The sequence below is a fragment of the Hydra vulgaris genome, chromosome 02 (assembly GCF_038396675.1).
Source record: "Hydra vulgaris chromosome 02, alternate assembly HydraT2T_AEP".
Classification (NCBI taxonomy): Eukaryota; Metazoa; Cnidaria; class Hydrozoa; order Anthoathecata; family Hydridae; genus Hydra; species Hydra vulgaris.
The window spans coordinates 65,172,495-65,316,673 of NC_088921.1; the positions used below are offsets into that span (position 1 = coordinate 65,172,495).

The 144,179-nt window shown below is 27.6% G+C and overlaps 3 protein-coding genes, 2 long non-coding RNA genes and 1 other non-coding gene across 10 annotated transcripts; 4 read left to right on the plus strand and 2 right to left on the minus strand.

Moving 5' to 3' along the window:
- Positions 1 to 5,684: 5,684 nt before the first annotated feature.
- On the plus strand, positions 5,685 to 35,477 carry LOC100202272 (mitotic checkpoint protein BUB3). The gene is made up of 11 exons (XM_065791705.1): positions 5,685 to 5,870; positions 5,984 to 6,114; positions 6,246 to 6,328; positions 8,570 to 8,661; positions 19,025 to 19,069; positions 19,553 to 19,591; positions 19,722 to 19,797; positions 27,707 to 27,863; positions 30,641 to 30,719; positions 34,466 to 34,566; positions 35,123 to 35,477. The coding sequence occupies exons 1-11, from the start codon at positions 5,751 to 5,753 to the stop codon at positions 35,181 to 35,183; spliced, it is 984 nt and encodes a 327-aa protein (XP_065647777.1). The 5' UTR covers positions 5,685 to 5,750; the 3' UTR covers positions 35,184 to 35,477.
- Positions 35,478 to 36,446: 969 nt separating this feature from the next.
- LOC100215129 (serine/threonine-protein kinase 36) lies at positions 36,447 to 80,521 on the plus strand. Of its 4 annotated transcripts, none has more exons than XR_010636837.1 (19): positions 36,447 to 36,571; positions 40,323 to 40,463; positions 40,876 to 40,937; positions 47,407 to 47,537; positions 50,021 to 50,069; positions 54,893 to 54,960; positions 55,108 to 55,240; positions 55,325 to 55,418; positions 59,319 to 59,383; positions 59,579 to 59,741; positions 62,693 to 62,814; positions 67,119 to 68,080; positions 72,268 to 73,178; positions 77,695 to 77,812; positions 78,938 to 78,998; positions 79,069 to 79,194; positions 79,273 to 79,345; positions 80,009 to 80,105; positions 80,188 to 80,521. XR_010636837.1 is itself a non-coding variant. In XM_065791707.1 (19 exons), the coding sequence occupies exons 4-19, from the start codon at positions 47,479 to 47,481 to the stop codon at positions 80,353 to 80,355; spliced, it is 3,273 nt and encodes a 1,090-aa protein (XP_065647779.1). In that variant the 5' UTR covers positions 36,447 to 36,571; positions 40,323 to 40,463; positions 40,876 to 40,937; positions 47,407 to 47,478; the 3' UTR covers positions 80,356 to 80,521. The 4 variants fall into 4 exon arrangements, 2 of the variants coding, with proteins under 2 accessions (XP_065647779.1, XP_065647778.1); XM_065791707.1 differs by having other exon boundaries at positions 79,069 to 79,198; XR_010636836.1 differs by having other exon boundaries at positions 36,450 to 36,571; positions 40,860 to 40,937.
- A 10,909-nt stretch (positions 80,522 to 91,430) lies between these two features.
- trnag-gcc (transfer RNA glycine (anticodon GCC)) lies at positions 91,431 to 91,501 on the minus strand. Its single transcript has one exon. It is a non-coding gene; the product is annotated as a tRNA-Gly (tRNA).
- A 9,467-nt stretch (positions 91,502 to 100,968) lies between these two features.
- Positions 100,969 to 102,861, plus strand: LOC136076245 (uncharacterized). The gene is made up of 3 exons (XM_065789719.1): positions 100,969 to 101,719; positions 101,789 to 102,475; positions 102,683 to 102,861. The coding sequence occupies exons 1-3, from the start codon at positions 100,969 to 100,971 to the stop codon at positions 102,859 to 102,861; spliced, it is 1,617 nt and encodes a 538-aa protein (XP_065645791.1).
- Positions 102,862 to 109,911: 7,050 nt separating this feature from the next.
- LOC105846352 (uncharacterized) lies at positions 109,912 to 120,055 on the plus strand. 2 transcript variants are annotated; one of them, XR_010636838.1, is made up of 3 exons: positions 109,912 to 109,980; positions 112,123 to 112,317; positions 118,903 to 120,055. It is a non-coding gene; the product is annotated as an uncharacterized LOC105846352 (long non-coding RNA). The 2 variants fall into 2 exon arrangements; XR_010636839.1 differs by lacking the exon at positions 109,912 to 109,980 and adding an exon at positions 111,580 to 111,679.
- An 8,164-nt stretch (positions 120,056 to 128,219) lies between these two features.
- On the minus strand, positions 128,220 to 128,953 carry LOC136076582 (uncharacterized). The gene is made up of 2 exons (XR_010636398.1): positions 128,573 to 128,953; positions 128,220 to 128,452 (listed from the first exon to the last, which is right to left on the minus strand). It is a non-coding gene; the product is annotated as an uncharacterized LOC136076582 (long non-coding RNA).
- Positions 128,954 to 144,179: the final 15,226 nt, after the last annotated feature.

Below are 144,179 nucleotides of genomic sequence, written 5' to 3' on the forward strand. Positions count from 1 at the left end.
GTTCTCAAACATATTTTAGAGAATTTAATATACTCAATGCCAAAGCGTATATATGAGGGCTTAAAAATTCATGGTAGAATTACGCGAAATTTTATATGGTCATAACTTTTGAATGTTTAAAGATTATTGTATGAAATTTAAAATTTATCGATGAATATAACTTTAGTTAAGAATAGTAAAAAAAATATTTTGTCAACTTTTTGCTTCCGCGTTTGGGGTAGTTGTGCCCAAAATTTTAGAGTTTGTTTGTTACCAGGCTCCAATCATCGCAACTTCTTGCAAAGTATCCTTATTTGACATAAGCATTTGCTCCATGTCAGGAAGTTAGCTCAAACACCAAAAAATGCCCCTATATATACAAATATCTTATTAATTTAGCTCACTTATTTTTATAGTTTTTTAGTAGAAACTTATTTTCGTGAGAAATCAATTCCGATTTTTTGTTTAACAAACATTCTTGGTTTGCATGTGTAATTATCTAAAAATTTTTCTTGTAGGCAGAGTATTCATTTTTGGGAAGTACTGTTAAATGCAGATGCTGTTTTAAGGATGGGTTAATTCAGTATAAAGTTATCAATATTTTTATCTTTTAATTCCCATATGTATTTCGACAGCATGGTGTCTTTTGAATACTTTTTATTTCTAAAGGATTGCTTATGTCATCAGTGGTATTTTTACACTGCTGTAAATATAATTTATTTCTAAGAATATTTTAAATTTTGTCCAATTTAATTTTGCTTACATAACTTTATTGAGAGTTCTCTTTCTATAAATTGATTCCAAATGCTGACATTAAGGAGCTTTAGAGGATTTTCATCTCTTTAATAAAGACGATGAAAAAAAATATCCTTAGTTTTGGTTAAGCTTAGTGACAATTTATTTGTATTAGACCATTCAGTTGCTTTTAACAGTTCTTTGTTGACTGTTTTAAATAGAGTTTTTATATTATTATGGGAATAAAATAAGTTAGTACCGTCAGCAAACAAAATAGAGTCTAAAATATTTGAAGCTCTGCTTAAGTCGTTAATGTATATTAAAAACAAAACGATCCTAAAATGGATCCTTGAGGAACTCCACAAGTGATTGTCTTAGTTTCAATTTTACCACCATCATAAGAAACATACTGCTTTCTATTAGACAAGTATTTTTTAAACCAAACTATATTTGCATTCTTAACTCCGTAATTTGCTAGTTTTTTTAATAAAATATCGTGGTCTAATATGTCAAAGGCTTTGCTAAGGTCTACAGGCCCATACCGTGGGAGGAGGGGGGAGAGAGGGGAGGGGTTGTTGGGTGCGATCGACACCCCTTTTTATGCAAAGTGCCTTTCTTAATTTGACGCCAAAAATTATTTCTTGACTCTTTTCGATGTCAAAATATTTAATCAAAATTTTTTATGATAATTATTTGGTTTTTATGAATCATTCTCATGAAACAATTTTTACTTTATTGTTTCACAAACGTAAGGCATCATTACAAGTCATTGCATTGTGAAATCTTTTGTAAACCAAAAATAAAACATAGTCTCTCCAGAGTTATTACAATTCTCTGTTATTACAATTCTCTACTAATACTAATTCACTTTTAAAAGCAAACGATAGAGTTAACATGCCTAACCAAATTAGGAAACGAACAGCTGATAAAAAAGAGCTTCAAAATGCTGCAAAGAAATGCAAATCGTTAGCTGGATATTTTAAGTAAAAAAGTTATTTTGATCTTCTTTTTATAATAATTAGTTTGATTAGTTTGATATTAACTAGATATAGATATTAACTAGATACAGATATAAATATTATCTATACGTTAAATTTTTGTATGATAGTACTTTAGTTATTACATGTATTTTATTGTAATGTTTACACGAGTTTTTTTAATTTTGATATAGTTTAAGATCTGAAAGTTTATTCTTAATTACTTATGTTTCATGTGTTTTTTATTATCGACAGTTCTCAAAATGTAACCGATAAAACATAACCCGAAGTAGAAGAAAAAGAGGAAGTCATTAAAGATGATAATAACGAAAAAGAGGAAGTCATTAAAGATGATAATAATGTCAACAAAAGCTTGTCATGCGAAGTAGAACAAACAAATTTAAAAGAAAGTGATTTTAAAGAAGAAGAAAAACGATATGATACTGATGAACTCTTGCGCGGAAATCAAGAATTATCACCACATGAAATATGCAAAATGTTTACGAATAACTTAAAACAGAAGATACATTTTCAATTTCCCAAAAAATTAAAACGCGCTTGTAAAGAAGAATATTTACAAAATGGATTTTTCTACAACAAAAGTCTACTGCATACACTACACTTTATTTCTAAAGCAGGATAAAAAAAATCTTCGGGAGCTTTTATTAACCGTGGATATAAGGAATGGCACAATGTTTTAGAGAAACAAAAACTACATATAGGCAACAGATACCAAAAAGAAGCTATCGAACTAGCTAATGGCATTTGATGTCGTTTTGAAGATCCAAGACAAACTATTCCATTACAAAGCAATAACACTTTAAAAAACCGACAACAAATGTACCTGTACATTGTTGAAACATTAGATAGAATATCTAAGACTTGCATTTCGTGGAACTTATGAAAAGTGTATGAAAAACTCAGACCAAAAAGGTAATCCTGGAAACTTTCTTGCAATTGTGCAAGAAATAGCTCACCATAACGCTGAACTTAATGCACATATACAAACAATACGCAAAGATGTCAGCTACCTTGGCCCCAAGAGTCAAAATGAAATAATTAATATAATTGGAAAGAAACCAAAGCTGCAAATTACTATTCAATTTCAGCAGATGAGGTAACAACTGCAAACCAACAAATTCTATCAGTATGTATGAGATACGTAAACGGAGAAAAAGAAATTAGAGAAGTATTTCTAAACTTTTTGAATCTTGACAGAATAACAGGCTAAAATATTGGGCAAAGCTTGATGAAATTTTATAGCGAAAGTGGAATTGATCTTAGTTCTTATAGAGGTCAGTGTAACGATAGCGCACCAAACATGCAATCTGTAAAAAAAGGTGTTGCCAGCTATATTTTAAAAGGATCACCAAAAGCCATTGTAAATTATGTGAGCTACATTGTAATACATTCTAGCTCACATAATTTGAATTTATCAATTGCTGCAGCAACAAAAATACCAATCATTGATAACATTTTGGAGGTATACAGAAATATATCCATTTATTTTAACACCTCTCCGAAAAGAGAGCCCTTGCTGGAGCATGTTGCAGAGATTATTTTAGGAATACACTCTAATATAGAACAGTTTAATATAGATTTTAATATGGATTGGGACGCACATGGAAAAAGTTATAATACCAATTATGAATTCGAACTAAGTTCGAATTCATATTTAGTATTATAGCTTTGTACCGCTTAATTCACCCGTTGTCATATACATCAGAGAGAGTAGAAGGGCGCACAACGGATACTGTCTATGCATACAGTCACATTCAAGAAACAATCGACGATTTGAACCATCTACGGAAAAATGTTGAAAAAGAAACTTACGCAATTTACCAACAAGCTACTCGTATGGCAAGTGAATTATTTGTAGAACCATCGATTCCCAGAATCACTATGAGACAGGCCTACAGAAATAACGTACCTGCAGAGAGTCCCCATGAATATTATAAACGGGCCTTGATTATACTTTTTCTTAACACCATCATTTCAGAAATCAAAATACGATTCCAAAAGACAAATTGCATTGCTGCTAAGGTTTTATGCTTGGTTCCCTCGATAATTTGCAATGAGGAGATAACTGCTTTCCAGGAGTTAACTGAAATGTATAAAAGTGATATTCCAAACTCAGAAGCTGTAGATCAAGAACTCATGTTTTGGAAAAGAAAATTGTCTGTTATTAAACCTAATAATAGGCCTAATACTCTAGCTAAAGCCATAAAAATCTGCGATGAAAATCAAATTTCAAATCTCTTTGAGCTTTTAAAGATCGGATGTACACTACCCGTAACGTCCACAGAATGCAAACGCAGTTTTTCAGCAATGCGAAGATTAAGAATATGGTTGAGAATCAGTATGGCTGCAGATAGAGTTGGCTCATTAGCCATCATGAATATCCATCTCAATGAAATTGTTGATTATAAACAAGTTTCAAAATTATTTTTTACTTTACATCCTAGAAAATTGTATGAAAAAAGTTTAATTTTTGAATAAAAATTTAAACCATTTATCAAAGTATAACTAATTTTTGTATCGATACCCATTTTCTAACAAGGAGCTTGCTTATACGCCTATGCAGTATAAAAGTAGAAAAAATATTCGGAGAACAATAAATTCGTTTATGTAAACATTGTTTACACAAATATACCTATGTTTCACAAAAATTTTATTTTTATTAAGTAAATTTAGTAAGATATTTATTTGGTGTTTTAAAACTGCCTTTTTTTTCAAAATTGCCCCCCCCCCCTCCAGCTAAAAAATTTCACGGTACGGCCCTGATCTATAAAAATATCTAATGAAAACTCTTTTATCAAAGGTTCAAAAAGTATCATAAACAAGTTTAAGAATAGCATGATCAGTTGAATGACCTTTTTAGAACCCAAATTGTTTCTAAAAAAGAGAATAGTCTAATATACATTATTCATTCCAGTATTTTAAGAAGCAAGGAAAAACGAAGATAGGTCTATAATTAGAGACATTAGAAGAATCACCCGATTTAAAAACAGGTATAATTCATGCAGTTTTAAATTTTTTTAAAAATATTCCTTGTTTTAAAGTAGATTAAAAATATGCAACAATGACGTTATTAAAGAATAGATAGATTTTATTACAACATTACTACTTATTTCATCAACTTCTAATCCTTTGTTTAGTTTTAACGTTTGAAAAGCTATTAATAACTCATTTTTAATAAGTTTATTGTTGGTCATTATTGTAAATTTACCAGGTTTTAGTTTTAAGGCTAAATTTGATCATACGCTAACAAAAACTTTTTATATTTTGAGTTTCAAATGTTTGTAAATTCATATTAAATGTTTGAAAATCAAAATGTTTAACTTTAGTTTTCTATTTTTCCTTATTTATATTTTTTAAACCTTATCAGCTTAGGCTCAAAGCATTGGCTTAGTTGGCATATGCCGTAATCCGGCCCTACTGGTACTGTTGATTTGTCATTGTTCTTCAATCATACTTATTAAATTATTTTTTTTCTCTGATATATTCGGCAAACATCCGTTTTATATAATAATATCCGTTGTATACTGCAGATCCATTCCGAATTTACTAACGTATTCTGAAGAATATCATTGACGTTGCTACCAGAGATGTCCCGAGGGGAGTGTGGCGTAGGAGGTATCTAGGGCCCTAAGAAATTTAAGAGTCAGCAAAATTGGATCTATTGTTGGCAGTCGACAAATGTCAGCCAACAAAGACCTTTTTTCTTAGTCGGCAAAAAAAATTTTCTAGGCTTTAGTCGGCAAAAAACAAATACTTACCCCTCTCTTCTTTAAGATCTCGTCGGGACGGCCCTGGTTGCTACATAATCTAATCATAATTGAAATGTTTACTTAGTTTAATCACTGATTTCAGGAAACAGTTTTATGACTCCTATTTTTGTAAAATTAACATTATTCATGTTTTTTTTTTAATTTTCTTAAATTGTCTTTATTATTTCTGGTGATTTTAGTCGGGTCACTAATTTTTTCGCTAAATGCGCGAAACGATTTGAAAAAGTTTTTGACTCCGATAGGTTCGAGTATAATAATTTCATTCGAAATGACGTCTGAACCATCTGTAAATGAATTTTTGCTAAAAGACCCTCCAAAAGATACTATTTCCTCAGCAAAGTTTGGTCCCACTTCCTCAAATTTTTTATTTGTAACATCTTGGGACCATGTAAGTTTGAATTTTGAAAAAAGGTTACCAATGTAGATACGTCATATTTTAAATGAATTTATAAATATTTTATTGATTCTTCAGTGTTTAGTAGTTTATGTTTTTCTTTTAAGACAGCACGTCTTTACGATGTTGGAACAAACACACAACGTTCATGCTATGAAAATATTAATGCTCTATTAGACTGTACTTTTGTTGATCCTACGCATGGTTATGTTGGAGGATTAGAGGGTAAACTGTCAGGGTTGGTACATTTAATAAGTTTTGATTACAATATAATTAATTTGAAATCGCGTTGAAGTTAATACATAAATAAATAGAAATGATTTTATTTGATATAATAATAATTCATACTTATATTGATTTGCATTTTAGCTATGACTTCAACACTTCTGTAGAGACATTTCTTGGATTTCATAATGCACCAATCAAATGTGTTGAATTTTGCCCTGAACTAGGTAATCCTGTTTGTAAAATAATTGTTTACATATTCAAATTTTCTAACTTTGAATATGTAAACTAAATAAAATTGCTTGAATTTTTAATTTACTCATTATTTACATTTTTTATATTCAAGGTTTATATAATTCTTTACATTTTATGTGTTCATTAGGCTTGAACATTTTCTTTGTGAAAAATAACCATCTTTGTAAAAGGAAAAAAGAAATTGTCTTAATTGTCTCATGTTTGTTTTAATTATGTTAATTTTAGATTAATTATGTTCAAGTTTAGATTATGTTAATTTTTATTAATCAATTTTGATGCAGCATTGTTATCAGCTCTGTTACCATCTGGCAAGTTTATTCTGGATTGACTATCCTTAATTTTGACAAGTAAACATCAGGTTAAAGTTGCAGATATATAAATTAGCTGAAAAAAAAAAATGAAGTTCATAAAGTGTTTATGTAATTTATGCAGAATTATGATAAATACATTTTGCACATCATTACTAATGGAAAATCTGTAATGCAAAAAGTGGGTTATCTAAGCAATTGTATTAATTGTATCAATTGTGATCAATAGTATTCAAGACATTTGTACAAAAACTATCAACTTCTGCCAAAAAAAAATTGTTATTTTATTAAAAATAATATTAGAATAAAAGCTATGCTAGTACCATGATTTTCAGCAAGTAGCAACATTGTCACCAAATGACGATTATCTCTTGACAAAACACTCTGAATCCTTTGTTTCTTACAAACATATTTTACATAAGATAAAAGAGCTGTAAAATAAAAAAGAGGCTCTATTTTTTATATAAAGTAAAAAGTTTTTTTTTTTGTTTAAATTACTGTAAATTCTGTTTCTTTATTTTGAGCAATAATAATGATGACTATTCATATGATAATGAGTTATAATTGTAGATAACTTTAACAACAATTATATAAAATACAACTAATCAAGGGCTATTCTAGACTGTTTTCGACAGTATTGACTGTATTTGGGTACTGCCCAAATTAAAAATTGAGGACCTTTTTTTTTGTTATGTTTTCCGCAAATAAACGTCTGTATTCTGCAATATTTCCACTAAATTTCTCTGGGATGGGGTTACTGCTGCCCAAATTTTTATCCTAGAATAGCTATAGCCATAGAAAACCTGGGTAGACAAAGAATTTACAATTAAATAATTACAGAAATTTATCAGTAAGCATGTAGGCATTTTTTCTCAAAAAAAACAACAATATTTTCCATATAAAAAAATGGTCCTTATTTTCTAAATTTAGGCAGCGCCCAAATATCGTCCAAATACTTTCCACGCTGTCGTAAAGGGTCTACAATCCCTGGTCCCGGGTCAGGGAAAATCAAGTAATTCTATTTGAGGATTGACTCATTTTACAATCAAGTTGTTATTTTGTTGTTGATGATACCACTCAATAAGTTTTTTTTTTTTGCTTAAAATAATTAATTCATATCTAATATTATAATATTTTGTTGTTGTATTTTTAGAGATAGAATAATGAGTAAAGTAGAGAAAAAAAACTTGTTTTAATAATAAATAGTTAAATAATGAAAGTTGCACTAAGCTTAATTTTTGGCTAATTAAAGAAAAAGATAATACCCAGGCTCAATGCAAGTTTTCCATAAAATAATTGTTAGCATTAAATAAGAGTCTTCCATAAATTAATAAATTTAGTGGAGGACTCTTATTTAAATATAACTAATAGTTCCTCATTAGGATGCATTATGAAGCAACAATATTTGGAACTCATTGAATCAAGTTCTAAGAAAATCTGTACAGAAATGTGGGCAACAGATGCTTTAGTGAAATTTCTAACAATTCAAACAAAGATGCAAATACTTTATTACAAGCTATGTTTCCTGACAGTGAAATTGCAAAATCTTTGTAAATGGGACCAGTTAAAGTTGGATATAATATCACCCATGATCTTAGAACTAGTTCATATTAAAAAACATTTCATATATAGAATCATTTTATATTATCGGATATTTAGACAACTAAATTTTGTTTCCATGATGTTTCTAGAGTAGTAAAATGATATTCATTGCATGTTTAGTATAATATTTATTAAAGTTATAATTTTATGATATAAAAATGATGATTTAAAGCAAATAGGCTATTATAAATAATAACTTTTGTATTAATTCTAAAAATTTATATTTATAAACTAGAAGTTTTAAACAATAACTTTTAACTTGTTTTTGTTCTATATAGTTTGTTTGCCATTAATTTCCTTTAGGTATACTTATTACAGGAAGTTGGGATTGTACTGTAAAACTTTGGGATCCTCGTCAAAGTAAATGCATCGATACACATGATCAAGATGAACGAGTAATTTTAACTTTTTGAACATTTTTATTCATTCAAATTATTGTTAATGAATTTTCTTACGAATAACTGATGTGTATTGCAATTTAATATTATAATAATAAAATGTAATATGAAATTATAACAAAGCAATACCATGTATTAGGGTGTGTCATGTTGTGTTTTTTGTAATTAGCTTTAACCACAGATACAATGTTGCGTCAAAACATTTTTTAAATGCCACTCAGCCTCACTTGGACTTCTATGTGATATTGAAACAATTAAAAATTAATTTTGTCAAAACTTTTCTATGTATTGTTTTTATATTGTTTATTTGTCAAAAACATTCACAATATAAATCAAAATTTCTGCTAAAGGTTTGCAAAGTATGAAGTTTCTTGTTTAAACATGGTAGAGTTGATAATATTAAGAATAAATAAGAATGCTAATAAAAGCTTTCTGAATACATAGGTCCTGGAAAAGATTTTTATGTCCGAGTTGCCTGCAAAGAGATCTTAGAATCTAGCAATAAAAGCAAAAAAATTATTAAAATACTTAATGAACGATTTTTATTCAAAGTTGGTTGATAAATGGATTTATGCCAAGGCTTTATTTATGTATCCTGTAACACATACATAACTTTATATTACCACTACATTGGTGGATGATTGGAATGCAGGTAATTTGGCAGCCAAGAAAAAAGTATAATGGACCACTTAAGCTTTTTTTATAGTTTGAATGTATATATTATTTTGTAAATCCTATTGAAGGATATAATATTTTGTAAAAACAATATCTGTAGATTGAAATGTTTACTTTAAATGTGTAAACATTTCAAAACAGTTTTCCTAACACAATTAAGTAAAAAAAAAACTTTTAGCAAAATGTTATAAAAAACACAATTATGGATCATGAACAATAGTGACTACAATTATGGATCAGAATAGACACAATTATGGATTAAAAAAGTTTAGATTAATATTTTAAACGTTATTTCAGTTTTAAAATGTAAAACAGTGAAAATTTAGTTTTTAGGAAATTTCTTTTTTTTTTTCATTTATTTTTCTTTTTTTCTGCCTTTTCTTGTTCTTTTTGTAGTTTTGATGCCTCTTGTTTAATTTTTTTGATTCTGTATTTCTTCTCCCTTCAGTTTTTTCTCTTGGTCCTTTTTCTGAATTTATTCCAACCACTTATCGCTTGTTGTAACAGCTGGAACATGTTCAGATTTAAGTTTTAGTGAACTTTCATTTGGCATTTCTCTTGGTCAATTAAAACAGTCTATCATGGGATCAAGAGTTTCCGGTTTTGAATTTTTTTGTGGCTGTTTCCAAACATTTTTGCTGAACTATTTTGTCACACTGCCATAACCTTTAGATGCCTTATCCATTACTGCCATAGATTGAAAAGCGCTGTATCCATGATTGGTCCATACCAAAAATCTTTCTTGCGGTTCTCTTCAAAACTTTCAAATTGCTGTGAGGTTAGTTTTGACTCTAGCAACTGCAATTTATCGCAAAATGGGGTCCTAGGAACATGGAGCACAACATCTGTAGCTTCCAAAACCAGTTTTTCTTTCTGGCAATAGGCTGAAAGACGTGTCAAATCTATAGCATCAAAATTCCAAGGGTACAAACTAGAGTTGCAAATAAACGTGCTTTTTTCCTCTTGTGTTTTTTTAGGTCAAAAAAACTTGTTTTTTTGTGTTTTTTCTTTTTTTTGGTGTTTTCTGTTTTTTTTTGACTTTTTAAACAAGTTTTTCCTTTTTCTTGGTAAATAATTTGGAAGAGTTTTTTGTTTTATTCTGTCTATTTATAGTATATGATCATTATAATCACAAATACAATGTATAAACACCAATTTAAAGTTAATGTTTTAATAAAAAACTTAAAGAGCTATTTATTAAGTATATTTATGAAGCGATTTAATATTAAGTTATGAGAATGTTTATTTGTCATGTTTTACTTCTTAAATATTGTTTCATATATATATATATATATATACTGAAACATTTAAAATTAAATAACTTTATCAATTCTAAAGAAAAACGTCGTCCCTAAACAAACTATTGTAATACCTCCTTTTCAAAAAAAAAAAAAATATATATATTTTTAAACAGATATAGTCTAAAAGCACGATAAAAAGCTGTTTTCTTTCTCTTTTATCACTATTTTCTGTTTTCTTTCTCTTTTATCATTATTTTTAAAATTTTAATAAATCGTTTTTAAAAAACACCTAAGCTACAAATTAATTATACAAACGAAGCGTGGGGAAGCGTGGGTGACTGCTAAAAATAATATGAATTTGTTCTAAAATCTCCGTAACATGACACTTTCAAAAATGTATAACACTTTATACTTATTCATACAAAATTTTATAGAAAATAACTTTTAAAGTGATAAAGCAAATAAATTTCAATTGAACATTTACAAAAATATGAAACAGCAGGGCTTCAAAAATTATTTTTTTACATAAAATAAGCTGAAATTCCTACATTATAATAAAGATTAACTATAAAACTAATAAAAAAAGTTATAATATAATTTCAGTCGTGAAATTGAAATGTGATCAAAAACATTTATAGGTACGTTTTTGTAGTACTATAATATCCTAAATATTATACTCATTATATACAGAAACTATACTTGTCCAAGACAAAATAGCCATTTTTATAATTAAATATACTAAAATACAACATCATGGTTATTTAATATCAGACTTTAAATCTTTAAAGAAATAGACAACTCTAATAATTATTATGTAATAAATTGGCCTTACATTGTTTGTTACATATGTTGAATTATATTGCCAGTAAGCCCTTATAAAGAAAGCTCTAACTTTATTTAATTTACATATTCTAATATTTTTGAATAATAATGTTTTATTAGTTTTAATTGATTATTAATTTAGTGCTAAGTAGTGTAGCACTGTGTAGTGTAGTATAGCCGAGAAGGCCACTACATATGAGGAGGCTACTTAATAGTGGTTATAACCCTCTCTCAACTCTATAACTCCAAAACATGAACCTTGACCAACAAGGCCGCTGCGTGGAGAAACAAGTTGAGCGCAGTACTACCAGGTACATGGTAGGGATTGAACTCTGAACCTCTCGCTTATGAAGCGAGCGCTTTACCACTACACCACTACTGCATTTAAGCAAAATAGTCAATAATTTAGTAACTTTAACATGTATTTAAACTATAGAAGATATTCTATATGGATTGGCTTTCTGAGTCCGAGTCCTCCCGCCCTAGACTGCCTTTATCTAATGATTCATTAACAAAGTCACTGTCGCTTTCTAACTGCTTCATACTCTGATTAACTGCTTCATACTCTTACCAAGGCATTGAAGCGCTAGGAACTTTATTTACACTCGAGTTATTAATTTGAGGAGTAGTTATGCTTGTACCATTTTCATAAATAGTGTTTTCAATATTTTCAAGTTTTAAATTTTGTGAAATGAAAACTAGTTTTCCAGCCCTTTCAGTTGTTAAGCGATTTCTTTTCGCACTATGAATGTTAGAATAAGTGCTAAAACTTTTCTCACATGCTGCACTTGAAGCTGGTAGCTGAAGAATTCAAGATGCAACTTTGGATAGTTCAGTAAAGGAATACAACCCTTTCCACCAATTTATGGGTTGAGTTATTCCAACTGCAATCCAAATAATAGGTTTTGAAAATATGCCACCCTTTGATGGGTAATTAGCCGAGTCAAACATCATAATTTCTTTGTTTACTTCAGGCATACTTGCAGCAATGTTGTGTATTGCCTCACATGCATCAATCTATAAAAAGATTTTTTTTTCAATAATTTTACAATTACTTTATTAATTTAAATAGTATTTTCAAATTTGAAAATAGTGTTTAAAATATTTCAAAATTTTTCAAATATTTTACTTTTAATGCTCAAGGCTAAAATGTATTTGGTTTTAAGAATCATATATGAATTATGTGTAGTAAACACCTTTTGTTTTCCAGTCAAGATTTGGGATCTAGTATATTGGCAGCCAAGCGAATTTCTGTTAAACAAAAATCTTTTCTTTTCTTGATGATCTTTTTGGCTTCTTCTTCTTTCTTTTTTGAGAATGGCATAACTGTTAAGTTTTTAAAAGTGTGGTCTTCCAAGAACTGAAAAGTTTCCACAACAGTAGATAATATATAGGGAGTATTTGATTCACTTTTCTTTATTGCATCAGTTATTGGTGAGAGCAATTTGAAAAAACCTTCAACCCTGTCAAAAAAATCATCTGATAGAATAATAATTTTTGTTGCTGAATTAAGTCCACTGTTTTCAAAAATAGCCAATGTTTTTAATGGTTGCTTATTTTCCTGTATGCTATCTAAGCATGCTACAGTTGAACCCCATTATTAAATAAAACACAAAGAAATTATGATAACTTTAATAAATTTAGAATAAAGTAATTTACTAAATGAAATCTATTTTTTTGAATGTATAATAAAATTAGTTACATAGTTCAATTTTTTTTGTAATGTACAGTATATTTATACTTTTAGTTGTATTACCTAGTTTGTACTGGTAGTTTCAAGGAAATGCATCTTACTGCACCAGCTGATTTTTTTTTGTATATCTTTAAATCCTGCAACAGATAAATGAGAATTTTTTATCTCTTTAACAATATCAGTTACTTGCGACATCAAAACACTTAAAGTTGTCAATTTTGAAAAATCTGTGAACAGCAAATTTAAACCATTTGAAATGCATCCATAGCAATGAAAATGGGGATAACAACCTTTTAGACGAGTCCATGCATTTTTTATATTTGCAGCATTGTCAGTCACAATGCCCAAAACTTTGTTAGGATTTATTTCTTCTAAAACTTTCTTTATTTTATTTGCCATATGTTCACCAGAATGGCTTAATGTTCCTACAAAACAGATTAGGATGTATTATATATATTGTACTATATAAATATTATAAACCTATTTACTGATATATTATTTCTGCTTACTAAAATGGTTTTCAGTGTTGTTTGTTATAAATTCAATATCTAAGTTAATTATAAAATAGTATGCATATTTTAAAAATCTACCAGTCTGTTAAGTAAATCCATTGTATACAGTACTAGAATTTTGGTTTTACCTGTAGGCAACGTCTTCCACAAAATGGGTGATGAAGAAGGCAATGTCATTACAAAGTTAATGATAGCTTCATTTCTGTAAAGAAGAAACAGCATATAAACAAATATGATCTGTTTATTAACTAAATAATATAGCTTCAATTGCATCAACTAATATTATAATAGATTGTTACTGTACCTTAAATTGCTCCATCCATCATACATAAATCCGCACATTTAAAGTTAAAAATACAATACACACCTTTTTAGTTTTTGTCATGCTGTCAAACACGAAACTTGGTGTTTTACTTCTACTAGTTGATTCAGAAGAGAATGTTCCAAAAGAATTTTTTGTGGATTTTTTGTTTTTGGTTCAGCATCTCCAGAAGAGTCTTGCTGTTTTTGAGTATGACCTGATTTACTTGCATATAAAATTTTTACTTCATCAGAACATTTTCGACATTTTTCAATATGCTTAGTCATTCAAGTTCTGTTTTTAGACATAATGTAAAACAAAAGGAACATTTAACTCTTTCCATTTTGCTAATTTGTTTCATAGGTATAAATAAATTGGCAACTAGGATTTTATTTCTCCTCCCTGTACGGCCTGCTTTACTCATGTTTATAATTAAAATTTACTATGTTAAGCAAAATATTTAAAATTTAAATATAATTGATTATTACAAAGAGTTTTTAAAACTGCATATAACTTTTTATTTGCAACTTAAAACTTTATTAGTACAGTAATTTAATAATAGTAATAATAATAATAATAATAATAATAATAATAATAATAATAATAATAATAATAATAATAATAATAATAATAATAATAATAATAATAATAATAATAATAATAGTAATAATAATAATAATAATAATAATAATAATAATAATAATAATAATAATATATATCAAATATTAAATAAAATTACATTTAAACATACCAAAAGAAAAAGAATTTTAGTTAAATTCAGCCTTAATTTTCATATATAAATCTGGAATTAAAATGTGTTTAATAATATTACCATTAAAGTTAAATTTAGTAGCTTAAATAATGAATTTTTAAATATTTCCCAGAAAAACCCAAAAAAACAGACCCCTGTATTTTTTTTCCATAAAAAAGACCAAAGAAACCAAAAAAACAAGAACCAAAAAAACAAGTTACATCTCTAGTGCAAACCACATTTTGCAGAGCCATTTTTTAGTACAAATTGATGAATTTGTGAAATTATCAACAACCGATTTCAGAAGTCGTTAAAATTTTGTTTTCCCACTCTTGCTTGTGGGTTCAAATTCTTAAAACTCTCCAAAACATAGTACCAAAATTGTTTCAATGACTCGAAAAAAGTATGATCCAGTGGCTGAAGGATTCTGGTATTCTGATTTGGAAGGAGAGAGATGAGAATTAAACTGTTTAGCTTGCAATATTCGACGATCTTTATGTTTACGTGGCTTTTATGACCATCAACAAAAATTATGATGGGGCTTTTGACATGTTTTTGTTAGGCCATTTGACAAGGCATTTTGACAAATACTTATAGAATGTTTTAGAGGTTTGCCAGCCCTAATCCAATTATTGGATGTCGTGCTAAATACCTAAATCCAATTTGTAGAGGGAAATGTTTCGGGAATGTGTCTTTGATGTCTGATTATAACAATATAATTAGAAACAATCATAACTATAGCAGCATAATTAGAAACAATCATTGCCAATCTTGTTTCAGTGACAGGAAATCTAATTTTCGCAAGGTAAATTATTGTGTCTTCAATTTTCTGTTCTTCTTCAGTGGTCAAAATTATCTCAGAACCAGGTGTATTAGTCCTGATGATACAAAAAATGTTATTTCACAAAGTTAAGTTAGGAATTGCAAACTTTGCATCGGTTTCTCTAATTTTTTCGGTTGTCTTCTCAATTACAACTGCATCAGGCAGTTGGTCCTAAGTGTAATTCTTTTTTGAAGACTTTTTTTGCTTGCTAGAACCAAAAAACAATATGAAAACTAGTTTTTTCATGTTTTATTTCAGGTCAGATCCATAAATATTTACTACTCATGTGAAAAAACACATAAATGGATCAAAGTTTTATTGTAAAATTAAGTCATGATATTAGGTTTTGCAGGCCACATAATTGAAAAACTAGTTAAACCTTTTAGCTTTGATTTCTGCCATTTATTAATATTTATAACAAATGGTTCAAGCAAAAAAGTACGTAATTAAAAACTTTGCTTTCAGTTTGCAAAACAATAACAATGACGTTTGAGCTGTTACTTTTTGACAGCTTGTAATATTTTTGCAGTTTTCTTCTTCTTTTTTTTGAGTGATAACAATAACTATTACACATTTTAATTGTGTATTTACATTCATTAATTAATAATAAAAACATTTTGAGTGGATTGAAATTAATTTAATATGCAAAATTTACAAAGGAAAGTGAGATTGATACATTTTTGTGGGTGATCCATAATTGTGGGATAACTGTATAAATTTGTTGTTAAACTTGACAATCAAAAATCTGTTTGTAAAAATTTGATTTTAAAACCCACATTGAATTCAATGGGAAATGAAAAAGAAAAATTTTTGTTTACAATTCTTTTTTTTTACTTATACAAATAGCGATAGTAAGGGTAACAAGTTCACAACAATTTTAGATAAATGACAACTGCTGATAGTCTTTGCAGAGTTTAGGTCTCAAATCATTAGTTAAAAGGTTAGAGTTTAAAAAACCTTGAGTTAATAATTGAGTTTATATTAGGAATATACATGCCAATGTGGTTTAGAATTTAAGTTGAACATTTTTTTTACTAAAAAACCAAGACATTTTTTTCCAGCTTAGTCTTTTGAAACATCAACCAAGTAATAGAAATTGTGCCAATAGTTTAACATTCAGTGTGGCATCATAAGTGTATGTCTGTTTTTCTTGTGTGGTGAGCTTTTCATTAAAATAAAATTGAGGTTTGATATCAAAGTATTTTTTTTAGTTGTAAATTTGATTTAACTTTATTTTTAGTTTTTTCAATTTTGCATAAAATAGTTCAATTTTTAGAAAGTTAATGGTTTAATGTTAGAAAAGCTCTTAAATAATTTTATTAATTTTTTATCATTTAACCATTATCTTTAGTTGAAGTAAAACCTTTTGAAGATGTTCAAAATTTTTAAATTAAACTATGAAGTTCATGTTATTGTTATTTTTAGTTTTTTTTTGTAAACAGCAATGATGTAGGGAAAATTATTGTAGAAAAGCTTTAACACATGCAATCATTATTTTACTTTAAAGTTGCGTTTTAAATTAATTTTTATATTTAAAGTCATAATCTAAGGAATGCTTTTTTTTACAACAAGAAGATAATAAAATAATTTATCAAGTCTTCTCAGGAAAGGTGTAAACGCATGTCTTTTATGACCATGCACACAGTGTTTTGTTATGACAAATTGGCCACATTTAAAATTGCACTGAAAAACTACACAGAATAGTTTAAAATAAACAAACCATAAACTGTAAAGAGAAACAGTCTTAATAAATAATAAACCAGTAAAATTAAATTAAAAGATAAACCAGTAAAAATAAAAACATAAAATTAATATATTTATTAAATTTAGAAGTGTCTCAATTAATAGTTCAAACCTAATAATTAATTAATTTTAGAAGCATCTTAATAGTTTTAATTTAATAATTTTTTATAAATATCACTATATAGCGTGTAGCACTTAGGATAAGTGTTGTATTTGTCAGACTATTTGTGCAGCCTTAGATGAAGGTTCAAATCATTTTACAGATCATTTTTTTAGTTTCCAATTTTTAAATAATTAAATTTCGAAGTAATTAAGCTCGGATTAAATAACTTTAAAACTTCGAACTTTTCTAAACTCCATAAAGTGAAACACTTTTAAATTAAAATAAAGTTTTATGGTTTTATTTATTCTGGTTTGTTTTTTATTTATTTTATCAACTTTCTAAAATTGCAAAGAGCTGCAGCCAAGTTATCAAAAATATTATATGCATGGTCATATAAGGCTTTTTCTGAGAAGGCTTGTAAAAAAGGAAATGTAAAAAATAAAATGACCATCTTTTAACTTTTTATTAATTGAAGTTTAGAAATAAAAGTCTTTTTATGTTATTATAATAATGCCACTATTTTTTCTTTAACGCAAAAAATTATTAAAACAATTCATTTAAACTGAGTATTTGATACAAAGAAGACCATCGTTTAATGAAATGCAACTTTGATAATTACTAACATTACATTAAAACAAAGTTTTGTTAACAATTGTTTACTAAAAATTGTAACTTCAAATTTAATTAAAAATCATTTGTTCATTGTTATTGCTTTACAAAAGCAAAATTTAGCAAATTGCAAAATTGCAGCTGCAATAGCAAACTGCAAAATTGCTGCATAGCAAAATTGCAGCTGCATAGCAAACTGCAAAATTGCAGCAAAATTTAAAGAAGTTATAAATGAAAAGATTAATGAGAAAAAACAACTAAAAACAAAGTTAAAATAAAAAATGCTCTTAGTTAACTAGGTATGGCAACAATAAAAGATAATAATATATAAATATAATAATATAAAAAATAATAATAAAATAAGAACTTTAATCAAGTATGAAAAATCCACCGATAGAATTCCATGTCAAAATATATATATTATTCAAGTTAGATATTATGCAAATTACGGTAGCATATCATAAACAATAAGAATATTTTAAACACTTTTATAACATTTGAATAGTAATTTGAAATTATAGTATATATATTTTGTTGTTTGTTGTGCGGTGAAGCTTAAGCAGATTGGTAGATGCTCCGTTATGCCAAGATTCGATATCCTGAAAATAAATTAAATTGAACGTTGCTGTTTATTTGATGGTTTACTTTTGGTAGTCTGCAATCCATAATAAGATTTGGTTTTTAAAACTCAACTTGAAAATGTCATTATCAAGTTAAATATTTTATATCATGTACTTGAACTTTATTGTTTTTTTATTTCTCTTACAAACCTATAGCCACATTTACCCAAACACTCAAAGTAGTGTCTACTATATTTTTAACTCTACCTGCATCCATATCTCTGTTCAACAAAATATATTGCATTTTAGAAGCTTTTTATTTGTGTTTTCTGAAAATTTATGGTTGGAAGTTAATTGCAAGTTGATTACATTACAGTTTTAATAAACTTTTTTCTTCAAATTTTCAGTAAATCAAGGTAAAAAAAATAATAAAATAGATAAAAACAAAAACTAAAGCAAAATGTAAAAGTTGTACACATTTATTGTTTTTTTTCTTTATTCTTATTTCAATGTTAATTTTATTTTAGGTATACACCATGGCGTTGTCAGAAGAGCGACTTGTTGTGGGAACTGTAAGATTGTTTAAACTTTACCTATGCAATTGACATAGGAAGCTTTTATTGTCCTTCAATTCCTAATATAATTGGTATTGTATTAGGAAATTACTATTATATGTACTGAAACCCCCCAAAAAAATTGTTTTATATAATCAGTGCTATATCATGCACAAACATAAAATAGCACTGTTTACACCCAGAAAAGTTTAATTCATACTTATATAATCAGTTTTATAATTAATTTGTTATGGTAATATATACAAATATCAATGTGGATTTATACTTAATATATAAGTAAGGAAACCATGGTGACCAGAACATTATGATTATAAAGCATCTAGTGGTTAAACATCATGGTATATTAAAATGTCAGTTAAAATTTCCAACTGCTGTTATCAAGTTTTAACAGTAGTCTCATTTTTAGCAAACACGAAGTCAAAACATAAAAATATAATGCAGGCGAGTAAGATCATTTTTTGCATTGAATTTTTTATTTAGGCTGAAAGAAGAGTCATGGTTTGGGATCTTCGAAACACTGTTAGATTTTAACTTTATATTTTTTTACTTACTCGTTTTTTTTAATGTTTGTTTTCAAAATTAAAAAAAAAAAGAGATTAATGATATTTAACTTATCTTAAAAATACCATTTGAAATGAATTTATTTTAGGGTGTTGTACAACAAAAAAGAGAATCTAGTCTTAAGTTTCAAACAAGGTGCATCAGGTGTTTCCCTAATAAGCAAGGTATCAAATTATGTATATATATATATATATATATATATATATATATATATATATATATATATATATATATATATATATACACACACACATCATACATACACTCACAATTTTTAATTAAAATATATATTAAAAGTTTTTATATCTTAAAAGTTGTAAACTTTTTTATTTATTGCAAATAATTAAATGGAAACTATAAAATTAATATAATAATCAATAAAAAATTAATGGTCAGTATAATATTAGTTGTGTAGTCTATATTTTATAATGATCAGTAATATATTTATTTATAATTTAAATGAAAGGGAAAAGAAAAAGATAACTAATTAATCATAAGAGCTTTTGTAGCTTTTGTTAGCCACCCTATATTGCGTTTTTCCCCTAGTAGTCACAGTGTGATCATACTGCTTTTATTTCAGAATTACCAATTGATTATGCTTTTTAATGCTCAGAATTCCCAATTATGATTATGATCAGAATTCCTAAATGATTATGCTAATTTCCCAAATGATTATGATTAACGCCTAAAAAACAAAAATAAAAAATTAAAATCTATATCAGACCTAGACATAAAATTTTATGTATCTATAAGTTTTCTTTTTGGTTTTGTGGGAGCCATAAATTGCTTATATAAACTGGTTTTGAGAAGATAGAATAATTAAAGCAAGACTTGGCTTGCATATAAGCCGAATTCATGTCTAGCTTTAAACATTTTATTTTCATTAAGTTGTAATAGAATATTTATCATATTTTGTTATTATTGATTGGTCCTTTTATGTGAAATATGAATTTAAGAAAAAATGAGAAAACAAGCAGAACATTTTGTTCTGGGGTCTTAGGCAAAGAGAAAATACAAAATGACAATTCTAGTAAAATTCTTTTACTTTTTAGTAAGACTTTACATTACATTTTTTTGCTAGTTTCGTTGTGAAAGTAAAAAATCGCGCTCGTCTGAAGAACTTGCAAGGGAAAAAATTATAAGTTGATTTTGCAGAAAATATTTTAAGTAAAATTTTTGTGCTGAAGTCAAAATATGTTTAAACAGTAGAGTTTGCATATTGTTAAATAAAGAAGTTATATTGGTAATAAAGTATGTCATGCGTAATTTATGCGTGACTTACTTCAATTTTGATTTATGCGGTATAAGTTCAAATTAAAAATGATTTTTTTCTTCTATTTGAAAGCTAAATCTAGCATGTTTTTTTTTTTAAATTTCAGTTGAACTTTATCATATCCGCTTAATCATACCCTGGTTAAGTCGAACCATTCGCTAACTCGTTTAATTTTTTAGGGTCCATTTGACAAAAAACTTCTCTTAACTAGAACTTTTACTTTGAATTGCATAAAAGTTCATGTAATAAATAACAAAACTTGCAACACTTCAATGAAAATTTTAAACTTAAATGTTAAAAAATTATATATCTAGCATAATATTTATAAATATCTAGCGTAATATTTATAAATATCTTATAAGTAAATATCTAGTGTAAAAAGTTTATCAAACTAAAACTTCACTTAAAGCTTCGATTTCCTACAAGTTCGATCATATTCTATTAATTAATGACTATTATATTTAAAATTCGAAAACATCAAAACGTTGGAATATAAAGTTTTTTGTCAAATATAAGTTAATATAAAACTAAATATTTTCACTGATATCTTCGAATCAGTTAAGCTTATATTAAAGTCTTTTTATTAAAAAAGTTAAAACACAACTTAAAATTAAAAAAAAAATAGTTTCAATAAATAATACTAATAGCAAATATATTTGTTATATAACTTTGAATTGTGACTTTTGGAAGTGTGTTCACAAACAACCAAAGAAAAAATATTGTCACAAGTTTCACAAAAGCATTTCTCAAAATATTCTTCAGTATATAGTTTATTTATATATTATATTTGTATAAGTATATATATGCTTACAATAATATATATTATATTAGTATAAGTCCATTATATATTTATTAAGTATATAATCAAGTATATAAAATATTATTCACTTGATAATATTTAAATGGCACATTTAGTTTAAATAAGAAAGCAGTTTTCTATTTTGTACAAACAATGAAAGAAGTCTTTACTGCTAACAGATAGAATGGAATGTTTACTATTTTCAGAATGTTTCGTTGTAATGATAATTGAAAATTTAAATTAAAAAATTAAAACTTGATTGAATTTTGAAAAATCAAAAGTTTTAATCCACAAGATTTTGTAAAAATGTAAGATTCTTTTGCTTTATTGTTTTTAATTTTTCACACATCTTTAGTAAATAAAAGAAATGTTCTTAATCTTTTTTTTTTTTTTAACTAGTATTTATTTTAAATCAAATTAAAAATGTTTCTGTTGTTTAAAATGTCCAGAATCAAGCATGTTAATTCAACTCCAAAAAGGAAACAAAGTTATGTAGTCATCTTTTAGTAAATGGTGATATTTCATTGTTTTTATTCAATATCAAAGCTGCAGTAACGTATTTTTTCTGATAGACAAATGCATTAACTAAAAAACCAAAGCTTTTTTGTGTGATTTCCCGGACTTTACAGGAAAAAGATTCTTGCAAAAAATCGTCAACCCTTGTATGAACTGGTATGTTTCTGAGTGAGTGAAGTATGGGGAGGGGCCATACTTGTGTATGCAATTTTTGAATTGCACCATGGCAACCAATTTCCAACTCTGAATATCGCTCTCTGAAGACTTGATACTGAGTGCACATAATCGTGCTCGTTGATAACATATTTCAGTATTATGAGCATGAAATATTGCGCTGGGCGATTTTATTTTTTAATTTGTGGCTATATCAAAACTTTTTTGTTGCATTGCAGTTTTAAATATATAATGTATATTACTATATATTATATAAAAATATGTATATTATATATAAATATGTATAAAATAAGAATTTACTATTATTATTAGAATATTATAAAAAATATTCTATTAATAACAAGTTAGCAACTTATTAAAAAAAAAAAAAAACCCAAACATTAAAACTCAAACATTAAGATATAATTTAACATCAATACTTGTTTTTATTGAGGTATAAATTTATTCAGACTTTAATCCAGATTTATTTTTAAAATTTTTTAAAAAAATCAACTAGCCAAAACTTTTCTTTGCAAAAAACAAAATAGTGTTAAGAAAATTTTTTGTTAATAATTTTTTTTAGTAAGTTTAGTTAACATATTTTCAAAGTTTTATTTAAAATATGAATAAAATTGTATCGACACTTGAGGATTTCTATAAATAGCAAAAATATTTTTGTTTAAAATCTGTGCTTTAGGCTTGGAATGAAAAGCAAACAATGTATCAATTTCAGTTTTTACTTCATTTATTCATTTTATTTAATCATCGTAATCTGTTTTGCTTTCTTGAACTACTTGGAACTAGGAACTGACCGGAGCCCCAGCTAAATATGGGGTTTTTACAACCCTGGTGCCAGCTAAACAATAATTCTAGCAGGGGTTATTAGCCGGGGATTTTTTCTGAACTAATATTTTTCTTATAAATATTGATAAAAGACATTGCGAGGGTTATTGCTTCAAGCGTAAATACTTGTAATAATTAATTAAATAAAAAACTTCCATAAATATAACTGTTATTAATTTTTCAATACAATATATCGAGGGAGTTTAGATAACGTTATCAAGTGTATTTATTTTTAAATTAATAATAGAGTTGTATCCATAGAAGTTTTTTATTTATTTTATTTTATTATTATTAGTTTGTAAAAATTAATGTTTTTCATTTTTTTGATAAAATCAATCAAAACAAACAAAAAAATTAAAATATCAAAAATGGTGCTAATATAAAATAAATTTAATGTGTGCTATTTTTTAGCTAATATACTTTTTATTTTTTATTTATTTTTTAAACTTGCTAATTATTTTTGTTATTGTTTGGTATGAAAATTGTCAAAATAAATATATTCTTGCCCTGCAAGTAGGGCTTGGGAAAAACCTGGCAGTTTTAGACCTGACGAGTCAGAGTCGAGTCTAAGAATATCTATCGGGTCCGGGTTCAATACTAATTGGTTGCAATTTTATTGGTTGCAATTTTAACAATACCATGAAAGGATTTTTTGTTCTCACGTCGATTTTTAAAAATGGATTTGGTATGCGTTAAGGTAAATAAAATAATTTTTAGCCAGTTCAACGTCGAACGTAAATACATTATTCTATACTTATTATAATCTTAAATTACCAAATAAACTTGACATTACCTTTTTAAAAAAATTGCTTTTTATAAAATGCATATAAATATACTAGCAAAAATAAACTTAACTTAATTAAAATACTTGCAAGTGTTTGTGTGACAGCAATTATTTTTACTTAAAAAATAAAACTATAAAAAAACTTATGCACTTAATGAATTGTCCGATAATCTAAAACGAATTCTTGTACAGAAGTTAGATGCTACAGAAAGTGCTCGTTTGGAATTTGTTGATGTTGGTTTTATCGTAATTAACGCTTGATACAATTTTTCTAAATATACAGTTCTTTTTTTAGTTTTTGAAAATAATAAAAATTATTTTTTTATATTAGCTAATTTATCTCCACAACTTGGCAAAATTGGACATTTGGCACTTTCTAATATTCTATGTTGTTCTTCCTCCAGTGTTAATGGTACTGTCTTTTCTGTAGTATTTTCTTTATTTTCAGCTGAATGCCCCTGTTCATGTGTGTTTTGCTGTTCTTCATCCACACCAAATAATCTCTTCAGTAAATCTGTTGTAAATAATTGTATTTTCTTTGAAGGCATAGTACCATTTACAAGAGAATCTAATAGCTCTTCTATTTCTTGGTTTTTACGGCTATTTATTTGAGTTTTCATTGTCATTAGTAGCTCTCGACTTAAATTACCATTGGATTCTTTTAATTTTTTAACATAAAATCAATTGCTAATCAGGCTGTTGCAAGATTAGCATCGTCTCTGCTAAGAGCTTGAACAGTTAATTTAATAGGCTTATCCTAAGTATTTTCCAATTCATTTAATAATTCAATATTAATATTTTTTATTAAATGAACACTTCCAATATGTTGCAGAGCTTCTTTAATGATATAAAATAATTTTAAAAATCTAGATATCATTTCGATCATTGAGTTCCAACGAGTTCTTACGTCTAACACTAGCTGAAGTTCATTTCCTAAAACTATTTTGATCTTTTCTTGCAAAATATTATTTCTCATAGAAGAACTTTTAAAAAATTTGATAATTATACGAACAATTTTTATATTTTTTTTATACTTATGAATTAAATTCATAACATCTCTTTCGACTTTAGGAAGATAACAACTTGATTTTACTAAACTTTCACGAATAAAACTAAACTAGTTGCCCTAAATGATATACCATTAAGAGCGGCCATTTTAGAGACAATTTCTTCTAAAGGCTTTCTTGCAACCGAAACCAAAGTGTCAATAGTTTTCAATCGTTTGGTGCCAGAATTTTCTCCTATTTATTCCCTTGTTGGTAAAGAAATTCCATGTTTAACTTTTAAATGTTTAATCATTGATGAAGTATTTCCATTTTTGTTTGATATTAGCGTTGAACACTTATTGCATTTTCAACTTTTCAAATCGACACATTGAGTGAAATACTCTCACACTTTGGAGTGCTTCGGCATAATGGGGCTGTAAAAAATGTTCTAGTAAAATTATGATATTTCACTTTTTTCCTAAAATAAAGAAATAATAAATGTAAAGTGTTTCTTTTTTAAGTTTTTTAAATACGCACTAAAAGAATTCACTTATTAACTTCAATCTTTCTAATCAAAAGTTTTTATATTAGCGAATGTTTTTAAAACATTTGCCATGATAGAAACATATTATATTAGCAAACCCTTTAAAGCATTCGCTTATATATAAAAACATTCGATTAGAAAAAAATTAAGTTATGAAGTTAATTCTTTTAGTGTGTATTCGGACATACATGGAAACACACATAAACTTGAATGTTCTCAAAACATCTAAAATGTCATGGCCAAGGTCAACTTTAAGTTAGATTCACAAACCCTAATACTATATTTTTCTAGAAAAGGTAGGGATCCAGCTCGACGACGCACTGCTGCCTACGAAACAAGGCAAAACATTCAAACCATGAGACTCGCTGAGCCATAAACCGGGTATCGGATCCGGGTATTTACCCACAGACTTGCCGAGTCCGAGTTCGGGTTCCCGGAACTGAAAAACCCTACCTGCAAGATGACTAAGAAAAGTTTTTTTAAATTGAATTTCTTTTATGATTTCTTTTTTTACGCGTTATTTATCTTCTTTTTTTTTCTTTTTATCTTACTACTTAAGCAGTAAGATAAAAAGAAAAAAAAAAAAGTTTAATATTTAAACAAGTCTTTAGGCTTGTTTAAATATTAAAAATTGATAAAAAGTGTCTTGACTGAAATGGCTTACTGTTTATGTAAAAACGCGTACGTTGTTTAAAACAAGGCCTGATATACATTACTACTTGCTTATTACTGGAAACCATTTTGATATTATTCTTTGAATCAAAATTTTTTAATAAAGCGTTTTGATTTTGATTTATTGATAAAAATGACTTAGAATCAATTTTTTTAAAAAAGCTAAAGTTTTGTCGATTAATAATGTACAACAGAACAAAAATTTATCATTTAGTATTGCAAACAAACACATACTTTGTAAGTATGTGAAAAATTGTTTCAAATAAAAAAATTGAATGCAACAAGTATTTTTAAAATAGTTAATAATTTATTTATTAGGATAGAAAATTAGTTAAAAATAAAACAATCTATTTATTCAGAAATCTCTGCAAAGATGACCTTATCTGATAATTTGTTGTTAATACATATATTGAATTTATGTCCATTAGCTTTTTGGTCTACATTGAATTTTGTCTTTAACAAATTAAGTCTTTTATGTTTTTTGTTACAGTTACAGAAAAGATTGTCATTATTGCCTTCACAGATATTTCTGATTTCTGAAAACCATTTGAAAAAGTTTGCTCTGAAATCGAGTTCCATGTTTTTGTTTGCATAACAAAACAAGGTTGAAAAGTTTTGTATCTTGTTCTCTTATTTTAAGGTAGCAATTTAGTTTTTTTACTGCATGTGAGCAAAATTTTCCATTAAGAGATTAGATATTTTTTTTGATCCATAGATTGTATTTGTTGGAAGAAAATTAGCATTAACCCACTTGGCCTCTTCAAAAATATTTTTAAAAGATATAAAATTCCTACGATAAGTAAAACTACCTAATGATTGTTGTGAGTTGCAATTTTAATATCTTTGCAGATATTTCAGTGTGTCTAATTCTAGAATATTTGCAAAAAAAATTATATTTTATTTTCTTAAAGCAAAGAAAACAGCTGTAAAATAATCATATGGTAAAGCTGTTAATCAGAGTAATTGGATAAAATAAAATAAGAAAATAATTTTTTTTTATCATTTTGAATTATGTTACATCTTTACATATTTGTTATATTTGAAGTATGTGACATCTTTACACATTTGAATTACAGAATTAATTGAAGATTCAAATTATAGAAAAGTAAGCATGAGAGTTTCTTAAGAACGCAATATGGTGACTTTGCATTTAATTGAATTATGGAGGTTTTTGAATTTAAGAAAATTATATTAAATTGTACCATACATGGAAAATGAATAACCTAAAACACATTGTCCAAAAAATAAAAAGTTATAATTTTTAGTGAAAAATTTTCTTTGTAAATTTTATCATTAAATGTATTGAAATTTGTTTTGTTTTTTATATCTTTGTTTCTTTTGATTGTCTTATATTTTGATTGTCTCATATTTTGGTTTTGATTTTCTCATGTTTTTTTAAATTTATTTTGTTCTCTGTTTGTTTTTTGTGTAGTTTATTAATTCAAACTTCTATTTATATCTTTATATTTTTTTTCTTGTTCCTTTTTAATTTACCAAAATTAGGATATGTATTGAGTTCAATTGAAGGAAGAGTTGCTGTAGAATATTTCGATCCAAGTCCTGAAGTACAAAAAAAAAAGTATGCGTTCAAATGCCACCGTGTAAAAAATGAGGGAACAGAATATGTTTATCCTGTTAACACTATTGCATTTCATAATGGGTGAGCTTTCTGTTTTTACTTTTTAATACGTTTTTTACCAAAATAAAGTATAACAAAAAGTTGTTTTTGAAAATATATTGGCAATAGTTAATGGTACATTTATAACTGCCAACTAATAATTTTTGCAATGGTATGCTTTGTGTAAGGTCTTTACGTTAATGTGGTTTTAGGTTAACCTGCCCACTGCTTTTACAAGTTTAATTTTTGATGTAGTTTGTGAATGTTTGAAATAACTAATTCACTTTATCTAATTACTTCTTTAGTGTTTTAAATGTTTTATAGATTTTTTGATCTAGCTTATGTATCAGTGACCTTAGTTGCACTGGCGCATGAAATTTGTATTTTCAATAGCTAGAAGTTATATAACACAGAAGTTATTTTATCAATCCACAATTCTAATAATTTTTTTAACCTTTGCTCCTTAACTTTTATTTTTCTTCTGATAAGGGCTTAGTTATTATTTAAGTAAATAAGATCATGCTTTCTCACTAAATTTGTCATCTCATTTTTTTCCTATATCAGATTCCCTTTTGTCACCATATTTTTTACATCTGTCCTAACATTGATTGGATTTTTTTAAATTTTATTTTTGGCTGAAATGTTTGCAAAGAACTTTTTGTTATCCCTGACAGACAGGCTAATACTTTGTCAAACATTTCATTTCTCTTTCTGTGGTTGAAGTTGCATCTTCTGTAGGTTCTTTTACTGTTTGTGACTCTGGCAACATTTTTTTGCAATTTTATAAAACTACTTTATAAGCTCTCTTTATTTATTAGTAAAAGTTTTTAAAAATATTTTTTTTTTTGCAAAATTGAATTATTCCTGATGAACAGCGTTCTTTTTCATATCTTTTTCATACTTAATGAATGTACCTTAATGAAGTCGAGGTACCTTAATTTCAGTAAATTTTACAGGGATTATCTTTTTCCAGATATTTAGTTTTCTAAAAATACAAGTTAAAATTATTGTTTTTGTAACATGTCATCAAATAATTAAAACAATAAAGGTATCATTGATCAGTTACTCTACGCTATATTTAGTTAAATTAAGCATTATTTGTATGCATGTACAATTAAATTTTCTTATTTGCATGCAGATATTTATTATAAATTATTTTGACTATTTCACCTAAAAAATTAGTGTAATTTAATTTAGTAATTTTTTAATATAAATTAAATTAATTTAAATCCTATTTAAATAAGTATTGAAATACTTTTCTTTCATATAAAAAAATTGAAAATTTTGAAAACCAAAACTCTCAGTCGATGTATGTACTCCACTGCGCCTATTTAAATTTAAGTCAGTTGGTGTATGTACACTCCATTGCACCTATTTAAATTTCACCCTTATTTAAATCAGTCAATGTATGTACACTCGACTGTGACTATGGCTATAACATTCAATTTATATATGATTTTAAGCCCTTTTTTTAGGAAAATTTAAAGAAAAAAATGTTAAACCACAATAATAGTTAAAAATATAAAACTACTTCAAAATAAAACTTTAAAAAAAAAATGTTTTTTTTATAGAGTCTTTAAACCTCAAAATTTTTTCATTGTAACATCCAGAGTGCTATGCATCTGATTTACTTATTGGAAAAATTAAAGTATTTAAACTTCTTTCGCATCAAAGTAATGTTTAAATTATGTGTACACACATTTGTTTGCATGTACAAATAATAAATAATAAATACAAATGATAAATTTCTTTTCAAATATATAAGATATTTCTGGATTTTTCCTGGATATTTCTTCAAAAACATGAGATATTTTCAGAATTTTCAGAATATTTCCTTAAAAAAATTTTTGGATTTTTTTAGGAAAACATTTTTTGGATATTTTTAAATATAACCTGGATAATCTTTGTTGTTACCTTGATTATTTTAATTTTGTATTAAAGTCAGTAACGTAATTTTTTGCCGACCATGCTTCTATTTATTTCTGTATTAATAAACATTTTTAATTCTGTTTCAATGATTTTTTTTTTCATATTTTCTTAAACTGTATTTTAGTACTGACTTGATCCTGAAAACTATATCCAAAGTCCATTGCAAAATTTCACATTAGCTAAAGTTTGTAACCTTTTATCTAGCTAGTCAATTTATAATGATTCTTTTCCATAAATCTCTTATTGTTTCATGTATGGAATACTGTTGTTGTAGATGGGGTACAACAACAATATTTCATACAACAGGCTAACATGTTTCTTAATGTGAAACTTTATTTTTTATTTTTTATTGTTCCAAAATGCAAAATTGTAAAATTAAAAATTAAAAATTAATATTCACCTAATTACAAAATTCATTATTGTATGACTTGTTATTCTGTTAGCAGATACTTTTATGGTTTCCAACTTGTATTCAATATCTATAATATATTTATTTTTTCCGCATGCATCAGCTTTTTTGAAAACAATCTCATTGTGTTTTCCTGATTAATTTCTTGGTCTTTATTTGTTTTCCTCAAATTTAATTAACATTTAATATGGCTTTCTGCAGCCTTGTTAAGATTTAGTTTGTAGAAACAATGTAGAAACAATCCAACTACTTTCCTTGTCTATTTATAAAATATCTGTTCTTTAGAAAAGCAGGTTTCTTTAAATTTTCTATTTATAAAATTTTTTTTAAAGCTTTATAAATTGAAGTCAAAATTAAGACAAAATTAAAAAAAGTAAGTTTTAAGAATTGATTGAATTACTTTAATATTTGCTGTAATGATTTTAACTTAGAATTAATTAGGAAAAAAAGTTCAAGTTTAATTGAAATTGTTTACCTTTAGCTACAACACTTTTGCAACAGGTGGATCAGATGGGTTTGTTAATGTTTGGGATGGCTTTCATAAGAAGCGTTTATGCCAGGTAAATATTTATAGAATCTGAATTGTTTAAGTGGATGAAACAGTTAAATAAAAAAATTATTATCAAAAAGTTAAATGTATTGTACAATATTATTGTACATTTTGTATAAAACATGAAAAATTATGTATATATATTTAATTTATAATTATATATATATATATATATATATATATATATATATATATATATATATATATATATATATATATATGTATTTCTTGAGCAACGCAATAGCAATAAATGTGAACATATTTTGAAGAAAAACACGATTTTTTAATCTTGACATGTTTCGTAGTTAACATACTACATTTTCAAAAGATAAAGTTACAATTTAAAACTCTGGATATAAATATAAAATCAAAATTGGAAGACATTACACAGAAATAATAACAGACAAATAGAATTGTTACAAACCAATAAAAATTATAATACAAATTATGATACCGTAAATAGCAAAAAAATAAAATTATAAGTAAATAAACAACAAAAAAAACAAAAAAAACAAAAAAAAAAAACAAAAAAAAAACTAGATAGACAAATTTATATTATAATGAACAGTTTGTTTATTTAAAGATGGGTTCTCCCATTTAACATGGAGTGCTTCTTTAATTTTCAATTTGTTTTTGTTAAAAGCAATATCCAAAATTTTAAAACAATTATAGTTACTTAGATTTTTACATTTAACAGATGAAATTAAATGCTTATAAACATTAGATTGTTTGTCACTTGTAAGATGCTCATGAATCTTTGTTGTTAAGTGTCTGGAGGTTTCTCCAATATAACTGGCATTACATCCAGCACAAGAAAATTTGTAAACAACATTGGATTTGAGCAGCTTAGGAAGTGGATCTTTTATACATAAATTGTTTTGTAATTTGTTGGTAGTGAAAATTAAATTAATTATAACATCTTTACAATATTTTTTAATGATTTTATTAACTATAGATCTAGTAAAATTTGAGTAAAATCCTATAAATAGAAGCTTATAATATCTTATATTATGGTTATCAATACTATTTATCACAGATGGATTTAACTTTTTATCAACAAATTATTTAATTTCAGTGTCAATTATATTAAGTGGATATTGGTTATTTTTTAAAACATTAGGTAGATTTTTTATGTCCTTATCAAATCCAAGCCATGTATTATTAATTTTATATGTTCTATCAATTGAACAACGTATAACACTAATTTTATAACAATAGGGAACAAAACTGGAAAATTTTTGTAAAAGACCAGTATATGTTTTTTTGTGTTAAACTGATGTGGAAAGCAAAACAGACTTATTGATAAGAACATCTAAAAATGCAATTTGATTATCTTGTTCTTTTTCCATAGTAAATTTAAAGTTTTCATGTTGTTTATTGAGGTGTGTAAAAAATTCCTGAGCTTCAAACTCTGAATTAAAAATAGCGATAATATCATCCACATAACGTTTATAGAAAATGGTATGGAGGAAGAGCAATTACTAACCCATTTTTGTTTGTGAAACCCAATAAAAATATAAGTCAAAATTGGCGCTAAAGGAGAACCCATGGCAACGCCATCTAATTGATCATAATATTTCCCGTTAAATAAGAAATGAGAACCGGATGTTGAGATTTGAAGTAATTTTTTGAACTGAGTTTTCGAAAAATATTTTAAGCATGTTTTATCTTTAAAGTATAAATCAGTAGCTATATTTATAGTTTCATTAAGTGGAATATTAGTAAATAAGCTTTCAACATCATAGGAAACTATATATTTGTTAGTTATATCAACTTGTTTTAACTCCTCAACAAAAGAAAAAGAGTCACAGGTGGAATAAAATTTAGGTATATAAGGAGACAATAAATCAGAAAGATATTTGGCAAGTTTATAATTATATGTCCCGATTGTTGAAATAATTGGTCTAAAAGGTGGTAGAGAAGAATCTTTACTGAATTTGTGCATCTTAGGTAAAGCATAAGTTCTTGCTGTTTGTGAACCAACAAGATAAATTTTATTGTAAACATCATTTTCAAAACAGTTATGTTTTTTAAGTTTCTTAAGATACCCTTGTAAAGATTGTTCTCTTTTAATAGTTGGATCGTCTTTAAACTCCTTAAATTTAGTTTTATCACTTATAATATTAGTTAAAGATTTAATATAGTCAACCTTATTAAAAATAATTAAACCATTCCCTTTGTCTTGTTTTTTGATTATAATGCTTTCATTATTCTTTGGTCTTTTCAATATTTTGTGTTTCCTTAGACAACCTTCAGATGGTGTGTATTTATATACGTAATTGTTCGCTAAATGAGAAAGTTCGCTTTTAAGTTGAAGTTCCGAATCACTGCTTCTTAGTTGAGTGTTGAGAAACTGTGCAATGCTATCAAACTGAGCGAAAACGTCCATCTTTTTTATAAATACAGGCGGTAGAGCATATTGACATATTATGAACAAAGTGTTGGTGTTTAGAAAGAAGGCTAGTAAATTTTATGTGGGAGCATAATTTCTTCTTGTGAGTTTTATTAATGGAAAGTTCTTTTTTCTTTACGTTATTATTAATTTTTATTGGTAACAATTCTATTTGTCTGTTATTATATTTCTCTGTAATGTCTTCCAATTTTGATTTTATATTTATATCCAGAGTTTTAAATTGTAACTTTATCTTTTGAAAATGTAGTATGTTAACTACAAAACATGTCAAGATTTAAAAATATTGTGTTTTTCTTTAATATATATATATATATATATATATATATATATATATATATATATATATATATATATATATATATATATATATATATATATATATATATATATATATATATATATATATATACATACATACATACATAAATATAAATTGATTTCAATAAAAAAGGCAACGTACAACTATTTTTGAAATATATTTTGATATAATAATATATTAACGACATTTCGCTGACCTATTGTGGTCAGCAAAAACTCTAGCCCTAAACTCTGTAGAGAGTTTAGAAAACAAAACATCACAGTTATATTTACTTCAGCTCCCAATTTAAATAATATACTATGCAACAACAACAAAAACTACCACCGAACTCAAATTCGGGTGTTTACGAACTTAAATGCTCATGCAGAAGTATATATATTGGTGAGACTAAAAAGAACTCAATTCAAGAAGTGCAGAACACCAAAGAGCCTGTAAAAATCAAAAATGGTTGAGTTCAGGAGTTACAGAAAATTCTAGAACATGTCGTGGTACCTTTGATTGGCTAAATCCTAAGACCTTGGCTGTCATTCCAGAATACAGGAAAAGAAAAGTTAGAGAATCTCTAGAGATAAAAAAAGCAAGAGTTCAACACGAGATAGGTATTGGGCAAACTGTTCTAAATAGAAATGATGGGAATAATGTGAAAACAAAAACTTTGGGACCAATTTTGACCACAATTTACTGACATCACTATTATATTATTTGATTGGTTTTTATATTTTACGCTTTTTAATGTCTTCTTTTTAAAATGGTTGGTTTTATGTTATTTTGTAACGTTTTTTCATTACCTGATGATGCTGACCACAATAGGTCAGTGAAATATTGTTAATATATATATATATATATATATATATATATATATATATATATATATATATATATATATATATATATATATATATATATATATATATATATATTATATATATATATATATATATACATATATACATATTATATTATGCATATATATATATTATATTACTATTAGTACATGCTTTTATATTTTTTTATGTAATCTTAGTTTCATCGCTATCAAAGTAGTATATCCTCGTTAAGCTTTTCTAATGATGGCACTGTTCTTGCTATTGCTGTTTCTTATCTTAATGAGGAAGGCGAAAGAGAGTATGTTTTTTGTTTTTGTTTTTTTATAGCTCTGCTTTAGTTTTATAGTTTTGATAATTTTATTTTTGCAATATTTGATAAAGAAACATGGTGCACATGTAGTAGTTGAATTTGTGCATGTTTTGTAGTTACATAGATAAAAGTAAATTATAAAGGTATTTTTTTATTTTTTGTATTTTTATGTAAATAAATAGTAAAGTAAAATATATATTGCAATATATGCTAGTTTTGGTCATACTTTAAAAAGTATGATCATTCAAATAATTATGAGCGGTATACATGCATACTTCGTATTAATTATACTTTATAAAGCCAGTCATCATTTAAACGATGTAAAGAGATATGTAAATAAGTAAAGCGACATATAAATGAATTAAGAGATATAAGTTTCTTGATTTAGTTAATTTAAGTTTAATATTTAAAAAAATGTTAAAATTATGGGAAAAAAAAGTTATGAATAAAAAGGTGGTTTCTATTATATTTTAATTATAAAGTTTATTGAAGAAAAAATTTGTAATTTTATGAATTAAAAAAACTTTTAATTTAAACTGTTTAGACATCCAGAAGATGCTATATTTATTCGACAAGTAAGTGATGCAGAAACAAAACCGAAATAAAGACCATAGTTCTTGCAGCGTTTTAGACTTCATTGCATAGAAATTATCATTGTAACTGGCATTAAAAGGTGCATAGAAATTATTCTTTTATATACCTTCATGAAGCTGAACAAAGGTGGAAGATAAAGAAATATGGAAGATAAAAAAGATAAAAGACCTAAATGTTGTAATTTTTTAATTTTATTAGTTAACAATAAACTACAAAAGACAGAAGAATTCCATTTGAGTATGTAGTTACGTGTAGTATATTTTAACTATGTAGTTAGTTACAGAATAAAAAACAGCTTTCCATTTTTTCTTTGTGTTTTTGTTATCAAATAATTAATAATTGTTTTTTAAAATCGTTTTAATCAGTTTTTATATATAGTTTTATTACCAATGTTTTGAATGTTACTAATTTTTTTTGTTATTAATAGTATATTGAAAATTTAAAAACTCAATCAGTAAATATTAAATGAACATAAATAAAAAATGTTAATATCAATTGATAATATATTTGATATACTAATAATAATTATTATTATTAACATTGATGCACAATATTGTAAAATTAAGTTTTTAACACAGTTATTTAATGATCATAAAATTTGAATTATAAAACACAAAGTTTGAAGCTTTAAGTGATTTTGATTGATGGGATAAACAATGATGTTCTTTTGATTGATGAGATAAGCATTGATGTTATATTAATTGATGAGATAAACATTGATGTTATTTTGATTGATGAGATAAATATTGATGTTATTTTGATTGATCAGATAAATTTGATTGATGTTTAAAGATTGTTTAAACTTTGATTGATGTTTAAAGATCAAAAGTTGATCTTTAAACATCAATCATTATAATGGCGTAGTTCCAAAATAAAAGGTTTTCAATAAATAAAGTTTTTACTTATAAAGAGAAAATAAATGCAAGAGTTTAACAAACATTTAGATATTCACAGCAATTATCATTGATTGCTGCATTTGCATTCAAAATCTTTGAATTCTATTTTTATTTTTGATTCATTTCTAAGAGTTTTCAATTTAAAACAATTTTTAAAAGTTTAAAGTAAGAATTGATTTTTTGAGTTTGTTTGATTAATTTTTATTTCCATAATCTCACATAGAATAACTTTTTTTCTCCCCCTTTAAATAATTCCAAAACACAAATAATGGCAATTATGTAGTTTGATTGCTATCATTTTATAAAAACAAGATTTTTCTATAATAATATAATGATGGTTTTTACTTGTTTAAGCTATAAAAAATTCTTAATTGTTTTAGCTAGTAAAAAATTGAGAATGTTCTTATGACAATATGCCTGCAAATGACTATCATGTTTTGGAGCTCATTGGAGAAGGTTCCTTTGGAAAAGTTTATAAAGGTCGTAAAAAGTATACTGGACAGGTATAAAATTATTTTCTAAAAAAGTTGTTTATTTTTGTAATCTGTATAAAAGTTAAAGAATGAAGTAAACAATGAGCAAAGTTTATCAATTTGCATACAAAACTTATATATTTGCATCATCAATGTTCAGTTCAAAAATTTATTTAAAGATGTTTTTTTAGTTCATGCATGCAAGATTACTGAAATACAATTTTTAGGAAAATAAAGTTTCAATTGAGTTTAAATAAAACTTCAAATAACATAAAATATTATTTGAATTTTTATCTGTTAGATAAAAATAAATATTAGGTAAAAACCCAAATAAGATAAAATATCACTAGCCTCCATATCCTAACCACATCCAGCTGGATAGACTAATTTACGTTTTGTTACAGAAAGAAGTTGTTGCTTACGAGTCACAAAAGGTAAAAACAGTAGCAATAATGTATAAAATGTTTTAAGTATAATAAATGACTTTGTTAATGCCAATAATTATCCTCAAAAAAGTAGACAGAAAAGTAGACTAATATATATAAATATATATATATATAAATATATATATATATATATATATATATATATATATATATATATATATATATATATATATATGTTATATATATATATATATGTATATATATATATGTATATATATATATATATATATATATATATATATATATATATATATATATATATATATATATATATATATATACACATATACACACAGTAACGGCATAAAGTCTTTGCCACTCTCAGGAAAAACAAGAAAAAGTCATTTATTTTTATTATGCAAAAGTTAAAGCACCACCAAACAGCACCAAATAAGAATCAAATGATATAAATGCATAGCACTTGTAAAAAAGCAACACAAATATAAAAAAATGTTAATATTTTGTGTGTCCACACGCGCATCAATGAGTGCCTGTATGCGCCTAGGCATTGACTGTACCAGCTTTTGAACTGTGGCAATTGGGATTGCATCCCAAGCAGACTCCAACTGTTGCCACAATTCATCCAAATTGCTGGGCTTGCTTTTCTGCACCATTCTGAACAGTTCCTCCCACAAATTTTCAATGGGGTTCAAGTCGAGACTTTGTGGTGGCCATTCAATCACATTGATGCGTGCGGTTCGAAAGTATTCAGTAACTTTTTTGGCTTTGTGGCAGGGAGCATTGTCTTGTTGGAAAACAAACGTCTTATTCCTGCCAAAAAGCTTGGTGGCAGATGGTTTAACTTGTGTTTTGAGTATTTCTATGTACTTGTCTTGGTTAACAGTGCCTTTACAACAATACAGCCAGTCAACACCAAATCCTGACATGCAACCCCAAATCATAAGGGAACCTCCACCATGTTTCACTGTTGGTGCAACACATTGAGAACTAAATCTCTAACCAACTTTTCTTCTAACATACGCTCGTTTTGCTCCACAGAATACAGTAAAACAACTCTCATCACTCCACAACACTTTATTCCACTGTTCAACAGTCCAGTTCTTGTGTTGCCTTGCAAATGCTTGTCGCTTCGCAATATTGTCAGGCCGCAATAATGGCTTCTTGGCAGCAATTCTACCATTCAACCCAGCTTGCTGAAGGCGTTTCCTTATGGTTCTTGCTGCCAGATTGATGCTGTGCGTTTTTCCCATGTCACTGGCTACATCAGATGCCATGTCGAAGCGATTAGCCAGACTTGCCCGAACCAAAAGCCCATCTTCCCGAATAGTCGTTTAGCGTGGTCTGCCAGAACGCTTTTTGTCTTTTACTGTCCCATTCTCCCTCTCTTTTGATGGTGTAGGTGACAGTCCTCAAGCTAGCCTTTAATGCTTTAGCAATGTCCCTGTAGGAAATTCCTTGTTTTGCCATTACCACTATTTGCAGGCGTCGTTCAAGAGATAATGGGATGGCCATATTGATAACAATCCTATACAAAAAGCACATTTTTTTCTAATAACTCATAAAATTATGTAGAAAATAATTGTTTACGTTAAGTTTAGTTAACAAGAATACAAAATAAATTAGAGATTTGGTGTGAAATAATGATATATGTGTAATTGTAGTTAATTAGACTAGCTATAATTACTAATTATAATTAGTAATTAATTGATAATTACTATGGTGTTAAACCAATCAAAATTGTAGTAAAAGTTATAGACCACAAATTTCAACAAATATAGAACACAAATTTCAACAAAAACATTCAAATACTATATTTTACTTACCAGTATAATACAGATTGTATTGAAGGTAGTGGCAGGTGTCTCAATCAACCAACAATAGCAATTAAATTAACAAGTTAAACTATATGAAAACTGTTGCTAATAATGCGGGAGATGTCTAATTAGAGATTTAGACAAATTCCTGAAGGAAAAGCTTTAAAAAGTAATATACCAAGGCAACCTAAGTACAAGTTGTATAAAATCCAACAGTGTGGCAAAGACTTTATGCCACCACTGTATATATATATATATATATATATATATATATATATATATATATATATATATATATATATATATATATATATATATATATATATATTTATTTTTTTTTAAACATCTTTGCTTCCAACAATGCTGCAAGAAACCACTATTTGAGTTGGAAGTTACTGTAAGAGAAAAGATGAAGATTGTAGAGCAAGGTAACGATTGACAGACGACTTAAAGCGTTGGAAATTATATGAATAAGGAAAGCAAGATGAAGGAAACGAATTCCAAAGTACTGATGTCCTAGGAAAAAAAATAGATAAATAAGAGTTTTTAGAGCACTTTGGAACAGTCACAGAAAAAGGATGAGACTTAATTGAATGACAAGAAATACGAGAATGAATTTTAGTAGATGGCACAAGAGACGCTAGCTCTTTAGAGCAGTGCCCATTATAGTATTTGTAGAAAAGAGAAAGAGAAGCAATATTGCAATGATGTGATAATGGTTAGAGGTTGGCTGCAAGGCAGGTCCAACTATGTTTACAATGCGTTTTTGCACTTTGTCTGAAAGAGAAAGGGCATCATTAGAAGATCTGCCCCAGATATTGCAACAGTATTCTATACTAGATCGGATTTGAGATTTATTGAGATAGAGAATAGAATCTGAAGTAAGAAAGTGTCGAGCTCGATAAAGAGATGCACCTTAGCAGATGCTAATTTTGCAATAGATTTGATATATGGTTTCCGAAAAAGATCAGAAGTAAGAGTTAATTCTAGAGGATAAAGAGTGGATGACTCATCGGGTACATGACTGTTCATAAATATAGGAAGATCTAAATTATTGCAATAACGATTGGCTGAAAAAAATTGAGTTTTATCTGTATTGAAGTTCACCAGCCACTGTGAGCCCCATGCTGTAGCAGAAGTGAGATATATGTATATATATCAGCCCGTGGAATCAGGAAAAATAAGGTCAGCAATAACTTGCTGACCTTAATCTGTGTGAGGTCGGCATCAGGTTGGCAGAAAAATGTACAACAAAGGTTTGACCATAAAACATAGAAATGAGGTCTGGGATTTTTTGCTGATCTCAAACGCTTTTAGGTCAGCATTGCCCACCCTAATTCTAAGGGTTGTGTATATATATATATATATATATATATATATATATATATATATATATGTATGTATGTATGTATGTATGTATGTATGTATGTATGTATGTATGTATGTATATATGTATGTATGTATGCATGTATGTATGTATACAATCACCAATATAATTAAGCACAAATAGGCTTTGTTTCATGCAGTATTTTTATTCATAACCTTAATTTTTTTTTTCAGGTTGTTGCCATGAAATTTATTCCAAAAAACAATCGCTCACAAAAAGAACTGCGCAATTTACAAAGAGAGATTGAAATCATGCAACACCTTAAACATAAACATATTGTGGCATTATTGGATTCTTTTGAAACAGAAAAAGAGGTAATTAGCAAAAACCGTTATACTTAAAACTTTATTTGAAACTTCACCAAAAGTTTCAGCTTTCAAAAAAAATTTTTAACTTCTTATATATTAATACATACATATAAATATATACATACATACATACATACATACATACATACATACATACACACATACATACATACATACATACATACATACATACATACATACATACATACATACATACATACATACATACATACATACATACACACATACATACATACATACATGCATACATATATATATATATATATATATATATATATATATATATATATATATATATATATATATATATATATATATATATATATATATATATATATATATATATTAATAGTTTAAAAGTCCTAATTTTATTATTCAAAGGTATGTGTTGTCATAGAATATGCTGAAGGTGAGCTGTTTCAAGTGCTTGAAGATGATAACAAGATATCAGAGGAACAAGTAACATGTTTACATTATTTTAAATTTTTATTATAATTTTCAAGGGTGTTTATTTCAAATTTACTTATCTTTTGATATAATAATAATAATAATAATAATAATAATAATAATAATAATAATAATAATAATAATAATAATAATAATAATAATAATAATAATAATAATGATAATAATAATAACAATAATAATGATAATAATAATAATAATAATAATAATAATAATAGATATATCAAAAGTATAAAAAAATGTTTTAATTGAGTTAATACTTGAAGTTCTAAAAATTCTTAAAGATTATTTAGAATTTTTCAAACAACATTTAAAATGGTATATTAAGAAGATTAGTACAATATTAATATTATTATATGAAGAATTATACATTATTAATATTAATATTATTATATAAAGATTATTATATTAATATATTACAATTACAATATTAATATTATTATATAATTACAAATTATAAATTATATTATAAATTATAATTATAAATTAATATTATTATATGATTACAATATTAATATTATTATATAAAGAATTATACATATCAGACTGTTACAGGAAGTGCTAGTGCATTTTCCTAAGACAACTTGACCATGGCTGTTAGCGTGTTTTAAAATTTCAAAACTTTGCAGAATAAAATTATGCTTAACTAAACATAAAAAAATAACAATTAAGTAAAGAGAAAATTAAAAAAAAAAAAAACATAATAAATTGAAATTCTAAAATGATAAAAATTAAAACTCAAAATCCAAGAGGAAATTATTTTGAGCGTTTATAGTTTATGTTTGGAATAAATAACTTCGAAGCATGAAATTTTTCTAATGATTTTGTATTACTTTAAAGTCTTTTAAATAAAGTAACAAATTATTTTTGGTTTTATTTAAATTATCAAAGTATACTATATATAAATTATGATTTTTTTATGATAAGTAACTTCGATATTTCAAAATAACTTTTAATTAAATGTCTTTAAATATTATGCGGAATGCTTTTAAATACTAACAAATTTACTTTTAAGGGTTGTTTATAATAAACACAATTTATTTAAACTATCAAAAAGTAATTTATAAGTTTTTTTTGTGAATATTTATTTTTCCAACAAAATACATGCCGGTTAAATAATAACACATTAAATAAATAGGATAGTCAATTCTTCTTTAAAAAGGTAGGCATCATTTATATGCGCGCACAACTGTTTTTATCATATTTGTACATTTAAGCTTAAGTTATTTTGACTATTTGAACATTTTTTTTATGTACATGTAAGATTTCTATTAAAGGGACATTATTTGTATGAGCATACAAATAATGGCTTTATATATATAAAATGATTTTAAAATTTAATACAATTTTAAAATCAATTTTATTAAGTAAATAAAGTTTTTTCTTTAACAAGAAACAGATTCTTTTTTTAATAAACGTTTCTTTGTAGTAAAAAAATAAAAAGTAGTTGAACCTTAGTGTTTACAATTAAGTTTAGAATACATAGCTTTGAAACTTTGACCTTTTCTAAAGTTTTTATTTATTATTAGTTTTAGTTATTATTAGTTTTTATTATTAGTTTTTATTGATTAAAAGTCACTGAATAATAAAAACAAATCAATCGGTTTTCAAAATCTTTTTTGTTTGACTTTGAAAGCCGTCTGTTAGGTGAAGTTTCTTAAATTAAACGAAGTTGAAATCCGTTAAACTTTAAAATTTCACACGCTAGTGGTAAATGACTCAAATATCTAAAACGCTTACGATGTTCCTAAACAATTACAAATACTAAATGAGGATTTATCAATACTAATTACTTCAACAATACTCCAGCAAATCTATATAAAAGTAATAATCCTCATATGATTTATATGTGAAAAAACGTATCTCGAATTTTAAGTACGCTTTTTAACTGAGTAGAATTCAGCAATCAATTGGGAACTAATAGAGTAACTTTTAAAAAAAAAGAAAATATTTCTTTTCATTGAAATGTTTGCATATTTGTGATATAAACAATGTGTTGGTTGTGTCTTTTAAAGAAGTGTATCAATTAATCAACAATTTTTTAAATTGCTCGAATTCAGCTGTAATACTTAGTTTCTTATTTTTTATTATATTTTTATCATTTTTATACTAAGTGTTTTTTATCATATTTTGGTATAAAGTAATGTTTCTGCTAAAGAAAAAATAAATATAAAATAATGGAGAAAAACATTTCACATAAATTTTAAGTTTTTTTTATATCTGCAACAAATAGAGTAACTTCTATTTTTGGCTTATGAATGATTTTTATATTTTAAGTTTTTTAAGTTTCTTTTTTATTTTTTTATTTTTTATTTTTTTTACTAAATTTCTTTTAAAAATTTTATTACTGTTTTTTTTTCTCTCTCTCTTTAATTTAGTTCAGCTTAGTTCTTTCAGAACATTTTTAGAACACCTAAATTTTTAAAACATGCAAACATATCTGTGGTCAAGAGCTCTAAAAAATTATTTTAAGTGTTGAAAAACAAGGCATGTGACTGCATGCGCTTTATGTAACAGCCTTACATATATATTTTAAATGTGTAGGCATATTAGTAAAAATAATGCAAAAAAAAAAGAAGAAAAATTTTATTTTTTTATTTTTTAAATTTTGAACTCAAAAACCAAGATTTTGAGTAAAAAAGCATGGTATATGTGGTCTTAACTCTTGACATAAATATATATATATATATATATATATATATATATATATATATATATATAAATATATATATATATATATATATATATATATATGATTTTATTTTAATTTTGTCATAGTATTTGGTATTGAATTCACATCTCTCACTATCTATATTATTTCTTCAAAAATATTAGTGCTTTACAAATTTGGGTGAAGTTAGGGTTTTGACTGTTTGTAGTGAAGTCCTTTTTTACTGCAGTATGGAGCAAGCGTAAAACGCGGGGTAAAACATAAATATCAATGATGTTTATCTGACAAGATAAACTAGGTATTGGTGCTGAGTCTCTTCGAAACACCGATAATAATAAAATGATTCTGAGGAGAAGTTTAAATTTGTTTTACTACATTTGAATTTGTTTTTTTTTCATTTGAATTATAGCATAAATATAAATACAGTTTGAATGCATTTGAGTTGATACATATAAAGTTGCAAACTAAGCGTTACATTTTGTTTTGCAAGTGAGTTTTTAGATTCTGATTCCTACATTAAAAGATGATATCAAATACGGTCTGCTTCTAAGAAGAGATAAAAACTGTAATGCAAATACAGATGTTTTTTAACTTCAGGTGTAACCCTGAGATCATTTATAAGTTTAACTATGCTCTGGAAAAACTAATTTATACAGCAAATTACAAATTTGATCTTGATTCTTGTGAGGAGGCAAGTTATAATTCTTGTGTTTTTAAAGCTAGTTTTTTTTGTTGATGCAAGAAAAAATAAAGAAAGAAAACAAAGTACTAATTGATAATGTTGAGAATACAAAGAAGATGTTTTTTCTAAAGACAATTCTGAGTACATAAGTAATAAATCGCCAAATTCATTGACTTTTTAAACAAGTTTCAAAAAAAGTCATTAAATTCGGAGAATCAAATGCCCTGACATCATTCAAATATGTGATAACAAAAGTTGTATAACTGCAGCAGTTTCAAAACTAAAACTGAATGCAGCTAAAGAGACTGGTTTTCTTAAAAAGAATGCCTGAAGAAATAAAATGTGAAATAGTGACAGATCATAAGAAACTTCAATGCTTTAAATTGATGGTGATGAAATATTTAAAATCTGAAAATACTTTAAAAAAACATGAAGTCCAATGTATAATTTTTGATGGAAGAAAAAATGAAATAAAATTTTCTTTAATGGAAAATTTCACATAAGATTAAGATACAAGATACATACCATTATTTGGTTTGTGCGAAGCTAGGTATTTTATATCTGTAATATTTTACAAATGACAAACTAAATAGATTTGAGTTTAATAACCCAGTAGAGCACATAGGAGAACATAAATCAGGCCTTGTTATAATATTTTGCTGCGTAACAGAAAAGCTTAACGCAAGTAAATGTAACTTTACTTAATAAACATATTTACATCATTTCAAGTTAAATTACTGTTGCGTATTTTAAAGTAATTAGTTAATACAGGTAAATGATTGATAATAAATACATGCAAATATTTGATGATATGTGCATGCATATATTTAAACAATTGTATTTTAGCTCTGAGGCACTTAATGACAAATATTGATGGGAAAACAATTTCAAACAACAAGTCTTCTGTCGATATTGCTGAACTTGTCCCTTTTGCCAATGATCTCAAAATTTTCACAAATATGATTCAAAATTAAAGATATAGATATTGAAAATAATTTACTAAATTTGGATAAAGATATTTAAAAAAATTCATCTTGTGATCAAAGATGTCTATACTGAATTACAAAAATTATTAAAAATAAAATAATAAAAATAAGATTTAAAAGAAAGTTAATTTTAAACCATAAAATAAAAATTTTATGGTTTAAAATTAAAGTAAGAAATTTTTATATTTAGTTCGATAATCATTATTTTTTTTGTAGAAAATGTATTATTAAAAAAAGTTCAGGTTAAATATAAACAGACCAATCAACCATAACTTATTATTAAACAGCTGAAACTTGTCCAAAAAGTGAACTTACATATTCAGCAAAGTTACTGCCTGGAATGCTGATAGTAAATCCATTTTACAAACATTGTTCATTTTACAAACACTAAACATTTTACAAATTCATTTTACAAAAACAACTTTGAAGAAAAGATTTAAAAAAAGGGTATTTGCAGTGAAGACAATATTTTCAATAAGAAATTTAAGCTCCTTAGGAAGTATTGCTGTTAGATCAGGAAGAATTCTAAAAACACCAAATATTGAAACTCTTATCAAACTGCAACTATAACCTACTTTTTTATTTTTATATTATTGAATATACTAATCTCAACTGAAAATTATGCATGTGATCTGTTAACATATAATGTAAAAATATACTACAATTTATATTATTCAAAGTAATACAAAAACAATTTGTTGATAATAAATATTTTTGTTGTTTAATTATTTTCATTTAAGATGGTTTCATTTAACAATCTCAAATTAAAATAATTAAATAACAAGGAAAAATTAAAACAACAAGCAAAATGAAACAACAAACAAAAATATCAAAACAAAAAAAAGTTGACAAAATATTTGAAGTTAGTGGTATTTGTCGTTTTTGGGTTGTTTTGATTATTATAAGTATTTTAAAATTTAAATATAGTTGAAAGACTCTGTCAGTATGTAATCTATTAATAATTGGTATAAAAAATATTGAAATAAATAAAACTTAATGCAATATCAAAGTGGATTTTAAAATTATATATATTTTCACAATACTTGTGTTCTCCACATTACTTGTTAGCTTGTCAAAATATAAAATAAATAAATAGTTCAAAGAATTCTTTGAACTATTTATTTATTTATTTAGTAATGTATAATTAAAGACCTGTTAAGCATAAACTGTTGTTTTTTTTAATTCTAAAAAAACTGTTTTTGGTTACGAGGAAACTGGAAAAAAAAAAACGGTTTTCCGGTTGCCACCGATTGCCAAGCTCTAGAAGGAACAATAGCTCAAGGAATCTATATAGAATTTATTTAAGCTATTTTATACAAAAAGTGTTAATTTTATTGTACAATTAGTATAGTTGAGCATATTTAATACAAAAGACGTATGAATTGGTAAATGCAGCAACTTGTAAATAATTTATAGTGATTTGTTTGGTGGTGGTTGAGTAATCTTTGAAACTGTTGTTCTACATTACAGTCATATTATATTTTTATGTAAGATATTACAGCAAAATATAGAAAAAATAGGATTCGATTCAATATATATATATATATATATATATATATATATATATATATATATATATATATACACATACTTATATATATATATGATTACTACCCAAACCCAACCCTAAGTCAATTTAGCAGAACTCCTTTACATGTTTTACCTAGATAGTCAGTCAATGCATGTACTGAAGCCCCCGGCAGCAGACTATTTCAGTGTGACGTGTGACATCAGAGTGTATATCTAAACACACACACACACATATATATATATATATATATATATATATACTTGAGTACTTTTATATTTTTATATTATTATGCATTCCAAACTATACATTATAATACAAAAGTATTCACTTAAAAGTATTACATTATATACTATATACATTATTTATACATTATTATATCTATATACATTGACTTGGCTGGTATTACCTAGGTATTAAAGGATTTTTACTACAGTCAAAAAAAATTGTTTTTTTATTGTTTTTTTTTCTTTTCTTTTTCTGAAAAACTGTTTGGATTTGAGTCAGCATTTTTTAACTTATGTGTAAAATATAATAGGTATATAGATAAGGATATATAATATATTTACTTATATTAACCTATTGTATGTTTTTAGATACAAGTTATAGCTGCTCAACTTTGTGAAGCTCTCTACTATTTGCATTCCAACCGTATTTTGCATCGCGATATGAAACCACAAAATATATTGTTAACAAAAAGTGGTGATGTAAAGCTGTGTGATTTTGGGTATGTCATAGTTTTAATAAAATATTTGTCAAGTATCATTAAAAACCTTGTTCTGAAGACACGTTTCCTAAATCTTTGATAAAATTCATATTTCTATCTAATGTACGATTGATATGTCTCTATCTAATGTACGATAGAACAGTTAGCAAGTCAGCTGTAGAATGAGAAAATCAAAATTCATATTGATTATCAGAGAGTAAGTTATAAGACTTAAGTTAAAAGTAAATTTTTTGATTTAAAGCTCAAATAATAGAGAAGAATAATTTTGAGAGAATTTCTGAGTGTTCTCCATAGTTAAAAATTTGTTCTCCATAATTAAAAATTTGAACTACAAATGCCATTTTCCAGCAGGCAGGAAAACAAGATTCAGATAAGCACTTATTAAATATTTTAAAGAAAGTTGAAGCGAGTTCCGAAAAACGCTTTTGTAAACTATGACAGAAATGTTTGTCTAGACCACAAGCTGTAGTGTTTAATTGAGAAATGACTTCAGCAACAGAGCCAGAGTGATTTGGATGCCTAACAATAAATTGATCTGTTTCTCTAGAATGACAGGAGGAGTGAAAGAGAACATTAGATTTTAATTTCAATTAGAGTTAAGTTTGAGGAAAAGTTCTTTGCAAAAAGTTTTGCTTTATCCTTGGGATAGATAATAAAATTAGACCCATGTATTAGAGATGTTACACTGAATGGCAGATAGAAAATTTGACTGAAACAAAATGACACTATTGAAGATTTTCCTAGTCTCTAGAATGTAAGTTCTAGAAGTCTTTAGAATGTAAAGAAGTCTCTAGAATGTAAGTTCTGAGATAAAATATGAGATTTAGTAAACTGAAAATAATGGAGCCTAGCATCAGCAGCACTTTTTTACATTGGTTTCTTGCTATAATAAAAAGGTGTTTGTTCTCAAAAGAGTTGTTCTTTTGAAAAAAGTGAAAACCATAGGGTAGAATAAGAATTAACTTTAAAAAATGAATAAAAGCTAATGTACCTATCAGGATACAGAAAATTATCTAAAAGACGCTATTATCAGCAAAGAGTCGAAAGACATCAGCTCAAGGGCTGTTAGGTTTAATATAGTGTAAGTAAGTAGTGCGATGATAGGTGTGTCAGATGAACAAGTAGGAAATAAAAGATTTAGTGAAATAAAAGCATGATCCAAACCAACTAAAAAAGAACATGGAGAAACTGAATATAAGCTAGGGTCAGGGACAAGACACAAATGAAGTGAAGTATGACATAAGCGAGTGAAGGTAAGTATATTGGGTTTTCTAAAAAATGATTTACAAAGAAAAAAATGATTTATTTAACTGAGTAAGAGATTGAGAAATATGAAAATGCTTTAGTGCCAGCTGGGTCAGAGTAGCGGTACTAAACCCAAGCCATTCGGTGTGATGAGCATTTCTTGAATGTCATAATAACATAAAATAAGTAAATATTTTTAAAAATAACACAATCTTTTTAAATTTTGAAATTTTTTGTCACGATATTTTATGTCTTGATAAAGGCATGAAAAATCTTTATTTTGTTTTACAAAATAATCAATTTCTGCAACAAATTATTAATTCTTAAATTAAATCATATATCAATAAATAATGAACCCATCTACCTTAGTTAAAAACTCAAATATAAAATACTTCAAGCTTCCATTCATTGGAAATTATTCTAATTATTCTAAATTGAAAATTAAAAAAATTGTTAACAATTATTGCAAAGATTTCCTAATAAAATTAATATTTACTACTAATAAAATACAAAATAAAATTCTGTTATAAAATTAACCTATCTATTTAGTTAAAATGACAATTTATTTTATTTTGATTATATTGATTGGTTATTTACTGAGTCATTTTGTAATTATTTTATTGGTTTATTATGTATATTTTTTGTCTGTTAATATTTCTCTGTAAAGTCTTCTAGTTTTTATTTATTCCAGAAGTTTTTTTTATTGTAAAACAAATTTTTTGAAAATGTAATGCAAAATTATGAAACATGTCAAGGTTTAAAAATATCGTGCAATTTTTATAAATAATTTATATATATATATATATAACCCACGGAATTAGGGTTGGCATTCGGCAATGCCGACCTAACTGATGACCTGAATGTGTTTGAGGGCGGCAAAAAATTGCCGACTTCGTTTTTATGTTTTATGGTAAGACCTTTGTATCAAATAATTTTTGCCGACCTGATGCCGACTTCTAAGAGATTGAGATTGGCAAATTATTGCCGACCTCATTTTTCCTAGTTCCGAGGGTTGTATATATATATATATATATATAATATATCTCAAAAAATCTTCAAGATCTTTTTTTAATCTTTTTTCTTTTTATTATATGTTTTAATATATAACATTTTAATTTATAAATGATTTATTAATTGTATAAACTACTAGTTGTCAATATAGACTAGTATAAAATATTTATTAGTTTAGTATAAATTGTTTGTTTAAAAGAACTTAAAAAATTTTTTTAAATTTTTAGATTTGCAAGAGCAATGAGTTTTCAAACACTTGTTTTGACTTCCATCAAGGTAACATTTTCATGTTTTTAAATAAATTTTTAACAAAATTTGTTCATATATACATTTATATATATGGGCAATTCCATTTTTAACTTACGTTACACGCACAACAACTTTATCAAGTATTTGCCTATTTAAACTTTAAATTAAACTTTTAGCTATTTTGAATGAAAGCTGTTAGTCTAAAGAATAAAATAAGCTAAAAAGTTTTGAGTTTGGCCAAAAGAGGGCGAACCTATTACTGAAAGTGCAACTTAACTAATGTTTTATGGAAAACAAGGTAAAAAAATCAACTTTTAGGTCAGATTTCTGCAAATCAGTAAAGTGCTTTGTATTAGAAACTTTCACAAGATCTTGAGAATTCTATACCAATTTAAAAAATATATTAAAAAATTTCTGACCGGCTAAGGAAAATAAACTGATTTTTTATATACTATGTAATTAACTTACGTTACATCACTTACGTTATCGAGCGATTGTTATCGTGTATTTTTTATATCTACTATTAAGAGTTAGAGTTATGTAACAAAAGAATTGCAAAATCATTAAACTCATTAACTAATAATAACTAACAAAGGAAATGTAAAAAAAGTTTTTCCTGATTGATTTTTTGCAACATTTATGAAAGTTATTGAATCGAAAGGGAAAGGGTTAAGAATTGACAAATATAGGGTGACATGCTATATGGATGACCCCCTTAATTTCATTTACAAACGATTTGTTACTAAAACAAACAAAAAAAAGGTTCTAACTGATTTTTTTTTATATTAGGAGAAAAGCAAATAAATTTTTTTTTTAATGTCTTAATAAAAATGTTTATACAACTCTTGTTTTTATTTATTTATGTATATTTATATGTCAACCAAAATAAGAATACATAAACAAATAAAAAGACAATAGTATATATAATTTTAGTTAACATTAAAAAAATTACAAGATTTTTTTTCTAAATTCTCCTAATATAAAAAGTTTCAGTAATAACCTTGTCAAACCAATACAACGAAATGATAATTACCTTATGACGTATTTCATTTTGTTAACGAAAAAGCACCAGAACTTTAGTAAATGCATGTAGTTTTAACTTACATTTCACAAATTAGAAATAAAAATAGGCTTTAACTATGCATCGTTATTCAAAACTTTAAATGTAAAAATGTGACATTTAATATTCTTTCACATATATCATTAAAAAACTTAAGTTTATCTAAATTTTAGAAAAAACAAAGCTATATCATGTTTATTATATAGCATATCGTTATTTTTTTGAAATATATATATTTTATAAGGTATAAAATCTGACCAACAACAATTTGAACATGTTAGCTCCATTTTCATGCTAAATCAATTCCGATTATGCAAATAAATTCATGTTAAAATAATATTTTACAATGATACTTTTTTTATCATGCAACAATGAGAAAAACTGTAACTTTCGGAGGCATTAAATGACTTAAATTAATTAATTTTAATACTAAAGGTATATTTTAAATAAACTTTCATTTGTGTACATCAATATTAATTTGCTAAAAGTTGACAAAAAAGAGAATAAAATTTGACTACTTTTTCACTTTCCGCCATAGAATTGCCCATATATATCATATTACATACAAATATGTATATACAGCTCTCTGAATCGGAGTTGGCATTTGGCAATGCTGACCTAAATGCCAACCAGAGTGTCTGAGGTCAGCGAGGTTTTCTTCCGACCTCAGAATTTTAAAACTTTATTTTATTTATTTTTTTCAAAAAAATTAAAAACAACAAAAAATTTAAATTCTAAATAACTAAATTAAAAATGAAAAAACAAACGTTTTATAAAATTTTTTGAAAAAGATTTAAAAAAACCCTGTGAATCAAACATATTAGTTTTCTAAATAAAATCGTTGAAATAAAAACAGAAAATTAAGAACATTTAGTTCTAAATAAAGTAATTTAAATAAAAACAACGAAACAAATATTTTATTTAAATTCTGAACAAGTTAATTTTAAAACAATTAAATTTAATAATACAAAAAACAAAACAAAACAAAGGAACATTTTTATTTAAATTCTAAATAAAACTTTAAAAAAAAGAACGCCAAACCAAATGTGTTATTTAATTTTCTAAAAAAAATAACTAAAATAAAACAGTAACAGCATTTTAATTAAATTCTAAATTGAATATTTAAAAAAAAAAAATTGCACTTACGAGTAATTTAAAAAAAAAAGATTTTAATTGCTCATAAAATAAAATGAAACAGCAAAACAAACATTCTATTTGAATTCCTAATGCGTGTCTTTTTTTTAAATTATAAACTAAACAAATAAAATAAAAATGGAAAAACGTTTTATTGAAATAATTAAAAATAAAATCAGCTTTTGTTTCAGGTTTTAAATTTTTAGGCAAACATCTAGGTTTGAAAGATAAGTCGGCAAAATCAGCATGTGTTTTTTTGTCAATTTTATGCTAAATGTTCGCAAGCTTAATGATTTGTCAAACCTTGATTTAGAATTTAGCACCAACCTAAAATGATTTTCCGTCTACAATTTTTTGCTGACATTTTTTAAAATTCCGTTATATATATATATATAATATATATATAATGGCTGTATATATAATATATAATTTATTTAATGAAGCTTAATAAAATTTCTTTTGCAAAACAACTTAACAAAATTCTTCTTATTATGGAAGTTGTTTTGCAAAACAACTTTACAAAAGAATTCTTGTTATGGAAGCTGTTTTGCAAAGGAAATAGCAGAAATAGATCTGCATAAAACATCTCTGATGACATCAGAGATGTTTTATGCAGATCTATTTCTGCTGTGCAATGTGTCTCATCTCTCTCTCTCTCTCTTGGATTTAAGTAACTTGAATATTTAAAGCTTTAAGCGCCTAAAATATATTAAAACAATGCTAATTTAAAGATTAAACTGCAAGGGTGTATGTATATATTTTTATATTACATTAAAGTTGTCTTTGATGGACAACACACTTTTTTATTTTCATCTGGGACACCGAAAGATTATATCCTTGGTCCTGTTCTTGTTTTTATTAGTGATCTTCCTGATATTCTTCCCACTAAAGTTACCCTATTTTTTTTTCACCTCCCCAAGGTCGAGAAGGCCATTACATACTAGGAGGCTACTTAATTGTGGTTATAACCCTCTCTCAACTCTATAACTTCAAACACGAAGCTTGATGAACAAGGCCGCTGCGCAGAGAAACAAGTTAAACGCGGTATTACCAGGGACGTGGTGGGGATCAAACTCCGAACTTCTCACTTAAGAGGGGAGCGCTCTACCACTACATTACTACCGCTTATATCGACTTTTAATCTACCTTATTTATAAATATTTCCTAAAGGATATTGCAACAGTTATAAAAAAATAACATAAATGTATTAGATATTTTAGGCAACAGAATGATACAGCAGAGAAACAAGTTGCTATTTGCTAATGACACAGCTATTTACTTCAGTCCTAACAAAAAGTCATTGTTTTTTGATAGCCTAGAACAGGCAGTCAATTTCAAATCTGATCTTTTCTCTGTGACAGCTTAGAGCTAGCAGTGGCTGGTGAATTTTGGTGAATTTCAACCAAAACAAAATTTGTTTACTGCTAATAATTGATTATTATTTGATAATAAATGAAATATTGTTGATATTTTTGCTAAATGGCAACATTCATATTAAACTCGTTTACTGACCTCTTATTGAAGTCATACACTGCTGATTTCTTATTGAAGCTATATATTAATTAAGCACAATTAATATATTTGCTAAAATTTCCTTTATTGTGCATGCCATTTAATTATCTACCTCTATAAATCTCTTATTTATCCTTTAATGGAATACAATGACGAATAGGGGATTTAAAGAAGTTGACAATTATATTTATTTATATAGTTGTTATACATATATTGCTTGGTACTAATAGATTTGGCCGACTTGAGTTTTGTGCACTTAGGACTTAGGTTTTTTTAGAAGAAAAAATAAATAAAATAAAAGTTTTCTGGTCATTATAGAGCTGCTGTAAAAACTGCCCAAAATCTTGTTCATTATATGTACTCTGTGCATACTAAGTACCAAAACTGGCACCTATTTCCATTTTCAGTCCTAAGCTATAATGTTTTAATGTTTTGACTGACTTATGTGTATGTTTGTGTATATAAAAAAAATTTACTTCCTACAAAACTGCAAGCAACCATTAATTAAATTGGTCAAGAAAACATTATTTGGTAGTTATAGATGGGTAAAATTTGTTTAAATGAATTGAATGAAGAAACAATTATTTTTTGTCTGGGATGCTATTGAACCAATTGATCAGTAGTGTTTTCATTGATTTACTTTTTGGCTATTTTTTTAATTTATTTTTATGTTTGTGGTGTCTAAAAGTCTTATGCTTATTACATCATTACGTTAATTATGGCATGTTGGTTTTGGTTTAAAGTTTTCTTTATTATATTTAAAAGTAGCAATAACAGGTTTTGGTTTTTTATTCTACTCAATTAAACTTAATAGCTTCTTTAAACATGTTGGGCTATATGCTGACATAAAATATTTGAATTCTTTTCATTTTTTTAGATAGAGGCTGGTTTTCTGCAGTATATTAAATCAAAATTCAATAATAATAATAAAATATATATATATATATATATATATATATATATATATATATATATATATATATATATTATTATAATAAAAGTGTGCAGAATTATTTCCTAAAGTCTTCATATAGATTCTTTCAAAAATTTTGTTTGTAATAATGTGTATATATAGATATGTGTAAATATACAATCGGGTTTTTATATTTTTATGAATGATTTTTTTTTAAATTAATTTTTAAAGGGTACTCCATTATACATGTCTCCTGAATTGGTTGAAGAAAAACCTTATGACCATACTTCTGATTTATGGTATGGTCAATTGTTTATTTTACCTTTAAAAATTTGTTAATATAATAATAGTTTATATATTTGTACATTTTTATTTAAACTTAAAGTATTTATGGTAATTTACATTTATTCTTTAGAAAGTATGAAATAATGTGAAACTTTTTTCAGGTCATTGGGATGCATATTATATGAGCTTTATGTTGGTAGTCCACCATTTTATACAAATAGCATATTTCAACTTGTCAGTCTTATAAGGAAAGATCCAATTAAATGGCCCAATGATATTAGCTATGATTTTAAGGTGAATAAAATTGTTCATGATGTAAATAGCCTTTGTGTTTTAAAAAACTTTTATTTCACTTACAATCTATAAAAATATATTTAGAATTTTTTGCAAGGTCTTCTTACAAAAGATCCCAGGGAAAGGTTGTCTTGGCCTAATTTATTGACTCATGCATTTATCAAAGACTTTATCAATGGTATTACTAACTTTTTTTATACTTTTTTGAAAATCTTAAATTTTATCTGCTTTTCGTTAATAAATATGCAAGGTAAAAGATTACTTCATTTGTACAACAACATCTGTAGAGTAGTCCAAGATCATCTGCATTTTTTTTTACTTAAACAACATCTGTCCAATACCATCTGGAAGTTCAATGACCCCTAACAACATCTTTAGGAAGATGTAACTACATCTGGTAATTTTTCTCTAAGACCAATAACATCTGAAAGAATTTCCTCCAGATGTAATTACATCTGAAAAAAATTTTATATGTAACAACATCTGGTTAAAATAATGCACTGTAATTTAATATTTTCTTAAAATCCTGTAGTTATATTTGATATACTTGAAAAGATGTAATTACATCTGTAGAATTCACAGGTGTAGTTATTCTTAACATAATTAAAAAGATGTAACTACATCTGTAGTAATCATATACTTTTTACACAGATATTATAAGACATCAGTGAAATTTCAGATGTTGTTGGACAAATATTATTATACCTCAGTTTATTTACAGATGTTTTTGAACAGATGTCAAGCCTTTCCAGAAAACGTGTGCGGTTTTTTTTCTTGTATGTCCACGCATGAGTATTTTATTTTAGACAACTTGGTCACGGCTGTTTGCAAGTTTTATATGTGTTGCTGGAAAAAGTTTCAAAAGCAAAGAAAGTAAAATAACAAAATAGAAATTAAAATAAACTTAAATAGAAAATAATAATAACAATAGTTTAAATAATTTGTGTACTGTTTTTATTTTTGCTTCTTCTTAGTGGTTTTTTTCGGCAACAAAATTTGGTCTAAGTCAACAAGTCAAAGCAAAAAAAAAAAAAAACAGTAAAAAGAATGATATATTTTATTTGCTTTTGTTAAAGAGGAAAGCAAAAATATAAATTGTCATCTGTTTGTAAAATATATTTGTATAATTTTAATGTAACAAGTATATACCAAGGGTTATAAAAATATCTTGCCTTCAAAATTTTAGTTAATGCAAAGCCGTGTACTTTGTTTTCAAAGAGCAAATTATTATAAGTTTGTTAGCGAGAAAGTTATAAAAAACAAAACAATAAACTTTTGACTACAAAAGTAATAACACTCTAGTCATTAACTGCATTATAAAGGTAATAAAACTATAATAGTATTATTACTTTTATAAAGCACTTATTACTTTTAATGTTCATGCTTTGTTCAAACAACATTAGTAATTCCAAACATTTATTAGAGTACAAAACATCTTGAAAAAATAAGTTGGATATTCAAATTTTATACATAATAATACTTAGTATGAAGGAACCCATAATGCAGCTGGACATACCACAATTAACACCTCTTTTATCAAATCAACTTTCAACAAAAAAAATTTGATGTTTTTTCTCTATTAAATCATCTTTTCATAACATAAAATATAATTTTTTTGTAACATAAAAAGGCCTTGTTATGAGATTTTGTTGCGTAACAGAAAAGCGTAATGCGAATAAATGTAACTTTAACAATAATGATATTTAGATCGTTAAAAGTTTAAAGTACCTCATTGTAATTAAATTTAAAACCACATTAATAATTGTTATAAGTCCTTATCTTTATGAAATATCTTTAAATTAAACAATATTGTTATAAAAAAAATTATAATTAAAGTTTAAATTTTGTTTAAAAAAAAAAAGGATTTAAAAAAAATAAAAGACCTTATTTTAAAATCTTATACTTATTAAAACTTTTTTCTCATTAAAACATTCGTTTTATGGTAATTATTTTTTTTAATGAAGGAACACTTGTTCATGGTTGAATTTCTTAAAGGGATTTAAATGTACCACATTTTTTTAACGGTTTACCCAACTATACAATTAGATTGGGTTTTTCCCTTAAATGTTTTAGACAGCGCCAACGTTTTTCGCGCTGCCTAAAACCTTTTAGTTCAACTGGCTTTTGACAAAATAAAAATTGTAAACAAAAATTACTGCTTTTCTGCTTTGTTTTTTTTTCTTTATTTCCAATAGAATATTTTGTTTTCATTTACTGTTAAACCTCAAGTATTTTTACTATTTCTTACAAAATTAAAAAAAAGTAATTTTGGTTTTAAGATGTTATTAGCAGAACTTGTTTTTAACAAATATCAGTATATTTTTGAAATTTCCATTTCTTATATTTATAGCACTAGCATAAGTTTTGTTTTTAAAATAAAATAACTATAAATTGGGTTTTTAAATCGTTTACTTATTAATTGTGTTATTTTTATTTGGTTGTAAAAGTTTGGTTCATTTTATAATAAAAATAATGAAACACTTCTACATCAGGGCTGTTCAAAAAAAAAATTTCAAAATGCGAATATACAAGAAGCCAAATATGGGGCAAATATAAAAAAATATATAATTACAAAAAAAAATTCTAGAAAAGTTGATATTTACTTTGTGGTCAAGCAGCAAAATACACCCTAAAAATGCCCCAAATTGTTCCTAAATTATTTGGCTTTGAGCGCAAGGTAAATCTCAATATTTTGTAAAAAATTTTTTGCTAATGTGATCATAATGGTTTTAAGTTTTTTTTTAGATTGTTGTGTATCTCAGTCTTTTTAGAATAATTGTTTATATTAAAAAATAATTTCACAAAAAAATATTTCAGCGATTTTTTATTTTATTTTAAACAACACTTATGAAAAAACCAAGATACACAACAATCTCAAATTGATTTACCTTGCGCTCAAAGCCAAATAATTTAGGAACAATTTGGGACATTTTTAAGGTGTATTTTGCTGCTTGACCACAAAGTAAATGTCAATATTTCTATAATTTTTTTTTGTAATTATATTTTTTTTATATTTGCCCCATATTTGGCTTCTTGTATATTCGCATTTTGAACCAAACTAAAATGAACCAAACTTTTACAACCAAATAAAAATAACACAATCAATAAGTAAACGCTTTTAAAACCCAATTTATATTTATTTTATTTAGAAACAAAACTTATGCTAGTGCTATAAATATAAGAAATGGAAATAATTTGGGCATTTTTGAGGGTATTTTGCTGCTTGAACACAAGTTAAACGTCAATATTTTTGGAATTTTTTTTTTTTGTAATTGCATTTTTTTTATATTTACCCCAAATTTGGCTTCTTGTGCATTCGCATTTTGAAAATTTTTTTTTTTTGAACATCCCTATTCTACATAAAATTTAACAGCAAAAGGAAAATCCAAGCATTTATAACTCAAGTTTGAAAGAACTTTTTTGTATTGACGTCATTTATTAACTACAAAAGCGCATCAGTTGGACCAGTATTTTATTAAATTGTAGAGCCGGAACTTACCTTTGGAAAAAAAATCGACACACCCTAATATTACTTATTCTTTGTTATTTAAAACATTTTGATTATGAAATTATATAATCAAGATAATACTAAATGAAATTATTAGCTTAGGTAAGAAATAAAAATAAATATAATGCTGAAAATTGTTTGAAAAAATTCTACATACCCATCATACATTACCTACATATGCAGTTGATGTAATTAGTGCATGATGCAGCTAAATATGCAGTTAATTGGTGTCTGTTAATGTAGCTTAATGACAGAAATTGATTACATTCAATACAGTACTAAATCGAATCTTAGTGATATATTTTTAATTAATTTTAATAAGTTACAAATGCTTTCCAATCATACAATTACAAATATTAAAAATAGGTTTTAATCAAATTCAATACAAATATAAGATGGCAAATATTTGATATTATCAAATATATGATATTATATGATACAAATATATGATATTATCAAATAAAAATACTTATATTACTAATATTATTATTATATTAATACTTATAGAGTATTATTATTAATATTATATTTTAATAAGAATAATTATAGAGATAAGTGCTATCATTTTAGTTGACTCGTTGGGAAATGAAAAATTTGATGACAAGACCGCTGTTGATGTTGCCAGAGCAATGAAGGTTAGTTTGTTTTTGTTATTATAGTATATTTATTGTTATTAAACTTGTTTGGATAAATCAGCCTGACTCTTACATTTACAATGACATCTTCTGTCATAAAAATTGATGCTTAAATTGAGCGATATGACTCCAATATATTGATTTATATCTTCTGTTGTAAAAAAGTATTAGATATATTTTTAAAATACACTTTAGGTTGAACAAAAAGGTGATGGTCCAACCTGGGTAGATCGCCTTCAAAAGCATCAGCAAAAGAAAAGACAATTTTTACCTAAGTTGAAGGAAGATGAATTAGTTGAGACTCCAGGAGACAGATTGAAAAATAGAATTTTAAAAAAGTCCAATTCTGCATCACAAGGCATAATTTTTTTTTTAAACTATAATCACCTCTACCAAGGCTGATCTTAGAGTTAAAAGGCCCCAAAGGGGCCTTTTAACTCTAAAATAAATTTGTTCACGTTTTTAACATTCTTGCTGTTCTCGCTAAGTCTCATTTTGCATGACTTAAAAAAAAAATTTTTTTAAATTTATTAAGCGAAGTTTTTTTTTAATCTCTAGTGTTTTGTAATTGAAAATAAAGATGATAAAAAAATTTTTTATTTATACTCTGCAGCCATTTTTAAAACACCTTAACGTAAAAAAAATCAAAGTTGACTTTTTTACAAAATAAAACTTAAATGCCTTCAAATGTTAAATAATTTTTTTTGTAAAATTTATTAGGTTAAAAAAATGTTTTACATAGAGTTCCTTATATTGTTTTTTTTTGAATTGCCTTTTTCTCAAAATACTTAAAAAGCATTTGTATAAAGGATTTTGAAAATTAAGGCATTTTGAAAAAATGACTTTAAGTATTAACATTGTTAAATTTTTATTAAAACCTTTTTCAATAAAGAATTAGAATGTTGAAAAATTTTTTTCAAAAACAAAAAGCTTCTTTTAGAAAAACTTTATTTGCCATTGTTGCTTAGCTTTCTGCTTTTTGACCTGTTTCTGTTAATCTTAACTTTTAGAATTTATTAAATTGTTTTATTTGGTTTCAAATGTTACTATTAAGATCTTTTTAAGCCTTTTATAAATAAGTGTAAATCTAACTTTAAAGTTTATTAACAATTGGGTTTAGAAAAATTAGTTAAAATCAGATCAAAAATCAATTTAAAAGTTGCAACTTTTTATTTTGGTTTTTATTTTACCATATTTTGTGTGCCTTTCTTCAAACTAGTAAATGATCAAGACAACAGATCTGATAAAAATTTCAGCGATTTCTGTTGTTTTAGTTGTGTTCACTTTTACCAAAACTAATACTGAAGTTTAAGATAAAGTAGAATAGCTTGTTTACATATTGTGAACTAAAAATTCTTTTTAACAATTTTTGGTATTTAGGGTTTTTCAATTAAAAATACAAGTTTTATAATACTTTTTGAATAAATAAATTGATGATGTAAATTTATACCAAAAGCCAACCACTGATAGATTTTCTTTACAAAGTTTTTTTTTTCTTTTTTGAGGTTTTCTGGTAATATTCTGTTTGCTGCGTTACAACCATTAAGAGACCACAAAAACAGAATTCTTTTAACTATATAAAAAGTTGAGTTCTATTTATTGCAAAATCATCTTTGAGTCAAAGTTGATTTTTGTTGCCATCCCTAAATAACCATGATGAAAGTTGGATTAAACATCAAACAATTTACACAATTACACAGTTAAACTGGGTTTTCCCCTTTTATAAAAAAAAAAAACGTTACTGAACACTTTTGATAAAATAAAAAATTGTAAATAAATAAAAAATACTGTACTTTGTTTTGTTTTTATTTCTGTTAAAATATTTTGTTTTTATTTACTGTGAAATCAAATTTCTTTGCACTATTTCTTACTAAATCCAAAAATAAAAAATAAAAAAAATTTTCGGTTTTAAAATTTTATTAGTAGAACTTGTTTTTAATATCTGTTTTTAAAATAAAATATATTGTATATATAAAATATCTGTATATATAAAACATATATACTGTATATTTTTTAAATTTATGTATATTTTTTAAATTTATGTATATTTATAGCACTAATATTGGTTTTGTTTTTAAAATAAAATAAATATAAGTTAGACTTTTGAAGCGTTTACTTATTTATTGTATTATTTTTACTTAATTATTATACATTTTTGAAAAGATTATAGTTAAAGGCATTATTAGATCTGTGTTATGCACTTACGCTGCAATTATTTTTAAATCTGGGTGATACACTTTTGTTGCATTTAATATCAGATCTGTGTGATGCACTTCCATCACAATGATTATCAGATCTGCGTGATGCACATTTGTTGCAATTTATGTCAGATCTGTGTGATGCACTTCTGTTACATTTATTGTAGTTAATTTACAGTGTAGTTATGTAGTTAGTTACATTTATTGTAGTTAGTAGGTTCGTAGTTATGGAGATTGTAAAATACTGCAAACTCAACTTTTTTGAAAATTTTTTTCCATCTAAGAAAAAATGTTTTAAAAAAAAAAAATCAAAATATAGTGTACAAAATTTTATCTTTGTTTACTGCAAGATTACATAATTATTAAAGTATAACTAAACTATTTAAACCAAAGAAATATGGCTTAACTGTTTAAACTAAATAAATATGGCTTAACTATTTAAACCAAAGAATCGCTCAAACAAAGCAAGATCAGATGTGTGAAATTCAGAAAGTAATACGAAGAAGATGCTTACATTCATTTTAGAAGATTTTACATAAAAAAAAATAAGTCTGATAATGGTTAGCATAAATTTTTTTAGATCAACTTTATAAATTAGTTTTAAATTTAGTTAAAAATTGATTAAATTTAATAAATTGATTAGAATTAAATAATTTAATTAGTTATATGTTTAATAATTTAATATAATTAACAGTTTAATAATAAATGTTAACAAAATATAGTTAAAATATTAATTAGCTTATAAAATAGTATGTAAAGCTATGTTATTTATTTGTAAGTTTAAGTTGTTCTTATTTGGTATCAAATTTCAATTAACTTGTCTAATTACTTATAATAACTTATTATTTCTATTAACTTATTTTAAACTAAGTTTATTAATTTGTTGTATTATTTAGAATAACCTAGCTTAAATCAGACTAAAAATAATATATATTTTTTTAATCTATGTTTTTCTAGTCTGTTTGAATAAAGTTAGTTGCTAGGGCTTATTTAAATTAGCATTTACCCATAAAACAGTTAATGACCAACAATAAATAAACAATGCTAGTTATTTTAGTTAGATGCTAATATAACTTTAAAATTTATTTATTTTTTAATTAACTTTTCTTAGTTGCTATATCTTCAAACAATGAGTGGCGAATAAGCGTTGACTTTAGGAGGGAAGCTGAAAATGATAGATTATTAGCAAACTATAGTTCCAAAAAGACAAGCAAAAAAGACACAAGAGAAGAAGTAAGGTTTTTAAAGATATGTATATATATATATATATATATATATATATATATATATATATATATATATATATATATATATATATATATATATATATATATATATATATATATATATGTATATATATATATGTATATATATATATATATATGTGTGTATATATATATGTATATATATACACATATATTATAACAAATATTTAATACTATCATGTTATTACTTTTAGTAATTGTTTTTACTTAACATGATACTTAAAAAAGTTAAAATAAAATAGGAAAAACGCAAGTACTACAATATATAAAACTATTTAATACCTTAATGCTGACAATAAAACACACGTGTTATTTTTTAAGAGTATTGAATTGTTATTGTAAAACAGTAATAAAACAATACTGAAAAGTTGTTTTGACAATATTATATAGAAGAGCTTGTGACACAAACTCTTTGTATTACTTTACAATACAAAGAGTTTGTGTCACAGATTAACACAAGTTGTGTTAATTTAAAACAACTTTGTGATATTGTTTTATACTGTTTATAACGATAATAACATAAAATGCGTTTAAAATGAAACAAAGTAATTAAATTGTTATAATTAATAAATTAAAATATTATAATCATAAAACGTTAAACATCATATTTGCGCAAAAACATGGTATATCTATTGACCAAATGATTAAGATCAAAGCAAAAAAAAACAAACATTAAATAACATGTTTTTTCTAATTTATTACTTCTTGATCTCTTCTTGATACTATTAAAAATTTTGGTAAATTTTTTCATTCAAATGGTTTTTAAGTTGACAAAAAAAACTTGGTTCAATAAATCGAATTATTTTTTTTGTATATTAGTTTATTATTTAGTATATTATATTTCTTTTATATTTTTTTTTGGTATATTAGTTTTTTATTCAATATATTATATTTCTTTTAGTATATTATTTTTTTGGAAAAAAAAAAATATACTAAAAGAAATATATTATACTGAATAATTACTGTTTGCAACAATTACTGGTTTAATGTTTGCAATAGAAAGTTTTTACTTTTCAAACTATTTTCAAGAAACAAAAAATAATTAACTGTTCAAAATGTTTACGATTTAATTAAAATTTTCTTCCTCAGTTGCACAATGTTCTAAATCTGTTCTAAATATTTTTACTGTAGCTAGATCTACGTTTAACTTTCAGGAATGCTCCTCGCTATGCCACTGGGTATTAGGGACATCGCTGCATTTAAATTTATAATTATTGAGAGTTAAAATTCTTTTAAATTTTCCCAATTTTTCTTTTTAATTTCAATTGCAAAATTATTTGAATAGGAGAATTTTAAAAGACCAAAATTCTTTTGTTCAAATAAATTTTATGATGAAAAATAAGTTGTTTTAAATCCTTCAAACAACTTGTGTATTTATAGAAAATGTTTAATCTTGATATCGCTTTAAATAAAATGAAAATAATAAAAAATCACGTTTTTATTATTATTATTATTATGACTAGCCTGTTTACAGCTACTGTTTACATTTACTGTTTAAAATCATTGTAAAAAATAGTACACAACACTTCATGTCTTTTTTATAAACATATTTTTTCTTTTAAAAGCTTTACAGCTTGATTCTTGAATTTCTTTCTGTCAAGCGATTTAAATTCATTTGGCTATAATATTTGTACAATTTTATCCCATTGCAAAAGATAGACTTTTGTTCACTTTTCTTGTTCTGGTTTCTTAACTGATAATTATTTGCATTTCTTATAAAGTAATAGTGTACTTTATTGTATTTTTTACAAAATCCTTGAAAGACATTCATTTTCTGTAGTTGAATAGCATTGTGTATACCTTGTGTAAATGTTAATATTTTCATTTGAATACTTTCTTTTGCAGATAGCCAGTTCAATCTAGTCAATATATAACTATGTGTGAACCAGTCACATTTTAAAATTTTTCTCATAACTTTGTTTTGTAACTTTTGTAGCATTTGAATATTATTTTCATTTCCATCAAAGAATTTTTCATGATCTTTTGGAGATTAATTGTTAAAATAATTTAAAAAAAAAAAGTTTTTTATGTTACAACATGTTTTGATTTAGTTATAAGTAAATCTAACTAAATATAACTTTAAAATGTTATTTTCATTCAACAATTAATATATTATAAATATTAATTGTTGAATGAAAATCTCTGTGCCAGAGAGTAAGTGATCATACTTCTATTCAAAAAATAAATTTATTGTGACGTACTTTATGACCCCTAAAAAATTAGGCAAAAACATTTCTTTTAAAAGTAAAAGTTTGTAAAAATAATGCTAAATCAGAAAGAAAAAAAATAAAATTGCCAAAATATTTTTTTTTTTTTAAAAAAAACTAATTGCGAAGGTGTGAAAAGCAATCGCGATACACCTAATTCGAGCCCTGTATACATATATATTGTGTGTGCAAAGTTCACTACGGGCAATCATAAATTAGTTTTTTTGTTATATATTCTATATATTGATATATACAAAACATGTTATGAAACTTAAAACTTGGTTTTGAGCCCTTTTAACTTTGATGCACCTTGCCATACTATTTATGCACTTTGAGCTTAATGTTTTAACATACGGATCTCAATGCCACACTTTAATCAGTCGTTCTGTAAGCTTTTGTTTACTTGTTATTATGTCAGTACTGACTTTGTGTTTGACAAGCTCCCATAGATTTTTAATGGGATTTATATCCAGAGAGTTGCCAGGATAATCAAGAAGATAGGTTTTGCAGTATCGATGGGGGCATCATCTTTCATAAAAATTATTTTTTCACTATTAGGAAACTACTATCATATCTGTAGAATCAGTGTAGTCTGCAGATCAGTCTTATACTTATCTTTCTTCATTGTCCCTTGTAAAATGTAAAGTTGACTGGTACCCCTGCTTGATATGCATAAAGAAACCATTATGGATGCTGGGAGCTTTACAAAGTTTACAATGCATAATGGCATAAAAGTTTTTAATTTTGTATTATTAAAATTACCTTTTTTGAAGTTTTATTAAAATACCTTTTATGAAGTTGAAAGTATATTTTATAAACGTTCTTAGTCTAAAACAAAAAATGAATAACAGGAAGTTAAATTACACATTAACAACAAAAAGTGAATGGCAATAACCCTTATCTATCAAAGAAACACTTATCAACACTTATAACACTTATCTATCAAAGAAACACTTATCAACACTTATAACACTTATCTATCAAAGAAACACTTATCAACACTTATAACACTTATCTATCAAAGAAACACTTATCAACACTTATAACACTTATCTATCAAAGAAACACTTATCAACACTTATAACACTTATCTATCAAAGAAAATCCAAAAAACTAACGACATCTCGAAATTTCTTTTTTGAGTATAATAATTTGAGCAGGTATTTTATGTATGTGTATATAACACATTTTTATTAACACATTTATTTTACATCAATAATTACGTGAAAATTGAATAAATGTTTCCATTAGACACAAATATTTTAAATTTTTATAAAAATCTAACTTTTTCTTCATACTTTTAAATCTGAAAGAAAAAAACTCATTTTTGCTTCTAATGGTTTTATATTAGTTAAGTTATTTTTTAAAACTTAAAAACCACTTGTGAGTAAGTTAAATAATGCAGAGAACGTCAGTGATTTTGAAGTTATTATTATTATTCCTTTTTTTTTTTTTTTTAAATTTAACCATTCTAAGAGAGATAAGTTATTTATTTATAAAATGATATTTATACAGAATATATACTTTCAGTTAAAAAAACTGTTTTTAATATGTCTTTTTATGTTATTTGACTTAGTTAATGAAAGTCTTCCACCAAAGCACTTCTTGTTTTAAGCACAAAACAATGTGCTAAAACTAGCAACTTCTAAATGTAAAAACATTAAACATTGAAATACTGCAATATGTAAATACAATTTATACTATATGTAATAACATGTAAAAGTTATTTATACTACATGTTATCATTATGTATATCACAATTAAATCTTATGTATTTTTCAAGTCAGGGGTCACCCATAAAGTATATCATGCACAATTTTTTACTGTTTTTGACCCCCTGCCTTTCTCTATCTCCCCTCCCTTCCCTTCCCTTCCCCCCCCCCCCCCTTCTCCCCCTTATCACAACATTGTAACACTTTAGTAACAAGTTCTCCTAGAGCGTGACATAATTTATGGATCACACCTTATATAGTTTAACACTTGTGTTAGAATAGTTTTAATATTTGTTTTAATTTTTTTCTTTCTTGTTTTTTGAGTTGTTATGTTAATGTAAATATATTTTTAGAATATTGATAGTGACGATGATTGGAATAATTTGCTTGAACAAACAAGTGCATTAAAGTCAACTAATAATATTAATGATTTACAAGCAGTATTGTTAAGTCTGGATGTGTGCTCTGCTCTTAAAGAAGCTCTTACAAAATCACTATCAAGAATTAAATCTAGAACTTTGGAAGGTGCCTCCAGACTGCGACTTCTATTAAGAATAATTTGTAATTGCTTAGATTCTAAAGTTGATAAAGTACAAAAATATGTTTTTATTAATTCTGTTGACCTTTGTTCAATTTTGATAGAAGGTGTTATGTATTTTTCACAATGTACAGATATGAATGAAGTATGGTATTTTTCATGTTACCAAGATTTGTTAGAAATTTTGCTACTGCTTGCTTCTATATGCAATGTAGAAATGCTACAAACACTTTCAAAAATATTTTCATTAGCAGATTATTGTTTAGCTTATCCATTTGACAAACAGCATAAAATTAAATCATTATTTATATCCATTCAATCTAATATGCTTAATTGTGTTTTAAATAAAAACAAACCAGATCCAACAATAGCGCATGTAGTGTTAAAATATCTTACCTGTGATGTGGTCAATAAAATGTTTGTTAGATTAAAACCTCTAATGAAAGTGCCACCTTTAATTCCTTTGATCTATAAGTTAATTTTACTTGTTTTGCAAATAGATAATGTGTTTCGTAAAGATCTTCTTGACCAAATGACAGAGGAAAGTCTAAAGTGGTTTCCAAATCAACTTACAAAAGATTTCAATGAAAATAAATATCTTGAGGATGTCACATCATTATTGAGTTTACTTACAGAGTCAAGTGTTCTAGCAGAAAATGTACTTGTTTCATGTCCACAAATGTTAAACTGTCTTACATCATCAAAATTTGAAAGCGTGAAATTAAGTTTATTAAAACTATGCATACAAGTTTTGGGCAGTACAAATGAAGCAAAATGGTAAGTTTGTTTGTTTGTTTTAAATAACATGATTATTTATTTAGATATAAGAAAAATTTAAGCTTTATTGCAGATTTAGGTTGATACAATACTAATATATTCTGGTCCTTTTAATTTTTAAAATGCCTACTTTTTCAGGGATCCTCTAGTGTGGAGATAAGTTGTGTTTATTTCATAAATAAACATTAGAAAGAGTTTTGGATTGTTTAAAAAGCAAAATATTTATCTAGATAAAACAAAAAACATTTCAGAATTTATGTTTTTTCTCATTATGTTTTTGGTTATGAGCCTAATTTGGTTATTACCCAGTAATAGTACAAGTCAGTATTAGCTGTTACTAGTAGTAGCCAGTAGTAGTGCTAGAGGCTGGGGTAGTATTACATACATTATTATTGGGGTAGTATTAGTATCCAGTAGTAGTACTTGTAGCCATGTATTAAAGTATTACAGCAAAAAAAAGTTTTTTCTTAAGAGTATCTAATATAGGCAAATTCTAGAAGTGATGTCTTCAAAATGTCTTCATTTTTAGATATTTTGAAGAATATAATGAAATTAATGTTGTTGAATCTTTTTAAACTCCTATTTGTTAGGGAGATTTTGGGCCCTGAAATTCTGTAAAAATATTTGTGTATGGAGTGCATTTGCTTCTTTTAATTTAAGCAACATGAATTTAAGAGATGCATTCCTTTTTCATTTTTCAACTACTCCGGGTAGATTTCTACAGTAAAAATTAAAATTTAATATGGTTATACTTTTCGTTGTCAAGAAATCGCAGTTTAAAATTGCTAAATTTGAAATTTTACATGTACTTTCAGTATTAATATCTCCTAAAGCCATAACTTGCACTTGAATTTCTTAATTGTTTTTGAAAGTTATACATTGATTTTATACAAAAAATATTATGTGGATATAAGAGCCTGGGACAGTAAGCTGCAAAAACCGTTAATGCGCTTACAGTTACCATTACCGTTAATGCGCTTTGTTAGATTACCCATAAAAATCATGGCCTTAAATCTGCTATGAAATATGTGTTATTTGGTTTCCTTATACATGAATTTTCCAATATCTGAAAAAAAAATCCATGTGCTCAAGAAATAAAAAGCCTATAGAAGTCCTAGAAGTAGTCTTATTTTGCTACATTTTGAACTTACAAGATACCCTAGCAATGGTATAGATATGCTTAGCAACGGCTAATTTACATCATGAATAATTAGTACTCTAATTAAAAATTAAGATAAAAGACATTTTTATAATGAAACTCTGCAGGAGTGCTTGATAAAAGTTATTTTCTAAGCTTTTTTAGTGTAACAAACAAGTATTTAAATACAGTAGTGGTGTAGTGGTAGAGCGCTCGCTTCATAAGTTAGAGGCTCCCAGTTCGATCCCCACCATGTACCTGGTAGTACTGCGCTCAACTTTTTCTTTTTCAATTCAACTGGCGGTTTCTCCGCGCAGCGACCTTGTTCGTCAAGGTTCGTGCTTCAGAGTTAAGAGAGGGTTCATAATCACAACTAAGTAGCCTCCTCATCTGTAGTGGCTTTCTCAGCCTTGAGGAGGTGAATTAATTAAAAAAAAAATTTATCAATAGATTCAAGTAATGCAATGGCAAAAGTGTAATATCCAAAGTAAGGGAGAAATGTTTTTTTAATATGATGTTTTGATGATGTTGATGTACTTTGTCTTGCTGATGTTGTTTTTGAAAAAATTAAAAATGATTTTCTTGTTCAAAAAATCATACAAAGTCATCATCTTATCATGGAAGCTTCTTCTTAGAAATCCTTTATAAAGCTTGCAAAGCAAAGCAATTCTTCCTTAAAAGGCATGAATACAACGAGCTTTCACATGGAAAAAATCAATCTGATAAAGATTCAGCAGGAACAAAATGTATCATCAGGAGTTTTGTTGGTGTTGATGATAAAGAAATTCAAAATGCTGATGTTGCTGTAGTCAAAATAGACTCCAAAGCCTATTTTAATAGTAGCAATAATAATAATATAATGATAGCAGAAGCTATTATTAGCTATTTTATTAGGACCCAATCTGATTCCCAAAAGAAACAGCTATCATTCTTATCAGTTTTTATTGGAAAAAACATCTGAAATTTATATCATTGTATTAACAATGATATAAACATGAATATTTGGTTCTTTCTATCGTCGAAAAAGCTTAAAAAATTAATCTTATCAAGCACTCTTGTAGATATATTCCGTTATAAAAATGTCTTTTACCTTAATTTTTAATTAGAGTACTAATTATTCATGATGTAAAGTAACCGTTGCTAAGCATAATTATACAGTTGCTAGGGTATTTTGTAAGTTCAAAACATGGCAAAATAAGACTACTTCTAGGACTTCTGTAGGCTTTTTATCACTTGAACTCATGGATTATTTTTTAGATATTGAAAGATTCGTGTATAAGGAAACCAAATAACTTATACATTTTATGGCAGACCTAAGGCTACAATTTTTATGGGTAATCTAACAAAGTGCATTAACTGCAAAAATCCTTTTTTTGCAGCCTACTCTGTCCCAGGCTCTTGTATGCACATAATGTTTTGTGTATAAAATCAATGTATGCCTTAGTAGCTTTCAAATACAATTAAATAATTCCTGTACAAGTTATGACCTTAGGAGATATTAATGCTCAAAGTACTTGTAAAATTTCAAATTTATCAGTTTTGAACCGTGATTTCTAGACAACGAAAAGTGTAACTATATTTAATTTTAATTTTTACTGTAGAAATCTATCTGGAGTAGCTGAAAAATGAAAAAAGAATGCATCTTTTAAATTCATGTTGCTGAAATTGTTTTTCAAAGTAGCATTTGCACTCCATGCACAAATATTTTTAAAAAATGAGCCAAATTTTGGGACCCAAAATCTCCCCAGTTAATAGGAGTTTAAAAAAAAATTTAACAGTGGCCAAATTTCATTATTTTCTACAAAATATCTAAAAATGAAGACAATAGAGGCTAAAGCTTGGTACCAGCAAGTCTAACTATATTTACAATATGTTATTGGACCTTGTCTTAAAATAAGGTATATTTAGAAGAACCAGCCCAAATTTGACAACATTATTCATGGGACATGGGCCAAATAATACAACAGTATTCATGATACATGGGCGAATAAGAGATTAGTAGAAGTAGTGGGTGGAAAGATAGAGAGTTTTAAATACTTTGTTTGGGTTTCATTAACCACTAAAAATTATACATTCTTTTTATTTATTGTTTTTGAGTATCCATTATTTTTAACCACACATCATTGCATGTTCAGGCTAGAATCCAGAATTCATACGTTTTATTATTGTAGTTTTATCAATTCAAGCTATTTTTCAAGTCAAGTTATTTGATTTTGTAGTTAATGTTGCATAAATTATATTTTGCTTTATTGTGCTAAAAATAAATATATTAAGTTAGTTTAAAAGCTTTCTTACATTTTGACATGGTTTAAATTATTGATATTTCTTTGTCTGTTTTCTACCAAATTTTTTAGAAAATCCAAATATCTAAACTGAAAAACAAAATCTAAAATTTTATTTCTTATTTTTGTTGCATCTTAATGTTGTTGATTCCGTTGATTTGATTTTTTTTTCTTATAGAAGATCATTTTTTTATGTTGATTTTAAATGTTTTAATATTTTGTTTTGGAATATCTTTGGCGACTTGTGTTTATGGTGAAACTGTTTTTGAACTAAGACATTCATTTGGTCTAATACTTCATTGTGAATAAAAAAATATTAGAAAATGTTGTTTTTTAAAAAACAACATTTTCTAATATTTTTTATTCACTATGGAAGATAAAAGATAGTTATTTGTAATATTTTTGTTTTTTTTATTTGTGCACAATTTGTGTACAAATAATCAGTTTTTCTGACTAATTCAAATCTCATGATTTTCATCTCCTTTTTGATTTCTTGTGCAGTTATGAATAAATTTTGTTTTTGGAAATTTCCTTTATTGAATTATTAAAGTTTTTCTTTTTTTATGTTTGTTGTTTTAAGTTATTGTTATTTTAAAAAAATATTAATGAAATAAAGTTTTTTCAACTTTATTTCATTAATATTTTTTTACTTTTGTAAAGGTAAAAAATTATTAATGAAATAAAGTTGAAATAATCTACTTATTTAAGAAAAAGATTTGTTGGATTAAATAAAAATTTTGAGTGATTTTTTTATTTTTTGTTTTTAGCTTGCCAAGTTGTTTATACCCTGATAAAAATGCTGATTCCTCACAAATATCATACATGTGGATTTTAATGTCTATGTCTATTGATTTACAAATTGAAAACGGTTTAGTTGAACATTTGTTAACCCATGAATTTGACACACAGGATGTTGCACTTCCACTATCTCATGGAAAATATGATGGTTATGTACTATTGCTCGAAAAAATTGTAAACACAAATGAAATTAAAGTTTTTCACAAAGTAGTATCTTTAATAAAATATTTCATTGGACAGAATACTGATAATGAAAACATTGAACCCAACATTGAGTTGTTTGCCTGGAATTTATTATCATTTGACTGTTTATTTTTATTATTTGATTTACTGCAAAGGTTAGTATATAAAAGGCCAAACAGTCTTTTTGGTTTATCAGAGATTGATTTACACAATATGTACTTTGTCTTAAGCGTAAGCTTAAGGCCGGATTATATAGATAAATGGTCTTCACATAGATTTTCTAATAAATGTATCTTCCTGAAAGTAAATGTAGATATATTTTATCACAACATAATTAATTTGCTTTGCATTGTATTTACATTAGATATTGATCTATCTGTTATGTATCGTCTTTTTTGTTTATTTCATAAATGCTTTTTGTTAAAGTCTTTGCTCCTGTTAAATAAAATATATCCGAGTTGTTCTGGGACTTTGTCTGGGTTAATTGCTCATTTGGTTATAACTGATGAAATGTTTATTCCGCAACTTCAATTACTACTATCTGCTCAAGACACTAATCGGGTGGTACAAGACCTTTTAGTCGCTCAAGGTGACATTGGTGTTTTATGTGATCTTCTTGCCACTTTGAGTCATATGTCCCGACATTCATCTGATTATATTGCTTTAATTGTTCAACTTTTTGTATCCAATAAAAATGGTAAATAAATAGTTTTATAGTATTTTATATATTCACACATGCACACATATAAGAACATACTCAGATCAGCACTCTGAAGTCATACTGAAATAAGGAGTTGCTTGGGGCTTTAACGCATACATTGACTGTATAAGGAGAACATGCAAGGGAGTTACTGCTACATTGACTGAGGGTTTGGGTTTAAACAGATTTGTTTTTTTCTTTTTGCAAAAAGAACTGTTTGGGTTTAGGTTAGCAAAAAAAAGTCTGCAAATGCATATTTATATATACTATAGTATAAATATTATCATTTAGTAAAAATGTCTACCTAAACCAAAGCCATTAGTTGATGTATGTAAACTCCACTGCACCTTGGCTGTATCAGTTGATGTATTTTCACTTCGCATTTTAATTTGCAAATTATAAAAGATAAGTCAGTTGTTATTTTTGTGACGTTTTGAAAAACTATAAAAACAACCATTAATAACACAGGCCTGCAATGGTTTTCCTCTTTGAAATCTGAGAATCTGAGTAATTTTTTTTATAGTTTCTGATGTGCTGATTACAAGAAAAATAATAAAAAAAATCCATCACATCAGGATTTTTTGATATGGAATATTTAAGATTTTGCTTTAAAATGTTTGAGCGCCTACCTTTTGAAATGTCTAAAACTTTATTAATTTATTTCAGCTCAATTTTTATTTCATATAATTAGTGTAAGGGAACATAGAAATTAACGCCAATTAGTAATTTGTATTACAAATTACTAATTGATGAAACAGTATTACAGACTTTGTAAAAAATATTTATAAAAGTTATTTTGGACTCGTTTTAAGTAACCAAGACAAAACTTGGACACTTCATAAAATTTGTACAACTTGTTTATTAGAACTTCGCAAGTGGTCAAAAGGACAGAAAAATAGCTTCAAAATCGTTTCGCCTGTGCTATGTAGAGAGCCTAACGACCATGTTAAAGATTGCTACTTTTGTTGTTATGACATAACTGGATACAATTCAAAAAATAAAAGGGACATAAACTATCCAAACGTGTCATCAGTTACGCCTGCAATATTTGGCGATTCAAAAATGGTGCAGCCCCCGGTTCCAGCTCTACAAATTGAAAATTCTGACTATGATATAGAGGAAGAGGATGTACACCAATCTGATCCTGAATTTCATGGAGATTCTGACGCTTGTCAGCTCTTTTCACAGTCACATTTTAACAACTTGACAAGAGATTTGAATCTTCCCAAAGATGCAGCGGAACTCCTCGGATCACGATTAAAAGAAAGAAATATGCTGGCACCTGGTACTTCATTTTCATGGTACCGTCACAGAGAAAAAGATTTTCTTCCATTCTTCGCTGAAGATGAAGATTTAGTGTTCTGTAAAGATATTCCAGGCTTAACGAAAATGTACGACACTGAATACGATCCTAATGAGTGGAGATTGTTTATTGACTCCTCAAAAAGAAGTTTGAAAGCAGTTCTTCTGCATAATGGGAATACATATGCCTTGTTACCTGTTGCACATTCTGTCCATTTATAGGAATGTTATGAAAATTTGGAAAAGCTTTTGACTAATATAGGTTATGAGCAACACGGTTGGATGTTGCGTGGAGATTTGAAAATCATAAGCATGCTACTAGGCCAACAAGGTGGTTATACAAAATACCCGTGCTTTCTTTGCAAGTGGGATAGCCGGGATAAACAACATCATTGAACCAAAAAGGAATGGACTCCAAGAACTGAACTAACCCCAGGATTCAAAAACGTACTTAAACAGAGTTTGGTTCCCAGAGAATAAGTTTTACTGCCACCATTGCACATCAAATTGGGTATAATGAAGTATATTGTGAAGGCTTTAAATAAAGAGGGGGAAGGCTTCAAATATCTGCATTCAGTTTTTTCATCTTTATCAGAAGCTAAGATAAAAGAAGGAATTTTCATCGGCCCTGATATTAGGAAATTAATGTCTGATGAAAAGTTTGATAAAAAAACTTAATGATATCGAGTTGCAAGCATGGCAGTCATTTAAGGAAGTGGTGACAAAATTTTTGGGGAACAATAAAAGCTCCGACTATAAAGAAATAGTGGCCAAAATGATTTCCAATTTGGGTGTAATGGGTTGTAATATGAGCATTAAACTTCATTTCTTAAATTCTCATATTGATTACTTCCCAGAAAATCTAGGAGCCGTTAGCGAAGAACAAGGCAAAAGATTTCACCAAGATTTGAAAGAGCTTGAAGTCTGGTATCAAGGAAGATGGAATACCAACATGATGGCGGACTATTGTTGGTTATTGAAGCGCGACGATCGAAACCGGAAATTTAAGCGAAAATCGCACAACCGAAGCTTCCAGGAGAAAAGGACCAGGTTCCACAAATGAAATTTAAATGTTATTTAGACTAGTGTTAAGTTGTTATTATATTTTAGTAGTTTTTTAAGTTAAAAATAATGTTCTGTTTTAAATATATATTTTTTTATGTGAAATTTTCTGTTTTTTTGCTATTTTCTATCTGTGCCTTTTTTGAAAAATCTGGAGGTGATAGAGAAAAACTAAGTACATATTCGTAATCAGCGCACCAAAATACCCTAGAATCAGCTATCAAATTCCAGAGAGGAAGTTATGACTCTCATTTTGCAGGCCTGTGTAATCATAGGATAATTTTTTATTTTAAATTTGAGGTGACAATAAAACTTTGTTTAAATGTTACATATATATATGCATTATATATATATATATATATATATATATATATATATATATATATATATATATATATATATATATATATATATATATATATATATATATATATATATATATATATATATATATATATATATATATATATATATATTATACATGTTATATATATATATATATATTATACATGTTATATATATATATATTATACATGTTATATATATATATTTATATATATATATATATTATACATGTTATATTTATATATATATATATATTATACATGTTATATTTATATTATTATATATATATATATTATACATGTTATATTTATATTATTATATATATATATATATATATATATATATATATATATATATATATATATATATATATATATATGTATATTATAATATGAATAGGGGACAGGGGGGCTAAGACCCCCCTGCCCCTACCCCTCCCTTCCCCCGTCCCGGTGGTTACAGCTCCGAAATATATATATATATATATATATATATATATATATATATACATATATATATATATATATATACATATATATATATATATATATATATATATATATATATATATATATATATATATATATATACATATATATATATATATATATATATATATATATATATATACATATATATATATATATATATATATATATATATATATATATATATATATATATATATATATATATATATATATATATATATATTAAATAAACAAACACAAAAAAGCACCCACACATATATGTGTATATATATTTAAATATATATATATATATATATATATATATATATATCACTTTTAGTTACTTTGACTTTCATCCAACATTTCTGTGTTGTCTAAAAGTTAAAACCATTAAGTTAATTGCAAGTTAAATGTTAATTAAATTACCACAAAAATGTAAACTTAATTGTTTTGAATCTTCTTTCTTTTTTATGCAGAATGGTTTGCATTTTGTTTTTAATGTTTTATACTGTTTTTGTTTTTCAATTTTATTTGTTAGTTTTTTTTATACATATTTTATATATATATACACACGCATGCAAATGCATTTTTATTTTTCAATTTTATTTGTTAGTTTTTTTATACGTATTTTATATATATATATATATATATATATATATATATACACGCATGCAAGTACGTTTTTCTTTTCAATTTATTTGTTTTTTTTAATATATATATATATATATATATATATATATATATATATATATATATATATATATATATATATATATATATATTCATGAATGACAAATAAAAACTTTTGCATGAACTAGTTAAAATTTATTTTGTTCAAAAGAAATTTTTGATGTATATTATTTTCGTCAAAGTGTTTTGTCAAAATGTTTTAAAATACAAAAAAATGTTTATTCCTTGTGTTTAACTTTAAAAAAAAGTATTCTTGACATATAAATTTAGTGAAAATAACCTTGATATAAAATGATTTTGAAATTAGCATATAATTTTTCATTTTTTAAGATTTATGTGGACTAATTGTTTTTTTGTTTTTTTATTTGTATAAAATCTCATGTTTTAAATAAAGTTTTCTTGAAAACATTTTCATTTATATTAGGTTGCACCCTTCTCAATTATTCTAAAAGTAATTTACAAAAAATGTCAAAAAATGCCATCTATTTTAATACTCATTTTTCATAAAATATTGAAATTTAATCTTAAACTTTGAAGTTCTCTATTTCAGTATGACATCATCAGTGACATCATGCATATATAAGTGCTCAGAACAAGATTACATAAAAAATTGAAATTAAATAATTTCATTCAAATTTTTTTTAGATTTTTCTTCATTGTTTGATTTGTTGAGCCATAAAGATTCAAAAGTTGTTGTGCGTACCTGTAGTTTAATTGGGAATTTATTGCGTTACTCTAGTTACTTGTATGAACCAATTGCGCGGTATAATTTTATCTTAAATATAATGAGAATAAAATAATAATAATAACATATATATAGATATTATGATATGATTTTTATTAAAAAATGCATATATAAAAAACATAAATTTATATAATAATAAAAATTGGCACAAAAACAAAATCACTGCTCACAACAAGACAGTTCATTAATTTTTTTATATTATTTTTTCTGAGAAATTTATATTATAAACAAACAAAAAAGCTGATCAAAATTTATATCATGTTTGTACAAATACTTTAACAAGAACATCAAAAAAGCTATTTTTGACAAACTGCTTTTGAGCAGTTTACTCCAGATCAACTGTTTTTAGGCATATCCTAAAAAATAAAATTAAAAACGTTTAAGAAACAAAAAAGAAAACAATTAAATATTTCTAATTAACACTGCAAAAAAGAGGGCTCTAATTTTAAAATTTTTTTTCAAAATGTGAAGAGTTTACTACGAAAAACTACAAAATCTTTTTAGTTGTAAAACAATGGCAAAGCTTTTTGCTGCAAACAAAAAGAGCAAGTAGAACTCTCATACAGTCACTTGCGGTTTTTCAGAAATGTAGGCAGTTATTACAAAATAAAAATTTTATTGTGGAATGGATATCAAACACGAAGTAAACCTCAATGAACAAGTGGAATGGATATCAAACACGAAGTAAACCTCAATGACTTTATAATTTAGCGGTTGGTCCCATTTATTTACGAATATCACTGTGTGATAAATATATATTTTGATCTGATTTAGCTTTATCACATTATGCAAAATTTTAAGCAAAATGCATGGGTGGCTGCACTGCTGATCAGTCTGCACTACTTATTGTCTGATTCTAATGTTATACAAAAGTTAGCTTTAAAAATTCAGAAAAGACTTGACTACACTCACATTTAATTTTTTTTTTTTTTATATGATATTGGCTTAATTTTCATATTATTGTTTATATCAATGGTTTTTCTTTTTTTAAAGTTCTATATTATTATTTATATTAATATTTTTTGAAATAAAGTTATTTAAAAAAACCAATGTGCCAATTTGTTATTGTATAGATCTTTCTGTATATTATATTGTATGTGATCTTTAATTTTTTTTTAATACTTAATTATTATACATGTTTAGTTATAAATTGATTCCTCTTCTGTTATCAATTCTTCAAAATCAAGATGCTTCTCTTAGGAAGGTTTGCATATGATTTTTTAAGTTTTATATAATTGTGTTCTCAGTAATTCAGCTTTTGTGGTTAATTTTAGTCTTGCTCATTCTTGTGTGGAAACTTGGCTTATCACAATGACAGCTTGTATAGTCAGTTATCTTTTGCTATTCCAGTATTTTGTCATTTGATGAAGGACGGAGTTGCAAAAGTCCGTTTGAATATTGCAAGTAATCTTGATTCATTTATTGCTTAAAATGGAAATAATGAAAAAAATTATTAACTTTAAAATTTTTTTTATTAGGTACTTTTGGCAATTTAGTTAGACATTCGCCGGCACTTTTTCCTCTACTGGTGGAACATAAAGTTCCAGATGGGTTCGTATTTATTTTACTTTATCTCGCTAACTTGCAAACAGTTATTCTTTTTACAAATTAACTAATAGTAATTTTACACTTATCACAATGAATAACAACAACTACTATGTTTACACTATTGAAGTGAGTTACAATATTACACTCTGCACGTATTCATGTTTGTGACAGCTTCGCGTACATTAAGTAATTTTGTGTCAAGTACTCAAAAAACAAAACAAAAAAACATGAACTACCTACTTTACTCACTGTAAGTCAAAGTTTGTTCTAAGAAGAATATTATGCGTTAGTTATAATTAATTTAATTATGATTAGTTGTAGCTGAAGTTTTGTAAATTCTCGTTTAACTGTTTTATCAATTTTATCTCACAATTATTCAGTTTTTATTATTTTATACGTAATGTTACTTTGTTACAAAGTACTTACTAAGCTGTGAAATAAAAGTGCACCCACTGTTATAAGGGATCAAAGCATTGTATTGATCTCCTAAAATCAAGGCTATGAAAGTAATAATCGTGTATAGGAAAATTTCCACTTCAGCTAACATTTCAAAGCTGATTAATCTAAAGTTGGTTTTAAAATACGCGCTGTTATGAAACTTTAAGAATTCGAAAATTAAAGACTGGAGGGGTATAAACAAAGTTTATGAGTAGTTTTTCTTTCTAGTTTACTAGACCTGGCATTTAACGATAACGATACTAACGTTCAAGAAGTGGCTTTGTGGGCTCTTAGATTATATTTTAGGAATCCTCAATGTAAAAAGGTTTGTATCTCGTTATTTATTTACCTATTTTATTATATATTTTAAATATATTTTTACCGCCACGATTTTTTTTTCCTTCTAGATTTTATTGGCATTAGATATTCATGGCAAACTAAATCAGTTAGTTGACCAATCTAGTTCTGGTAGTGTAACCATTTCACGTATGTCATCGTTCCGAAGTAACATAAGCTTAAATGGAAGTCGGCATTGTCAAAAGCTTATTAACAAAATAGTTGCTTTAAGCCAGTGACATTTTAAACTACTCGTTTGTAAATAATGTGAATTATTAGTTATTTATATTTATAATATTTATACTTATTGTGAAGTTCTAATTTCGCTTAATTATTTATTAAACGATTATATAATTGTATATTTGCTAATTCAGTTTATCTTTAAAAAAAATTATTATTTTAAAAGGCATTTTTAGTTTAATGAAAATTTTGTGTTTTTAAAACAAAATAGTTCACTTATTAAACGAATAGAACTTGTATTTCATGTAAACATTAGTGGATCATAAAGAGTAAAAGCGGGGCAAACCGATCACCGAACAATAAAAATTAAGTAACTTTATTATTTTTTTAAACTTTTTTTTTTTAAATAAGATAAAAAATACCAACAAGCACATTATTTATTAATTTTTTTGTTAATTGTATTTGAAAATATGAAAACTAGAAGAAAAAAAAGATTGCTTTTGGCAGAAAGTCTGTTAAAACCGATCAATATAAGATACATTTAATAAATTTAACATTTTATATATGTAAATGTATATTTTTCTTATATAGCATACAGAAATATGCTTTAGATTTTTTATATAGCATACAGAAATAATAAAAGATTTAAGGTTTACATTTTTTAATACAAAAAAAAATCTGAACCCATTACAAAATTTTTTGGCAAACATGTTTTGTTGCAGAGCATGTCCTAATGTAATTCTTTTTTACACTTTCTGCATTTAATAACTTTTCTTCTTTTGGCTAAAGGTGTTGTAATCAATTCTATATTTTGAGTTACTTCTTTTTCTGCAGGGTTTGACAATGGCATTTTGAGTTTGCAGATGGTTTTATGCTTTTTAGCTTGTTTTTTAGCTAATTTGAGTTGCTTAACTTCTTCTCTTTTTTGAGATAATCTGCAACACCGTGTTTTTAATACATTGGCCAGCAATTTTTGGAATATTAGGTTGCCTCAATTCTTTTACATGAGACAGATTTTTTTCTTTAAAAAAACTCTTGAGCTCATTTTCCATTTCGATTTTCATTCTCTCATGTAGTGCTCTGTACTTGTCGAATCTCGAAGCTGCTGTTGCTGGTTCAGAAGATAATGCTAAAGACTTTATTGTTCGCCATGTGAGATGAGTGGGCTGGTAGACAAATCAAAATTATATTGTTTTCCCGACATAGCAATACAGCTGCTAAACTGACGTGAGACGTATGTCCATCAAGATGTAAAATATGAGTACCACTAATAGCTTGACATTCTGGTATATACACTTCCTTCAACAATTCAATAAATGTGTCATCCTCCATCCAAGCAGATTTAGAAATTGAATATTTGGTGCCAGTCGAACGACCTAAAGCCCACTCAGCTCTAAAGTTTCGTTTTGCTTTGTATACCACGAATGGTGGTGTAAAGCATCCATCAGCATTACAGCAATCGCTCACTGTATAATGAATTTTTCCATTGTTACCAGTGAGTTTTAAATTTTATTTTTTTAATTTTTAGGTGCCCCAAGAAGTCCTAATGGTCTTGTCACAGCACCGTGAAAGTGCATTTAACCAGAAAGTTTACGCCTTCTTCCATACCGTGACGCGAAAATATGTCCAGAGCTCGTTTCGGACCTGGATCTCCTGCTTTAACCACTGCAACACAGCCGCACAGTTTCAAAACACGCTTTGCACCTTTTCGACATACTACAGTTGCTTTGCCTTGATCACCACAAAAACCCGTTTCATCGTAATTTCAAATGTGACAACCAGAAGTTATCCCAGACAATTGATATTGTTTAGTGACAACTTCAAAATAATTATCAATTATTTCTTGCGTACAAGAAGCGGCTCTGGCAGATGCTAAAGTGTGAGATTTTCTTGTGGAAATTTCTTTAGACCATCGGTTTATAAATACATAAAACCAGTCTTTGCCAGGCCTGCCGTTTATAGGCCTGAAAAAAATAAATTGATTGATTTGTACGAAGAAGGTAACCGCATACAAAGTCTATGACATCATTTCGTGTAAAACCATAACCCCAATTACATAGGAACTTAAACGCATGCACCATAATTGACTCTGTTTGCTGTGAGAGTACGGTTGTTGATCCTGATCCCTTGAAGCTAACATTGTTGTTGTTCTTGCGACCTATTAGAGTTGGCAATGGAATGCCATACTTGAATGCAGCTTTTCTGATTGAAGTATTTTTTTCTTTTATATCATTTAACGCAGCTTCTATATCTTTTTCATTGTATGACTTTTTACTTGTTGTCATCTTGAAAGTGAATAATTAATAAATATCATTGAGTCATTTTTGTAAAATAACTTTATATAGGAAGAACCCGAAACTAACACATGAGAAAATCCAATAATTTAATTCACCTAGGTACCTAATTTAAAAATATACATACTACTTAATAAAGGAATTTAAAGTAAATATGTGAATGATCGGTTTTACCAGAAAAAATTTAATTTTACTTTTTCTTACTTTTTTTGTCTAATTTTTAAATATAAAACGAAAAAAAGTTATGTAATCGGTATTAAAATTAAATTTTCTACAAGATAGAGGTAAAATTATTTTTAAACGAATTATGGTTCCCAAATTATTACGATAGCAAATAAAAGAAAAAAGCAAATTTTTACGACTCTCTTTTAAACTTAAAATAAAATGACTGAAAAATGATTTTATTTTGACACATTTGAATAGAGGAGATGATTCTCTTTTTTCTGGTGTTTTTATTTTTTAAATATTCCTATCAGTTCCGGTTTTATTTCAATTTTTCGATCAGTGATCGAAAAAATAGTATGATCGGTTTGACCCGCTTTTACTCTATATTATATCTTATATATTATGTAACATAATATATATTGAAACATGTTTTATAAAAATTCTATTGCAAATCTATTATTTTCTATAAAAATTTTTACAAAAAGTAAATTTTTTATATAGAAATTATATAGAAATAAAATTTTTATATAGAAACTATATATATAAAAAAAACAACACTTTATAGCAATTATATATATATATATATGTTTTATGGAATTTAAAATAGTTTCTATTGAAATATTTACTAGATGACAATTCGTCAGTTACAGAATAAAAAATTATTTTTAAGGAGCATTTGAAAAACGCAATTACTCAGTTTTTAATATTTTATGCGTAACAAACAACTTACTAACTTCGCTATGAAATAAAAGTGAACACATTGTTTTTAGGGATCAAAGCATTGCACAGTGGGCCAGAGATGAGCAAAACCTTTCAAAACTAACTTTTATATTGGAGTAATTCCTTATTGTAGGTATGATCTAGAGACCCCCAGCACTCTAAAACTGATATAATTTTTTCCCTGCTATAATTTTTGAGCTCAGTATATCAATTTTACCACAAAAAAGGCAATATTTGATTTTTCAAATATTGTTTAAAATGTAAAAAATCGTATAAAAATGAAAAGACAATTTTACAACGTTTTAATTTTTCAAAAGTTTATATTAGTCCATTGACATCATATATTGAAATAAGAAGAAATATGAAAATTTATTTTTTATGCTTGCTTTTTTTCAAAGTGTTTTTTAATAAAACCCCTTAAAATGCGCAACATTTTTTCTAACATTTACCTTTACACAACCCGAAAAACACTAGGCTGCACATGTGATCTGCTTTAAATTACACTCTTATATATGGATAAAAATTTACAACTAAATTTTCTGAGCGCAGTAGGTGCTACGCTTGAATTTTAGAGCTTATTTGTTTCCAGCTTCCAATCATCGCAATTTTTTGCAAAGCACCATTATTTAACATAAGTATAAACATATAAATGATTGGAGTTAGCTCCATGCCTGGAAGTTATCGTTTATCTCTTGATCACTTCTAAAGACCAAATATGTCCAGATTTGAATTCCTAGGCAGCAGTTACCTACAAAGGTATACAACAAAGCTCCAAAAGTTTCTGGATTACGAAGGGATTAAAAAAAATTTATATATTAAATATCTAAAAACAAAAACACCTGTTAGCGAAAAAACATATAAAAATTTCAAATATCTAATTGAAAAAATACGTAAAAACCTAAAAAGAAATTACTACTCAGAACTAATTTAAAAATGTAAAAACGACTTGAAACGCACATTGCAAATTATGAAAAAAATAACTGGAAAACAAAAATCATGCTTAGGTTTTCTGTCGCTGATGATTAAAGTTGATAGCATAAGTTTATATGATCTAAGAGCCATATCCTATAAATTTAATAAATTCAATCCTCAGACTCCTACTTTTCTTGATATATAAAAGTAATTTGAATAAAGCTTCGAATTTTATAAATATCATGTAAACAGATGATACCAATCTATTCCTCTCAAGCAGTAATATACTGGTTTAAATGTAATAAGCTAGCTTTAAATACTGATAAAATCAAATGGACTTTATTCCATTTGTATGCAAAAAAGCAATTTTTACAAACAAACTTGCCGCAACTTTTTATAGACGAAATTGAAATAAAAAATGTTTCTGTTACAAAATTCTTAGGCGTTTATCTCAATGAAAACATCTCCCGGAATCAATACATTAATTATTTATCTACTAAAATTTCAAAAAACATTAAGATTCTATATAAAGCTCGTAACTACCTTAATAAAAATTGCTAAAGCCAACTTTTTTACTCTTTTATCCTCAGTTATATAAATTATGCTAACACTGCTTGGGGGAGTACTGTAAAAAGTAAGTTAAAACTTCTTAATTGTCGTCAAAACATGCGACCCGCATAATTAACTACGCTGATTGTTTTACACATACAAAATCTATTTTTACTGAAATAAGATTTATTTATTTGAAATTTGAAATTTATTTATCTGAAATTTATTTGAACTTAATGTATTTAAAGTTTTATGTTTTGTATATCATGGAGAAATAATTTATCCCCTTTTAATAATACTTTCAAACTCAAACGTAACAACAAATACGATATGAGAAACATAAACTTTTTAATCAGCCGTTTTGTCAAACAAAATTTAATCAATTTTGTATTGCTTATCGTGGACCCTACGTGGAATAATATCGTTCTGCAGAATTTCGATTTCCTTTTATCTTTTTAAGCTCAATCTGAAAAAATGTGTTTTTTCAATTGATAATATACTCAGATACTTCTAATATTCTAAAATTTGTTATTCAACTTGGATTTTATTACTTTTTTGTTTTAATTTTTATTTTATTTTTTAGTATGTTATACTTGTCTTTATTTTGCTTACTTGTATTTTATAAGGTTCCGACGACAAGATCTTCTTTTAGATCCTAGCTTCTGTTTAATTGTTTGCAGTTTATGTATGTGCGCATTTATATATTTGTAAGTATATATATGCTTATATTTATATATGTATATATGTGAGTATTTTTCTTATTTTAATTGTGCTGATATTGGAATTTTTTAATTGTAACTCCATATATACGGCATATATAAATGTACTGTGACAAATTAATATAAGCGAAATTAAAAAACAAACAAACAAAACAAACAAACAAAAAAAAAACATAACAGCTGTTACCTATTTAGATATACAACATGCCCCATCTAATTTAAAAACCATTAAGAAAACCCATGACCACCTTTGACAATCCCTAAAACAACCACATATGTGGTCATGACCACTCCAAAATTAAAATGGAGCCCAAAAATGAAATCCTTGGCTCCAAAAATCTCTATAAACATGTATCTTATGTCTATATTTAACCCATAAATAGTTTTGCTGTTTTTAGACAATTCTCGCCCAATGTGCCTTGTATTGATCCCCTAAAATCAAGGCTATGAAAGTAATAATCGAGTAAAGAGAAATTTAAACTTCAGCTAATGTTTCAAAGCTAATTAGTTTAAAGTTGGTTTTAAAATACGCGCTGTTATTAAACTTTAAGATTTGAGAATTAGAAACTGCAAGTATAAAATCTAAGAAAGAAAGAATTGAAAATAGATTCAATGACAGGAGATATTAAAAAGCTTGAGAATTCATTCGAATGACAACTTGTATCAGTTTATGCTGCTCAACTTCTTGATAATAATTTTTCTTTTCATTGAAATAGAACAAAACAAGATCATCAACTATAGAAACAGAGTTTAAACGCGAACGGGCACAGACGTCTGTTCAACGTCTTATAGACGTCACAAGACGTACGCCGCACAGTGAAGTATTTGATAAAAAACGTCGGTTAAAATTACTTCATTAAAGTTACCGCAACAACAAGTTTCTTTAAAGATTGCAAAAGATTTTTTTTTAATAAAATGATATAAATATAAAAAGTATATTTGAAAATGTAAAAAATTTATTTCATTAAAGTGAAATACTTCAATAAGCGTGGTGAAATACAATAAAAGGTCTTTTGAATACGAAGATTGATGAGTCGTATTGTGAGCGTATTTTTGTCTACGAAATGATTGTATGAAAATTGGGTTTTTAAAGTATATAATTTACAATGAATATAAGTGAAGTGTGGAAATTTAAAGTGATGGTTATTATAAAATAAAGTATGTGAAATGGAAGAAACATATGGTAACATGTTTATCAAAAGCAAATGCAATAAGGGAGATAATAAAAAACACCTATGCCTATTTAGGTCATCATCTCGTCATGCAATTATACACAACTTTTGTTCGACCGCTGATTGAATTTGCAGCACTAGTTTAGTCACCAAACTACAAAGGTGACATTGACATATTATAAAAAGTGCAGCACAGAATGGCAAGGATAACAAAGAACATAAGAAGTCTGCAGTACCAATACCGTTTACAGATAGTAAATTTAACAACATTGTCAGAAAGAAGACAAAGAGGAGATCTTATTCAAGTATTTAAAATTTTCAACAAAGTCGAAAAAGTAGAACTTTTAAACAAACTAACTTTCTAAAAATCACACAGAGCCCACAATAAGAAATACAGTAGAGAAAAAACAAAGTTTATACCAAGACACGAATTCCTTACTTACAGAACTGCAAATTTATGACACGCATTGCCATTGAAAGTCGTCAATTCAACAAACGTAAACAATTTCAAAAACAAATTATACCTATATTTATCATCAAAAATTATCAAAAACTATTTCTGTTTAAATTTTTCGAATTGAGTTGTCGTATATTATCAAAAGCTGTCAAAATAAATTTTTAACTCACTTGTTAATGCAGCTACAGCTTTACTACTATTACTTATGTAAAACTATTGCTACCATTACTTATGTAAAATCACATTTATATTCTAATACTATGTTCATGTTTAAAAGTCACTTTGTTATATTTCACCACGTTTCTCCAGGCTGATTTTTTCAACATTCTATGGCTTGATCTATGTTTTTGATACACTTAAATAAACAGCTGCCTAAGGTTGTGCCAAAAAGTGGACACTCGGATGTCTCAAAAATTGTTGTTATTAAAAGTGAGCATGATTTGTGTTTACTATTCTAAATTGCCTAATTTTTCAAAAACGACCCTCTCCCCTAACAATTTACACGCTACAGGTCAGTAATAATAATGTTTAGTAATTACCTGAAGAGTATCTTGAAGTTTATCCTCGTTATGTGTTCTTCAAATAAAGTCTGTGATCAGCTTTATGCAACGTTCTGCCCGATCATTTACCACTGCAAGCTGATTTGCACAAGCAGAGAACTTGACAAATGACTTAGGGGCTTTCTCACTTTCGCAAGCCGCTATACCTTTCTCCGAGAGTTAGAGAAAATAACTTTACTCAGCGATAAAATTATCAAGAAATGACGTTGGAACAATGACTGGCTGGATTCCAGGTTTCTCAAGCACCATATATTATTTTTCTGGAACGGAAAAATACATACCTAAGTCTTAAGTTTTTAATTCTTTTAAGGCAAATAAATAAATTTAATATTGCAAAACTGCATTTAAGGAAGTCATTAAGCCTTAAGTTTTAAATTCTCTTGAGACAACAATAGTTCTTAAAAACATGCCGCAACGTTAATAAGTTTAATTTACAACATTTTAAATGAACCTTATTCTGTATCATTTTAATGTTGCAAAGTATATATCTAAACGTATAGACAATAACAGCGCTTATATTACAAGCTTCAGTTTTGAATTAAACCACGACAATGGCCCCCATACTAAAGAAGATTGGTCGACCTAATAAAAGTTTTGGAAATAATGTATCTATTGATGCAAAAGAGTCAGTACTTAGATCAGGAAAAAAACGTTTACTACATTCGATACATATTCCAGCTGTTGCTATAAACAAAAATATTTCGGATCAAAAAAGCAGATGTTCTTTTCGTTTAAATCATTGGATTGTTGATTTTTCCTTAGAACTTTTAAAAGAGGAAGGCTACCATTGAATAGATCTATATTTCAAAAAAATCTATTTTAGAGAGAAAAAGATTCTAGAAAAGAAACTAGACTAATTGCAAATCATCTAGTTAGTGATATCATTGAAAACTTTTAGTTACCTGCTTATATTCCAACGAAGTCTAACAGGAAGGACTGTTAGACTTCGCTATCTAATTTTACGTTAGGTAAAAGAATATGAGACACTGAAAAAAATTCATGAAAGCAAAAGACAAGAAAATAAAGTAAAACAAAAAACTACACCTTTTACATTGAAACTGGACAGTGTGTTTGATATATCCCATACAGACACTTATACATTGCCGAAACACTCTGGTAACGACGAATGGATTATTGACTGGGATTTCCTAAAAAGCCAACGAAAGTGTCCTCAAGTGGGGATAATGGCTTGAGTAAACAAAGTACTTACTTAAAAAGAGCGAAAACGTTAGATCAAACTACAGTATCATGAAAGAATGCAAAAAAAAGTAATTGTTTCATATTAAAAAACAGCTACTCAAAAATCTTGAATTTTGCTCAACCATTACTGATGATAATTTTCTTCAGATGTTACGGAAGAAGATAAAAGAGATGACAACTTTTCAGTGAAAGTGAAAAAAACCATCATTCCAAATCTTCGATAACGTTGAAAATTTCAAAAAAAAAACTGTTAAAAGAAACGTGTACAGTAGATGATGGATCCGGTATATTCATAATTATTTTGGGAAAGACTTTGCAATAGGTGGAGCAGCTTTAAATGATATTACACTTTCGCTATAAGTTAACAGAAGTGAAAAAGCTAAATTAATTAAAAAAACTTGGATTCCACCTGAATTTTCGGAAATTCATTGGGATAGAAAACTTTCAAGCAAGCTACTGGAAAAAAGAAGATCGACTTGCTGTATATGCAGTGCCATCTCCTAAATTGTTAGGCACTCTTTAAATTGCCGAAGGATCTGGTCAAACGCAATGTTGTTCAGTGGTGAACTTAGATAAATAGAAATAAAAGCATTTGTTGTTGCACTTGTCTATGATATATCATCTGCAAACAGTAGAGCTTCAATTCTAATTGAGAAGCAAATTGGTCGTCGTGGAGCTATTGGTATGCAGAATCTGATCATCGTGCAAGCTGGATGTCAAAAGCCATTTATTATACAAAAATATTCCTACTATCTCGCACTTTTGAAATGTTGAGAGGATGGTCGAGTACATTTGCCTTTTTTACGGAAAGTACTTTTTTCAATCTACTATTACTGCTGTTGCTCCAGGTACCGATCTGCATTTCTTTTACTTAATGAGGAAATTTAATTCAATCGACCTTGAAAGTGCATAAGAAACCATCAAGTCTTTTGAACAACACCTATGATACTTTTCTGAGGAGCTAGTGTCAGAAACTTACCAAGACCAAGTACTGTATCATATATGATACAGCTTATAAATGGCGTATCTTTGGTTGAACGCGCAACGATTTTTGACGGGAAATAAGCTTATCTTAAGCGTACGATATCTAGTTGGATGTGACCACAGCATTTGGAATTTTTTTGCAACTTTAGCTTTTGATTTTGTTGCTTATGTTATCAAAATGGCGTCCGGAAGCAAACCTACTAATTATTATAAGTACATCATTTTGTTGAGAGAAATTCCTTTAAATTATACAAAATTACCAAAATTATCCAAGTTTTTTATATATATTGGTAGTCCCCTTCTGTACTTGTTTTTTTGTTTTTTTTTTAAATTTCATTTCTTAACAACTCTTTTTCTAAATGTATCAGAAATGATACATCATGCATCTGAGAAAAAAAATTTGAAATTTTATACTTTATGTTTCATTTTTATTTCTTTTGTTATAAAAACTTTTTATTATTTCTTCTCATCTTTAGCATGGTGCAGCCTATATGATATATTGATATATTGTGAATATCAGTCAGCCTATATGATATGCCCATTACTAATTATTACATAGGACATATACAGCCTACCCAGCCGGCATTTGGTCCCGAAAGGACGTTTTTTGAACGTTCAAAAGATGTCTTTTTAGGACCAAATGCTGGCTGAATGGTATGGGTATATTGATATGTCCATTGGTATATTGATATGTCCATGGGTATATTGATATGTCCATATACAAATGGGTATATTGATATGTCCATTATCAATGCCTGGATTCTATGGATGAAGCGTAATCCGCCAACACCACTCGCCAAATTCAAATTGGCGGTAGCAGATTTGTACCAGGTGTCGCATAAACGGAAAACGGGTCGCCCATCATTTGCTGACGTCACACTACGTGTCGATCCAAAAATTCCTATTCACCATAAAGCGATTCAATCTAATCAAGTTGGACATTGGCCTATTTTCAATGAAAAGCGGGCTCGTTGCAAATATGACAAGTGCTCCGCCTTGACATATTCATTTTGTGAGAAGAAGAACTCTGAACTGTTTCAGACCGCTATGAACCGCAACTGTTTTAAAGCATTCCATCAATTAAATTTTTATTTATAATGGTGTCTTTATTGAGTGTGTATAACTTTCAAGCTAGTATTCCAAGAAAAACTCTCTGTTTAACAACAAACATTAGTTTATCATTTCTTCATAAAGTTCCACTACTGCATGATGTATCATATATGATACAAATAAATTTTTTGCAATCCTAAAATTGCTTTTTTTTAAATATATATATTTTTTTGATGTTATGCCATAGAATACTTCCAGATTCATTAGTTTATTTCAATATAAAAAAACTATGCAAAAAGAATTATGTATAGTTTAAAAATTTTTACTTTATTATTTTATACTTTCAAAAAATTGCATTGTCGGGGAATCGAACCCCGGTCCCCCGCGTGGCAGGCGAGAATTCTACCACTGAACCAACAATGCTATATATACGTGAGATTTATTTTTTTATATATTGTACTTAAAAAATATAGTTCAAAGTATTTTTTAACAACAATGCCAGGGGGTCGACCGTAAACCTCCTTCTGAGACATCTACTGCTTTTAATCCGTCTCTCATTTGGCTCACCGACACAGGTGACAGAAAAAATCTTGCTTTTAATAGAGTAAAGTAGAAGTTCTTTCTGACAACAAGGAAGCCACATTACAAGATTTGAGTAAAATATAGACTCTTAGGAAAATGATGGGATCAATCGACTGTTGATTTAGCGATAAAAGGTTCGCTAGTTCTAACTCTGATTGTCCTGGATAAATATACTCTGCAAATTTCTATACCAGTCAGTAGCTAAAAATGGTATTTTTGGGGTCATACTTTTGCAAAGTAAAGGTCTATGACATATCTTAAAAACATGGAAATCTGCACCTTTATTATGAAATAAAGGTGCAGATTGCAAATTATTTAATACAATTTTTTTTATGTCTTCTCTAGAATATAGTCTACCCAGTAAAGACGCTTTAGTTGGTTCAACTGACGGGCCAGTATTGGCTATAGTTGGCATTCCGTGCTAACCATTAAGGAGATTTAGCAGCGAGACTCGGGCGTCATTTGACAACGGCGTTGCGTTATTAACGCGTCTTTTGACTAAGACCATTTAGCATTTGTTGTGCAACACGCGCTCAAAAATCGTAAACAAATATGGCAGCCAACTACAGTTTGAAAGATTTAATAGATGAAGAATTTTTAACTTTAAATGAGTTAAACGAGTCTCGTGAATTATATCCATATTAGAAATATGACAGGTTTGATATCAACACTTGGGATGATGGACAATGTCAAGTTGATTTTCGTTTCAAGAAGAACGATCTCGTCACCTTATTTGCAGTTTTTGGCATACCAGAAAAAATTATAACCTCGCAGAGAACTATATGCAGTGGTATAGAAGGGCTTTGTGTTTTGCTGAAACAACTAGCCTTTCCGTGTAGATACACGGATAGGGTGTCTTTATTTGGAAGAAACCCTACTGAGATATGCCTTATTTTTAACAAAGTAATTGATTTCATGTTCGAAACCCACCGTCATAGACTTAACAATTGGAATCAACCGATCCTCCAACCTCAAAAATTGAAAGAATACTGCGATGCTATACACCAAAAAGGATCTCAATTAAATAATTGTTTTGGATTTATTGACGGTACAGTTCGAGGAATCGCTAGACTTCAAATAGATCAAAGAGTTGTTTATAATAGCCATAAAAAAAACATACTCTCAAATATCAAAGTTTAGTATTGCCTAACGATTTGATAGGCATATTTGCAGGGCCATACAAAGGAAGAAAACACGATGCTACTATGTTGTATGAGTCTGGATTGTTAGTTCAATTGCAAAACCATGCTTGGTTCAATAGACAACCTTTGTGTATATATGGAGACCCAGCCTATCCATTAAGTGTACATTTGCAAGCACCATTTCGTGGTGCAAACATAACACTAGGCCAGCATGCTTATAGTAAAACTATGAGTGAAGTTCGTATTTCAGTTGAATGGCTATTTGGACTAATTGCTAACTACTTTAAGTTTGTAGATTTTCAAAAAATGCTAAAAGTTGGCTTAAGCGCAGTTGGGAAAATATAAGTTACATGTGCATTGTTACAAAATGCTCATACATGTCTGTATGAAAATATAGTATCAGAATATTTTATTTGTCAACCTCCAACATTACAAGAATACTTTACTTAGTAAATCAGCTTATTGCAGTTTTTATTTCGAACATATTAACAAAAATTATAATATATTAGCTTAACAAAAACAGCTTTTTAAAATATAAAAACTAATATAAACAGTGTGTATTTTGAACACTTTAAAACTAATATAAGCAGTGAGTATGAAAACTTTATTTATGCGTCAAAAATGCATTGAGTAAAGTATTCTGTTAAGCCATCATGGCAAGCATTTGTTGCAACATCGCGTTGTGTTGCTGTTGTTGCATATCAAACTGTTGCCTTAAAAGTTCTTGTCCATGAGCAATTTGCTCTCTCTAGTCTTTTATTTTTTTTATCGTGTTCTAACTTTTCTTTCAGAAAGTGTCTGAACCGCTTCATCGATATATAGTTTTTTGTTTTTTTTTTAATTATATTATCTTCATCGTCTCGTTTTCGAGTCTCGCTAAATCTTTCCATGGCCTTTGTTCGCATTTCTACTGCCTTATTTTTTTCAATTTCATTTACATGTTTCTTCTGTTAAGACTCATCTTACAAATTTTCTATTAAACTTTCTGATTTAGTAGGATTGTCGCCTCCAAGTCCTGATACAATTTGGCTTTGCTAGTTTTTGCTTTATACTTTTTTAACAAAATCATTAATCTTTCATATACACCTCGAGGTGTTGCGACACATGGAAAAATATCAAGAGTATTAATCACATCTGCAACAGAAGACCATCCTTGTCCACGCTCTCTACTTCCTTGTTTGTGCAAAAGAACTCCATTTCCAGCTATTTCTCTTAACATAAGAGTATCTTTTTCGTCATCCCATTGCATGGATAACCTAAAAAGTTAAACAAAAAAGCTTAGCTCAATAAAAAAAACGTAAAAAAATAAATATATTATACACAGCTAATGTTTTTAAAAGTAAAAAAAAGTTATAAAACAGTACTTAAAATGTTTTATTTTTTAATATTTGAATTATAAAACTTACGTTATATTACTAGTTACCAGGCTACTTTTAGGGTTTTCACTAAGAAAACGCGTCCTATTTGCTAAGTCTACTTATTAACCGACTGTATACCACGTGTTTTTGAATAGTAAACGTTTCCCTAAACCCCTCAAAATACAGCAGTACGCAGACGATTCGAACTTTTTTGCCAGGGACGTAAAATCAGTCCGCTTTTTTTCGAAAAAATAAAACTGTTTAAAAAACCAAGTGGTTCAGTGATCAACGCGTCAAAAACCAAGGGTCTCGCCCTTGGGGGTTTTGATCCAAAAATGTACCCGGAAATGGACTACATAGAGTGGAACAACAACACCAGTTTTAAAATATTAGGTGTTACTTTTTACACCAGACTGAGCGATACTACCAATTTCAACTGGTTAGTAACTCTAAACAAAGTAGAGAAAAAACTCAAGTTTCTGGAACTACGTACTTTGTCACTTAGGGGAAAGACTCTGTTGATAAACACGTTGGCAATGTCAAAAGTATGGTTTCTGGCAAACGTGCTGCCCGTTCCCGAATGGGCAATAGAACGTCTGCACAGAGCCATTTTCGAAAATCTGTGGCAAAAGACCAATTTCAATCCGGTCAAGAGAGAGACACTTTTTTTACCCGTTAAAAGCTGGGGTCTAGGAATTTTATCACCGAATGAGCAAAGTCTTGCACTTCGCCTCAAAACGCTCTTTCAACTGAAAGAATGTGAAGAGGACAAAGCTCACGATTATTACTACTTTTCAAAGTATTGGTTGGCGAGTTCACTTATAAAATTTACGAACCAAAACCAAAGCTGGAACTTTTTAAAGCAGAACAATTTTCCAAAACACTGGGACAACAAAACGTCTCAGTACTACAAAACAACAACCAAAATATTAGGTAAAAACGGGTCCCTGTTTAACATCCCCCTAAAAACAACAAAAAACTTTTACTTAGAAGTGGCAAAAACAAAAAGACAGTCTTGCCAGCAGAACTTTTCTGGAACGGTTCAACAAAAACAACAATGCCGTGGACCCAAATTTGGAAAAAAAACTTCACCTCCCACGCATGCGGACCGACTCAAAACATCCTCTTTCGTTTTTTACACAACAGTTTACCTTCTGCGGCCTTGCTAGCCAAAAGCACAAGGCAACAGATCGTCAAAAATAACAAATGCAAAACTTGTGGTAAAATCGAGGACAACACCCATATCTTTGCCTACTGTCCTCCTTCTGTTGAAGTTTGGGAGTATTTTAAAAATGTATATAACTCCTTGACATCCCGAAACAATTTTTTTCCGATTAATTCAATTTTCTCGATTGAAACAGCGAATTTATCGGAGAAAAACTCCACTTTGCAGCTGCTGTTGACACTCACTCAAACCATCACAAGTGCAATATGGAACAGTAGATGTCACCACGTGTATAGTAACAAAAAAATTGACCCAATGGCAGAGATCAGGGTAATAATCAGAAACATCAGGAATATTATTACCTTAAAATATTATTATTGTGTCCGTAGAATCACCGCGGACATTTTCTGTGAGCATTTTTGTATTAAAAATGTTTTCTGTCAAATAGCGAATGGAAATCTACAACTAAACATATGAGCTAAAACAAAACAACGGCTCGTTGTATGTTTAGTAAAGATTTCCTTTCCTCTGCATCTTTTTTCTATGTTATACAACAAAATTATGCTTATATATGGTTAGATTAATCACTGCCAGCCCTTATTTTATGAAATATTATTAAAACACATAAGTGTTTATCTATAGTGTTCGTATGGTAATGTTCTGTGTAAAAAGTCCTGTTACTCCTATTAATTTGTTTTGATATAAATCTTTTTTTCCTTATAAATCGTTCTTTAACCTATTTTAGAAATTCTTCTTTTTTTAACCTAATCAAAACTCTCGATTTCTCTCCGCACAACGGCAAAAAAATAAAAAACAAAAAATACAAAAAAATATAAAACCAAAAACACAAAAAAATATAAAATCAAAAAACACAAAAAAAAACACAAAAAAAAAATACATCAAATATATAATAAAATAAATAAAAATTGAAAAATGTATATATTTACCAACATTTGTAATAACTATATATTATAAAATTATAATACCTGAGATAATGTAATTATAAAGAAAAAATTGTAACATTTATTATTTTGTAATAAAAGAAAAAAAAAAAAAAGTTTTCCGTAAGTTTTATAAATGTATTTATAATTATATTTTATGCTAATGTTTAGTCGCGTGGTCAAAGTGAATAGAGTTAGTTTAATTTGAAGCAATTTATCACTTATTTTCTATCAAACGCTTTTTTACCTTTTAATTAAACTTTTAAACTCAAACTCTCCTTAACCTTTTAATATAACCGTTACGCTGTTAAGTACAAATATTTTACTTTTATCCATTTTTTAAACATTCAGATATAAATTTTGACATTTGTTAGAGTTTTTTATTTAATTTTATGATGACACCATTGTTGTATTTGTATTAGACATTTTATCTTTATTTTAACTATTAATAGAAGTTAAAATAAAGATAAAATGTATATACTATATACGCACATATACATATTATACGCACATATTACATACTACTATATAATATACTACTTTACTACTATATAATATATTTACGTGTGTATTTCTGTATGTATATGTATATATATATATATATATATATATATATATATATATATATATATATATATATATATATATATATATATATGTATATGTATATGTATATATACATATATATATATTATATATATATACATATACATACATATATATATATATATATATGTATATATATATACATATACATACATATATATATATATATATATATATATATATATACTATATATATATATATATATATATACATATATATATATATATATGAATATATATATATATATACATATATATAAATGTATGTATATGTATATATATATACATATGTATATTATATATACATATACATACATATATATTATATATGTATATATATACATATACATACATATATATATATATATATATATATATACATATATATAATATATATGTATGTATATGTATATATACATATACATACATATATATTGTATATATATTATATATAAATATTTATTTACATTTAGCTACTTTACATACTACTATATAACATACTACTTTACATACTATTATATAATATAGTAGTATATTTATGTGTGTATTTCTGTATGTATATGTATATATATATATATATATATATATATATATATATATATATATATATATATATATATATATATATATATATATATATATATATATATAAATTATGTTAGTGTATTCAACAAACATTTCTTCCTGATAAACCTACTGATGGTGAAACACAGTGTTGTATATGTATGTATATGTATATATATATGTATATGTATGTATATGTATACATATATACATATACATACATATATATTGTATATATATATATGTGTGTGTGTGTGTGTAATATGGTATTACTAGTAGCACTTCCCTAAACAACCACTTCTATGCCCTTATTGTTATTGACAATAATCTATATTTACATTAATTTTGGATTCATATATGATGTTTTTCTTTGTATTTACTTATTTGTTTTTTTATTTCAGATTTATCATATGATGGATTTATGCAATATAGAAGAGCAAAGTATTGTAAATTTTTATAAATTTTTTAAAAACATATACTTATAATTAGTTCAGTCAACGTCTAAACTTCAATGTTGCAAATGTCATTTTTAAGTAGTTTCTAGGCTTTTCTAAACGTGTTTCTTATTTACACGGTTTTACAAGCAAGGTCTGCAAGCAAATTAGGCCTGAAAATTTTTTCTAAACCTTTAAGGAGAATTGCTGCTGTTCATTGTTTAAATATATTAGTTTAAATATATTAGTTTTAATAAATAAATGTTTGTTTGTTCTTGGTTTTTTACTTATTTGTTTTCAGATTCTTAAGTACAAGGCAACTTAGCTAAGCAAGTTTTGTTTTATTTTTTAGTGCAATTGGAAAGAACTGAAGTGTTTTATAGTCACTTCACACAGTATAACTGGTACTGATTTGAGTAACTTTACTATTTTTTTATTTATTTTATATTGGATTTATTTTATATTAGATATACATTTTATGTATTTAACATAGAAAACTGACTGTAATTTGTTGAGACGAAAATGATCTACAAATTACAGTCAGTAATTCGTTATCGCTTACTTAAATAATTTTGCGCATTGTAGTCTAGAGTCTTTGTTAAATTAAAAACAATTGATGTAAATAAATATTGTTTAATATTTTTGATAAATAACTTATGTATATAAACATAAAAAAATATGGATTTCAATAAATCTTAAGTTTAAATATAGTTTGGCAACATTACACTTACGCTTAACACTAACAACAATTTAGTAAAACAACAGTAAATGACTCTTATGTATCTCGACTATTGTTTATTGTTATTGTTTATCTTTACAACATTATAATTATCATTTTTTTAGTAATTTTCTACTTTGAGGCTCTTTGTTTTCCACTGGACATCTGTCCTTTTGTACTTTTATCTCACTCTGCTCAACTCTTTTTAACTTATTTTTCATCCCTAAAGCGTTCACTGCTCGGTGCAGCTTCACTAAAATGCTTTGCATTTACAACAAAAGTTTTCTTTTCCGCGTGGACTGCGGAGCAACGACTATCTTCCTGACTACCACACGGACGCTAGGTAAATTTATTTACCTAACAAAATCTACAAAGAAGATAACCTACAACATCAACAAACACATGCTTATGCACATACACCTCACATCCTGAATTAACACTTTACTTTTCTCTTTTTTAATTTATTTTGATTTTCTTCTATAATTATTCCTTATAATATATTTTTATTAATAAATATTCACTGTATACGACACAAAGTCAGCCATGCTATACATACAGACTGTTCAACCGACTTGAGGCTACCTGCTAATTGTTTTAGAAAACGAATAATTCTACTCCACTTTAGATACTCCTGGTTTCATTTCAGTCAAATGACATATTCACAGTTATTCCTATAACTTATACAAAATACAAAATTCTATATAACCCTAGATTATGAGTTGTAAAATATATATACAGATTATTAGTTTCTTAAATATATACACAAGTAATTGTTACTATGTTGGTGTTATTCTATTTAAATTTTCTAGATTATTAAGTTGCAATAGTTAGTTATTGTAAAATACATGTTGTTGTAAAATACATGTTATATAAAATACGTTACACCAATTTTAATGACTTTCAACCAATTTCATACTAACAGCTCATACCATCGAGACATTCTATTACAGTAGACACACACAAGTACACTGCATTGACTGTCTACATTACATACGCATCTACAAGACTCGAAACAGTTCACAACTCTTACTGACCCTCGTTATACTGCAACAAAGCACTGCACTTATCGACACTCATTTCAAAAAAGTGACTTACAATTGTATGCAGTCTCAGTGTCAGTTCAGAAGTCTGTGGAAATCGTCCTGACAGGATACTCTGAGAATAGTCCTTTTGGGATAACACAATGAGATACCTTGACAAGATACCCTGGTGTATACCCAGAGTGGATCTTCTTTTGGGATGCCGGTCTCGGGCGAAAGTTGGAGGTCTTCTTGTGTTCATACTGTACCATAAGGCGCGTACCCATACGGTACTCAAGATGTCCATGATACACTTATCTCAATAATGTATGTTGACCACCCTAATAATACAAACCACATAATAACTACATATAAAACGAATAATTCTGCTCCATCACTGATACTGTCTACACATCTTACTTGACACTAACGACAATTTAGTAAAACAACATTATATGACTCTTATCTCGACTATTGTTTATTTTTATTGCTTATTCTTACAACATTATACTTATCATTTTTTTAGTAATTTTCTACTTTGAGGCTCTTTGTTTTCTACTGGACATCTGTCCTTTTGTACTTTTATCTCACTCTGCTAAACTCTTTTTAACTTACTATTCAACCCTAAGGCGTTCACTGCTCGGTGCAGCTTCACTAAAATGCTTTGCATTTACAGCAAAATAAAGGCAATCTTTCATTGATTATTCCGTTGTTTCTTGAAGGCAGTGTGTTCGCATTATATGAGCAACTTGGGGAGAGCCAAAAAATCGCCGCTGCGGTCATTGAAAAAGCTCTACTAGATGCATTTGCAGTCGATGGTTTTCAAGCTTACAAGCAGTTCAGAGATCGGAGATGGAATGACGGTGAATCTGTTGATGTGTATTTGACCAGTTTACGTCAACTTATGGGTTTGGCCAACATTGAAAGCAAAGAATTAATGCTAAGAGCGTTCTTAACTGAATTGCCGGGTGAAATTTCAAAGCAGCTGCGAGCACAAGTGAAAATATTTGGGATCAGGTTACAGGATGCATACAGGAAAAACAAAAGAAGATTATGTTTCAACAACAATCTCTGGTTTCTATAAAAATGTTAAAAAACCATCTGCTACTGATTTTAACTGCTACAAGTGTGGTAAGCCTGGACATGTTGCCCAAATCTGTTTTTCGAAGAAAAAAATTGTTAGCGATGGAATAAAATGCTTTAGACGTGGAGAATCTGGACACATTGCAAGATTTTGTTCGTTGTATCAGAGAAACTCAAATGGAGAACCGCCAGTGTTCATATGCACTGTGCAGGTGAACACCTTTGAAGGAAAAGCACTGGTTGACAGCGGATGTACTTGAACTATTATTTCAAATAACATGGCTCAAAAAGCCGGTGTTCGTATCAGAAGAAATGAACTAATGGTGTTGGCTGTTAATGGAGAATTTGTGAAAACGGAGGGAGAAGCTACAGTAACATTGATTATTGAAGGAAAAAAACTCAAAACATCAGTAATGATTCTGAAAAGTGTTGTCAACGGTATTGATACTATTATTGGTATGGATGTAATTAATTGCTATGGAGGAGTGCATTTGTACAATGGAAAAATTGAATTTGGTTTTGTTTCAATTCATGCAGAGAAACAAGCTGTTGTTATAAAGGACAAGGATTTTGATGCTTATTTTGATGGTACAAAGCGGACTGCTAAATATAAATGGAAACAAGGTCAACCACAACTGAGAAATTCTATCGCACAGTACAAGGTAAAACCCCAGTTGTTACATCAATTTAATGACGAGATGGACTTATGGGTAAAAAATGACTGGTTGAAACCATGCAACAAAGTAGAAAAAAGTACAAAAGGGATTGTCCCGTCAGTGGCTGTTGAGCAGGAAAATAAAGGAAAGATACGACCTGTTCTGGACTTTCGCGAATTGAATCAGTATGTTAATTCACATAATGCCTCAAGTGACGCATGTGATGAAAAATTTAGAAAATGGAGAACTGTTGGTGACAAACTTGCAACGCTTGATCTTAGATGCGCCTATATGCAAATACACATCGATCCGAGTTTGTGGGAGCATCAGAAGGTAGTCTACAAAGAAGAAAAATACTATCTTACACGTCTTGGTTTTGGGTTAAATTCTGCCCCAAAAATAATGCCTTGAGTCTTAGGCAGTGTATTGAATCTCAATGCAGGTATTAGTGAAGCAACTGACCACTACATTGACGACATATTGGTTAATTTGGAAAAGACATCAGTTGAAAAGGTCGTAAATCATTTAGCGTGTTATGGATCGGCAACAAAAGAGCCGGTGCAATGTGATACTGCGCGAGTGTTGGGTTTACAACTGTTTAGAAATGAAAAAAAGGAGCTTTGTTGGAAACGTGGAAACATCATTCCAAAGTCACAAGATATCAAAACTGAAAAAGTAACACGACGGAAACTTTTTTCAATATGTGGACACTTATTAGGTCACTATCCTGTTGGAGGGTGGCTCAGAATTGCTTGCAGTTTTATAAAACGTCATAGCCAAGGAAATGCTTGGGATGATCAAATTGGAGATCAAGCTCAGTCATGGTTGATCGAAATATTGCACCGATTAGAAGTTTGTGATTCTGTGAAAAGGAAATGGAATGCTAAAGGGATTCAAAATGGAGCAACATTGTGGTGTGATGCTAGCAGCATGGCAATAGGGATTGCTATAGGATACGACGGCGTAATAATTGAGGATGCAGCCTGGCTGCGAAGTATAAATGATGTTATGCATATTGATATTGCTGAATCAGATGCTGTGGTGCGTGGGATAAACCTAGCTGCTGAGTGGGAAATAAAGAATTTGTCAGTATTCACTGATTCAGTAACAGTTCATAGATGGCTCAAAAGTATGCTGACTGAAAGTCATAGGATTTGATCAAATACATTATCAGAAATGCTTATTAAAAAAAGACTTTCTCTATTGCAAGACTAAATAAAAGAATATAATATAAACATCACGTTAAAATGGATTCCGTCTTCCAAAAACAAAGCTGACGTGTTGAGAAGAGTTCCAAAAACTTGGTTAAATGAGCTTTGACGAAGAAATACTAAAGAGCTATGTGGAGTAAGTATTGCTGAAGAAATTCGTAATTGTCACTCAAAGCACCATTTTGGCGTTAATCGGACAATGTTTACAGTGCAACGAAGAATTCCGCTCGCATTAAGAAAAGATGTTGAAGAATGTGTTCGCAAATGTTGTCAATGTAATTCAATTGATCCAGCGCCAATATAATGGGAAATTGGAATGCTAGATGTACCAGACACATGGTATCGAATTGCTTGTGATGTGACTCACTATAAAGGGTTGCCATATTTAACAATGAGTGACTGTGGACCAAGTCGGTTTGCAATTTGGAAAAAGTTGCCTCGCGAAGATACCAAAAATGTAGTAAGTCAATTGGAATCCGTATTTAGGGAGCATGGCCCACCGCAAGAACTGTTGATGGATAATGAAGCGGTGTTTAAATCCAGTGAATTTTCAAAGATATGTGAAAAATAGTGTGTAAAAAAGAAGTATAGATATAGACCATCAGGAAATGGGATTGTGGAGCGTAGCCACCGCACAGTAAGACGAACAGCTGCGAGGGCACAAATATGTCCGTTAGTAGCGGTATTTTGGTACAATGCAACACCAACGGTGGGAACAAACGAGGAATCTGCACCTGCTTCTCAAAAAAATAAGTACGTTTGGCGTCTACCAATTCAAGAGGAGAAATACATTGAAACTTAGGAAAGATCACGACAACTTATGAAAACTTATAGAATTGGAGAAAAAGTTTATGTTCGCGCCGCTGATGCAAAGTGCACTTCAGTTTTGAAAATTGGTACTGTAACTGACATACTCACAAGCACAAATATTGAAATTGATGGTGTACCAAGACATGTGCGAGACGTGAGAATAGCTCCTGCCTCGAATTCTTCAAACGCTTCAAGTAAAATTGTTATCAGTGAAGAGATTGACAGGGATGGAAGTGATTTAGAAGATTTAGACATTTTTTCTACACAAGAGGAAGGAACTGAAGAAACTGTTGTTGATGCTGAAGAGGAAGCTGACGGCAGAGAAATCGTCGATAATTTATTACCAGCGATGAGACGATCAACCAGAGAAAGGAGAAAGCCGACATATTTAAATGACTAAGTTACTTAAGAACTTCAGTTCTTGGGGTGATGTGATAATAGCTGATCGTTATGAACATAGGATCCAAAATCGAGAAAAAACGGAGTCGAGAAAAATCGAGAAAAAACTCCGTCGGAGTCGAGAAAAATTGAAGTCTCGATAAAACTTTGTTATAAATTAAAAAATTTAACTATATAGTTGATAATTAAACATTGTTCTTATATTTATTTATTTTAATTTTATATATTTCGATTTATAATTAATTATAAACTTTTAAAAAACTTATGTTTATATATTTCTTAGTACTTAGATATTTTTCTTATCACAATCTTTTAACGAACAAGTTATATCTAATAAATGGCTTTCTAACCGGCATTGGTTAGGAAGAAGGCGTGAACTTTCAGATAATGCCCTTCCGCAGTGCTCTGTAATAAAGACTTCTTGGGGTACCTGTAGTAAAAACTAAAAAAAAAATTTTAAAACAGTATTTACTCTGAAGATCTTTTAAAATAATATTTTGAAAAGATGAAAACATCTATCATTTCATCAGAAAGCGAACTACGAAACTTTGTGACAAATCTGAAAGCCGAGGAGAAAATTCTTTCTGCTTCCGAGGAAGTTGCTTCAATTCTGTGGATGACTTGGTCAAACTTCAAAACTGCTTCTGATTTCACACCAGTTACTTCGTATTCTTTTAACTGTTTGGTGAAGGTCTTGACATTTTTTTGGCTTTTTAGCTATTGATTGATTTTGATATAAAACTTCTTGAATTTCGACAAAAAAAGATGTCGATTGTGATGGTTCTTCTTGTTTGCTTTTAGCGCAACCATCTGATTTTGTTTGGAGACGATTTTCTTTTGCTGCAAATAGTTGATTAAATAATTTTGCAGCGTAAACTTGAATATCTTTTTTAGAAGCGTAAAAAATTGTATGGTTTTTATTTAAAAAAAAATCGGGATTGTGCAAATAACGACTCAATGATACCAACATAATGTTTTTACGATTTTCGTATCTAGAGATTAACGCCTCTGCAAAATTAGAACTGATGTTAGTTTCTAGTTCCTTCAATTTCCTTACTAACGTTTCCATAACGATGTCTCCAAAATTGTTGTATTTGGTTTTTCCAAGCGAACTGCAGCGTCAGCAATGACTTCCAATAAGTCAGGCAGCGATTTTAAGAATCCAAGTCAATTTCATCTAACATGTATGAGCAGTTTAGTTCTTTGAGTGTTTCTTTTACAGCTTTTAAGCAATCCAAAAATCTTTTGATCATCTGAAAAACACTGTTCCATCTATTGCGGTTGTCGAGCAACAGTCCATTGTCATGCGAAGATCCGTAAATTTTGTGTATAATAATACACTTTTAAGAACTTCTTATCGAAACAATGAATATTTTAAAAACTTAATTAGTATTCGAAGTTTCTGTAATTTTTTTTCAATATTTTCTTCATATTCAATCTCATTCTCCAAATATTCAGTAAAAACTCTCCTTCAGTCTCTCCATCAGTTTCCGTTTCTGTTTCAATATCCGATTCAGTTTCTTTGTTCACAGTTTCGCAACAATCTTTTTTAGCGTATATCAAATCACAAACACTCAAATGAATTGAATGATTCTGGCAGATTTGATGTGGAAACTTAAGTATGGTACCCAATTTCACCATCCAGCTACAGCCATCCGTAGTTTTACCTGCAACATCTTCATCATCTATACCGAATTCTTTTAATTTTTGCATTATCAAAATGTTTAATGTTTCGGCAGAACAAGGAGTTGGCAATTACCATTCCTAAACAATATGTTCGCTCGTGATGAACATTTAAATTGTAGTATCTTCTACCTCTATTGCTACACCATTCGTCACCTGTTAGTCCAAATTTTTCTCCTTTTGCTTTCAATGTAGCCAATTCAGCTACCATTAAACATTTGGCTTCAGCATGAAACATCCTAATTTTTTCTGAAAATGTGAACGCTGACTTGGGCAAACTATGCCTATAATTTTCAAAAAGCATTTTAAGTGTTTCAGATTGAGTTATGGACCTAATCGAGTATCCATCAAGAGCTGTCACCTTGGCAAGAAGATAGTTTAACGACATCTTAGTCAAAACTGGTCTGGAACTGGATGGTTTTAAATCTATTTTCTCGCAACTTTTGACGTGACCAATTAGGCCGTTTGTGCTGCTTCCTGGACAAGCGATTCTTTTATGGCATTTTTTGCAATCTCCGTATTTCTTATCATTTACCACAACTTTATCAAAGTATTTCCACGCTTTCGAAACCATTTTTCTCTATAAAAGAAAAGTCATCAATTTGACTGTGATAGATATTTATTCTTAATTTTATTTTAATTGTGATAAGTGATCACATTTTAAGTTATTAATTAAGTTATTTATTTTAATAGGTAAGTATAATGAAACATTAATTATTATTATTTGTTATCAGTGATAACATTTTATTACATAATTTCGCCACAATGCACAGTGGGCCGAATATTAGACTTATGGTGGACAAAGTTATTGTGATCATACAATATACGACATTATTGTAAAAAAAATGTATTATATGTTTAAAACTTACCTCGTTGTTACCTCGACCAGTTTTTGTATATATTATAAATAATGATCTCGATTTGAATTTTTTTTTGTTAAGGTAAACTATTAAATAGTTAAAATACATTAACTAATATCACACACGCATAATATTTTAAAAGTTACTGTTTACAATCTTTGCTTAAAAATTAAAAAATTCTTGCTTTTTTGATAAAAAAAGATATTTTATTACGCATTACATTTTATTACACCACAACTGATTTTTGTGGATTTAAAAACTTCTATTATTAAAAAGATACTATTATACTCAAAAGAGTTTTGCAAAGAGTACAATGGAAAAGTACGAGAATGTTTTATTATATGGTTTTGAATAGAATAAGCTTTCTTTTTGAGGTTTTTTCAACCACCACCACTATGCCCAATGTGCATTACTAATTGCTTTGCGATGTAAATTAGTGTTGGTATTGAACAAAGAGAACACTTATATTTTGAAAACAACATGAACTATTGTAAAAATAGCGTAGAAATAAAATAAGAATTTAATTATTTTACAAGTAAAAATTGATATTTTCTAAAAACCTCGTCGAAGTTCCGTTGAGGTTTCTCGATTTCTCTCGAACTCCGAAGCTCCGAAAAACCGAGAAAAATCCGACGAGACGGAGTTCCGAATGGATCCTTTGGTTATAAAACTTTATTGTTACATTTATAAAGTTCTTGTCATAATATTATTAAAGTTAATTGATGTAATTTATTAGTCAAGTCATAAGCTATTTTTGTATATAATTACGCCCTCGAGAATTTTTGTTTCTGTATAAAAGTTGTAAATAGAATTTAATAAAAAGAATCAAAAATAAAAGTAAAACAAAGTTGTCGTATTAACATTTCTGTTTATAAATACTTTGGCTTGATACTCCATCAAAACCAATCTTTCCATATAAAACTCCAAATATTTCGTTACCTTGACCACAATTAGGCATATCAATCATTTCAGTTATTCTACTCACAGTGTGATCTAACTTGCTTTGAAGAGTACACTTTGCAGAAATTTCAGAAAAGTGTATATTCTCAGGATAGCATTTCAATTTTTCATCGAAAATATCGTGCAAGGTAGGATAAATATGTACATTGTGTACAAGAGCTGAGTTTTTGATCACTTGATATTGTTTATCGCTAAGATCAGTGTTCATTTTTAACGCAAGAGCTTCCTCTACACTCATATTAATGGAAAAGGTTTTATGCAAAATTTCCTAAACTTTTTCTAAACTCTCTAAAACATTAGAAATATTGTTTTTTTAAATAGATCTCTTTTAAAAAAGCCTCGAGGCTTTTTTTTTTCTCCAGCAGCATTTGCACTTTTTGCAAAAGCTAAACATAGAGCTTCATGATGTTCAGTGGCTAGTTCTTTTTTTTTTTTTTTTTTTTTGCTTCGCTCTTCAAGAACACTCCATTGTTTATGGGGCATCCCAGAACCAAAATGGCTATTTTTATTGTTCATAAGATTTCTTTGAAGCCAACGATTTTCTTTTTGTATAAATGTATCATAAATTAAGATCATAATTTCGTCCACATTGTTTTAGTTTTTTCTTCATCTTTGAAATAAATATATAACTAAAGCAACCTTTACTTTATTTAAGTTTTCTTTGCGAATTTCTTAAGTATTTTTTATTTCATTAAGTAAATCCTTCCATAATCTTAATTTATCCACTCCTAATTCAAGTATATTTGGGATATAATCTAATCTTTCCATTGTTATTATTTTTAAGAACCATCAATATAATAAAACTAATATATCAGAAACATTTAAATTGCATTATTTATTTTTTTACTTTACACTGTTTAAAATTATATTTTGTTATGGCTTTAGCAATTGTCACATTGTTACATCCTGTAAAAACACTATATTACTAAGTTAACTTAATATTACAGGAAATAATAAAGTTGTTCAGTTAAGCTTTTTCAAACATACTTTTCGAATAATAAATCGTTCTTTAAAATTGTCAATAAATATTTTAACAAACTTTTAAATAATATATAATGACAAAAGCACGTTTTTTAAAACTTTATTTAATAATTATGATTTAAAAACTATATTAGAGCAAGTAATACAAGCAAAAAATAAAAATTTAAGTTTTCCCGCCATTTTTATTTGTTTTGATTATAACAAGATACTTTTTAAAAATGGCGGAAAACAAGGTTTTTAAGTGTTTAACAACATTTGTATTTCTTTAATAACTTCCAATACCGCAGGAGACCGCAGTAATTCCATTATATTTTAAAAGTGGAAATGTTAATTAACTAGGAACAATATATATATATTTTTGGAACTCGGTGGAACATTTTTTCAGCTGACACATAAACCAAAAAAATACGATTACTTGCTGCTTTTTTTTAAAAAAAGTCTTTAAACTTAAACAAAAAAATCAGACTTTTTCTTTTTAGTAAATTTGAAATATAAAGATCCAAAAGATTAACTTCAAAATAAATGTACACTTTTATTTAAATTAAAACTACTCTATTTTAGTTAAATAAAAATCTCATATTTTTCAGATTTCTTTGAAAATAATATCAAATTTTTTCACTTAACATACAAAATAAAAGTTTTATTAAAAAATTATTTATACTTTTGAAATAAAAAATTATTGCAATTTAATATTATTTAAAAAAGAGCACTTAATTTATAGAAAAACTGTGAGGGGTTTATTACCGTTTTGTTGTTGTTTTAAGTCACTGTGCGGCGTACCGCAAAGTTTAGTTCAAATTTTTTATTTTTTGCATGCAGTCCCGTGTTATGCCTAGTGAAATACCTAGCCGCAAACAGTAATTGATATATTTTTGGTTAAAATGTTCAAAAAATGGCCGGATGAGCACTTAAATCATTAAAAAAGATAATTAAAAAGTAACACAAAATAAACTTTCTACATGTGTGTTTTTAATACGTTTTAAAGATACGATACTTGTGTGATAAGAGTAACTATATCAAAACGAATAATTTTAAGATTAGGATTAAATTGTATCGAAGGCGCCGAAACTGAAGTGATGGTTGATTTAATCTTTTTAGTCTTTTCGCAGTATTAAAGATGCCTCAAGCCTTGTTGGAAGTGAAGATGTTGAAAAGAAAAAGTTTTATTATTTATTTTATTATATTTTTGAATTTTTTTTATCGTTCCAAATTTAACAATCGTGTGCTTTAAATAAGAAAACCAAAAAAAAAGTCATTTCTCATAAAAAAAATTAATTAAATTTTAGTTGACCCAAGACGGGTTTATCGTAAAAATTGAAAAATATTTTTAAAAAATCCCAAGTTATCACAATATTTTAACAATATGTAGTTTTAATCCGCTTGACTCATATATTTATTTAAGAAAGAAATAGATATATAACTTGTATTCTTTTTAATTAAAGATGAAAACTGCGATAGCAAAAATTCACAAATATATTAAAGTGAGCTTTCTCATATTTTCATGTGAAAATCGATTGTTTTGTTCAAAACACATGACGTCATGCTGGATTTTACACTTCGTAAAGCAGCTGTTTACACTTCGTAAAGCAGGTTTTCGTCATAACAGTCGATATGCAGAGTTAAAAAAAAAGGGGGTGCGTCACTATCAAGTATTTTTTGAAAAAAATTACGAGCTTGAGGTACGAATTTCACGAACGAGTTAAAGTGCTTGCTTAAGGTGCATATTTGGGGTGCGTGTAATAATTTATAATTTTTTTAAACGAATTTTTATGCGAATTTAAATTCAAAAACATTTCAAAAATTACGTTTCTCAAGATTGAATTTTGTTTACTGGGAGAAGAATGCTTGTTGGCAGAGTCAGTTTTGCTATTAAAACTTTTATAATTAAAAGTTTTTCAATGTTGACAACCCAAACCTTATGCTTCGACATTATAAACACATTTTTAATGTTGACAACCCAAACCTTAGGTTTCGACATTATAAACACATTTTTGGCAGTTTTATTTTTAGTAACAAAAAATTGTTTTTCATTGCTATTACATTTTTAAAAAGTTATTTGAAATATTAAGTGATAATATATTTTTTTAAATATTCGAAAAAAAAGGTTCAGTTGAAAAGAAAGTTAAACGTGAGTTTTTCAATGCAAAAACTATTAACCATATTTATTTATATTAATTTTATTTTTCGTTATTGTTTCTTATTTTTCAATTGTTTTTTATATTTGGAAATTTACAAATAAAAGCAAGGACCAAAAAATTGAAAAAATTATGCGTTCAAAATCGAATTTTCGAGGATATTGAGATTGAATTATTTTTAACAAAACATTTTAGAAAAAAAAATTTAAAAAGTTTTAAAATATTTATTAGTTTATGTAAAGTTGTTCAAATAAATAAAACAAACAAGAAAACGATTAAACACCTCAAAAGTAGCAGAAACCAACATTAATGCAATGTTGGGTTTATTATTCTACTACTATCAGCTAGGTAACAACTGATACCAAGTTCACCAAGTAATAAACCTTGCACTGTATAAAAGTAATGAAAAAAAGTCTTTAATATGCTTTTTCATACTTAATATTGTACATTCTAAAATCCAGTGCAATGTCTCTCCACTTTCTCTATGCTATCTTTCTAACTCGATTACTTCTAACTTTCACGCTTATTTACTTCGTTTTTCCTCAAACTCACTTACCCTTGATCTGTCAAAGCGGGAAAGGATGGTCTTTAGCTCCTTGGTATGTGGCCTCTATATATGGCAATTAGCCGGAGGAGGATAAACCACAATGCCAACAATAATTCCTACATCGCAATAAAAGTAATACAATACTCAAAATAAACCTAAATAAAATTGTCTAAAACTACAAATAAACGAGATAAAGATTTATGTGCAATGATTAACATAGTATATAATCTTTTGATATTAGTAGCTTGTTCTTTTATAAAGAAAAATTTACAGATCTTTTAAAAAAAGTTTATCAAATAGCTTAACGAGTAGAATAAATACTCAACTAATATATGATTATAACTATATAATAAATAAAACTGTCGTTCAATGAATATTTTATAACCCTTGTTGTTAGTAAGTCCCCCTTTATTTTATGATTGATATTAATTGTTTTATCTCAAAACGATTCGTTTTTCAAAATTTAGTTTTAGAAAAAAAAAAGACAGGCAGACACAAGCAAAAAAAGTTTTTTGCTAAGATGAAATTCATATCCTCGTGTCAAAATTTGCAAAGCTGTTAGTTAACGATGAGTTTTTTTTTCCGAACTTGTTGGTAAACAATTTTTATAAATGTTTTTTACAAAGGTGTTAACTATTTTAGTATTACGCAAACAACTAAACTTTTAATATTACCGCCGTATATTGCAACAAGCTACCGCCATACATAACATTTGTGCATTATTTGCAGTAAAGGCAGTAACTCTTGGTATGCAACACATAAACATAATGAATTATAGTTACAAGTTAAAATTTTAGTTACAAATCAAAATTAAAGAACTTCAACAATATTAGTAATACTTTATTTCTTTTTCGAGAGTAAAAATATTTTTTTGTTTAGTAATATATACTATTATAAGTCATTTATTCGTAGTAGAAAAAGTATACAAAAAGTTTTTTTCAAGTGAAATTTGAAAAGAACCTATAACTTTATTTTGTAGGCTATGTAGCTTCGAAAATTAAATATTAATTTACATTAATATTATCTAAATATTAACTTACATTAATAAATAAATTTTCACATTATATACTTTTTATTTATTACACACACACGCGCGCGCGCACACACACACACGCATCCACACACACGCACATATTTTTTGTAGTTTGTATTATAATTTTTACTTATGACTTAAAAAGTTTTTTATTTAGAAAAAAATAGAATATAGTAATATGAATACGTTTCGGTTGATTTCTTTGCTGATCTTTATAAGTGTACAAGTAATGTTGGTTCACACCTTTTTAACAGGAGCAAAGTCAGGTGCATGGAAAGGAAAAAAAGAAGTTCAATGGATGAAACTTGAGAAAAATAACTTTGTTAAACGAGACTTTCATAAAGCAAATAAGGTAATATTTTTGTTTGAAATAATAAGTAATCTCTTTTTTTGAACAGTAATTTACAATTATCTTGTTTTTTTTAGCTAATATAATAAACAACAACAACAACTATAAACATGTGCCTTGTGGAAATATCTCATAAAAACCACAGTTGGTTAAAAGTGACCTTTCTTAACCAAACCTATAAATAATGTTGAATAACGTTGAATACTAGATAAAAATAGATAATAATAAAAAACAAAAATAAAACCTTCCAAGATGGTTTTAACTTCTTTTTTAAAAAACGATTTATCATATCAAAAAAATACAACCTACAAAAGAAATATCATTAGTTTTTAAAAAAATTCTATACATGATTTTTTTCTATTTGTAACAAGGACAAAGATAAAATAATAAATAAAACTTTTGCAATAATCCATTCATTTAATAATCAATATTAACTCAAGATGGAAGACATGATGTCTTCCATCTGAAGTTGATGCCATTTTTAAACGCGCAAATATAAGAGCCAAATGTAAAGGCAATGAAGTTGAATTTTCTTTTATTTAATTCCTTTCATTTATAATATTTTTACGAAAAATCTTTTAAACTTTGGCTGTCGCTTGAACTTCTTCAGAAAACGTATCTAATAAAAATTAATTTAATGACGCCATAACTTTAAATCGAGTTAAACTGAGTTAATAATTAATATAGTTAATAATAGTTAATAAATTGTGATAAATAAAAATGGTTAATAAATTGATTTAAAGGGAACATAGGTATTAACATAGGTTAACATAGTAATATGTTAACATAGGTTATATATTACGTTTTCAGGGTAAATATTCTGAACTGAGCTTTTCTTACATTAAAAATAAATAAAAATATTTTAAATTTATTACAATTAAACGCAATTAAAATTTAATTCAGCTCTAATATTTAATGATATATCATTATATCATAATATTTTATCATAATATTTTATCATAATATTTTATTATAATATTTTATCATAGTATTTAATGATGTATCATAATTAGTGAACGGAAACTTTCGGCTTCGGCCGAAATTTCGGCCGAAACCGAAACCGAAATTTCTGCTTCAACAATTTTTTTACTTTTCCTGTTTCGGCCGAAACTTCGGTTCAAACCGCAACCGAAATGAACCGAAACTTTTATAAGATTTTTTTTAAATTTTAATTTAGAGTGGGATCATGACGATTTCCTAATTGTAATCGTTTGTTAGTAAATAAATTTTTAATTATAACAATTGTAGAAATTTTAATTGGAATCACGTTACATAATAGTTTTAAGTTACTAATCTCAAATCATCACATTTAAGAAGTTGTTTACTCTAAAAAATCTCCTAACTGAAAAAGCAATACTCATAACTACCGGCAGTCCTGAAAATATACCAACTTCAGATCAAGTTGAGTCTATTAAAATTTAAAAAAAAACAATACCCTTATTTGACACCAGAACAAAACGGCAGAGGGCTGAAGTGTTGCAATTTGCAATGCCTGGCTGGGTTGATAATATCTCAAAAATTGATTCAAACTTCGAAGAAGGTCTGAAGTTTCATAGATTTATATTAGAAAACACCATTAAAAGCAAAGTTTGGTTTGGCAAAAGTAGCAAAGAGATTCTTTAGACCTCCACCAACATCTACCGAAGTAAAAAGGTTGTTTTTAACTGCTGGAGACATTCTTTCAAATGAAAGAAACAAACTTTTGCCAGAAAACAGGAAAAAAAATGTATTCCACAGAGAAACTTACTTTAATTAATAATTTTAATTATTGAAATGTCTTAAAATATTATAAATTTAAACTATGTTTCATGGTGATTGCTTAGATATATGTAAAATAGCTTTTTTTGCTTTAATTCGGTGATCATAAAAGGTTAAGGATTTTAAACATTCTTTTCCAAATTTCGGCCGAAATTTCGGTTTCGGTTTCGGCCAAAATTTCGGTTTCGGTTTCGGCTACGGCTTCACTGAACCGAAATTTCGGTACTTTCGGTTTCGGCTCAAATTTCGGTTTCGGTCGATCACTAATCATAACCATGTTTTGGTATAAACTCTTTATCGTTCAACAAAGATCAAACATTAAATAACTGAAACAATTATTTCAAACATTTTATTATATTTCTAAACAGTCTTATGTTTAAAATCTTTTATTTTTTTGTAAAATTATTCATAAATTATTTATGTAAACATATATAATTTATGAATAATTATTGATAATAAAAACAACTTTTTTAAACATAGAATCAACAATTTTTACATTTTTATATACAATCTGACTTTCTATTGAAATCACTCATTAGAGCTACGATAATAGTTTGAGGCAAACGTAAAAACTGTGTAAATAAATCGGCTGGTAAAAGAGTTGAATGAACAAACAGGTGCTAAAGACCATAAATTTTTCTGTTTGCGAGACTAAACTATAACAACAACAACAACAGCAACAACAACAACAACAAAAACAACAACAACAACAATAACAAGCTATTTATTTTCCATTAATAAACATTTTTAAAATAGTTATGAAAAAAAAACAATTTATTCAGAACCTATATAAGTGGAGTCTTACCAGCTCCACTTATATAGAATCTGAGCTCCAGAAGCCAATCAATTCTGAGACACTTAAATAGAAGACAATTCTTTTTGGAATTTTGAATGTGACTCTTTTGTAGGCTTTTAGGAATTCAGCTTTTCTAGGTAACTTATTATAAAGTTCTCTCGATATCAATTTTAATTATTTATAAAACTTTTCATTACCTATTCCGTCCTCATAGCTAAAGTTTTTTTTTAACATTAAATTGAATCACTTTATCTATAATATTCAAACAAACCGTCAAAATAATCCGTCAAATGTCAATGCCTACCTTTCGAATGTACTCTTTTGACAATTTTCTCTCCTTTATTACTGTCTCAACAAGTCCAATGTTTTCACAATAAACCAATTGTCTGGAGTCTTTTTCAAATATTATTTCAGTAACTTCAAAATAGTCATTTAAAAATCTATCTACTTTACTAATTTTATTTTTACATTGATTTCAAATAAGTCTCTTCCCATCCAGCTTCTAAATATGCTAAAAACTTTGGCTCCCTGTCTAACGATTGTTCCCTCAAAAATGGAACCCCACAAAGTACAATGCCTTATAAGTACATGGTAAAATGATAACATATGACTTTGTTTATGGAAACTAGACAATATGTAATTACAAAAAAAAAAATTAATCAAAAATAATTTTTCTTTATTTATACAAATGAGCTCAAAAAAAGTAGATGTACGAAAAAAAAGTAGATTTACGAAAAAAAAAAGTAGATTTACGAAAAAAAAGTAGATGTAACAAAAAAAAGTAGATGTAACAAAAAAAGTAGATGTAACAAAAATAAAGTAGATGTACGAAAAAAAAGTGAATGTAAGAAAAAAAATCCTAATGTAACCATTGGAAAAATAACTAAAAAATTCAAAATTTTGATCACACTTACTCATAAATTGTTAAAAACAAATACAAACATCAAAAATTATTACCTGTAATCAATAGAAAAACGGTCTGAGCAGCAAAGAGCTGTCGCTTGCCCTAAATGCGGATGCTTGTATAAAAAGTTTTAAAACCAAAATTTTATTTTTGAAGACAAATATTATTTTAATTTTTCAAACTCCACAGTTTTTGGGAATGATTGGTATTACTCCTGTGACCCCAATAATGCTTCTCCAAACCTCAAGTACATAGTAAAGCTAAGTTCAAAAGCAAAGTATTGGTATGATTTGCAATTAGTCTCCAAGGTATAACTAGACCTGTAATTAACAAAAATACGTACAAAAAAGATTGCATTGAAAGTATTTTGATTCCGTTCATACATAAACAACATCTTAATGACAATTACCTTTTTTGGCCTGACTTAGCTTCGGCTCATTATGCCAAAAAATGCAGTTAGACATTTGCTGGACAGTGAAAGTATCAATTATGTTCTTAAGAAAGATAATCTTGCCAACTGTCCTGAGATAAGCCAATCGAAGACTTTTGAGGTTATTTGAAAGGTTTAGTCTACAAGTGAATGTGGGAAGTCAAAAATGTTCAAAAATAAATTGGAAGAATTAAGTATTGTTTGAAAAAAATTACTATAGAGGTAGTACAGCAGTTTGCGAGCTCAAATAAAAGAAAATTGAATGCAGTTCATCTTAAAGGATTACCAGAGAAGAATCGATTAACAATATTAATTGTACATTAGCCCAGAAAAATAATTTTAATTTGATTTTCTTCAAAAAAGAACATGCTTATACTGTTTTTAGATGTTTAATTGTAGTTCAATTTTTGAGGGAACACCCAATATTACCAAGTCCACAAGTGTTTTTAATTCGTTTATTTCCGAAATTGGGATTTTTCAACTACAAAAAGCGCTTTTGCAGAGCTTTTTGATTGTTCAACGGCAATGGCTTTACCTTCGCCCTTGATTTTAGCTTCCTCCTACCTAAATTTTATTTTCAATACTTTTGAGGATTGAAGTTCGTCACCTCGTATATCTTAAATCTAAAGAAGTTTACTATTTATTATAGTATATACTATTTATATAATTTTATTATAGTTTTTTATTTTTCAAACATTTTAAATAAGTTTCTAAATTTTAAGTTGAAATACTAAATCAAGAATAGTAGGTTTGCCTTACCTTAGTCAAGTTCTTCTGGTAAACTTTGTCTTCTCTTTGTGAGAGTGAAAGGGTGGAATTATCCTCTTTCAATGACAACACTGCATCTTTTACATGTTTTTGTGCCAAGTACTCTTTTTACAATTTGATTCTCCATGTATTTTCATATATTAATTATGGAGTAATTGTAGTTTGAGCAATTTCACAGATGTCACAAACACAAAATGATCGGTTTTTAGTAAGTATACTTACTTTGACTTTTGAGAAATCATAGGGTTCAGAATAATGTTTTTTACTCCTTTATCAAGTCTTTTTAATGCTTTTTTACATATAGTAAAAATACCATTAGAAAGTTTTCATTGTTGAAATCAAATAATTTTAAAAAGAACTTATGTATTCTGTTTAATGTAACACTTTCTTCCTTACTTGTGTCATTCCTGATCCTTTTAAAAAACAAGTTAGGCAGACTTAGACTATTATTTTTATAAGATTTTTCAATGATTTGCATTTTGAAACAATATGAAAAATGTTTTTTTTAACAACTGCTGCCGATAAAAAAAAAGTTCATAATATCTATTAATTAACTTTCTTGAAACAAACTTTTATTTCCCTGTTTTGTATACTTCTTGTGCTATACCAAAAGGAAAGAGAGGAATGTTGTTTATACATTTAACCTGTAATGTAAACGTTATTTACCGTAATTAACGTATTATTTAAAACTTGCCAAGAAATTATATAAAATTAAAATAAAGTAGTTAAAATTAAATAAAATTAAAATGAAGGCTTCATAGTCCAAATATTTTTTAGAAAAGAAAGCAATAACAGCATTAAAAAAAAAACTCTACCATTATGAACGCGACTAAAATTAATTTTTAAAATTCTCACTTAATAATAAAATCTTTTAACATTCAGAAGTTATGACCTCGTAAAGTGGACAATCCCCCAATTTTTCAGATGAATTTCAATCTATTTTAAGATAGTACAAAAAAAAAGTTATTTTTTCTTTATCTTTCCACAATTTTTTTTTTTTTTCAATTTCAGGCGCCCCAAGAAGTCCTTACGGTCTTATCACAGAGCACCGCCGAAGAGCATTTGAAAGGAAGTTCACGCCTCCTTTCTTACCAATGTTATAAAACTTGCCCAGAGGTGCCCAGCAAATATACTATAACAGAATCTCAGTGGACCTATATAGGCATTTTGAGCGGACCGCTGTAGTTTTTCCCATTGGTTACGTTGTGGATCATTAGTAACAGCCATCAAAAGTTGCTTACCAATAATTAACCACCATTAAAATGTCGGAAAATTATTAGCTTGCCATTTATAGCGGATGCCACTACTGGTACACTAAGTAACCTATGAGCTAAACATTAAAATGCCTATATAGGTCCACTGCAAATCCACTAAAACAATGTTTGTTGGGTGGCGTTAAACAACGGATCTCTAATTTCTGAGGCAAGCGGCTGCAATTGGGACAGTGAGCCCCAATATCTATTTGTGTATTGTTCCCAGGCTCTTATCAATGTAATTTTTTGAAAATACTTTTCTTTGGTACGAGCATCAGAATTATAAAATTTAAAGTTTGCACCATTTCTGGAAATGACTTATCTTGAACACCAAAAATACACGACCAGTCCGGTTATTCCCTTGTTTTTAAAAGGCGGCGACAGAATATTTAAAATTTTTTTTTCTTTTATCTTACATTTAAAAAGTTTATTTTTAGACATATTTACTTTCTCTCTCTTTTTTTCGGACATACTTACGCTCTCTCTCTTTTTCTTGGACATATTTGCTCTCTCTCACTCTTTCTTGGACATATTTACTCTCTCTCTTTCTTGGACATACTTACTCTCTCTCTCTTTCTTGGACATATTTACTCTCTCTCTCTCTCTTTCTTGGACATATTTACTCTCTCACCCAAAAACTGTTTTATCTTAAAAGTGATAATATAATTTTTATTTTTAGATGCGCTAAAAAAATACGGAGAAAACAATTTGGCATCTCGCAAAACAAACAGAATGTATTAAAAATTTGTATAAAAAAGATGTATTGAAATATTTTTAAATTAAAAAAGGTTTTTTCTTTAAACAAATTTAGTTTAAAAAAATTTAGAATAAAAAAAAACTCATCAAAACAAGAGTTTTATGCAGTAAATTTTATTTTTATTTAATGCCTCTAGCGTTTTATATCTTTAATTGTCTAAAACTTTTTATAACTAGTATGTTTGTATTTTTATTTATTTGTTTTTATTATTTTTGATTAAGGGGAAACTCAACAAATTTTTTTGAAATTTTACGTTGTTAAAACTTTTTTGTCATATCAAATTTATTGCACAAACACACTGCATCATGACACTGTATATCGTCGGTGTAACTTTTATTTAAATATTTACGCGTGTAGATCATGTAAGAATTGTTATAAAATCTATATAGTTATAAGACAAATTACTTTATAAGTAACTTAAAGTTTCTATAATTTGATAATTTCTTTTAGTTAGTCCAAAAAAAAAATCCTTTATTTCTAAAAGATTTTAGGACTTTCAGACTCGAATGAGGGGGGGGGGGGGGGTGATTCTAGTATAAAAAAAGACTTGATAGAGATTGGAAAAAAATTGACACAAAAAAGTCTTTTATGTCACATTTGTATCAAAAATGACATGACCTATAATAACAATAAATAAATTTAAGGTCTTTAAATTTAAAAAAAATATTTTTTCTCAATCTAATGTACAATATTATTTTCGAACACCTGAAGACTTTTTGAGCACATGATTGTGAAGTTTCCAAAGCTTTGATAATGACTTCTTAATTCGAATAATGAATATAATATTTTAAAAGAAAAAATTAATAGATCTCGAAAATCGATCCCGAAGAAATAATTCGCGAATTAATGCTGTTAAAGAACTACCTGGTGAGCCCTAGGAAGATTGTACAAAAATTGTTAAAAAAATATTTGCTGAAAAACTCTAAATTGATAAAGAAATTGTAATTAAAAAAGCGCACAGATCAGGGTCAATAAAAACAGGACTTTTAAATTTCAACGATAAAAAGTTACATAAAATATCTAAAAAACGAATCATTCGCCAAAGAGAAAATATACAAAGATTACAAAAAAAAAGCCAAAGAGAAAATATACAAAGATTACAAAAATCTTTTTGAAAAAGTTCGAAAAATCTTAAAAAAACATTACTATTCTCCTGGGAAATAATAAAAGAAATTACCGGGAAATCACAGCCATGCTAAGGTTCCCTTCTACACATGATCAAAGTGGATAACAATAATATAAATAATTCTCAAACAATAGTTCACGAATTTAATAAATTCTTTGTCGAAATTTGCCCTAAATTATCTAAATTAATTCCTAACACTGAAGCCTCATTTAAAGATTTCCTTGTACCGATGGATAATGGCATTCACACTCATGAGTTATATAAAGAGTTACTATTTGATGAGTTCGAAAAAGCCTTTAAAACACTAAAAAAAATAAAGCAGTTGGACCGGATGAAATCAATGGTAACATAGTTTTAGATTGTTTTGAACAAATAAAATATATTCTTTTTAAAGTCTTTAAATCATCAATCGAACAAGGAGTCTTTCCTGATTAATTGAAAAATTGCTAAAGTTATTCCACTATTCAAAGGTGATGACAAATCTGATATTAGTAATTACCAGCCTATCTTTATCTTATCTATATTTTTAAAAATACTAGAAAAAATCATGTTCAATAGAATATTTAATTATTTTAGATTAAATAATTTATTATACAACAATCAGTTTGGCTTCAAAAATATTAACTCAACTGAGCATGCAGTTATTCAGTTGGTACGTGAAACTTCCGATTCTTTTGAAAAGTTTCATTTAAAATTAGGAATTTTTATCGATCTTTCAAAAGCATTTAATACTGTCGATCATAATATTTTGCTTTATAAACTTAATTATTACGGAATAAATGAAAGAGTAATTAAATGGTCTCAAAGTTATTTATCTAAAATAAAACAATTTGTTTCTTGTAATGAACTTATCATAAACAGTTTTTAAATGTTTCCTGTGGTGTTCCGCAAGGTTTCATCTTAGGCCCTCTTTTGTGTTTAATATATACCAACGACTTGCATAAAGCATCAAATCTTCTAAGTATTATGTTTGCTGATGACACAAACTTATTTCTCTCTAACAGTGACATATATCAACTGTTCTCCATGATGAACAAAGAACTTCAAAACATATCTAAATGGTTTAAAAGTAACAAATTAACATTAAGTGTAAGCAAAACAAAATGGATTTTTTTTTACCCGTTCTCCAAAAAACGTTCTCTGCCCCCAAATCTACCTAAATTTCTTATTGACCATATTGAAATAAAAAGAGATTCTGTAACTAAATACCTAGGGTACAAAAGTTTTAAAAAGAATCTGAATTGTATAAAAGGCGCGTACTCATTTAGATAAAAATAATTTAACTAAACTTTATTATACTTTCATTCATAGTTATATAAGTTATTGAGTTATTGCCTAGGGTAGTAGTGATTACAGCAAGTTACAATGTCTTTTTCGCCTTCAGAAACATGCAATTCGTTTAACTAATTCTGCGGATCGGTTCGCACATTCCTTGATATTTTTTAATCAAATGAAAATCCTCGATATATATAAACTAAACGTATATAAAAATTTATCTTTTGTTTATATGTGGAAGTATGATTTATCTCCTTTAATTTTTAAAGACTTTTTTATTTTGAAACCAATAAACAAGTTTAACATGAGGAATAATAATTATTTAAATGAACCACTCTGTCGAACAAAATTCAATCAGTTCTGTATCACTTATCGTGCAGCTCATCTCTAAAACAAAATTATTTTGCCTAACTTGGGCTTACCGGGCTTGCCTAACTTAACTTATCCTGTTTTTAAAAATAAATTAAAAGATCTCATTTTCTCTATTGAAAATATCTTAATATTTTTAATTTATCTTGATATAAAAGATAATTTTTATTGTCATGTATGTTCAAGTTTTGTTTTATACTTGTTTACAATTTATTTTCATTTTTCTAAGTACAATTTAATGTTTTTATGTTATTTTTTACGTACTCTAATTGTAAAAAGGCGTTTTTATAATATTTGTAAATATATTGTAAAAGGCCGTGTTTGTATGAAAAATATGTGATTTATATATATTACGTCAAATGTAAACAAAACATTAAAAAAAAAATGACTCTACATAAAATGTTATTTATACTCTTATGATGAGAGCTACGACCTCTCCAGTCTCTCCACTCCACAATCATTTGCCTCCTTCTCCTTCCTCAAAAAAAAAACAAACTCAAACTCCAACAAAATTGTTTTTATATTGCTTATTAAGTATTGAATTAGAACAAAACTAACAAATTAATGTGATAGATAATTAAAACAAGTTAATCTAAAGAATAAGCAAGGACCAATTGATTTTTTATTTTTACATATTTTTAAAACAATATCGATGGTAAAACAAATTATAGATATTTTTAAAGGATATATCTAGGTTACATTATTATATTATTAGGTAGATTATTTTGATATTTTTTAGCTGCTTTTTAAATTAGAGAAATGATTGATCACATCTTAGACGTTAATTTCTTCTAGAGAAACATTAATAAATGCCTACGAATTGTATACCTTGTAATTAGAATGGCCCGTTTAAAAACATCTGCATGAGCAGACCATCTAGTCTGTAAGAAACGTTTTGGAACTTTTACACCTTCTTTCAATTTTATTTTCAAGACTTTCCAGTAATGCGATGAAGCAGAAAAAAAGTTACATGGCTGTTAAAAATAGCGAAAGGACGATGCGGTTGTCTCACAAGATTCTGCTGCTTTGACATTAACCAGATTTAAAAAATAGCCGGCTTATGAGATATACTCAGCTACTGTATTTAGCTTCTTGATACGGGCTTGCAAGTCAAGTGTAGACCAAAGATATATGGTAACATTATCATACAACTACACACGGCAATCAGTAATGTTGATGCAGTGCATCTCATTTTGAAATCATGCCTATTTGACAATGTCAAACATATCAACTTTCTAGTGATTATTGAAATAAATGGTAAAAAATATTTGAACAGCAAAAATGAGTTGATTTACGTGCGATATATTTAGCAACTTTAAGCTCAATAACTGCAGGAAAGAAGTTTGACAATATAAAAAAAAATACTATTTTAAACTTTTCAAGTGCTCTTTTTGACGCAAAAATCAGCTGGCTGAGCTTTCGCAAATGTTAGCTGCTAGGTAGAAAGTGCTACTATTAATTTGGTTAAAGTAAGTGTTTATATTTTTAGCTAGAAACGGTTTGTATTCTACTAGTAACTCTAATAAGCTAAGGAAATGTCCGTTTAAACATAGTCTAATCAATGAAATGCTTTTCCTTTGATGCATCATGCGTAAAAAAAAAGAAAAAAAAGAAGCAAGGTAAGCAGTAAAAACTACCACTCTTAGCAGAATATGCCAGTTTTGTATTCTTTCTTTTCTCCATTTACTAGCTTTCAAAAAAACAATTCTTTTGAGGGTCATGGAACACAAATCGCAAGTTCCAGCATAGTAACGAGTTTCAAAGCTTGAAAAATAAAAAAAATCAGAAACACATGACAAAGAATCTCCCCTGAGAAATTCCAAGTCAAATAAAATGTTAAATAATATTTCAAAGCCGCATTTTAATTGCGTTAGGAAACTATCAAAGGCTGAAACACATAGTCGCTCAAATTCACTCTCAGGTTTAGGTAGGAAACCATCATTTTGTGACTCATCAAAACTCATGCGTTTTACTCTTCGCCTCCTCTTCAATGGAAAGTGTGAATCAGTTCTAATTTTGGTTGTCAACATCCTTGCTGTTGCAAATGTTAAGCTGATTTCCTCATCTCTAAGATTTTGAATAGAATTGACTAAATCTTTCAGTTTTTTTGAGGCAACACTAACAGATTTACTCTTTGATTTCAAATTATTGTTTTCTCTGTCCACCAAAGTTAGAATTAAAGGGAAGTTTACTAAAATATATAGATAAAAAATATTTAAAAGTAATTAACTAACATTAACATAACAAAAACGCTAAAATTATATTGCTGGATGCAATGCAATGAACTCAGTATATACGGTAAAATTGCAACTTAATTGATGCGATGTCACATACATTCATTCATGCATTCATTCATACATACATTGTATTTACTTTCTACAATCAGTTTTTAAAATCACCACCCCCATTTCTATTTGATGCAGAAGCTAAAATGGTTCATTGTGACGTAGAAGCAAAAATTATACGAATACAATAATTATTTATATATACGTAATGAAATAATAGAATGATTTGTAATTAGTGATTACATTTTAGTAATTTTATTATACATCAAAGTTCAAACTAATGTATACTATACATATAAATTATATTATATATGCATAGATATAAATATTGTTTTCAAACTATGCAAAAATTTCTGGTCTGAGCAACCGCAACTCCCGCACACCCATTACTAAGGCTCTGTCCGGTGGATAGCTGCTATATGGTGGGGATGCAACAGCTATACAAATTTCTTTTATTTTAAATAAATATATAATAAAAACCAACTGCAATTTTTACATTGAAAAACTATGTTAAAAATTAAAATTTGATTTGCTTTTAAAAATAAAATATTCAGCGCAGCCATTGTTTCCAGTAAAAATTGGTCTTTTCTTATTACCTCGAAAATGTAAAATATACGGCCACAAATATAGTAGGCTATGGAAAAGGGTTATGTCTTTTTTTCAACCCCATGCTCCTGTGCTTTAGTTTGATGAACTTTTACCTAAAAAGCACGAAATGAACCATTATTTGCATATCTTTTGAAAAAATTATGCAAATAATAGTTTATTTCGTGCTTTTTAGTTAAAAGTTCATCAAACTACAGTCCAGGAACATGGGGTTGAAAAAAAGTCATAACCCTACTATGGATCTCATCAAATCAAAATTATAGACTGTTTATTAAAAAATACAACAAGGTTGTCAAGGTTTATATTCTAAGTACATCATTACCTTTTGTAAACGTATAATAATAACGGTAAACGAGAAATATGGGTCATGGAAAAAGTAGTTCAAAAAAATCTTGTGGGCTAAATTTTTTACAGCAGGAAAAAATTCATCTTTCGAATTACAAAATGCACACAAGCTAGCCAGTATAAACGTTGAGAAATTTGTGAAAATAGTTACCATAGAAATCTGCATCATTCGTTGTAAACAAAGGGTAAACGAATTGTTATAACAATCAACAATAAAACAATTTGCAAATCCTTAAACAAATTGTTGATTAGGGATGGCACTTTTATTTATTTTGATATAAAAACGAGAATTACTTTTAAGCGTAAATTACTTTACATAACTCATATAAAAATATATAATTTACTTAAATTTAAAAGTAATTCGTTTTTATACATAAATTATATAACACTAGCTGACCAGACCCGTATATATATATATATATATATATATATATATATATATATATATATATATATATATATATATATATATATATATATATATATATATATATATATATATATATATATATATATATACATATATAAATATCCAAGCTTTCTGGACCCATAAAATACGGGTCTTTACCAAAGCTACCATTTCTATACTTATCTATTCCACACCGATCATTTTTATACCTATTATTTGTTCACTTCAATATTTTTACGTATAATTCATTTTGAAAAATTGCTTTAAGGGGAAAAAATAAATATGCGCACTTTTTCCGCATACGTAGATCTTATAAGTGATTTACGATTTTTTTTTAATGTTTTGTTTACATTTGACGTAATATATATAAATTACATATTTTCAAATACAAACAAGGCTTCTAAAAGAAGATCACAATGATCTTATCGTCAGAAGCCTTTTACAAAAGAGAAAACGTAAATAGGGTTTGGGAAAACCCGGCTTTTTTAGACCCGACGAGTCCGAGTCGAGTCTAAGAATATTTATCGGGTTCGGTTCCGGGTCCAAAACGTCTTTTTACTTGCAATTTTAATAGTAGCACGAAAGGATTTTTTGTTCTCACGTCGATTTTTAAAAATGGATTTGGTATACGTTAAGGTAAATAAAACAACTTTTAGCCAGTGCAACGTCTAACGTAAATATATTATTCTATACTTTTTTTATAATCTTACCCTTTTTTTTTTTTAAAATTTATTTCGTCATTTTCATATTAAGTTATTTACAAAATATTTTGAGTTAAGATATGACCGGAGCAGGCAGAAAACAAAAGTCATCTAGCCCCGTTGTATCGTTTACACTATCATAAATCTATTATAAAATTTTACAATATCAATAAAATAATATAAATACTTTTAAATAAACATTTTACATTTTTTTTATACATAAAAGAAGAAATATTTTTACATACATAAAAATATATATGTATAAAAAAAAAGGAAATAAATACAAATTTAGATAAATAAGCAAAAAAATATATGCTATTGCTTTTTAGTAAACGAAAGAAAAGTTAAGAATTAAAAAAAGAAGATATTAAAAATAAAATAGAATTTGAGATACGTCATAATCAAGTTTTTTTAAAATAACTTTGAAAGTTTGAAGTGAAATTATATTTATACTTTCAATTGAAAGGAATGAGTTCCACAAATGTGGCCCTCAGTATGTAATTGAGAAATTATACTGTTTTTATAAGGTTTTTGGTACCTGATAGTTATGCAATGAATGCTTTGTTTGATATTTATGATGTATAATAACAAAAAGGTCGTCAAAAATATTTGGCAGCATACGATATTTAAATCTAAACATGAATAAAAGAATACTGTAAATATTTAACTGATAAAAATTAAGCACTCCAAGCTTTCTAAGCAGTGGATTGGCACTGGTGTATTTATTAGCATTTAATATAAGGCGGCTTGCTTGTTTTTGTTTATTTAAGATATGCTTTAATTTTGATGGATAAGTACTGGCCCACACAATATTACAATAACTGATATAGCTATGGATAAATGAAAATTACATAAGTTTTAAGCAGTTTTATCCAACATATGTCTTGTCTTGCACATCATTCCAATACTCTTTAAAATTTTATTTCTAATAAATTAATGTGGTCTTTCCAACTTATTTGTTCGTCAAGTAAAACGCCTAAAAATTTAATGCAGAATGTCCGTTGTAAATTAGTTTTTTCTATTAAAATATTTGGAAGCTTTAGGGGCAAAGTTTCAGATATGGAGGATTTAGAAATGAGAAGATATTTGCTTTTAGTTTTATTTAGAGATAGTTTGTTGGCTTTTAACCATTCATTGAGGTTGTCAAGCTCACGATTAATAGTGATAAAGATTGACTCTATGTTTGAGTGGGTATAAAAAACCTGAGGGTTGTCAGCAAAAAGATTGAAATTTAATACATTAGAAGATAAGTAAATATCGTTTATATAGATAATAAATAATAAAGGCCCTAGAATAGATCCCTGTGGAACTCCGCTAGAAATGTTTTCTAGTTTAGTACAGGTTTTGTCATAAGATACACATTGTTTGCGATTATTAAGATAAGAAAAAAACAATTTATAATTATTATTTTTGTCTCCATAAATTCTAAGTTTGTAAAGAAGAATATTATGGTCCACAGTATCGAAGGCCTTTGGAGGTCAATAAAAACCCCAAGAGTATGTTGGTTGTTTTCAAATCCGTTTAAAATTTCTTTAACTAATTTAATTACCGCATGTTCTGTTGAGTGCCCTTTTCTAAATCCGTACTGATTATTATTAAGCAATTTATGTTTTATAAAATAATTGTATAGCTTATTACCCAGTGGGCACAATGACGTTGAAATAACGTTAAAACAACGTCGCAAACCGACGAAATGCAATGTTGAAACAACGTTGAAATTTGGTGGAATTGGAAACAAAATCCGACGTTGAAAACCACGACGTTGAAACAACGTCGATGAAAACGTTGTTTCAACGTTGTTCTAACGTCTTATCGACTACATATCATCCATATTTCAACTTCGATAAAATGAAAATTAAAAGTTCAACGTTGAAATTACGTTGTTTTAACGTCTTATCGACAATATATCAACCATATATGGTTGATATATTGTCGATTAGACGTTAGAACAACGTTCAAACAACCTAATTTCAACGTTAAATTTTGGTCTTTTGATAAAAATTATACAGCCTATTGGATATAACTTATATCCAATAGGCTGCAGCCATGTTAAATTGCCATCGTTAACATGTTAAATTGTCTCGACTTGGATTGCGATAAAATAAGACAACAAAAAAGCAATATTTTGCGCTAAAAGTAGTGTATTTCATGTTCAAAAAATTATTTTAAGGGAGTTTATATAAGAAATAGATAGAATGTTACCATTTTATATATACATTTTATATTAACATATTCGAATCGTCATTTACGCACCGACCGCCACCATTGGATCTATCGGGTGCATATTTCAACAAACTCATGATATCTGTTCTGACTTCAGTAACCGTAGCAGTCGTTTTACTAAGCATGACGCTCTCTATAAAAAAAGGTATTGCCTGAGTAATTTGCAACAAGTACAGCAAGAACTTGAAATTAAAGCAGCACCAAAGCATCAAATTGTGTTTTTCAATAACTGATAACATTACTCATGACTTACCAACAACAACCTTACAAATGTTTTTGCCATTAAATTTCTCTTTACCCTTGCCGCCAGCCATGTTGAACTTTGATTGTAAACCATTGGTCATCAACCTACAACAAAAAGTTATTATTTTTATAAATACATTAAACTTTGATACAAGATCAGGTTAGGTAACCCAATGGCACCGCTTATACCGCGGAATTCCGAATGGTTTTAAAATTTCAAAAATTCAATGACTTTTTTTTTTGTAGAAATAGGTCAATTTCAATAAAAATTATACATATATATAATAGATTATCCAGGTCAAATTTGAAAAATCCGAAAAATTGTTTGCGGAAAAAGTCCGGAATATCCCCTCCCCCCCCCTTATTTTCCCTCTTAATTTGCTTTCATCTGAGTTGCTTTTTCTTTTTTAGTTTTAAATTTCATCCTGTAAGATAGAGTCTGAATTATATTCAGAATCTACTATTGCAGTAGCCTCACAATTGCAGCTGCTACAGACATCTTCATTTAATGAAGCTGAGCAATCAATATCAATGTCACTACTAAGAAGCTCATTAACCAAAACATTATTCCGTCTCCATCGCTTTAACCGGGTAGCCATTTCCCTAAACAACAGAAGGCACTTTTATAGTATGTATATATACACTTATATGTTGTCTGAAAGTTTTCTTCCATATTTTGTTGACAAAAAGTAAAAGTTAAAATGCAAGACCGGATTTTTTTTTTTATCAATTGATAGACTGCCTGCCCCAACCAAACTCTCAGTCGATGTAGCAGCACTCCCTTGCAAGTCAGGCTAAAAGATAGTAGATGTAGCAGCACTCCGTTGCGAGTCAGGCTATTTATCAGTCGATACAGCAGCACTCCCTTGCGAGTCAGGCTATTTGTCAGTCGATGTAGCAGCACTCCCTAGCGAGTCAGGCTATAAGCTAGTCGATGTAGCAGCACTCCGTGCATGATTTACAGTAAAAAAAATAAAAATAAAAACATTTTAATTAAAAAAAAAACAAAAATAAAAACATTTTAATTAAAAAAAAAACAAAAATAAAAACATTTTAATAAAAAAAATAAAAATAAAAACATTGTTTATAGTGTTAAAAACATTCAGAATGTTTTAAAAAACATTCTGGTCAATTAAATTTGCGTTTTTGCGGCTTTTTTAAAAAACGATTAATTTGTAATTAAATTAATGGTTTTAACTTTCTGACAACTCGCACATGTTGGACGAAAGTCAAAAGAAATTAAAAGTGACGTATGTGTTGGCGTAAGAATCACTTTTTTCCTTACGCTCTTCCCAAATTTAAAAAAAATATAAAAATAATAATAACAATAATAAAAATACTATAATATAATATTATGATTATTATAGTCAATATGATATATTATTAACATATCATATATTTTATGTATATATCATATGTTATATATAATAATATCATATATATATATATAAATATATCATATATTATATGTATATAGAAAAATATATAAATAAATATACATATACAATATATACCGTGAAAAGGGGTGACTATGAACAACGGGGTAAAAATGAACATCGATGCCAAGTTTACTAAATGGTGAAGAATCACGCACTATATAATTAAATAGTGTGTTTTATGTTATTTTAATTTAGCTATTTTATTCTAAAAACTTCCACTTGTATATATATATTTGTGTATAATTTCGTACACGAACAGGGCTCGTGTACTGGTTGGAACACTTTGAGCCGTAATAGCCTGAGAGAAGTACGGAAGAATTAACTAGTAAGATTAAGTGTTAGTATCAGATTACTAAAATTTGGACAGATGTCCAGTAAAAAACTAAAGCTTATGTAGAAGAAGTAGGTACGCGTATTCCTTTCTATTTTACAACTGTCTAAGTATAGTCTTTTGTATTATATAGGTTCGCGTATAATTGAATATATTGCGTTAAAAAAGTCTAACCAGTTGAAATTTGTCGTTTTATTCAAAATTCGCCCCTCTTGACATCATGATCTTGGGTTAGAGAATCTAGCCAACTTGAGTTTGTCGTTTTATCTAAGATTTCTCCCTGGTAACCTAGCCTAAAAATTATCCTTTTTACTTTTAGTATCATGATTCTGGGTTATGAGATCTACCTAATTGGAATATGTCGTTTTGTTTATAGTTATACTGTTGCAATCTTGCCCGAAAGAATTAACTTTTGACAATGTGATTTTGTGTTAAAAAATCTAACCAGTAGAAATTTATCGTTTTATTCAAGAGTCGCCCCTCTTGACACATCATGATCTTGGGTTAAGGAATCTAGCCAACTGGAATTTCTCGTTTTGTTCATCATTATTCTATAGCGATCTGGCCTGAGAAATTTAACTGCTAAAATTGTGATTTTGCGTTAAAAAGTCTAATCTTGGGTTAAAGAATCTAGCCCATCGAAATTTGTCGTTTTTATTTAGGACCTCCCCTTGGTAACCTTGCCTCAAAATTATCATTTTTATTTTTACCAGCATGATTCTGGGTTAAGAAATCTAGCCAATTGGAATTTGTCGTTTTATTTATAGTTATTTCATTGTGATCTAGCCCGAAAGAATTAACTTTTGTGTTAAAAAGTCTAACCAGTAGAAAATTGTCGTTTTATTCAAGAGTCGCCCCTCTTGACATCATGATCTTGGGTTTAGAAATCTAGCCTAATGGAGTTTGTCGTTTTGTTCACAATTATTCTATTGTGATCTCGCCTGAGAGATTTTATTTCTGACATTGTGATTTTGCGTTAAAAGGTCTAATCTTGGGTTGAGGAATCTAGCCCAATGGAATTTGTCGTTTTATTTAATACTTCTCCTTGGTAACCTCGCCTAAAAGTTATCGTTTTTATTTTTAACACCAATGGATTTTGGGTTGAGAAATCTAGCCAATTGGAATTTGTCGTTTTATTTATAGTTATTCCATTGTGATCTAGCCCGAAAGAATTAACTTTTGACATTGTGATTTTGTGTTAAAAAGTCTAACCAGTAGAAATTTGTCGTTTTGTTCAAGAGTCGCCCCTCTTGACATCCTGATCTTGGGTTTAGAAATCTAGCCTATTGGAATTTGTCGTTTTGTTCGCAACTATTCTATCGTGATCTAGCCTGAGAGATTTCATTTCTGACATTGTGATTTTGCGTTAAAAGGTCTAATCTTGGGTTGAGGAATCTAGCCCAATGGAATTTGTCGTTTTTATTTAAGACTTCTTCTTGGTGCCCTTGCCTCAAAATTATCATTTTTATTTTTAACACCACGATTTAGGGTTGAGAAATCTAGCCAATTGAAATTTGTCGTTTTCCTTATAGTTATTCCATTGTGATCTAGCCAGAAAGATTTCACTATTGACATTGTGATTTTGCGTTAAATAGTCTAACCAGTAGAAATTTGTCGTTTTATTCAAGCGTTGCCCCTCTTGACATCATGATCTTGGGTTAAAAAATCTAGCCAATAGGGATTTGTCGTTTTATTTAAGACCTCTCCGTTGCTATTTCGCTTTAACTCTAACTTATAAATATAACTATTGAAATCGTTATTTTGTATGAAGAAGTCCAATCTGTAGGATTATGCCGTTTTATATAAAATACGAGGAAAAAGAAACAAAGTCTTCGGTCAAAGGTGGGACTTGAACCCCGGATTGTGAAAACTACAACGGAGCGATGGATGATCGCTAACCGTTTGAGCTATGCAACTTAGAGGTAACTACAAACTTTTAAAGTATATATATCAAAATAACATCACTTCATGTAAGATGGTAGAGGAAGAGAAAAAATTAGTGTAAACCTTGCACGTAAATGCATATCATACAATATTATACCTAAAACAAATATCTTAAAATGAAAGAACAATTATCGTAAAATAGTAAAACTATTATAAATACACAAGTGAGACGTGGTTTGTGCGAGTCAGGGCTCTGGTGTTTAAAAGTACAATCATAATTAAGTAGTGGTATTACCTGTGACGCCCTCCTCAGAACCATGCATGTGTCACAGATGACGTTTCGGGCAGCAATAGTATCATAAACATAACGCCAATCGTCAAAGGCGTATCATCGTTTTTAATACTACTACCCATGATTTACGTCATGCAAGTCCTATCGCGATAGTTATGACCTCACTACCAGAAAAGCCAATTCCTTACCATATCCCTAATTTTATATAACACCAGTGTCCTCCGATATTAGTGGCATGGCGAATGAGTTAGGGTGTATTGTATGGGTATTGTGATTCTAAATATGTTACAGACATATCTAGAATTAGTATACGCATATATCTATAAATATATATATATATACATACGTGTCCATACATAAGAGCTTTCCTATGTATGCTGGTATTCACAAACAACCATAATAAATGAAAAACCATCATCCGTATAGTATATAAACATGAGGATGAGAAATAAAAAAGTAATAACTGGACTCACCATCTGTGTCTGGATCAATCGGCTCGCAGGGTACGAATACTTAGGTAGTGCAGACAAAACAACAACACGTTGGTCGTAAAGAGCAGTTACAGAAAAGTTGATATTAGGCGAAAAATGTTACGACTCCATCAAATTATGTTAGTAGATACATTTTTACGTTAATACGCACATAAATATATATAAAACAATGTGTGATCAAAACCTAACGTGTTCTACTATTAGAAGTGGCGCGAAGACGTGGATAGATTTTGTTATACAAGTTTTTTATTATAATTAGGTCCCTCGGGGGATTAGAATGAATGAGAATAAAAGGAAAATTTAATATGAGCATAAAACGGAGATAATCGAGTGAAATAATGTCTTGCTAAGTATCGAGATCTAATCAGTTTTGAGTTTTGGTGAAGTGTTATAATGTTGCTATGGTAACCCAACTAGTGATTATCGTTGCCCTTAGTTCTACATGGAATTTTTCGTGGATTTTTCCGTGGATTTGTTCATTCTCCAACCAGAACTTAATATCATATAATTGGTTGCTTGGACAGTTCTCAATTTGATTAATATTTGGATTGCGCCTATTCGTGTTTGTAATAAAGACCACGGTAAGTTGAAAACTGTCTAACCTAGACTAGTGCATCCTGTAACAAGTATGCACCAGTAATCTAACTAAAGTAGTATGTCTAAGTAAAATATCTAGGAAAAATTAGGGAAGGAAAAAACTAGAAGTTAGGTAGTGCAAACAAAGACAGGACACATAATAGTAATAATAATAAATGTATATCAATAAATAGATAAAAAAGGTTACAAATGGTCGGAAAGCTTTAGTACCGTAGGATTAGTGTAGGAAGAAGTCGTTGCTCAGTGAAACCGCAGCTCCCCTGAAAGAGGAACGAGAATATATTTTTGTATAATTTCGTACACGAACAGGGCTCGTGTACTGGTTGGAACACTTTGAGCCGTAATAGCCTGAGAGAAGTACGGAAGAATTAACTAGTAAGATTAAGTGTTAGTATCAGATTACTAAAATTTGGACAGATGTCCAGTAAAAAACTAAAGCTTATGTAGAAGAAGTAGGTACGCGTATTCCTTTCTATTTTACAACTGTCTAAGTAAAGTCTTTTGTATTATATAGGTTCGCGTATAATTGAATATATTGCGTTATAAAAGTCTAACCAGTTGAAATTTGTCGTTTTATTCAAGAACCGCCCTTCTTGACATCATGATCTTGGGTTAGAGAATCTAGCCAACTTGAATTTGTCGTTTTATTTAAGATTTACCCCTGGTAACCTTGCTTAAAAATTATCCTTTTTACTTTTAGTATAATGATACTGGGTTAAGAAATCTACCTAATTGAAATTTGTCGTTTCGTTAATAGTTATTCCGTTGCGATCTTGTCCGAAAGAATTAACTTTTGACAATGTGATTTTGTGTTTAAAAATCTAACCAGTAGAAATTTGTCGTTTTATTCAAGAGTCGCCCCTCTTGACATCATGATCTTGGGTTAAGGAATCTAGCCACCCTGAATTTCTCGTTTTGTTCATCATTATTCTATAGCGATCTGGCCTGAGATATTTAACTGCTGACATTGTGATTTTGCGTTAAAAAGTCTAATGTTGAGTTGAGGAATCTAGTCCACTGGAGTTTGTCGTTTTTATTTAAGACTTCTTCTTGGTACCCTTGTCTAAAAATAATCTTTTTTATTTTTAACACCATGATCTTGGGTTGAGAACTCTAGCCAATTGGAATTTGTCGTTTTCTTTATAGTTATTCCATTGTGATCTAGCCCGAGAGAATTAAATTTTGTGTTAAAAAGTCTAACCAGTAGGAATTTGTCGTTTTATTCAAGAATCGCCCCTCTTGACATCATGATCTTGGGTTAAGAAATCTAGCCAACCTGAATTTCTCGTTTTGTTCATCATTATTCTATAGCAATCTGGCCTGAGAGATTTAGTTTCTGACATTGTGGTTATGCGTTAAAAAGTCTAATCTTGGGTTAGGGAATCCAGCCCAATGGAACTTGTCGTTTTTATTTTAGACTTCTTCTCGGTACCCTTGCCTCAAAATTGTCATTTTTATTTTTAACACCATGACTTTGGGTTAAGAAATCTAGCCAATTGGAATTTGTCGTTTTCTTTATAGTTATTTCATTGTGATCTAGCCTGAAAGAATGAACTTTTGTGTTAAAAAGTCTAACCAGTAGAAATTTGTCGTTTTATTCAAGAGTCGCCCCTCTTGACATCATGATCTTTAGTTAAGAAATCTAGCCTAATGGAATTTGTCGTTTTATTTAAGACTTCTCGTTGGTAACCTTGCCTAAAAAATATCAATTTTATTTTTAACACCATGATTCTAGGTTAAGGAATCTAGCCAATTGGAATTTGTTGTTTTGTTTAGAGCTATACTATTGTGATCTAGCCTAAAAAAAATTTTTTAAAAATTCAAATGATAAAATTTAAATGTTAAAAATAAAAATGATAATTTTGAGGCAAGGGCACCAAGAAGAAGTCTTAAATAAAAACGACAAATTCCATTGGGCTAGATTCCTCAACCCAAGATTAGACCTTTTAACGCAAAATCACAATGTCAGAAATGAAATCTCTCAGGCTAGATCACGATAGAATAGTTGCGAACAAAACGACAAATTCCAATAGGCTAGATTTCTAAACCCAAGATTATAATGTTAAGAGGGGCGGAGCTTGAATAAAACGACAAATTCCTACTGATTAGACCATTTAACGCAAAATCACAATGTCAATAGTGAAATCTTTCAGGCTAGATCACAATGGAATAACTATAAAGAAAACGACAAATTCCAATTGGCTAGATTTCTTAACCCAAAATTATGGTACTAAAAATAAAGATGATAATTTTGAGGCAAGGGTACCAAGAAGAAGTCTTTAATAAAAACGACAAATTCCATTGGGCTGGATTCCCTAACCCAAGATTAGACTTTCTAACGCATAATCACAATGTCGGAAGCTAAATCTCTCAGGCCAGATTGCAATAGAACTATTATGAACAAAATGACAAATTCCCATAGGCAAGATTTCTTAACCCAAGATCATGATGTCAAGAGGGGCGATTCTTGAACAAAACGACAAATTCCTACTGGTTAGACTTTTTAATACAAAATCACAATGTCAAAAGTAAAAAATTTTTTTTAGGCTAGATCACAATAGTATAGCTCTAAATAAAACAACAAATTCCAATTGGCTAGATTCCTTAACCTAGAATCATGGTGTTAAAAATAAAATTGATGTTTTTTAGGCAAGGTTACCAACGAGAAGTCTTAAATAAAACGACAAATTCCATTAGGCTAGATTTTTTAACTAAAGATCATGATGTCAAGAGGGGCGACTCTTGAATAAAACGACAAATTTCTACTGGTTAGACTTTTTAACACAAAAGTTCATTCTTTCAGGCTAGATCACAATGAAATAACTATAAAGAAAACGACAAATTCCAATTGGCTAGATTTCTTAACCCAAAGTCATGGTGTTAAAAATAAAAATGACAATTTTGAGGCAAGGGTACCGAGAAGAAGTCTAAAATAAAAACGACAAGTTCCATTGGGCTGGATTCCCTAACCCAAGATTAGACTTTTTAACGCATAACCACAATGTCAGAAACTAAATCTCTCAGGCCAGATTGCTATAGAATAATGATGAACAAAACGAGAAATTCAGGTTGGCTAGATTTCTTAACCCAAGATCATGATGTCAAGAGGGGCGATTCTTGAATAAAACGACAAATTCCTACTGGTTAGACTTTTTAACACAAAATTTAATTCTCTCGGGCTAGATCACAATGGAATAACTATAAAGAAAACGACAAATTCCGATTGGTTCGATTTCTCAACCCAAAAATCATGGTGTTAAAAATGAAAACGATAATTTTTAGGCAAGGGTACCAAGAAGAAGTCTTAAATAAAAACGACAAATTCCAGTGGACTATATTCCTCAACCCAAGATTAGACTCTTTAACGCAAAATCACAATGTCAGCAGTTGAATTTCTCAGGCCAGATTGCTATAGAATAATGATGAACAAAACGAGAAATTCAGGTTGGCTAGATTTCTAAACCCAAGATCATGATGTCAAGAGGGGCGACTCTTGAATAAAACGACAAATTTCTACTGGTTAGATTTTTAAACACAAAATCACATTGTCAAAAGTTAATTCTTTCGGACAAGATCGCAACGGAATAACTATTAACGAAACGACAAATTTCAATTAGGTAGATTTCTTAACCCAGTATCATTATACTAAAAGTAAAAAGGATAATTTTTAAGCAAGGTTACCAGGGGTAAATCTTAAATAAAACGACAAATTCAAGTTGGCTAGATTCTCTAACCCAAGATCATGATGTCAAGAAGGGCGGTTCTTGAATAAAACGACAAATTTCAACTGGTTAGACTTTTATAACGCAATATATTCAATTATACGCGAACCTATATAATACAAAAGACTTTACTTAGACAGTTGTAAAATAGAAAGGAATACGCGTACCTACTTCTTCTACATAAGCTTTAGTTTTTTACTGGACATCTGTCCAAATTTTAGTAATCTGATACTAACACTTAATCTTACTAGTTAATTCTTCCGTACTTCTCTCAGGCTATTACGGCTCAAAGTGTTCCAACCAGTACACGAGCCCTGTTCGTGTACGAACTTATACAATAATATATTATATATATATATATATATATATATATATATATATATAATATATTATCAATGTTATATATATATATATATATATATATATATATATATATATATATATATATATATATATATATATATATATATATAACATTGATAATATATTATATATATATATATATATATATATATATATATATATATATATATATATATATAACATTGATAATATATATTTTATATTTATATAATATAAAATTAGTATAGTCAAATATACTAACATACATAGTAAAACAATTTAATCAAATTCTAAAAAACTACTTACTTAAACAAACTCTAAAATAAATTCAAGCAAATTCTTAATGCAATACACACTGATGAAATAAAAAAAAAGATCTATTTAATATTTATCACTAATGCATCGCAAATTAAGCAATGTGGTATTGTTAAATTGACAAACTCAAAACCTTATGAAATGGCAATAGATGGCCTAATCAATAATTCGTAAAGTCGCGCATGCGTATTTGAGTTCTCAAAATGAAAAAAGGAACGGGTGGAACTCATAATATAGACGTTGAATTAACGTTGATTCAACGTCGCGTTAAGTTGATCGTTTTCAACGAATTTTCAACGTTGATAAAATGTTGATTTTTGGTTATATGACGTCGCGACTAAAAATCAACCGTAAATCAACGTTGAAATAACGTCGTGTGTCCACTGGGTATGCATTATTCTCACTAGAATTTTAGAAAAACATGGAAGTATTGAGATAGGTCTATAATTAGATAATTTAGAAATATAACCGTCTTTAAAAATTGGAACTAATCTTCTAGTTAATTCTAGTTTTAAAAGGTCAGGAAAAATTCCATTATCAAATGAAAGATTAAAAATAATTAGTAAGGGGTTTTCAATAATATCAAAAACTTCTTTAACAACCCTAAAACTTATGTCATCAAGACCTGAGCTTTTGTTTGGTTTTAACATATTAAAAGCAAACCAAAGCTCATCAGGAGATACTTCAGACTCATCCATCACACAGTCCTCCTCTATAATATATGATTTAAAATTTTTATCTCCGTGAGTTATTTTATTTGCTAGGTTTTGACCGAAGTTTATAAAAAATTTATTAAAACTCTCTGCAATAACTTTTCGCTCATTAATTACTGCTCTTTCATCTTCAGTGTATACTTATTTTGGTAAAGTATTACCATGAACTTGATTATTTTTTCCTATCACTTCCTTTATTATATTCCAAGTTTTTTTGTTATTACAAATATTATTTTGTAGTGATTTTGAGAAATAATTTTTTTTAGCTTTTCTTTTCAGGTTTTCAAACAGGTTTTTGTAAATTTGATATTTTTTTTCGTTTTGATAAGTTTTATTTTTTAAGAGTTTTTCATATAGTCTTTGTTTTTTCTTTGAAGATTTAATAAGCCCTTTTGTAATCCAGGGACTTTGCAGGCTTTTAAGCTTGCAAAGTCCCTGGATAACAAAACGCTTTATTGTAAGCGTTAATGAACTCATTGTAAAAAAAATCATAAACTATATTAGCATCTTTGCAATTATTGAGTTGTTTCCAGTTTACTTTGAGTAAATAATTTCTAAACGCCTCAATATTAATTTCATTAATCTGCCTTTTTACTTCCCTTTGTACATTGCTTTTTTTTCTTTTTTTAAAAAAATCCGAAATGAAAAAGATTGGAAAGCGGTCGCTTATATCGCTTTTTATGATTCCGCTTTGAATGTTGCATGTTGTAAAGTTGTTAGTAAAAATATTATCAATGAGAGATTCGGTTTGAAGAGTTACGCGAGTAGGTTTGTTAATTAAGGGAGTAATATTGTACTGAAATAGAGTGTTTGAGAAACGTTTTACAATTTTATATCAATTTTATAACATTAAGAAGATTTAGGTTATAGTCTCCTGTGATGTAAATTTGTTTGTGTTTTACTTTTTTTAAGTAGAATTTTAAGTGTTTTAAAAAAGATTTCTTATTTCCGCATGGCGGTCTATACAAAGCAGTTATTAAAATATTTTTTTTATTATTGTGGTTTAATAACTCGATAGTTAGAAATTCAAAGTCCGCGTTTTGAATACTAAAATTTCTATTTTCTGAAAATGGATTGAATCATGAACAAAAATGCATACACCACCACTAATGCCACCACCTCGAGTTTGGTAGATTGCCTTATAACCTGGAATTTGAAAATTATTTTTTAACATATCTGCACCATGTTTCTATTAAACATATTACCGTAAACTCAGAGTTTATATTTTTGAGCATTGATTTAAAACTTTCAAAGTTTTTATTCATACTATGAATGTTTAAAGTTAGAGTTGAAAATGACATTTGTGATGAATTCATGAGGTTAGATACTTCCTCAATATCAAAATAGTTAGAGTCGATTATGACGTCCTCAAAAAAGTTTTCATCTGGATCATTATCATTATTCAAAAGAAGTGTATTTTGGTTATTAAAAATTTCTAAAAGATTTGTTATGTTTGATTTGTTAGCCATTTTCATAATTATAATATTTAAAATTAAGATTAAAAATGATTAGATTTCTAGCTATATCATTTTGAATTATTATAAACATTTTTAAAGATAATAAGTGTGTCATAGCTGACGATTACATTTTCTTCATTTAATTTTCTTACTTTCGCTTCAGAAAATAACTTCCTTAGCATTCTTGCCGTCTCTTGAGAGAAATTTTTATTCACCTAAATATTCAGACCTTTGAGTTTTCTTGTTTCTTTTAAAATGTTTGATTTATCTTTAAACCTTAACAACTTTTACAATGGTTCGGGATCGGGCTTCTTTTTTAAATCCAACTCGATGCACTCTTTCAATTTCGACTCCTTTTACTCCTAAATTTACACATAATAAGTTCTGAACCTTTTGTTCAGTTTCTTCCCAAGTTTCATTGATATTTTCAGGAATTCCGTCTATCCTTAAGTTATTACGCCTCGACCTATCTTCGGAGATTCTGCATTTTTCGTTTAAAATTGTAATATTATATGGGCTTTCAAATTCTTTAGAACCATTAGCAACTTTCACCTTTTGGTCGATTAAATGTTCATGAAAATTTAAGCTTTCTTTCAAGTCTTTTATATCATTTTCTAGCAAGTGTATTCTTTTAGTGCAATCCAATGTTTTTGTTTCAATATCATCTAGGCGTGTATTGATTATTATTAATTTATCGCTAATTAAGTCCACGAACACTTTTTCTTGTTCTTTAAATAATGTCCATATTTCTTTTTTGTGCTGAATAAACATATCTTTTATTTCGGATAAAGTAATAGCCATTTTTGTTAACATAATGTTAACTATATATATATATATATATATATATATATATATATATATATATATATATATATATAACCAATATATATATAACTAATATATATATATATATATATATATATATATATATATATATATATATATATATATATATATATATATATATATATATATATATATATATATATATATATATATATATATATATATATATATATATATATATATATATATATATACACACACACACTGCAGGCCAAAAGTTTCCGGACACTTGGATTTTGTTTAATTTTTTAATTAAAACTCCCATAAATATAGTTGCTATTTAAGAAAAAAAAAAATAAAAAAAAAAAAATAAAAAAATTACTAACAACACTATTATTGTTAAACTGTCTTTTCGTCAAAAATTAACCCACGAGTTTTTATCACTTTTTATGCGATCCTTGGTATCCTATTTATTAATTAATTTATTATTTTGGGTGTAATGGATAACCAGGATTCTTCTAATATCTGCCACAGGTGCTATTTGGATGTTGGGCATTTTTGTCTGACCTTTCTGTCCAATTCTTCCTACAGTAACTCTATTGGGTTAAAATCTGGTGATTGGGCCGGCCTGGTCATGTTTTTGAGGACACCACTATCCTCTTTTTCTTTTATATAATTCTTACATAATTTTGAGGTGTGTTTAGGGTCATTGTCCTGCATAAAAACAAAACCACGACCAATAGTTCTTAAGCCAGAAGGTATAGCATTGTTTTCTAGAATTTTTTTATATTGTCCTTTTTTCATAATACCCTCAATTTTAACTAGGTCACCTACACCAGCTGAAGAAAACATCCCCATACCATAACTGACCCACCACCATGCTTGATTGTCGGCATTAAACACTCTGGGATCATTTTTTTCTTTTGTTGTTCTTCTGATGTGAATTCTACGTCTTTGCCCAAACAGTTAAAATTTGGACTCGTCGGTCCATAATACTTTTCCCCAGTCTTCTTCTGTCCAATTTTGGTGGTCTATAGCCCATTGTAACCTTTTTTTTTTTATTTCCAATCGTAGCAACGGTTTCCTGACTGCTAAACGGCCCGAAAGTCCTGCTTGTCTAAGATGTCGTTTCGTAGTGGTTAATGAAATAGATTTTGAATGACTCCTATTAAAGCCTGAAGTTATTTCCAGGGCCGTAAGTCTTTAATTTCTTTTACTCATCAATATTATACTATTATCTTCTGCTTTTGTTGTCTTCCGTGGTCAACCAGATCTTTTTTTGTCTTCAAAAATACCTGTTTTTTTCCATCGTTTGATGGTATCTTGTACAGTACTTCTGGCAACTTTTAATTTTTTGCAAATTTTGCGAACTGAATAACTTTCTTTATGTAATGTAATTATTTCAGAACGTTTTGCAACCTTTAAAGAAGGTTTTTTACCCATATTTTTAATTAAATAGTCCACTTATAAAATTTTAAAATTTTTTTCAGATTTTTTAATGCAACCGTCATTAACACCAAATAAAAACCAAACAAACCTAAATATTCTTAATCATTTTAGTCGGCTATCATTATATTATAAATATTTACTTGAAGTTTCAAAAAATAAATAACTTTAACAAGACCAAACTCTTAAGAGTAATGTAACGCTGTATATCAAGTTAAAAAAACCAATTAAAAAAACAAACTTATTTATGTATGTTTGAGGTCAGTAATACCCAATTACTGACCTCAAACTTAGATAAACACTTAAAATTAGTAAGAAACCATATATCAAATCAGTTGCAAAATTAGCATCTGCTAAGGTTGCATCTTTTTATCGAGCTCGTTACTTTCTTACCTCGGATTCTACTCTCTATCTCTATAAATCTCAAATCCGGCCTTGTATGGAATACTGTTGCCATATCTGGGGCGGTTCTTCTAATGATGTCCTTTCTCTTTTAGACAAGGTGCAAAAACGCATTGTAAACATAGTTGGACCTGCTCTTGCAGCCAACCTCCAACCATTGTCACATCGTCGTAATGTTGCTTCTCTTTCTCTTTCCTACAAATATTATAATGGGCACTGGTCTAAAGAGCTAGCGTCTCTTGTGCCATTTACTAAAATTCATTCTCGTGTTACTCGTCATTCAATTAAGTCTCATCCTTTTTCTGTGAATGTTCCAAAGTGCTCCAATAAACACTTATTCGTCTAGTTTTTTTCCTCGAACATCAGCTATTTGGAATTCGTTTCCTTCATCTTGTTTTCCTGATTCATATAATTTGCAATGATTTGTCGTCCGTCAATCGTTATGTTGCTCTACAATGTTCATCTTTTCTCTTTCAGTAACTTCCAACTTTAATTAGTGGCTACTTGCAGCCTTGTTGGAAGCGAAGATGTTTAAAAAAAAAAAAAGTTTAAATATTATAAATTAATACTATTGATTAATTTAATGATACAGGATAGATTTTAGCTTTTTATATAAAAATGTCAAGTGTCAGGAAACGTTTGGCCTGCAGTGTATATATATATACATATATATATATATATACATATATATATATATATACATATATATATATATATACATATATATATATATATATACATATATATATATATATACATATATATATATATATACATATATATATATACATATATATATATATATACATATATATATATATACATATATATATATATATATATATATATATATATATATATATATATATATATATATATATATATATATATATATATATATATATATATATATATATACACAGTAAACTCCCAGTTATTCGAGTTGGCACTTATTAGAATTTTCTGCTTATTTGAAGCAATTTTCATTTCCTATGAATTTTCTTTACCAAACTCATGCAAATGCCGTTATGCATTAATGCAGATATTCGAATCTGTAGTTATTCGAAATTTTGGTTATTCGAAACAATTTTTTGCTCCACTTGATGATAAAACAACACATTAAAGAAACAAAAAAATAAAAAATAAAAAATGGACATTTTTTTCAATAAATTGTAAAATATTTATTGTTTTACAAGGAAAAAACTTCTCATTCCAAAGAAGCATCTCATTCCAAAGGTCTTTTTCTTTTTTATTTTCTACTTTTATTAAAATTTGAAAGTAACTTGAAGTAGGTCACTTTAAAGAGCATTTTCAGTTATTCGAATTTTGGGTTATTCGAAGTAAATTCTTATACCCCTTGGAGGTTCGAATAACCAGGAGTTTACTATATATATATATAT

Coding starts and splice junctions, on each gene's coding strand:
- LOC100202272 (XM_065791705.1), top strand. CDS start 5,751: ATGACGTCTGAACCATCTGTAAATGAATTTTTGCTAAAAGACCCTCCA. Junction 19,592..19,721: donor TTTGGGATCTTCGAAACACT/GTTAGATTTTAA, acceptor AATTTATTTTAG/GGTGTTGTACAACAAAAAAG. Junction 30,720..34,465: donor ATAAGAAGCGTTTATGCCAG/GTAAATATTTAT, acceptor ATGTAATCTTAG/TTTCATCGCTATCAAAGTAG.
- LOC100215129 (XM_065791706.1), top strand. CDS start 36,482: ATGCCTGCAAATGACTATCATGTTTTGGAGCTCATTGGAGAAGGTTCC. Junction 50,070..54,892: donor TTGTTTTGACTTCCATCAAG/GTAACATTTTCA, acceptor TAATTTTTAAAG/GGTACTCCATTATACATGTC. Junction 59,384..59,578: donor ATGTTGCCAGAGCAATGAAG/GTTAGTTTGTTT, acceptor AATACACTTTAG/GTTGAACAAAAAGGTGATGG.
- LOC136076245 (XM_065789719.1), top strand. CDS start 100,969: ATGGCTCAAAAAGCCGGTGTTCGTATCAGAAGAAATGAACTAATGGTG. Junction 101,720..101,788: donor ATACTATCTTACACGTCTTG/GTTTTGGGTTAA, acceptor ATCTCAATGCAG/GTATTAGTGAAGCAACTGAC. Junction 102,476..102,682: donor AGTTCATAGATGGCTCAAAA/GTATGCTGACTG, acceptor GAAATACTAAAG/AGCTATGTGGAGTAAGTATT.